This window comes from Bos grunniens, chromosome 22 (assembly GCF_055505025.1).
Source record: "Bos grunniens cultivar Pamir isolate PY7600 chromosome 22, Bosgru_T2T1.0, whole genome shotgun sequence".
Lineage (NCBI taxonomy): Eukaryota > Metazoa > Chordata > Mammalia > Artiodactyla > Bovidae > Bos > Bos grunniens.
This window is the reverse complement of record NC_141186.1, coordinates 58,398,911-58,539,037: the sequence shown is the minus strand read 5'-3', so window position 1 is coordinate 58,539,037 and position 140,127 is coordinate 58,398,911. Positions and strand designations below refer to the sequence as shown.

The 140,127-nt window shown below is 50.4% G+C and overlaps 4 protein-coding genes and 1 long non-coding RNA gene across 13 annotated transcripts; 3 read left to right on the top strand and 2 right to left on the bottom strand.

Moving 5' to 3' along the window:
- Positions 1 to 33,532: 33,532 nt before the first annotated feature.
- Positions 33,533 to 40,182, bottom strand: CHCHD4 (coiled-coil-helix-coiled-coil-helix domain containing 4). 2 transcript variants are annotated; one of them, XM_086368940.1, is made up of 4 exons: positions 40,005 to 40,182; positions 39,116 to 39,274; positions 35,274 to 35,372; positions 33,533 to 34,594 (listed from the first exon to the last, which is right to left on the bottom strand). In XM_086368940.1, exons 2-4 carry the CDS (start codon positions 39,120 to 39,122, stop codon positions 34,302 to 34,304), a joined length of 399 nt encoding a protein of 132 aa, XP_086225066.1. In that variant the 5' UTR covers positions 39,123 to 39,274; positions 40,005 to 40,182; the 3' UTR covers positions 33,533 to 34,301. The 2 variants fall into 2 exon arrangements, with proteins under 2 accessions (XP_086225066.1, XP_086225065.1); XM_086368939.1 differs by lacking the exon at positions 39,116 to 39,274.
- A 168-nt stretch (positions 40,183 to 40,350) lies between these two features.
- TMEM43 (transmembrane protein 43) lies at positions 40,351 to 63,254 on the top strand. Of its 3 annotated transcripts, XM_086368938.1 has the most exons (13): positions 40,793 to 41,048; positions 42,826 to 42,988; positions 53,528 to 53,677; positions 54,584 to 54,718; positions 55,261 to 55,355; positions 55,721 to 55,770; positions 55,990 to 56,059; positions 56,747 to 56,817; positions 57,842 to 57,963; positions 58,247 to 58,321; positions 58,748 to 58,849; positions 59,429 to 59,546; positions 61,389 to 63,254. In XM_086368938.1, the coding sequence occupies exons 3-13, from the start codon at positions 53,621 to 53,623 to the stop codon at positions 61,589 to 61,591; spliced, it is 1,098 nt and encodes a 365-aa protein (XP_086225064.1). In that variant the 5' UTR covers positions 40,793 to 41,048; positions 42,826 to 42,988; positions 53,528 to 53,620; the 3' UTR covers positions 61,592 to 63,254. The 3 variants fall into 3 exon arrangements, with proteins under 3 accessions (XP_086225062.1, XP_086225064.1, XP_086225063.1); XM_086368936.1 differs by lacking the exons at positions 40,793 to 41,048; positions 42,826 to 42,988 and adding an exon at positions 40,351 to 40,551; XM_086368937.1 differs by lacking the exon at positions 42,826 to 42,988 and having other exon boundaries at positions 40,812 to 41,048.
- A 1,318-nt stretch (positions 63,255 to 64,572) lies between these two features.
- XPC (XPC complex subunit, DNA damage recognition and repair factor) lies at positions 64,573 to 87,973 on the bottom strand. Of its 6 annotated transcripts, none has more exons than XM_086368929.1 (16): positions 87,796 to 87,973; positions 81,602 to 81,797; positions 78,596 to 78,714; positions 75,804 to 75,927; positions 74,826 to 74,910; positions 73,870 to 74,027; positions 73,484 to 73,604; positions 71,773 to 71,862; positions 70,111 to 70,989; positions 69,431 to 69,591; positions 68,240 to 68,321; positions 67,292 to 67,426; positions 67,040 to 67,209; positions 66,472 to 66,565; positions 66,057 to 66,146; positions 64,573 to 65,313 (listed from the first exon to the last, which is right to left on the bottom strand). In XM_086368929.1, the coding sequence occupies exons 1-16, from the start codon at positions 87,881 to 87,883 to the stop codon at positions 65,107 to 65,109; spliced, it is 2,799 nt and encodes a 932-aa protein (XP_086225055.1). In that variant the 5' UTR covers positions 87,884 to 87,973; the 3' UTR covers positions 64,573 to 65,106. The 6 variants fall into 6 exon arrangements, with proteins under 6 accessions (XP_086225055.1, XP_086225059.1, XP_086225060.1 ...); XM_086368933.1 differs by having other exon boundaries at positions 67,040 to 67,165; XM_086368930.1 differs by lacking the exon at positions 64,573 to 65,313 and adding an exon at positions 65,392 to 65,651.
- A 192-nt stretch (positions 87,974 to 88,165) lies between these two features.
- LSM3 (LSM3 homolog, U6 small nuclear RNA and mRNA degradation associated) lies at positions 88,166 to 96,243 on the top strand. Its single transcript, XM_086368941.1, has 4 exons — positions 88,166 to 88,198; positions 89,375 to 89,485; positions 91,608 to 91,703; positions 95,845 to 96,243. The coding sequence occupies exons 1-4, from the start codon at positions 88,178 to 88,180 to the stop codon at positions 95,923 to 95,925; spliced, it is 309 nt and encodes a 102-aa protein (XP_086225067.1). The 5' UTR covers positions 88,166 to 88,177; the 3' UTR covers positions 95,926 to 96,243.
- A 2,018-nt stretch (positions 96,244 to 98,261) lies between these two features.
- LOC147348732 (uncharacterized) lies at positions 98,262 to 99,987 on the top strand. Its single transcript, XR_015151959.1, has 2 exons — positions 98,262 to 98,672; positions 99,496 to 99,987. It is a non-coding gene; the product is annotated as an uncharacterized LOC147348732 (long non-coding RNA).
- Positions 99,988 to 140,127: the final 40,140 nt, after the last annotated feature.

Sequence of the window (140,127 nt, the reverse complement as noted above, 5' to 3'; positions counted from 1 at the left end):
AAGTCTTCCAATATCTTTTCTTTTCTTTCGGTTTTATTGAAATATAATCAACACACAGCACTGTAAAAATTTAAGGTGTACAGCAAATGATTTCAGTTATATACATCATGAAATGATGACCACAGTAAATTTAGTGAACATCCGTCATTTCATACAGTACAAAGTTAAAGAAATGGAAAAAACGTTTCCCTTGTGATGGGAACTCTTCTTACTCTCTTAACAACTTTCCTATGTAACATGCAGAAGCTGCATCTCAGGTACTTCCCTGTCTTATAATTGAAATGTTGTACCTTTTAAGCACCATCACCCCGTTCACACTTCCTCTCCCCCCACTCTCCTCTGGGCACCACAGAGCTCCTCTCCTGTCCATGAGTCTGCTTGTTCAGTCCTGAAGTGCAGTTGGCCCGCAGCACTGTGTTAGTTCCAGACGCGCAGCACAAGGACTTGATATTCCCATACGTTTCAAAAGGATCACCACAGAAATCTCGTTACCATCTGTCAACATTCCAAGATGTCACGTAATTATTGACTATAATCCCTACACTGTGCATTTCATCCCTATGACTCATTTATTTTGTAACTGCAAGCTTGTACCTCTTATTTCCCTCACTATTTCTCTCTTTTCCCCCACCTCTTCCCCTCTGGCAAGCACCTGTTTGTTCCCTGTGTCTATGACTCTGCTTCTGTTTTGTTAGGTTTGTTCATCTGTTTTGTTTTTTAGGTTCCACGTATAACTAAAATCATACAGTATTTGATTTTCTCTGTCTGATTTATTTCACCTATACCCTCTTGGTACAACCATGCCTTGTAAATGGCAAGATTTCCGCTATTGTGTATATATAAACCACATGGACACTTAGGTTACTTCCATATCTTGGTTATCATAAAAATAACTGCACTGAACATAAAGTGCATATGTCTTTTCTAATTAGTCTTTGTGTCTTCTTTGGATAAATGTCTCAGAGTAGAATTGCTGGGTCCTATGGCAGTTGTCTTTTTAGTTTTTTGAGGAACCTGCATACTGTTTTCCGCAGTGGCTACAGCAGTTTACGTTCCCACCATGAGGGTTCCCTTTTCTACACATCGTCACCAACACTTGTTTTTTGTGTTTTTCACAATAGCCAGGTGTGAGATGATATCTTATGGTTTTGATCTGCTTTTGTCTGACAATGAGGATGTTGAGCATCTTTCATTGTGCCTGTTGGCCATCTGTACGTCTTCTTTGGGGAAATGTCTATTCAGTTCCTCTGCCCACTTTTTAACTGGGTTGTTTATTTTTTGATGTTGAGTTGTATGAGTTCTTTGTATATTTTGGGTATTAACCTCTTATCTGATATGGCACTGGCAAATATTTCATCCTATTCAATAAACGGTCTTTTTGCACAGGGTATTTTTAGTTTGTAGTCCTCTTTGTTTACTTTTGCTTTAGTTTCCCTTAACTGAGGAGAAATATAATTTTTTTTTTCTGCTAAGGCCAATATCAAAGAGTATACTGCTTGTGTTTTCTTCTAGAAGTTTTGCGATTTCAGGTTTTATATTTAAGTCTATAATCCATTTTGAGTTTACTTTTGTATATGTTGTGAGAAAATGTCCCAGTTTCATTCTTTTACATGTAGCTGTCCAGTTTCCCCAGCACCATTTATTGAAGAGACTGTCTTTTCCCCATTGAGTATTCTTGCCTCCTTGTCCTAGGCTAATTGACTATAGGTGTATGGGTTTATTTCTGAGCTCTCTACGATCTGTATGTCTGTTTTTCTACCTGTACCAGGCAGTTTTGATTACTACAGCTTTGTAGTATAGTCTGAAGTCAGGGGGCATGATATCTCCAGCTTTCTTATTTTCCCCAAGTTTGCTTTGGCTATGTAGGGTCTTTTGTGGTTCAGTATACATTAAAATCCTAAAGGCTTACTTGTTTTAATTCTTCAAAAAATATCATGAGTATTTTGATAAGAATGGTATTAAATCTGTAGATTCTTTTGGGTAGTATGGACATTTTAACAATATTATTCCTTCCAATTTGTTAAGACAGAATATCTCTCCACTTCTTTGTATCATCTTCAGTTTCCTTCATCAGTGTTTTACAGTTGCCAAAGTATATGTGTTTCACCTCCTTAGTTAAGTTTATTCCTAGGTATTTTTTTCTTTTTGATGTAATTTTAAACAGCATTGTTTTCTTGCTTTCTCTTCCTATAGTTCATTATTGTGTATAGAAAAATAACAGATTTCTGTATGTTAATTTGTATCCTGCAACTTTACCAATTCTTTCATTAGTTGTAATAGTTTTTTGATGGAAACTCTAGTGTGTTCTCTAGATAGTATCATGTCATCAGAAAATAGTGGCTTTTTTCTTCTTCCCTTCTAATCTGAGTGCTTTTTATTTCTTGTCTGATTGCTGTGGCTAGGACTTCTAACACTATGTTAAATACAAGTGGCAGGTGTGGGCATCCTTGTCTTGTTTCTAGTTTTAGAGAAAAAGATTTCAGCTTTTCACCATTGAGTATGCTGTTAACTATGGGTTTGTCATAATTTTTATTCTATTGACGTTTGTTCCCTCTATATCCAGTTTGATAGAGTTTATTATGAATGGATGTTGAATTTTGTCTACTGATTTTTCTGCATCTATTGAGATGATTGTGTGATTTGTTTTTCCTGTCCTTTTGTTAATATGGTGTCCTACATTGATTGATTTCTGGAATATCGAACCATCCTTACATCCCTGGGGAAAAAAATCCTACTTGATCATGGTGTGTGACTTTTTTTTTAATGTAATGTTGAATTTGGTTTGCTAATATTTTGTTGAGAATTTTTACATCTATATTTACCAGAAATATTGGTCTATAATTTTCTTTTTTTTTTTAAATCCCTTTGTCTGCTTTTGGTAACAAGGTAATAATCGTGGCCTCGTAGAATGAATTTGGGAGTGTTCCCTCCTCCCACATACTTTCGAATCATTTGAAAAGAATAGGTAGTAGCTCATTAAAAGTTCAGTGGAAGTTCCCTGTGAAGCATCCTGGTCTCAGACATTGTTAGTTTTTTGATTACTATAATTACTATATAATATCAATCAGCCTTTTCAGATTGTCTATTTGTCCTGATTCAGTGTTGGAAGATTATCTGTTTCTAGGAATCTATTTCTTTTTGGTTGTCCAACTTATTGTCATATGACTATTTATAGAGTTCTCTTATGACTCTTCGTGTTTCTGTGATATTAGTTATAACTTTTCCTTTATCATGTATTATTCCATTTATTTGTGTCCTCCCTCTTTTTTTTAAATGAAGGTGTCTAAAAACTTACCAATCCCAAAGAACAGCAATGCCAAAGAATGTTCAGACTACTGCACAATTACATTCATCTCACATACTAGTAAAGTAATGCTCAAAATTTTCCAAGCCAGTAGAATGTGAACCATGAACTTCCAGATGTTCAAGCTGGTTTTAGAAAAGGCAGAGGAACCAGAGATCAAATTGCCAACATCTGTTGGATCATCGAAAAAGCAAGAGAGTTCCAGAAAGACATCTGCTTCTGCTTTATTGATTAGGCCAAAGCATTTGTCTGTGTAGATCACAACAAACTGTGGAAAATTCTTAAAGAGATGGTAATACCAGACCACCTTACCTGGCTCCTGAGAAATCTGTATGTAGGTCAAGAAGCAACAGTTAGAACTGGACATGGAACAACAGACTGGCTCCAAATCGGGAAAGGAAAACATCAAGGCTGTATACTGTCACCCTGCTTATTTAACTTATATGCAGAGCACATCATGTGAAATGCTGGGCTGAATGAAGCACAAGCTGGAATCAAGGTTGCCGGGAGAAATACCAATAACCTCAGATACACAGATGACACCACCTTTCTGGCAGAAAGTGAAGAGGAACTAAAGAGCTTCTTGATGAAAATGAAAGAAGAGAGTGAAAAAGCTGCCTTAAAGCTCAACATTAAAAAAACGAAGATCAGGGCATCTGGTCCTATTACTCCATGGCAAATAGATGGAGAGACAATGGAAACAGTGACAGACTTTATTTTTGGGGGCTTCAAAATCACTGCAGGTGGTGACTGCGACCATGAAATTTAAAGATGCTTGCTCCTTGTAAGAAGAACTATGACCAACCTAAACAGCATATTGAAAAGCAGAGACATTACTTTGCCAACAAAGATTCATCTAGTCAAAGCTATGGTTTTTCCAGTAGTCATATATGGATGTGAGAGTTTGACTAAAAAGAAAGTTGAGCACCAAAGAATTGATGCTGTGGTGTTGGAGAAGACTCTTGAGAATCCCTTGGACAGCAAGGAGATCCAACCAGTCCATCCTAAAGGAAATCAGTCCTGAATATTCATTGGAAGGACTGATGCTGAAGCTGACTCTACAATATTTGGTGGCCTGATATGAAGAACTGATTCATTAGAAAAGACCCCAGTGCTGGGAAAGATTGAAGGCAGGAGGAGAAGGGGATGATAGAGGATGAGAGGGTTGGATGGCATCACTGACTCAATGGACTTGAGTTTGAACGAGCTCTGGGAGTTGGTGATGAACAGGGAGGCTTGGTGTGCTGCAGTCCATGGGGTCACAAAGAGTCAGACATGACTGAGTGACTGAACTGAACTGAAAAGCTTACCAATTTTGTTTATCTTTTAAAAAAGAGCTTTTGGTTTCATTGAACTTTTCTCTCCTTTTTTTTTCTGTCTCTATTTCTGCCTGATCTTTATGACTTCTTTCCTTGTGCTGTCTTTGGTCTTCTTTAACTTTGTTGTTTAACACCTTGTTTGATTTATCTGATATATAGTAAACTGTATGAATTTGAAGCATGCCAATGGATTCTATGGATGTGAGAATTGGACTGTGAAGAAAGCTGAGCGCCGAAGAATTGATGTTTTTGAACTGTGGTGTTGGAGAAGACTCTTGAGAGTCCCTTGGACAGCAAGGAGATCCAACCAGTCCATCCTAAAGGAGACCAATCCTGGGTGTTCATTGGAAGGACTGATGCCGAGGCTGAAACTCCAATACTTTGGCCACCTCATACAAAGAGTTGACTCATTGGAAAAGACCCTGATGCTGGGAGGGATTGGGGGCAGGAGGAGAAGGGGACGACAGAGGATGAGACGGCTGGATGGCATCACCGACTCGATGCACATGAGTTTGCGTGAACTCCGGGAGTTGGTGATGGACAGGGCGGCCTGGCGTGCTGCGATTCATGGGGTCGCAAAGAGTTGGACACGACTGAGCGACTGAAATAAACTGAACTGAATGGATTCTTTTCAATGTGTATTAAACATGTAAAACAACTGTCACAATCCCCCAAATTTTCTTCACGCCATTTGTAAATCTTACTCTGCTTTTCTTTTTTCCCCTCATGCATTCCCAGACAGTCATTGATATCCTTTCTATCCCTTTACAGTTTGTTACTGGGTAAGAGGTTTAGATCTTAAGACTGGGATTCGAGTGAAACTCATGAATTATCTCAAACAGATATGCTGTTAAATGACCTTCCATGTGTTTGTGAGCTACATGTATCAAGGTGAAGAGACTTAACAGACAAAGCCTAAGCCACATATTTCAGTTAACCCAGAGAGCACAGGCTGTACACTGTGATTAATAATTTTGAAGTCAGTACCTTACATCATCTTTTAAACGGCTCATTCATTGCAGAATGGGCTTCCCAGGTGGCACCAGTGGTAAAGAATCTGCCTTCAATGCAGTAGATCCATGTTCGATCCCTTGGTTAGGAAGATCCTCTGGTGAAGGAAATGGGTACCACTCTAGTATTCTTGTCTGGAGAATCACATGGACAGAGGAGCCTGGTGGGCTACAGTCCATGGGGTTGTAACAAGTCGGACATGACTTAGCAACTCTCACTTCCGTTGCAGAATAATTACATATTTAATGCCATTTCACCCATATGTATTTTAAGACCTTGATTATTCGTTTTTCAGCACTGATTAGCACCAAAGGACTGATGCTGGCATAGCCGTTTCCCACGAGCATCTGGACACACATATGCACAGAGTCAATATCCCACAACTTTCTTGAGAACCAAGAGACAGTTATGTCCAAAAAGTACATGACCACAAAGAAACTCATGAGCAACAGAATGGTCTGGGTGGCCCTTTCTTCTGGGGGTGCTTTTGGAGAAAGCTTGGTGCTGTGAAGATGCTGGGTCTGCCTCTATGCCTGTACAAGAGAGTCACCATGTATCCACTTGAGAGGGCCATGAGCCCCAACAAGCAGACGTCTTGGAAGGTCCTCAGTACAAAGTGTACGTACCTAAGGAAGTGAATCACGGGGCAAAGTGAGCAGGATTCAGTGACACGTAGAAGATGGGCTGAGGTCACACTGGGGGTGGCGACAGTGGACACTAAGAAGTAACCGCTGATGAACATGTTGAAGACCCACAGGAAGAGAGTGCAGTACAGGTTGTGATGGGATGAGTGAGGTTTGAACTTTGCCAGACAGGAGTTTCTGGGGCTGAGGGTGATGGCCCGGAGGACACTCAGCAGGCAGGTGGCGCAAATGGAGAGGCCCCTCATCGAACTGTACAGGTGGACAACCAACTTACATTGGATGTCATCCCAGGTTTTCTGAGACCCAAAGGTGTCTGTAGCCATAAATGCCACGGTTAGTAGCATGACTATGTGGATTAGGGCCAAGTGACCAATGGTCAGGTCAGTGGACTTGGGTCTGTGCTCAAGAAGGAAGTTGTGGGCATGGAAGAGAAGAAGGATGGTGTTGGCCAAGATCCCAATGGCAACTTCGGAGAAAAAGGCATTTCTTATGTCAATGAAACTGGAAAGTCTATTTTTATTCATCTTTGTGGAGGAAAATAAGCATGTAGTGAGTACCTGTGGAGAAACTCAAGGAAAACTCTTTATCTTTAACTCTTTATAATATGACCAATATCAACAACCTCAGCTGGCACTATTGCCACCATCTGAATAGGTGGGTTGGACTCCCCTGGTGGTCCATTGGCTAAGACTCTGAGCTCCCAAGGCAGGGGGCCCGGGTTCTATCCCTGGTCGGGGAACTAGACCCCACATGCCACAACTAAGACCAGGTGCAGCTCCATAAATGAGTGGATACTAAAAAGGAGCAGGTGGGCTGACCCCAGTTTACGCTTCACCACTATTCAGTGCACAAGACTGCTTTACCTATCCCCTGCCCCAACACCATCCCCAGTATTCCTCTAGCCTGACTACTTCCCAGTCTTCACTGGCTTGTGTATGTCATTGCTGGACTTGCATAGTACCTGAGACTTCCTCTATAGTGAGAAATAGTTTGCCTTTCATCTGCGGAAACGTGATGTAAGGCTACGTGTGTAAAAAGAGCTCTATTGCTTTTGTTGAATTAGAATGAGGAGAAATGCCTACGGGTGGACCGCAGGTCCTCTTAAACAAAGGGTGTCAACTAGATGGCCATGCACAGAGTTGGTTTATCTCGGTTCTCTCTTTCCTCTAGCTTATTGATTGTCAGACCAAATATACAAAGACTAAATGTTGACAGGCACAGTCCCTGAGAGGCAGCTTGAGATTAAATGTGTGAGTGGACACCGAGTGCAAGTGTGGCTCCAGCAGCCACTTTACGTCTGAGCCTCAACTGTTTATCTCTTGTGTAGAACACAGTAAACACATTACCTCTATGCTAAAGATATTATGAGAATAAACAGATTAAGCGTGCATAATATAACAGAAGAGTGTATGATGCATATAAGTCTCTATAGAATTATAGAATTTAGTATTATCTAGTTCCTCATACATGTGACTTGGGAGAGTTGGTGCAGTTCTCTTAATAATTCCTTAGCCCTGCTCCTGCCTCAGGTGAGAGGGGAATCACTACCAAAACTGGGGACCATTTAAAAAATCTCTGTACATCGTGCCCTGATGGAGTGTTGCTCTTTTCTTGGAATCCTCCAAGGTAACTTCACATCCTACATATATTTCATTATCTAACCTGAAAACACTACTTTACGACTCTGAGTTGTCAGTCATTAGCAGGAACAGATTTCTTTTCTCTCCGCCCCTTGACGTGTGGTACCAGGGTGGTAAATATAACAGCAGTTTAAATAGATTATGGATTGTTTTCTTTGCAGGTTTTAATTAGAAAACTGGTGTTCACCCCACCCTGAAGGAGGTTTCTTTCATAGGGCTTCAGTACAGGACTTCAAGCCGGCAGGTGTCCTTCAAGCAAGCACTGCTATCTCGCTAGTCAGGAGGACCGAGCACACAGTTCATACTCAAGAGTTTGGTGATAGCCTATTGGGATATCTTATCTGTGCGATGCACGTATTTACTTTAAGTCAAGCCTTATAAATATGAGGTACCTAGCATCATAAAATGGCTTTAGACATTTTCACAGATCTGTTATCTGTAAATCAAGAGTATAGGGCTATGATATTTTCACAGGTACTTAGCAAGAAGTTCTATTGCTTAGTTGCTCTGAACATGCTGTGCTGTGCGTAGTTGCTCAGTCATGTCCAGCTCTTTTCGACCCTGTGGATAGTCCACTAGACTCCACTGTCCGTGGGATTCTCCAGGCAAGAATACTGGAGTGGGTTGTCATTCCTTTCTTCAGGGGATCTTCCCAACGCCGGGATCAAACCCAGATATCCCATGTTGCAGACAGATTCTTTACCAGCTGAGCCTCCAGGGAAGCCCATGAATACTGGAGTGGGTAGCCTATCGCTTCCCCTGAAGATCTTCCCGACTCAGGAATTGAACTGGAGTCTCCTGCATGGCAGGCAAATTCTTTACCAGCAGAGCTACCAGGGAAGCCCCAAATTATCTCTAGGTTACTTACAATACTTAAAACAATGTAATGCTGTGTAACTAGTTGCCAGCATGTGGCAAATTCAAGTGTTGGTTTTTGGAATTTTCTGGAATTACAAAAAATATTTTCCACCCTGGTTGGTTGACTCTGTGGATATGAAACCCACACATACAGAGAACTGACTGCATTATGAAGATATGTAGCCATTTCTGTGCTAACATAGTGTTTTTATTAGAAAACATCCTGGAGGATTTGAATATTTCATAGACACCAGGAGAAGAGAAGAAAGGACGTGTGCGCTTTTTCATCTGCAACAGGATCATATAACAATGCACACTTATTAGGGTGGAGGTAATGTGTAAATAATGTTTAATGTCAGCACTTAGGAATTGGCCTGAGATGTGAAAGAGCATGTATATTGGTTTCTCATTATCTTATAGGTCAGCTTCATCTTTGCTGTTACATTTGTCATCCATAAATCAAGTTAAAATGGTCCAGAGGCATTTATAAGATGCAGTTGATCATGTACCACTCTAGTGGGTTTGGGGCTGCGGGTATATTGGGTATATTCTCCACCTACCTTGAAGCACAACTGTTGCTGGAAAACTGCGAAGAGAACTGCAGGGAACTGTCTAGCACTCTCAGGAAAGCCCAAGCATCAGCCAGATGTCAGTGCGGCGTGCAGAGCACTGGTGACGTGTGTAAACCCCAGAGGGATGAGGAAGACAAACATTGGGAGTATGTGAGTTGATGGATGGCAGCTATTTCCCAGAAAACATGGGCGAGAATTATCTATTGATTTTCCTAAGTGAAAGGATTGTGAAGTCCAATCTCAGGTGCTCACTTGAACCACAGTATTTATAGTGTAAATATGTTTTATCTATAGTGAGAAGAGTAATTATTTTTTCCAATTAAAGGAACAGTAAAACCCCAGAGGCTCTACATGTCACAAATATTAAGTTGTCAAACCTCGAGAATACAGAGTCCTGTGTGAGAGTTGGTTTCCCTAATCAACCAACGGCAAAATAAGAGCAGAAAGGCTTTCTTGCTAAACTGCTTTCACTTTCATTTATCATCACAGTCTTGGTATTTTAGTAACAAGAAGGGAGATTGGTTAACATCTATCTGTTTATTATTATAAATGCATGATAAGATATAGTTTGAAAAGTAAAATGTAGTTCTCACCACGGGAAAAAAAAATTCTGTAAACATTTACAGTAAGCATGTTAACGAGACTGATTGTGGTGGTCATTTTACCACACATACAACTATCAAATCATTATGTTGTGCATCCGAAATTACTGATATGATGTGTGTCAATTATGCCTCAACTGAAAAATCACAAAGAAAGGAAAAAGAAAATGCAAAACCCAAGCATAGAGATAAGGGTTATAATTTTCTTCCTAATGAAATTTGTTCTGGTATATCCATACCAATGGAAATCTTTTAATGAATATGAAATAATATATGGATTAAAGATAAACAAATGGACCCAAATAGTCTTTCTCCTCACAGATTTCTGGGAGATAATATCCTTAGACAAGCATAGGAAATCTCTATCATCATCATCACTTTTTTTCTTAATTTTTAATGTAATTGCAGCCTCATTTTCACTGTTCTGTGATTTGAGGTTTTGTAGCTGCTAAAACGTAGGTTTAAGTGCTGACACCATTAAAATTTGTGGTATTAAAACCAAGACAAAAAAGGTTTTCATGAAAAAATACTGTAGATATTTTATAGTTATGCAAAGTTAAAGTCTCTTTATGAAACAGTTTTTTGAACAAAGAACCTAATTTCCTCATAAGGAATCTAAATTTTTAAAACTATACCAACTACAGAAGACACAATAAATATAATAGTTTTAGTTGCTTTGTGGAGAGAACTAAATTGAGTATATTTAATTAAAAACCAGAGCTAAAATTTACCCTTTCATGATGAGTATACATATGAATTAGTAAAATTTCAGTCTAAAATGAGTAGATAATATAATCATATGTAACTTGAGAACTGATACAATTAATAAATGAAAGTAATTTTATTCAGAGAAATTGAATGGGTACCTAAAATTAATTGACTACTCATTTGAGAATCAAATAATTTTTATGAGTCATGAAATTAAATGATAAGCATATTTAGAATGTTCATATTGCCTTGTAGACAAAGCAGTCCTCTGAGCTATGGTAGATGGCTTAGCTGGATGCCTAATCTGAGGCTACCAAAAAGCCTCACCGTAGACCCCATTTCCTCCTTCCGTGCCCTGTCTAGACCCTACCCACGCACTATTCTAAGTGTGTGGAATAGAGAGGCACTTACCCAGATGGACGTGTGGGGTGACCTGTGCACGTGAGAAGGGCCCGCACAGTTTTAAGGCAAGGATGTCATTACCTCATCTCTCTGCAGGCCTGTAATTTTAGTGTCTGTAGAAATGTGACAAGATCTGGCTGGGGACAACAGAACCATCCTGTCCCCAGTGGAATGTTTTACTTGTCCCTTGACTTTATTTTCTCTTGGAAAATAACAAGCTGGGAAGATTTGAGCTCAAAACTTTTCCACCCATTCCCTTGCCATAGCTGTGTGGAGGGGCGAAAGGTCACAGTACCAAGTGCTCTCATTTTCGTCCTGAGATCACATTAGTGTTATCTCACTCCACACTCTGTCATGTCACTCTCGGGGGTGAAAGATTTCCGGTGCCTCACATGCGTTCACAGCGGCTGTGTGTGTGCTGTCCCCACAACGTGTGATGGGCACCCTCTTCCTGGGGTTGGTTCTCAGGACAGCACGTGGTTTCTGGGTGTTATTGTCCTTCTATTCCATGATTCCTATCTTATCAGTTTCAGACTGAGTCGGTTGCTAAGTTGTGTCCAATTCTTGTGACCCCATGGACTGTAGTCCACCAGGGTCCTCTGTCCATGGAATTCTCCAGCCAAGAATATAGACTGGGTAGCTGTTTCCTTCTCCAGGGGATCTTCCCAACCCAGGCATCAAACTTGGGTCTCCTGCACTGCATGCAATTCTTTACCAACTGAGCCACCAGGGAAGCCCAGTTTCAGATTAAATAAGATATTAAAGTATCCCTATGGCCATAGGTGAAGACAGCAGAAACCCCTTGGAGCCAATTTCTTTTCATTTTCCACAATTTCCTAAAGTAGCCCCGTAATGTGATATAAAGACTCATCCCCTATATGTTAATGGCCCTTTCTAAGATGGAATACACATTCTGAAAAGATCTGGGAATCTTTTGCATTCTGTGACCAAGGCACTGAGAAGCCCAGCTCCTGATTCTTCTAGGGCAACAAGCGAGAACTATATTGTTATGGCCCAGTGTGGAGCTGTCCGTAGATTCTGGCAGTAGAAGTACCTCGGAATTCAGTGACATAGTTTGTAAAAGCAAAAATCCCACACAGTTGGATATTGAGTGATTCTTAGCTTTTCTTTTCCAATTCATTAGAAAGGGAACCAGAAAAAAAGACCAGTTTCTGCCCATTCAAAGCAGTTAAAAAAGAAAATTAAAATGCTCAGGAAAAAAATTACTATATACCTACAGAATGTAGAGTCTGCCTACAGTGTGCGAGCCCCGGGTTCAATCCCTGGGTCGGGAAGATCCCCTGGAGAAGGAAATGGCACCCCACTCCAGTACTCTTGCCTGGAAAATCTCACGGATGGAGGAGCCTGGCAGGCTACAGTCCATGGGGTTGCAAAGAGTTGGACATGACTGAGCGACTTCACTTTCACTTTACCTAGACTAAATACACACCACTGATATTTGATCAACTGAGTCTTCATAAAAAAGGACCCTAAACCATCTCATATCTTCCAGTGCTGTGGGCTAACCCACACCATGACGTGTGAGGTCCATCACATAGATCTGCACTTGCTGTCTCTGTTCAGAAATGTGGAAGCTTTATCTGTGGTTGCTAATCAGACATACTGAACAACAAGGAGAAACCATGAAAGGGAGTGGGAGTGGTAACCACACACGCAAAAGCAGTGACGTTCTCTCCCCCAGCCGTGTCAACCAGACACCACCTAGCAGACAGATCAGTCAGCTACGTTTGGCTTTTTCTTGTGCACCGTCAGTAAGGAAGTAATTAAAATCATGAGAAGCCTACTTTTTGCTTCTTTTCCAAAGTTTGAGCAAAAAAAAAAAAAAAGCTTGTCTCACTTTTTGACATTGACCAAGACAATTCCAAAGATCTGATCTAGAAATGAAAAAACTCATTCTCGGTTTTTTCTTTATTATTCTTGCGTTCCAGTGTTGATGTTATTTTAACAGTTCATCATACATGGTTTAAAATGTAAAGCCTGCAGAATGATTCAATGCGCACTTATTAACAGCTTTGGCAGTTATGGTCTTTCTGTCATTTGCATCTTCGTCCACTGCACACCAGCCCATCATTCATCACCACTTACGGTTCATTTAGAGGTTTCAATTTATTGTTTAAATGTACAAACCTTACCCATACAATTTTGACAAATGGAGGCACTTGTGAAACCTCCAAGCAGGCAATATAGAGTATCTCCACTTTCCCAGAAGACTTGCTCAGGTGCCTGCACAGTCAGCCCCTCCACATCCTACAGGCAACACTATGACCATTTCATTTTCCCCTTAGGTCACCTCTGACTCCACTAGAACAGAGACATCAGGCAGTGTTTACTCGGAGAGTCTGGCTTCTTTTGTTTGGCATGACAATGCCTGAGGAAGTAGTTCTGTCACTTGGATTGTTGAGCAGTATCCTGCTGAAGTGAAATAACAATTCACTTCTTCAAGGACACTTGGATTGTTTCCAACTGTTGTCTACTGTGAAATGCTGCCGTGAATGTACAAGTCTTTTTTTTTTTTTTTTGTGGATGTGTTTGCATTTTTTTCTGGGGTAAATGCATATTAATATGTGGAATCGCTGAGCAAAAGGGTAGGTTATGTTTGACTCAATAAGAAACTGCCGCAATCTTCCAGACTCATCGTATCATTTTACATTCCCACCAGCGATGCCTGAGACTCGCTGATTAACATCCTTGCCACATTTTTGGTTTTGGTCTATAATTTCATATATCCTACTGGATGCGTAAAAGAGTATTACTACCTTACCTTGTTTCTGATCTTACAGGGAAGACCTCTTACCTTTAAGTATGATGTTAACGGTACACGTTTGGTAGCTGCTCTTTATCAGGAAAAGGAAATCCCCTTCTCATATTAGTTTGTTGAGTTCTTTTTTTTATTTTCCATCAAGACTGGGTGTTGGATTTTGTCAAATGTTTTTTCTGCATCTATTGATATAATTATTATATATGATGTTTTCTTTTTCTCAGTTGATATAATGGATTATGATCATTGATTTTCAAGTGTTGACCCACCCTAGGTGGGAATGAATCCACATAGTCCTGCGGTTTATATCTTTTTATGTGTTGGTGGATTTGACTTGCTGATATTTTGTTAAGGATTTTTGCATCTATACCCCTTCTCTATCCTTTGTCCTGTATTTTAGTTCTACAAGTGTTATCAATCCCACAATGTATTGTTCCTTTTGCTTTAAACAGTCATTAGGTTTTTTTAAAATTAAGAGAAAAAAAAGCATAGCTTTTTGTATTTTTTACATATTTGTCATTTTTATTCTTTATTTCTTCCTGTGGATCCATGTTTCAATCATTTATTTCTTAATTACATTCTCAAGAACCTTCTGTTGTATGTGTTTATATATCATTTATTTGTTTATGCTAGTGATTAGCTCTCTCAACTTTTATATTTCTAAAAAATATTGTTCTCATCTTCAAATATGATTTTCACTAGATATAGGAATCTGTAGGAAAACATTTTCATTGTCTTCTGATTGCACGATTTTTGATATGCTGATGTCTCTGATTTTTGTCTTTTTTCATCTATTTTAAAATGTCTCTCGTTTTGGCTACTTTTAAGGTTTTTCTCTTTTCTCTTTGTTTTTGAGCAGTTTCACTGTACTGTGCTGAGGTCTTGTTTTTTAATATTCATTATTTGTTTATTTATTTGGCTGCGTCGCGTCTCAGTCGCGGCGTTCGGGGTCTTCACTGCATGCTTGTGGGCTCTCTAGTTGTGGCCTCGGAGTCAGTAGTTTTCCCATGTGGGCTTCGTTTTTCCACAGCGTGCGGCATCCTGGCTCCCCAGCCAGTTATCAAACCCACGTCCCCCGCATTGCAAGGCAGGCTCTTACCCACCGGACCAGCAGGGAAGTCCCTGAGGTCTTGTTTTCTTTCGTTTTTCTCAGCACTTTTTCAGATCTTGGTCTATGTCATATTTGGGAAGACTTTGACCTTTATTTTCTCCCAGTGTTTTCTTCTCATTTTCTTTTCTTTCAGAGACCCTGATAACACATATTAGAGAGTGCTTATTACCCTACTTAGGCTTATTTCATTAAAAAAGCCTTTTCCCTCCCTAAATGAGTTTGGATATCTGTTAATTGTTCTGAAGTTCCTTGAAGCTTTTCTCTGTGGTATCCAATCCTCCCATTTGAAATTCTAGATTGTAGACATTATGTATTTATTTCTTACATTTCTATTTAGTTCCTTTTAGGTTTTAATGTCTCTACAGAAACAATCTTTTCATCTGTTATATCTGCTCTAACCTTCAAAGTATTGATAGTAGTTGTGTTAAAGAGTGTGTGTGCGTGCGTGCGTGCGCGCTCAAGTTGCTTAGTCGTCTCCAACTCTGCGACCCCATGGACTGTAGCCTGCCAGGCTCCTCTGTCCGCAGAATTTTTCAGGCAAGAATACTGGAGTGGGTTGCCATTTCCTACTCCAGGGACTCTTCCCAACCCAAGGATTGAACCCACATCTCTTACATCTCCTGCCTTGGCAGACAAATCTTTTACCACTGCGTCACCTGGGAAGCCCCACTTGTTTTAAAGCACTGTCTCCTAATTCTAATACCTAGAACATGGGTGGGTCTGCTTCCAGAGATTATGTTTTCTTTTGATTACAAGTTACGGGGCCCCATTTTGTCACATGTTTTATGGTTGTTTATATAATTTTGTGTAAACTACATTTGATACTGAAGCATAATTTGATATTGTGTACTTCAGAGAAAATGAAGGCTCTTGGCTGCCTCTGTTAGGAGGAGGCCCAGGTCATTCAGGTTCCTCATACAGTTGAGTTGAGGTGGGCGACACCTCAGCTTTAATTATGTTCAATATGCCTGTCGTTACCTCAGCTCTCAACCTCTAGCTCTGCCTCTTTTATTCTATTTTTTCTTTTATTTCCTTTCAGTTGGAAGTTGAAAACAAAAAACTAAGCATTTAGAAGAAAACCAGATTCTTTGTTTGAAACATCACTTTGTAAAGAGAGTTTAACCTCACATTCTTACAAAATATTTACCACTTTTTTCTCATGAAGATCTTTCTTGTCCCAGTTTTACCTTCATAAGTTTCAAATTAATGTAGATAGGACTATGCTCTATCACTTAGGGAATTTCAAATCAGAGGACAGTGAAAATGAGGCTGGGATTACATGAAAAATAAAGAAAATATAGTGCTGATGGTAGGCATGTCCTCTGCTTGTCTACTGAAGACCTAAGTAGAGTCAACAGTATGTGGTGAGGAGAAAGACTTTGTGTCTACTTCTCTTTTCTTCATAGGTTATTCATTTTAAAAATATCTGTTCCCTTTCATTTCGGATATGCCAGAACCCATTTCATCAGAAGGAAAATTTGGAACAAAAACCATTTTCATCTGCCCTGACCTCTATGCTTGAGTTTTAGATTTTTTTTCCAAACTATGTCTTGTGAATTTATTATGAGAGAAATGGGAATTGATCTTTTTTTGTTACTGAAATACAAAGAAGAGGATGATAAAGTAAAAACTCTGAAGCAAGTAAACCAGACCCATTCTTATCTAGGGCTTTCTGGGTTTGTGATAAAGCACCTGTGGGGTTTTCCTTTGTGTTTGGGATAATGATTACTCTTGTTTTGCCTTTTCACAGAATAGATGTAAAAATATCGATGCTGTAAATACCCAAACAGCCATGGGTAAGCAACCACCCCGAGCTATACTTCTCAATCCTTGAAATCTGTAAAAACAGTAGATAATTCTCACCCGTGTGTTTAGGAAACTGCTGCTGTTACACTCGACTGTACCTCAGGTTTCTGTTTTTCGCTCTCCTGAGGTTCATGTTTTCAGATGCTCTGTACCCGTCACTGGCATCTGGACCGTGGTGATTGTGCTTCCCTGACTTTTCAGGCTCTTTCTCCATCGCTCTCTTCCTGGTTCTCCAGCTGAAAGGTGCCACAAGGTGGAACGTGTTTTCTAGCACACCCACAGTCCAAACCCACATACACGGCATATGGTCACTCTCTCCTCCCAGATGCTTTCTGTTCATTCCTGCTTTATGACAGAGGATAGCAACGATGGGAGTGAAGGCGCTGCGTCACACAGCGGTACCAAGACGTGCTCTTTCGTGTGACTAGGGCACACTGCACATCGCTGAGCATAGACCACGCTGTTTATGCCTCATCTCCATCCCAAGCCATTACTCTGCTCATGTAGAGCGAACAAGATGCTCTCTCCTTTCCTTCACCCTGTCGTCTGTCCACAAGGTCACCACAAGGTCACCACGCCCACGTTTACCTTGGGCTCTGGTGCAGGGTGTCCTCTTTCCACGCACACTCGTCACTTCTCTGACCCCTGGCTCGAGTGCAATGACCTTAACATTCTTCAGCAGTGTGTGGCCCGTTTTGATGGCACTGTGTACCACATGATTATCCGTGATTCACATAATCGCACAGTGATACAATGTCTAAAGTGATTGCTTCCTTGACCGGGTGTTTGAAAGGCGCCTCAGCTATGAGCCCTGGTCTGCGCCATCAGTCACAGCAGCTCCTGGCGGTGATTTTCCCAGATGAAGCTGACGCTTCTCACTGACGTGTGTCACTCCATGTGTGTGTTGTTTTCTTTTCCTTGTTTTATCTTTCATTTTTGTTTCCTAATTTTCCCACATAGCTTTTCTTTCCTCTTTCTCCGTGTAGCCTCTTAGAATATGACCTGTTTCCGAATTTTCGTTTATGTTATTGTGTGTGTGTGTGTGCCTGTGACTTAGGTCATTATGATCAAGCCCCTTTGAGGGCATCTCAGGTGTATAAATGAGATTTTTTGTGCTTGGTACATTAGTGAGCCAGATACCCTCTGAACATCAGTCACTGCTGAGAGGCTTATTGGAGGAGGGTCTCATGGATTATTACCCTACTGACGGGAAAAGTTTCCGCTCTGTCACTGCTCTCCTGAACAGTGGTGTGCAGTTCAAGCAGTTAGCGTGATGAAGCATGGATGTGCGAGGACTCACACAGTAGGATTTATTTTAGCTTGTTTTAATGAAATATTCATATTTTCCAGAATATGTTTGCTAATGAAGCACAGAAATAGGCATATATCTTTCTTTTCTAAAAAAATGTTTTATTTGTCTGCGCTGGGTCTTAGCTGTGGCACTCGGGATCTTTCTTTATCATGTTCATGTAAAAATAAACAGATAAATGAATATTTATGTTTCTCACTAATAGAGTTGTCTGTGAACCCTGAAGTCTGGGTGTAGTTGGATGATTAGAGTCATAATTCCCTTTGTCTCTCCTGGCACTCCATGCCAGCTAATGTAAATGGGTGCTTTTGATTGTGTTAATGTTTGTTACCTTCCTGGATCAATATTTTGGAGAAAGGAGATCAACTTTTCTGCTTCTACTATGGAATTTTCCTATAGAGAAATAAGATTTGCCAGTGGTTTTAATAGTGACTGTTGACTGTGAAAAGTAAAAAGTAAGGTAAAAATGAGCAACTGATGCCTATAAAGCATGACAATTGTAGCGGTGCCGCCAGAGCCCAGCCCAGTAGTGGGGTACATTATCCACCGTGGATGGGCTGCGCAGGGGTGGGCTGGGGGAGAGAAACGTAACGGCATCCAGGTAGGCGCGAAGGCAGACTTGAGTATCAAGCCCATTGATGCGTGGACCCGAACACGGATGCATTTGGATCAGTCCATGTGTTTTCATGATGGTAATAGAGTTGGTTGAAAATGGTGAAGGTAATATTTGTGGTAAAGAGAATTTTTCTTGTTTTTCTCTTCAGATGTTTACTACAAATATATGTCCCCATAGAGATGGATAAAGATAAACCCTCCAGTTCTTTTGCTGTAAGAAATGCATTCTTCTGCGAGGTTGGTATTGGGATCTCAGCCGACACCATCCTTCTTCTCTTGCACGTCTACACCTTCCTTCTCGAGCACAGACCCGAGCCCACTGGATCTGACGATTAGTCACTTGGCCCTAATCCACATAGTCATGCTAGTAGCCGTGGGGTTCATAGGTACAGACATCTTTGGGTCTCAGAACGCTAGGGATGACATAAAATGTAAGTCAGTTTTCTACTCAAACAGGTTGGCAAGGGGCCTCTCCATTTGTACCACCTGCCTGCTGAGCGTCTTCCAGGCTATCACCCTCAACCTCAGAAACTCCTGTTTGGCGAAATTCAAACTTGAACCGTCAAATCCCAACCTACGTTGCTTTCTCCTCCTCTGGGTCTCTAACATGTCCGTTAGTAGTCGCTATTTAGTCTCAACCATTGCCACTCCCAATGTGACCTCAGGCAGTTTTCTGGTTATCACTGAATCCTGCTCACTTTGGACCTTGAGTTACGTTCTCAGGTACATACATTTCTCCCCAGCGACCTTCTGGGACGTCTCTCTCATAGGGCTCATTGCAGTCTCAAGTGGATGCATGGTGACTCTCTTATACAGGCATAAGAGGCAGTCACAGCACCTTCACAGCACCAAGCTTTCTCCAGAAACATCCCCAGAAGAAGGGGCCACTGAGACCATTCTGTTGCTCATGAGTAAGTCTTTGTCGTCTTGTACTTTCTGGACTGCATGATCACTTCCTTCTCAGGAATGTTGAGGAAGAGTAACCCAGGTCTTCTTTTTGTCCAGATGCTGGTGGGCAATGGCTATGCCACCATCAGTCCTTTTGTGCTAATCCACACTAAAAACAAAGGATCGAGTTCTTAAAATTCATGAAGGGAAGGACAGTAGATGTCTAATTATTCACTGATAGATAGCTTCTCTTAAGTGAGCCAATTCACTAGTTTCGGAATGATTAATGGTGGTATAGAGGATTTGCTGTCTTGAATAATTTAAATATATGGAGTTATGCTTTTTCTCCTAAATGTATTTACTTGATATTTGTGGCTGACAAGTACCTAGTAGATAATGTAACTCTACAACTATTTAAGAAGACACGAACTTCTAATCAGTCTCCTGAGACAGAGCTCTTAACACAGTTTCAAACTCTAAAGTGAGATGAAATAGAACAATTACTATCTGGAGATGGACAAAGGGCCAAGAGAAAACAAAAAGAAAACATAACAAAGGGGCTCAAAGAAAATTTGGGGGTTGATTGTGGTTGTAGATACCGGAATAACCACCAATCTAAAATAAACATGACACCTGTTAAAGAAACAAAAAGCACTCATAAAAATTCTAGACATGAAATTTTTAGAAATTGAAATTAAAAAATACTGTCCAGTTCTAGACCAGTGGAACCCATTCCTCTTGTTAATTGTGGCTGATATATTTGGACAAAATATTTTTTCAAGACTACCTGAGAACTCTGATAAGGACACAAATACAAGCTGCTTGTGGAAGAAGTCATATCTTGGAGATGCAGCCTACCTAGGTGTCAGTTTTCCACTTCTTTTCTCACATGGACTTCTAAAGAGCTCATGAATTGACACGACAATGATAACAGAAATAATATACTTCTGCCCAGAGGAAACAGGCCAAAGGGCCTGGGAGGGCCAGAGACTTGGAGGGAATGCCACAGGAGAGACAACCAGAGAAGGCCTTTCTAATTCTATGTATTCTTCAAGAGATGGGAATAGCAGACCACCTTACCTGTCTCCCGACAAATCTGTATGCCAATCAAAAGCAACAGTTAGAACTGGACATGGAACAACAGACTGATTCCAAATCGGGAAAGGAGTACATCAAGGCTGTATATTGTCACCCTTTTTATTTAGCTTATATGCAGAGTACATCATGCAAAATGCTGGGCTGGATGAAGCACAAGCTGGAATCAAGATTGACATGAGAAATACCAATAACCTCAGATATGCAGATGACACCACCCTTATGGCAAAAAGCGAAGATGAACTAGAGACTTTTGATAAAAATGAAAGAGGAGAGTGAAAAATCTGGCTTAAAACTCAACATTCGAAAGACGAAGATCATGGCATCAGCTCCCATCACTTCATAGCAAATAGATGAGGAAACAATGGAAACAGTGAGAGACTTCATTTTGGGGGGTTCCCAAATCACTGCAGATGGTGATTGCAGCCATGAAATTAAAAGACAGTTGGTCTTTGAAGAAAAGCTATGACAAACCTAGACAGTGTATTAAAAAGCAGAGACATGACTTTGCTGACAAAGGTCCACCTCGTCAAAGCTATGGTTTTTCCAGTGGGTCATGTATGGATGTGAAAGTTGGACCATAAAGAAAGCTGAGCATCGAAGAATTGATGCTTTTGAACTGTGGTGTTGAAGAAGACTCTTGAGAGTCCCTTGGACTGCAAGGAGATCCAACCAGTCCATCCTACAGGAAATCAGTCCTGAATATTCATTGGAAGGACCGATGCGGAAGCTGAAGCTCCAACACTTTGGCCACCTGATGCAAAAAACTGACTCATTAGAAAAGATGCTGATGCTGGGGAAGATTGAAGGCAGGAGAAGAAAGGGACGACAGAGGATGAGATGGTTGGATGGCATCACCAACTCAATATGAGTTTGAGTAAGCTCTGGGAGATGGTGAAGGACAGAGAAGCCTGGCGTGCTGCAGTCCATGGGGTTGCAAAGAGTTGGACACAACTGAGTGACTGAACTGAACTGAACTGAATGCTGTGTACGCCCCTCACAAGTCTCGGAACAACTGGATACACACACTGGACAGACCTGAACCAACACAGCTGAGACTGGAATAGACCAAAAAGAAGATGAAGCAGAACTTTCAGTTTTCCTCTAAAAGAAAAGCATAAACATTCCCCAGAGGATTGTAACAGGACTGAAAACATAGTACAATATTCAGAAGTCCAAAATACAGTTCACAATTACTCACCATATAAAGAAATAGGAAAATGTGACCAATATACTAAGGCACAATAAATACGTAGATGCCAAACCCAAGATAGCACAGATATTGAAGTTATAGACTTAAAGAAGCTCTCAGGAGTTATAAGTAAAATAACACAATTTGTTCATGCATTCACTTCTTAAAGGACACTGTAATTTGAATATTGGTTCCTGTACACAAAATGCATCGTTTTCTCCTGAGAGACTTCAAAATATTTTCTTTGCCTTTAGTTTTAAGCAGTTTGTTGGTTAAGTATTCGTCCTGTATGGGATCCACTGAGCCTTCTAAACTGGCGCTCGCTAAAGGCGAGGGTGTGGGTGGGCAAAATGGGTGAAGGGGATCAAAAGACACAAATTTCCAGTTATGAAGCAGAGCATGAGGTGTGATGTAGAGTGCGGTTGCCAGGGTCCTGCCCCGGCTGATCCAGGGTATTCGAAGCGGGGACGGCGTCGGCGACCTATTTATTTAAATATTTTATCAAAGATATAAAGAGTAATAGGATGAGGATAGCTCAGTAGGAAAATTCAGTGGAGAAAAGAGGCTGAGTAGCTTGGTTTACGCGGGAGACCAATAAAACTTCAAGACAAGAAGTTTGCACCACTTACGTAGGCCGCAGGCGTCCTTCCGTTCTCCCGAAGGAGAGGAGACACTGAGGCCTCCCCGGTCGGATCTTAGAAGCCCAGGCATAATTAGTAAGCATGGCGGGTTCCGCGCTCCAGATGGAGACTCAACCAGAGTGAGAGAGAGAGCGACATGGGGAGACCAGTATTTCGAGAAACTGATCCCAATTCTTTATTTTCCATGGTCTACTTTTATACACTGAGATGTTATGCAAAAGTCACGCGGGGTCAGTAGTCCTGACTTTTATCAAAGTCAGGTGCTTCATACAAATGTATACAGAGGTCTTAGGGGTGTTACATCATCTTCTGGCCAGGGGGGCCTGCTGACAATTTACGACCCTCTCCTTGTGACAGCGGTCAGTCAATCAGGACACTTATTTCTCCAGGGGTGATTATTCTTAAAACAGACGCCACCCAAATAAAGTTACATTCCTATAGGGTGAGGGTGTAGTGGGTTTTAGTTAAGGAAAGAATTTACTTAGCCTAAGGTCTAACGTGATTAATATCAAAGGTTAATACTTATTTCTTCTATATATTCATTAATGTGTGTAAGGGCAGGGGATGTGGAGACTTAGCAACAAACATTGGCTCAACAAATGAAAAACCCTTCACCAATACAGTTTCTAATCACCCCATTATACTTATAGTTTTCTAACTTTTCTAAGGAACCTGTTTTTAGAAGGTTTAAAGCATCTCGTGCCTCTCACGGTTGGGAGGCTGTGAGCAATCACATGTGGCCGGACAAGCCTGTCAGGCAGGCTAGAGAACCTTCAGAGGAGTTTGTAGGTTAAAACACTCTTATCATGCCCAGGAATTATTATTAACTGGAGCTCTAGGTTAACTCCTTCTCCGAAAGAGGTGGTGGGGGACAGCCCCCCGTAAAGTCAGAGATGTAGGTGAGAGCACAAAGTAGTAAAGTAGGCAGGCTCTGGTTATAGGGGTAGATGCTCGAGGAGTTCCAGGGGGACTCCTGAGGCTCGATCCCGCCTTTGCGTATGTTGAGCCTCCTTCCTCATGACCTTTGTCACGGGCGGAGTACCTCACTCTGGCCCCCAACATGCGGTGACTGTGGTTAATAATACTGTATTACGTGTTTGATGACAGTTGCTGAGAGTAGATCTTAAAACTTAAAATCACGAGAAAAAAATGTGTAACAATTATGGGTATGGGTGTTAACTTACTGTGGCGATCGTTTCACAGTATATGAGTATCTCAAGTCCTTGTGTTGTACACCTGAAACGAACATAATGTTGCATGTATGCGTGCTCAGTCACTCAGTCGTGTCCAGCTCTTTGCGACCCCATGGACTGTAGCCCACCAGACTCCTCTCTCCATGGGATTCTTCAGGCAACAACACAGGAGTGGGTTGCCATGCCCTCCTCCTGGGGATCTTCCTGACCCAGGGATCGAACCTGTGTCTCCTGGACAGGAGACACACTTCACTGCTCCTTCACTGCAGACATATTCTTTACCACTGAGCCACCAGGGAAGTGCAACCTAATGTTATATGTCAATTATATCTCAATAAAAGATAACATATATTAAATACAGCAGATTTAGGAGAATTCCTGGCTTGGTCACACACAACTTGAGGACCAGCTCTTGCCCAGTGAACACAGGTGACTGTATAGAGCCTTGGTTACCTGCACAAACTCTGCCTTCCTTTTAGTTTCCCTTTGAGGTCTTGCTGGCCCTTTCCAATCATCAGGTCAACCAAATCCATTTTTACAGTTTACACTCTAGTTTTAGTCTAAGTAGTGTCTGTCTGGCTTCCCTGGTGGCTCAGACAGTAAAGCGTCTGCCTCCAATGCAGGAGACCTGGGTTTGATTCCTGGGTCGGGAAGATCCCCTAGAGAAGGAAATGGCAATCCACTCCAGCACTCTTGCCTGGAAAATCCCATGGATGGAGGAGAGGAGCCTGGTAGGCTATAGTCCATGGGGTTGCAAAGAGTCAGACACGACTGAGTGACTTCACTTTCACTTTCAGTGTCTGTCTCTTTGCAGCCCCATGGACTGTATGTAGCTTGCCAGAATCCTCTGTCCATAGGATTTCCCAGGCAACAATACTGGAGTGGGTTGCCATTTCTTCCTCCAGGGGATCTTCCTGACCATGGAATGGAACCCGAGTCTCTGCATTGGCAGGAGGGCTCTTCACCGCTGCACTACCTGGGGAGGTGGACTAGCCACTAGCTTCCCTTATGTTTTTTTGCCAGTGTTAACGGGTAAGTGAAAGTCGCTCAGTCGTGTCCGACTCGTTGTGACCCCATGCACTATACAGTCCATGGACTTCTCCAGGCCAGAATACTGGACTGGGTAGCCTGTCCCTTCTCCAGGAAATCTTCCCAACCCAGGGATCGAACCCAGGTCTCCTGCATTGCAGGCGGATTCCTTACCAGCTGAGCCACCAGGGAAGTAAAGATGCTGTCTTATGCTGCGACTATGCTGGTAGGGAGAGTCTCGGGTGACTGGCATCCAGTGTTGTCATACCCACTGTGGGCTAATTTGGAGTCTCCAGGAGCTGGTGAATTTCTTTCAAAGAACAAAGTTGGCTGATGTAGTTTCTATAATGGTTTTTCTCTTTAATAATGAGAATATATCACCTAATTACCATAATCAACCTCCTTTATTTTCTGGAAGAAGGTAAAACAATTAAAGCTCTAGCTAAACCCTTAATTGGATCAAGTTAAACCCTTTCAGCCGGAGAAGGCAATGGCACCCCACTCCAGTACTCTTGCCTGGAAAATCCCATGGATGGAGGAGCCTGGTAGGCTGTAGTCCATGGGGTCGCTGAGAGTCGGACACAACTGAGCGACTTCACTTTCACTTTTCACTTTCATGCATTGGAGAAGGAAATGGCAACCCACTCCAGTGTTCTTGCCTGGAGAATCCCAGGGACGGCGGAGCCTGGTGGGCTGCCGTCTAAGGGGTCGCACAGAGTCGGACACGACTGAAGTGACTTAGCAGCAGCAAACCCTTTCAACAACAATGCTTCATGGAGGCTGTGCCTCCGTGGAATCCGCCTGGAGTCTGGGGCTGGGATTGCTCTGCTGGGTGGTAGCAGCCAGCACTGCCCACTCCCTTTGCAGCTGTCCACGCACCTTGCGATGCCTCAGGGTCTAAAATCACTTACTGGAGAATATTCCATGATTGGCACCTGATAAAAAACTCAGATTCATATGGCCTTGGAAACTGAGATCTATACACAAAAAAGTTTTCATCCACATGTTACTTCTTTATCATTTTCTGAGGATAAAAGACGTCTTTTACTTTGGGAACTCCCTCTTTCCCTGTGACATGACAGGTGCTGTCAGACTTTTGATGCAACAGCAAGATTACCGGTCTGTGAAGAGATGAGCTAAAGCCATCTTTCCATATAAGCACACCCGGCAGCCTCAACACAGAGAGATCCAGCTGAGTCTCTCTTGATTTTTCAGATTTGGAAAATCTAAATGGAAGAGGAAGCAGAGGAGGCATCCTGAATTCTGACTTTCACTGAATCAGAACCTGGACATAGGTGTTTATCTCTAAATGCACCACAGAATGCCTTTGAACTTTGATAGCATTAGTATTTAGTGAAGCTTGTCTTAGATGAGTGACTCTTCTTGAATAAAGGCTTACATAAGTAAAACCATCTCAAAAAGCCAGGAATTCCTAGGCTTACATTCATTTCTATGACTTAAAACTTTTCATATCCTGTTTTGGTAATTCACAAGTTCAGAGAGAAACCTGAATATTAAAAATGCTATTAATGTAATCTGATTTTCTGTATAGAATGTATTTCCATGAAACTGACATTGCATTCTCATAAAATGTTTTTGGCTACTCTATATTAGAATGATTTCACCTTCCTTTTCACTGGTTTAGTTGCTAAGTCATGTCCAACTCTTTGGAACCCCTTGGACTGTAGCCCACCAGGCTTTTCTGTCCATGAGATTTTCCAGGCAAAAATACTGGAGTGGGTTGCCATTGCCTTCTCCAGGGGATCTTCCTGACCATGGAATCAAACCTGGGTTTCCAGCACTGCAGGCAGATTCTTTACCGATTGAGTTACTGGGAAAGCCTTTTCACTACCACGTAGATATTTTTTTAAACTTAGGCCAGGTACATATTAAGCTTTTTTTAAATATCCCAGGATGTAAGGAGATGCTAAAATGGCAGATTAAGTTTAAATTTGTGGATAAAATAAAACGTGGTGTTTTTCATGGCTCAGCATAGGGATATTATCATAGGTAAGTACAGGGGTCCATTTATCTAACTACACTTTATATGTCCTTGGGGAAATTTTTCCTTGATATCTGGGGCTTCCCAGCTGGTGCTAGTGGTAAAAAAATCCTCCTGCCAATGCAGGAGATGCAAGAGACTCAGGTTCGATCCCTGGGTTGGGAAGATTCCCTGGAGAAGGGAATGGCACTCCACTCCAGTATTCTTGCCTGTAAAACCCCATGGACAGAGGAGCCTGGTGGGCTACAGTTCATGGGGTTGCGAAGAGTCAGACATGACTGGGTGACTGAGCATACATACATACAGCGTCTTCTCTTAGCTGATCTGTTAACTTTAGAGTTATTCTTTACTAACTTATAATCATGGAGGAGAGGATATTGAGTTTAACTCCAGATACTATTTTAAAAGATTTCATTACATTAAATTTATTAAAGCCTCTAGAAATAAGAAATTTCTTTGTTGTAGTCTCACTGAATTTTCTGTAATAAATAAGAAAATTTATCATAGTTTAGACAAGCTTATTTTATCTCTTGCTCAATAATAGTTTATCTTCTAAAGGATTTTTCACTGTTCCTTCCTCCCAAATTTTAAGTGATGATGTTCTCATTGAGAACTTTCTTCCCAAAATATTAGTTAAGTAGAATTTTAATCCAGTCATTGAATGATCACAGATTTCAAATTTGGGGTATACAAATCGGCAAATTAAGCATATTTTCCATTAAGTGATTTTGAAGGAGAAGCAAATGACTCAGTAGTCCCAGTTTTAAGTGGGTGGGGAAAGATATATGCCAAGACCCCCAGTGGATGCCTCAAACCATGAATGGTACTATTCCCTACCTATACTATGCTTTTTCCTATACAAACATAACTATGAAGATGTTAAATTTATAAATTAGACATAGTAAGAGAATATCCAATTTGCCAGAGTATCAGTACTCTTGCACTTTGGGGACATTGTTAAGTATTATATAAGGGTAGCTGCTGCTGCTGCTGCTGCTGCTGCTAAGTTGTTTCAGTCGTGTTTGACTCTGTGCGACCCCATAGATGGCAGCCCACCAGGCTCCCCCGTCCCTGGGATTCTCCAGGCAAGAACACTGGAGTGGGTTGCCATTTCCTTCTCCAATGCATGAAAGTGAAAAGTGAAAGTGAAGTCGCTCAGTCGTGTCCAACTCTTCTCGACCCCATGGACTGCAGCCTACCAGGCTCCTCCGTCCATGGGATTTTCCAGGGAAGAGGACTGGAGTGGGGTGCCGTCACCTTCTCCGATCTAAGGGTTACTTGAACACAAACATTGTGATACCGTGGATCTGATAATGGAGACTGCTAGGTAGCCAGCATGGATGTGCTGGGCAAAGGAATGATTCACGTTCTGGGCAGAAGGGAACAGGATGGTGCAAAATTTCATCATGCTATTCAGAACTGTGCACAACTTAAAACTTATGAATGAGTTTTTTATTTCTGGAATTTTTTAATGTAATATTTTTGGACTGAGATTGACAGTGGTAACTAAAAGCAAAAAGTGAAATTTCAGATAAGGGGGAGTCACCATAATGGTGTCATCATAATGGAGACTCCTCCCTTCTTGGTTCCAAATATCTGACCATATAAATTGACAGAGCGACTTTATAGGGAAATTCAGAAAATCAAATAAAATGGGAATGTGTCCATTCTACAAATGAGTAGTTCTGTCTCTGGAGAGGCATCTGTGCACAGAGAGGCTGTACAAAGGTGTCCCCGCCAGCATGACCTTCAACAGGTCAGAAATAAGTTAGAAACCATCTAAAGCCATCGAGAGAATAAATGCATAAAAGTTTAAGAGATATATTAAGATTTTGATAAGATATACTTACCTTATGTTATAAGAATGCCATCAAAAGTCAGAGTGTTAGTCACTCAGTCATATTCCACTCTTTACGGCCCCACGGGCTGTAACCCACCAGGCTACTCTGTCCATGGGATTTCCCAGGCCAGAATCCTGGAGCGGGTTGCCATATCCTTCCCAAGGGGATCTTCCCGACCCTGGAATTGAACCCAGGTCTCCTGCACTGCAGGCAGATTCTTTACCAACTGAGCCACCAGAGAAGACCCGAAGAATGCCACATGTTACTCAAAATGACCTAGCAGTACACACACTTTAGAAATAATGTGAATGACAAAAGTTGGCTATAAGACATTGATTGTGTCTGGTGTGTTAGTGTCAAATTTTTTAAAATGTAGTATTGGTGACAGATGTGTTAAAAATACATTGGAAGGTGTACAGCCATGTCACAGCAGCAGTATTCACAGAAGCCAAAAGGCGGGAGCAGCCCAAATGTCCATGCGACAACGTGGATGGACCTGGAGGACATCATGCCAAGTGAGATAAGCCAGTCACAGAAAGACAAACATTATGTTTGACCCCACTCATGTGAGGTCCCTAGAGGAGTCAAAGTCATAGGCACAGACAGTGGGAGGGGCAAGGAGAGGAGCTGGTGTTTAATGGGGACAGGGTTTCAGTTTGGGAAAATGAAACGGTCCTGGAGATGAATAGTGATGTTGGCTACACAATGTGAATGGATTTAAAGCCACAGGCTTGAAAAAGGTTAAAATGACAAACTGTATGTCATGTTTATTTTCCCACAGCTTTTTAGGGACTTTCCTGGTGGTCCAGTGGTTAAGAGCTGCTTGCCAATCGATCCCTGGTCTGGGAAGATCCCGCATACCACGGAGCAACTAAGCCCGTGTGCCACAACTACTGAGCCAGCTCTCCAGAGCCCCGGCCCTGCAAACCACTGAGCCCACGCGCTGACCTGCCAGAGCCTGTGTGCCTTGAGCCTGTGCTCTGCAACGAGAGAAGCCTCCACGACAAGAAGCCCTCGCGCCGCAGCAAAGAGTAGCCCCCGCTTGCCACAGCTAGAGAAAGCCCATGTGCAGCGATGAAGACCCAGCACAGCCAAAAAAAAATTCCAAAAATATCATAAAAAGGTAGATTGGAAAGGGAGCCTAAATTATATCTGAAGACGCAGAGGACAGGAATGGGGACTAAAGGGACGTCAACCCGATCAGTATCTTTTTAAACAACTTTCCCATCAGCCTTGATTTGAAGCTTGGAGCGTTAATTATAGCTGAGCTCAGGCAGCCACCATGTGGGACGGAGCAATGTGGCCCTGAACCTGAACCAGCATGGTTAAACAGTGTTGCTTAGCCTATGCCTTTCTAACTTTTTCCATGGAAGGTTTCAGACGTGTAGGAAAGTAGAATGATTCAGGTACCAACTCATGGGGGCCCCGGCTCTGTTTTCTTCCTGCCCTGTTTCGATGAACTGAGTGTCCCCTTTCTCTGCTGTTCAGATGAGCAAAGGAGGAAGTCTGTCTGCTTAGCCCCCCGACAGCTGTCTTCCAGCAGCTCTTCACACCCAGCGGATCCTGAAAGTTATTGGTGAAACCATCCAGGCACGCATGACTTTTCTTTGGTTCTTCCAGGTGAGTGAGGAACCTTTTATTTTACATGAGGTCTATAGTTTCTAATCATGTGAGACAATACGGGTTACTAAAATGTTACTAAGTTAAGATGTGTGCAGTCACATAACTTCCTGAGGACTTAAAATCCAGTGTCCTGCTAAAAAGCCTGGCTGGGGTACTTGCCTACGTCACAAAATAAAACCGACACAAACCACTGGGCAACTAGCACCTCCAAGTCAGCTGGTCTTGAGCTGCCGTTCTCCAGAAACCAGTTGTTGTAAAGCTGGTTTGCTGTTGCTGAGTTCTCTTAGCTTTTGCTTTTCTGTATAAACTTTTGATTTCTCTATCAAATCTGAACAGGAGCCTTGTTGGGTAGAGTATTCTTGGTTGTAGGTTTTTCCCTTTCATCACTTTAAATATATTATGCCACTCCCTTCTATTGGATTTCCCTGGTGGCTCAGCGGGAAAGAGGAGAAGGCAATGGCACCCCACTCCAGTCCTCTTGCCTGGAAAATCCCATGGACAGAGGAGCCTGGTGGGCTGCAGTCCATGGGGTCTCGAAGAGTCGGACACGACTGAGCGACTTCACTTTCACTTTTCACTTTCATGCATTGGAGAAGGAAATGGCAACCCACTCCAGTGTTCTTGCCTGGAGAATCCCAGGGACAGGGGAGCCTGGTGGGCTGCTGTCTATGGGGTTGCACAGAGTCGGACACGACTGAAGCGGCTTAGCAGCAGCAGCAAAAAAGAATCTGCCTGCCAATGCAGGAGATGGGGTTTTGATCCCTGGGCCAGGAAGATCCCCTGGAGAAGGAAATGGCAACCCACTCCAGTATTCTTGCCTGGAGAATCCCATGGACAGAGGAGCCTGGCGGCTACAGTCCATGGGGTCACACAAAATTGGACACAACTGAGCAAGTAAACAACAACACTCCCTTCTATCCCGAGTTTCTGCTGAAAAACCAGTTGTTAACCTGATAGGTATTCTCTTGTATGTTCTTTCTCCTTTGTTGCTTTTAATATTTTTCTCTTTGTCGTTAATTTTTATTAATAGCAATTGATTACTATGTGTCTTGGAGTGTTCCTCCTTAGGTTTATCCTGCCTGGGATTATCTGTACTTCCTGGACTTGGGTGACTATTTCCTTTCCCTAATATTTCCTTTCCCAGTTAGGGAAGTTTCTAGCTATTATCTGTTTTGAGTTTTTTCTCAGGTTCTCTCTCTCTTCTTCTTCTGGGACCCCTATAATGTGAACACTGGTACGTTTAATGTTGTCCCAGAGGGCTCTTAAACTGTCGTTTCTTTATTCTGTTCCGTAGCAGTGATTTCCACTATTGTCTTCCAGCTCACTTATCCATTCTGCTGCCTCATTAGCTCTATTGATTCCTGCTCCTGTAGTTTTCATTGCAGTTATTGTTCAGTTGTCTGTTCTTTACGTCCTCTAGCTCATTGTTAAACATTTCATGTATCTTCTTAGTCTGTGCTTCCATTCTTTCTGTGAGATCTGAGATCATCTTTACTATCATCACTCTGAATTCTCTTTCAGGTAGATTGCCTATCAGCCCTTTATTTAGCCGTTCTTCTGGGGTTTTATCTTGTTCTCATCTGACACATATTCCTCCGCCGTCTTATTTGCGTTCTCCATGCTGCAGCCTGCAAGATAGTAGTTCCCCTTGCTTGTGTCTGCCCTCTGGTGGGTGAGGCTAGTCAGTGAGGCTTGTGCAGTCTTCCTGGTGGGAGGGACTGGTGCTTGCCCACTGGTGGGTAGAGCTCGGTCTTGACCCCCTGGTGGACAGGGTCACATCAAGGATCGTTTAGAGGTGGCTGAGGGCTCAGGAAGACTTTAAGCATCTGTCTGCTGCCGGTTGCGGCTGCGATCCCACTCTGTTGGTTGTTTGGCCTGAGGCCACCCAGCACTTGAGCCTAAGGTCTGATGGGTGGGGTTAGGTCTCAGCGCCAAAATCTCCAGGGCAGCTCACACCAGTGAGTACTCCCCAATACCTGTGTCACTAATGTCCTTGTCCCTGCAGTGAGCCACACCACCTCCCACCTCCCAGAAGACCCTCCGGGACCAGCAGGTAGGTCTGGCTCAGGCTCCTACGAAGTCAGTTTTTTCCCCCAGGTCCCAGTGTGCACCAGATTTGTGTGTGCCCTCGAAGAGTGTCATCTGTTACCTCCAGTCCTATGGAGTTCCTGTGATCAAGCCCTGCTGCTGCTGCTAAGTCACTTCAGTCATGTCCGACTCTGTGCGACCCCATAGACTGCAGCCCACCAGGCTCCCCCGTCCCTGGGATCCTCCAGGCAAGAACACTGGAGTGGGTTGCCATTTCCTTCTCCAATGCATGTAAGTGAAAAGTGAAAGTGAAGTCGCTCAGTCGTGTCCGACCCTCAGCAACCCCATGGACTGCAGCCCACCAGGCTCCTCTGTCCATGGGATTTAGGGCCCTCAAAGCCAAATGTTCTTGGGGCTCCTCCTCCCACTGCCAGACCCCCAGGCTCTCAGAACTCTGACTCCTGTGGGAGAACCTCTGCAGTATGTTCTTTGCGTCTGCAGGTCACCTGCTCAGTGGGTGTGCTGCTCGATTACGTTGTGAGCGCACCCCTCCCTCGCGTCTCGGAGTGGCTCCGTTTTCTCTGGACATAGACCATCCTTTTTCGTCGAAGGTTGTTCAGCGGTTGTTTGTGATCTTGGTGTTTTCATGAGAGAAGGTGAGGTCAGGTCCGTCTACTTGGCCATTTTGTCCTAGCCCCCGGGATCTGCCTTTCTCCTTACTTTTCTGCTTTTAAGTAAATGCTGACCCCTGGCTGGACTGTATCTTCATGCAGCTGGGGACAAGATGGGTCACCTTCCCATGTCCCTAGGACATGGACCGTACAGGTTCCCTGAATGCATGGAATGCATGGGATCCAAGACATGGTCACAGATCAGTGACGTCTTGGTCAAAATGTTTCCGGTATGTCTGTTAAACGCGCAAGGCTCTGCCTGCAGTTCAAAGAAGTCCCAGGGCTTCTCCAGGTGTCAAGGCTTCCAAACCTGGCCATTCCAGCTTCCGTGCCCTCGCCCTGAGCTGGGCCTGCAGGCTTACTCTCTGGTGTCAGAGGCAGCCTCCTGTGCTGTGTCTCCATGTCCCTTGGGCACTGTGGGCTGTGACTTAGTTCTGACAAATACAACAGAAACGTTGACAGCAATGCCCATGTGACAGCATCTGCTCACAGACAAAATCACCTGAGCTTTGTTTGAATGTAACACAGAAAACTGGACTCAAACTGATCTACCGGTATCTTCAGAGAATTTCAATTGAGTTTTTCACAATTCCTATTTCCTTGTATCAGAAATATTTTTAATTAGTAAAAACAGAGGACACACTCACAATCAGGTAAAAACCATGTTTTCCTTTTAATTGACACTGTGTCCTCTCTTGCCTCCCACTCTGGTAATGATTAGGTCCCCACCTCTCAGGAGCACTGCATCTGGACAGGCTGAGACAGAACCAGTGTGAACACGGTCCCAGAGCAGAGCTTTGGGAATAATAAGAACATCAAAAATCAGCCTTTCTTTTCACTTACAAAGGGATTCACTCAGAGGGTCCAAAGCTCTGCTTTCTAACTGCAGAAAACCTGGAGCTCAAGGCAAAACTGGAAACCAGAAGGAACCGGAAATGAAGCATAGCGCCTCCTCAAATACTCGAGGTCTGATCAACTCACCTCTGCTTACAAGGAATGGCCCCACCCCAGCATTTGTAAGGGAAAACGTTTTGTTTCTATTTCACTTTCCAACTGGGTATAAAATCTACTAAAAGGAACACAAAGAGTCAAAACAAATCAGCTCACTCACAAGAGTCCCTCCCAGATAGAGATTTCTGGTTGCTGAGATGATTCAGCACGTTATTTCCAAGTGGCAAAATTCAGGACAATCTGCGAACTCAAAAGTGGCAGCTACATTCACCGACAGGTTCATGTGAGACACACATACACACAACCCCATCTTTCAGTGTAAATACGGCAAGGGGCCAAGACCCCCAATCAGCACAATAACTTATTTTGTACATTACAGTGCACAGAACAACGGAGGGAAAAGACACTTTCTTGGAGAGGTTCATCTGGGCTCTGAAGGCGGCTGGAGCCCAGGGCCCCGGCCGTCATTAGCTCGCCGCCGCCGCCTCTTTGGTTGCGCTGGCCTCAGAGGCAGCTTCCGGTAAGGGGTCTGCTGGCTGCTCCTCCTCCTCCTCCTCCTCCTGGGGGTACAGGTCTGGGTACTTCTGCATGCACTCCTGCATGGCCCGGAACTGGTCCACACAGTCCGACCCCTTGACATCCTCCTTGCTGTAGTGGAAGCAGGAAAAGGCCGCCTTGAACTGTTCCCCGCACGGGCCACTGGCCATCCCCCCAAGGCACGGGCAGTTCCAGTTGATGTCTCCGTTTGGCAGGATCAGTCCTGGGACGGGAAGATGGGCAAGGAAGTGAGACAGGTTTCATAAAAAGCAAACCCAAGGCTGGGCCTCACAGGAATAATGGTAAGACAAACTGCTGCCTGGCTGGCACCGGCTGGTGGCCCTGCTTCCCCCTCGGGATGGGGTTTAAACTCCCGGCAGAAACCCACCGAGCGTTCTCGGCTCAGCTGAAGAGAAGTCACCATGGACGACTTTCTCCAGGTGCAGCTCCGCTGGATGTGCTAAGCCACCCCTTAGGCCTGTGGCCGTGCCTGTGCTCAGGACTACACAGGGGAAATTGTTTAGTCCAAAGGCTTGAAGGAGGAGTCCTGGCCTCCCCCTTCCACATGGACGGTCAGGACCCCCCACGCCCTCCCTTCAAGCCCCTCCTGTTCCTCGGCTGCTCTCAGCACAGCGCGAGGACTGGAAAAAGCGAGGCTGGACGGTGTCCAAGGGGCGCTGGGCGTGTCAGAGCACTGAGGCTCCTCCATTTTGTCAAAGTGGAAAACTGTTCAAAACTCAGAAGCAACTCCTAGGTTTGGCCTGATGGCCTGGTCAGCGCACAGCCCCTCCCACCTGAGGGAGACGCACTCGTGTCCTGGGAGCAGTGCTGGCCGAGGTGAACACCCAGCTGCGGCCAGGAACATCGGACTACCACCCGCCGACCCCGGCCCCCACGCTCACCATGCTCCTCGTATGGATCATTGGGGTCGTCGGCCACCAGCTCTGCGTTGCTTGGAGTCTCATGGTCTTCTTTGGTCACAAATATGATTCGATCCTTCCCTAGAGTTTGGAGAACAGAGGGAGCCATGTTTCACCAGGAGCTGTGGCTCAGCCTGAACCCAAGCAGCCACGGAAGCCTTGTGTGAAGCTTGTCCCCTCTGAAACCCTGATGCGCTCCCCCGGGGACCCGCTGCCGACCTGGGGGACAGTCCAGCGGCACCAGCACACCGTGAGCCTGTGGCTGGAGTGGGGAGAGGGAGACAGCACGTCTTGGTGCCACTGCGCATTCTCGGTGGAGACGAGACGCCCCAACCCCTCAACTGCAGCTGCTCTCAGCCCCCGAGTCTGATGATGTCTAACAGGCGGTCTTGCCCTGCTCTGAACTCCCACGGCTCCACAGCTTTGTTCATTCCCGTGGCCTGGGAGCACCTCGTCCAGGCCCCGAGGGACCTGCCAGCAGGCGCCCTCAGATGACACTCTGCCCGCCAGGCTCCTCCGGCAGAGGCTTGTGAAGAGCGCCAGGGTGACCGTATGGAGCTCAGAGAGGCGTGCAGGAGAGGGCAGTGCGAAGACAGAGGGAAGGTGCGGGGCGGTACACCATTTCAGAGGCGGGTGACAGCAATGACGGCTGACACTCCACACACACAGGCCCACGGCCCGCTCCAGCACCCCACACGTGACCTCAGAGAAGGCGGCTTGTCCCACACGGCCTGAGGCCAGGCAGCCAGGGCACGCTGAAGAACCTAAAGACCTCGGTCATTCCGGCCAGAGTTCAGAACACTCGAAAGCAGTCCACAGAAGTGCTGTGCTAAGCAGAAGACATGAGCTGACACGACTGCTCAGCTCCGCTCTGACAGTTTTGTTTACCAAGATCTCAGCCAGGCCCAGCCCAGTGCGGAGGCTGGTGTTAGGCCCAGAGCCAAGGGGTCCAAGCCTGGGCAGTGACTTATCTTATATCTCCAGCCCCGGTGCTCGATGGCCATGCTGGCTGAACAGACCAGTTGACAGTCAGGGCTCGACACCATCTGCAGGAAGAGCGCAAGCGCGGCCCTGCGCGGGAGAGGTAGGGCCAGTTTGGGAGGCTCTGGCTCCCGGTGCCATCAGCATCCCAGAGGCTCAAGACTGGGGTTCAAATCGGGGCACAAGCACACAACAGCTGTGTGCGCTCAGGCACCTCCCAGCTCAGCCCACTTCCCTCCCCGGTTCGGGCAAGGGTCAAGAGACATCGGGAAAACAAGGAGGTGAACTGAGTTTCTACTTGCACCTGGAATTCTGCTCAAAACACAGTAACTCTTTCAGCGGCATCAAATGACAAACATCTCTGTGAAGAGAGAATGGGGCTGGAGATGTCAGTAAGGATTGGAAGTGGGAAAACGGGTAGAGCCGTGCTCTTCCCTGAAAAGACTGAAGAAAGGTGCCCGCAGAGTCCCCAGAAGGGGCAGTCCCCAGCCAGAGCCTGGCAGGACTGGGAGTCAGGGCGCCGGAGGCTCTGAAAGCAGGAGCTCAGGGCTGGCTGAGGACAGAGGAAGCACAGAGCGGAGAGACACGCCGACGCCCGGATCCGCAGCTGTACTCTATGCAGTCACACTGACTGCCGTCCTTCTCTCCACCTCCCTCATCCGCCCGGCGGGCTCTGCCTTCAAGTCCATCCAGAAAGACCCGCATCCCTCACCTGTAGGACGCCACCCCCACCCCCGCTCCCTCCATTCAGCGTCTCCTTGCTTCTACCCGAAGACGCTGAGCACACGCCTACCTCGGGGACCTGCCAGGCCGTTCTGTCGTCCAGGAGCGTATTCAGATACCTCACAGCCACCTCTCCCTGACTTCAGACCTCCTGCTCAGATGGCATCTTCCTTCATCTCTCTCCATTGCCCTTAACCCGCCTTCTCTCACCCACAATTACATATCTGTTTACCATCCATCTCCCCGACTGAAATGTCAGCTCTCAGGGGCAAGGATGTATCTGTTCCATTCACTGCAGTACCTCAGAGCCTAGTACAGTGCCCGAGACATAGTGAGTAATCAGTATTTGTTGGAAAAGTGAATGGGGAAATGAACTCTGAATTCAGACATGAAGATCCCAGGCCCAGCTGAGTATGGAGGACAGATGGCTCTCACCATGAAGTAGGTCACAGGGAACAAAATCAAACCTTGTTTGGGTGGTCTCGTTTCCCCTAGAACACATCATCTCTTGCAACATCCAACCTGCCCCCTCCACTGCCTCCACCAGGCCACAAGGCAGACTACCCACCTGTGCCAGCTGCCTCTGCCATGTGATCAGGGCTGGCACATCACAGGTGCTCAGTAACTGTTTGCTGACGGAACAGGAAAGAGCAGCACCAGCATTAGAAAAGGGGGAACAAAGACAGGAGCAGTGTGGCCCTGGGCCAGGGAGCCGGCCTGAGTCCATGCTGCCTAACACCTTGAATGACCAGCTTCGGCCTCCGACCCCAAGGCAGGGGGCGGACCCCTGAAGTCAAGTGCATGGGCAAGTGATTCCCTTGTGTACCGGTTCACTGGGTAATGCTGCGGGGACACGGCCCATCTAATGCTCTCAGTCTGCTGCAAGGCAAACAAGCCGAAAGAGGACAAAAATACACCAGGTATTTCAGAGACTTTAGGATGTGGAAGATGCACAGGCCAAGGAAGACCTCACTGAGGAGGTGGCATCTGCATTGAATCTTAAAGGATGAGGAAGCAGCCGTGAGAAGAGCTGGGGGAGGGATGCACCAGGCAAAGGGAATAGCCAGAGGCCAGCCTGGCTGCACAGTGACTGGTGCGTAGAGACCAGCAGGAGCCAGGTCAGGCCTCAGTCACATAGGCCTTAATCAGGAAGGAGCTGGGATCAGTTCTCTAAGTCCCATGGGAAGCATAAAGAATCCATGGATAGCAAAACAAGAAGTTCGGCACTGAGGGGACAGTGGCCTGGATAGATAAAAACTAGGCAAGGCCTAAAGTGAGTGCTTTTAATTCTTATCCCCAAAGAAAGAAAGAGATCTTTGATACAGGAAAAGATATGGGTCTGAACACTTACCTCTGCTTCCCAGATAACATGTGACTCCTAGAAACCCACAAGAATGAGGATTATAGCCTCATTATACTTAAAAGACTAAAAAAAATCTGCTACATAAAGGAGTACATTAGACTCAGGACAATGAAATAAAAAACTAGAGACCTACTCTCTAACAAACTGGTGAGGGCAGAGGACTTCTGCTCATGGCAGAGTTCAATATCAGTCAATGGAAACTACTTCTCAGAGACATCACTGAGCATTATGGCTTTGCGACCCAGGGAAGGAGGGTTCCAGAGGCAGAATGGGGTACTGGGAAATTGTTGCGTGGTCGCTCAGTCGTGTCCAACTCTTTGTTTTGCAACCCCATGGACTGCTGCTCTGTCCATGGCATTTTCCAGGCAAGAACGCTGGAGTGGGTTGCCATTTATTAGAATTCCATGGACTGTATACTCCCTAGGGTCACAAAGAGTCAGACAGGACTGAGCCACTTTCACTTTCCTCTTCCAGGGGATCTTCCCCACCCAGGGATCGAACTCCAGTCTCCCGCATTGGCATCTGAACCACCAGGGAAGGCCACTGGCAAAAAGGCTTAGCATTTTAAATTGAGTTGTGAGCTGAAGCTTGACACGCTTCTCCTAATTGAAACATGACCTTGGGCAGGTCACCTCCATCTCTGGGCTCAGGATTTCCTGAAATAACTGAGGGAGCTGGAGTATTCACTAGAGAATTTCCAGGGAGTTCCACTTCTCTCTGTAACTTCATAGTCTCAGATATCCTCCCTCCCCCTCACCTGACATGGCGAAGGTGCTTCATGAATATCTGCGGAATGAATGAAGACTAACTTCTCATTTTACAAGACTGGACAACTGGGCCTGGAGGGTTTGGGTGTCAGCTCAGGGACAGTTCGTGGTTGCGCGGGGAGACACTCGGACCGCGGCCTGGAGACTTCCTAGGTGAGAGACCGCAAGCGGGGACCAACTTTTGGCAAGCGGGGACCAACTTTTGTTTTTCTCTGCGGGATGTCTTCCCAGCGGAGGGCTCCCTGGAGTCCACTGGGCACCAGACGGGGAAGCTCTGGAATCAGACCGCGGGGCTCCAACCCCAGCTCCGCGAGTAGCCGGCCGCGTGGCTCAAGCAAGTCACCTCTGGGGTCTTGGTTTACTCTTGGGTTAAGAGCAGGGCCTGACTTAGTAAAGTCGCTGCGAGACAGGCCACTCAAGGCTCCTGGCGCAGGGCCTGACCCGTGCCCGCCGGCGGCACTCCCACCGCCAGCGTCGCGCCCACCGAGGGGCGACCTTCCGGGACAGTTAGAGGCGGTGCAAACGGGAACACGTGGTGTGTGGCGAGCGGCGTAGCAACATAATTAGTAATCAGCACATTTCCCGTTACCAGCCTCAGGCAGCGCACTCGCGCCGCCCTAACCCCCGGGCCTAGTTTACGAGTCTCCCCACGTGCTGTTCCCTCCGAGGTCCAGGTTCGAGTCTCTCGGCGACCCGGGACGGCCTTGCTCCTCCGCGGGCCTCGGTTTTCTCATCCGAAAAGTGGGGCTGGCGACCCCGCCGCCAACCCGCACCCTCCTCCCGAGAACCTGTGCCCCGCGCCCTCAGTGGGGGCGCTGCACGGACCGCGTGTCCCCTGCAGGGCCTCGGAGGCCGTCTCCACGCAGCCCGCCCTCCTACCTTCCTGCCGGCAGTAGGCCATGATGCAGCCCGGCGCTCCGACCTCGCGGCGATCGCGGCGGCGGCCTCACGCCGTGACCTCTCCGCGGCGGGGAGGGCGGCTCGGAGGCCCGCACGGGCCCGCCCCCCAGGCCTGCCCGCCGCGCGCCTGCCTCGGCGCTTCCAGTTCGGCGCTCTCAGCCGATAACTACATTTCCCGGCAGGCTGCGCGCCTCGCGGCCACGCCCCAGGCAGTAGGAACTACATTTCCCAGAATAGCTTGCAGTGCGCGGGCTCGTCAGTGAGGAGTCAGTGGGTTGCAACTTTCGCAAAGCACCCGAAAGGACTACGTTTCCCAGGAGGCAGTGCGGCACGGCGAGCGGGAGCCAAAAAAGCCTGGGCTTTCTGGGCGGTAGCTCTGTGGCGTGTCCCGGGCTCTGGGCTTGTGCCGCTGTCTGCTGCTCTTCGGCGGGCGAGAGGTCGCGGACTCAGTGCTGCTGGCGTAAACCCTACTCCACGTTGAGCCGAGCGAGGCGGGCGGCGACCGGGCCCCACCATGGCCGCGAACGTGAGTGTCTCCTGGTCCGCCGGCCACACCCAGGCCTCCCGGTCCTCCGGCCCCCTCTTCCCGCGGGCGTGTCGCGGCCCCCTGCCCGGTGGTCCCCTCCGTCCAGCCCGCCGGCCTCACTCTCACGCCCGTGTCCGCGCCTTCCGGCAGCTGTGCCGTCTGTCTTGCTCAGCGCGGGCCGACTCCTTCGGTCCCGCGGTGTTGGGGACCGGGCCTCTGGTCCGTGGCTCCGCCTCGGGGTCCTCTGGCGCGGGGCCCCTCCCCGCAGCCCTTCCCTTCGTTCCCGGTTCCCTGCTGGACCTTCGGGGTTGTCACGTGTGCGGACTTGGAGGGCCGGACGGGGCCGCAGAGAGGTGGCCAGTCCACGGGGGCGGTGGGGAAGCCGATCCGCCCGGGTGGAGCTGTCCAGCGACGTGCTGTTACGGGGCGGGCGGTGAGCTCCGTGCCCAGAGGGATATGTAAGACCGGGGCTGTTATGATACAGGAGCGCAGGCCAGGTGGGGAGCAGAGACTTCAGGGCGGCGGGCAGAGGGGGGCATTTCCCTACGGCCGGGCGCTCGTCCTCCTAGCAGGGGTTTAGTTGCAGAGCCCCTCGCTGAATGTGGTGCCCCTGGAAAGGCTGCTGGCCTACTGCCAGGAGCCAGCCTTTCTCAGGAACCTTTCTATTTAAGCCAAACATTCATTCAACAAACCGAGGGGCACCTCCCACCAGGGTGTTGGGCGAAGAAGGAGCTGGTGACTCAGGCTCTGCCCTTCTGTGAAAGTGTCTGGAGCCAGCTCGGAGCCCTGCCAGCCTGGGCACTCCCTCCCTCTTGCTTTGGTTGAGTGTCCTAGCCACTCTCCGCTGCTCTGTTACACCCTTCCAGGCTCCTCCTCTGTCCCTAAGCGTCCTCTCTGCTTCCCACACCCCCTGAGAAGCCAGGGCTTTCGTCACCCACGGCCCCAGTACACCTTGCCTGGTTTAGAGTTGTTTGGGAGGCTGAGAAGCCTTAAGTGGTGCACCTAGAGGTGGTCCCCCAGATGCAGGGTCTGCCGGGGGAGGCCTGGGCTATGTCAGGAGACAGGTGTGCCCCAGACCACCACCACGATACCTTACAGATGGGGACTTCCCAGCAGGGGGACGCGCTTGCCCAGGGCCCCACAGCCAGCTTGGCGGGTCATGGGAAGGTGTGGCAGGCTTTGGAGTCAGGCCCACCTGGGGAAAGATCCAGATTCTTTCTCAGTAGCTATGTGACCTTAATTTCTTGGGATTTTTGTTTCCTCATGGGCCCAGTTACTGTGAAGTTGAAGGAAGACTCTGCTTTTAGCACAGTGCCTGGTGCACCGTAGGTCCTTAATTACATTAAAAAACAGTTTATCTTCAGTCCTGATGGGCAGAGAATCTTGGATACGTAGGGTCCTGATCTTTGCCAAAGAGTGTAGATGAATTTGGGTGTCCTCTGCCACCAAACCTTCGTTGACTCACCCTGTAGTGGGTGCACGTTTACAGGGACTGGGAGGCCCGGTGCGAAAGAAAGATCAGATGGTGGGCTGGGCAGGAAGGACACAGGGCTCTTAATCACCGTAAACTCCATCGAGTAATGGGGTTACTGTTGACATCTGTGCTTCATAAATGAGTAAACAGGATCAGAGGGGTAGAGCAGCTGACTCTGGGTTGCACAGGAAGTGATTTTCAGGACCTGAAAATCCTGGTAGGTCAGCCCCTATCCCGCCACACACTGCTCATTGCTTTTAAGCCTGGAGTAGGGGAGCGGGCAGGGAGGAAATCTTCCCTGTCCTTGTTTACTGGGAATTTGGTCTAGAATGTGGGCCGAGTGTGTCATGCCAGCCTGAGGATCACCTTCTTTCTTCTCTTGAAGGCCATCTTTGAGCCGCTTATCTTGATGTTGGCTGTTAGGGGTGGCTGAGGGGAGGCCCAGGAGGAAGCCAGGCCTTCCAGGGCCCAAGTTGGGGACTGGCTTCTTTTCCGTGCTGCGTGCCTACTCGGGCTCCCGGTGTTCAGCTCCTGTTGTGGCCCCAGGCGTGAGGAAGGCAGTCCGGAGTAGAGTGGCAGAGAGTGGCCCCCAGTTGCCCAGACAGGAGTCCTGAGTCCGCCTCTTAGAGGCTGTGTGGTGTGGACTGGTGCTGTAACGGCTGACCCCTGTTTTCCCACCTGTGACGTGCGGTCGTGATGGTGCCCACCTCCTGGGGCTTGTGCAGAACTGGCGTCTGATAGACTGGAGTGCTTGCCATTGCCATCATCATAATGGCTGGTGGTCACCTATCTGCCTGCAGCAAACTGCTCCACTGACGTTTCCAAATGGCCTGGAAAGTCAAGACCATCGGTGATGTTTGTGTTAGAGGAAACTGGGTATAGAAACAGGGGTCGAAGTCGAGGTGCCTTTTCAAAATGAGAGACTTGAATCCATGAATTAATGTTCAATTTGGCTGAGCAGAGGTAAATTAACAACGGATAAAGCACTTGCTGTCTGTCGTGGTTGCAAAGAATCATTTATTTGATGTCCTTTTCAATAGACAAAATTTCTGTTATAATCCGTGATCTGTAGGGTTTTCTGGAAGCTGTAAAAAAAAAACTTATTACCAACTTTGTTTTTTTAAGTGTCTCAATAAGACCCTGACAATAATGTAATGTGTCCCTTGAGCCACCACAGGGGAAAGTTTCCAAAAATACTGTTTTCCCCATGACCCATTTTCTCGGGTGCACAGAGTTAAAGGAGATACTTGCTGGGGTGACGGCAGCTGTGCTCCAGGTGTGAGCCTTGTGTGCTGTTTGTTTTTTAAATCAGGTCTAAACCGGATTTGGGTGGCGGGGTCAAAATTCCCCTTTTCGGGGCCGTGTCTGTCAGTGTCTTGAGCCTGTGGAAGGAACGCTTGCGCTGGGTTAGGAGCGTTCCCTGAGAGCCGCGGACGTTCTGGAGGGTGGACAGCATGGGGGTTTAACCCCGCCTCAGCGCGCCGATGCCTTTAGCTTCCATGGCCTTGACCTTAGAACGCCCAGAGTTGTCAGCAGTGAACTGTTTTGGCAGTTGTAGAACGATAACTCTTCCGTTTTGTTTTTTTTTATTAGGTTGTCCTGAAGAGGTTAAACACCTCACTGTTTGCATAGCATTCCAGAGTGGGGTGTCACTCCAGAGGCACAGCGACTGTCAGTGTGAATATGTGTCACCGGGGTCGTTCGCTAGAGTTAAGGCAATTCATTCAGCTTGTGCTTTGTTTCCCGTAAATAAAAGCTTTTAATGATGCCCACTGTGGGCGTTACTGCATATCCATCTTGGTAACGTCCCTGCTCCTCCCTTAAGTAGGACCAGCTGTAAATTAAATTAGAGATCAGCATTATCGATACGGGCTTCCTGGGAACAAGAAGGTGATCTAACCGGTTCACAAAATGCAGTCGTGGCTGTTTTCTAACTGTGGCACAGGCAGCAGAGCTGCAGGGCAGGGTTATTCCGTGGAACCCAGGTGGCACCAGGCAGTGACCCTCACGGGAAGCTGGGCAGCTCACCGAGCGGCGCTGCGGGTGGTGAGAGTGCGAAAGAAACTCAGCTGAGTGCGGCCATGAACCGAGAGGGCAGCGCATTCCTCGGGGCCTTCCAGGAGAGCTGTGGCCGAAATGGCCCTTGTACAGGAGGGAGTCCCTTGGCTGCCGAGTCTAGTTTGAGAGCCTAAAGCAAGTCATGAAACAGTTTTGTAAAAGCGTCAGTTATGTATAGACATAACTGTGTATAAATGACAGAAGACTTAAAATCTTGGTTAAAGACCTGATTACAGTACAGTTGTCAAGGAAACTGGCTATTTATGTAGCATACAACATTTTAAGAGAGTAGCCAGAATCATGACTGACACATACCAGAAGATTTCAAATTTTAGGAACTTCCTACAAGTTCTAGAATGTTTATATTAATATATTTATCCACACAATATGACCTAAGAATTTATCATTACTCAGTGTTTCCCATGTAATGTAACATACCAAATGAGCCCAATTAGCTTAATATTTCTCTTTGAGATGTTCAGGGGTTTTCTGAAGCATCCCAGAGTTAGCTGGAGGTCAAAAGAGCTTCATTGAGAGTGCTGATAGCCGAGCTGTTCTTCACTCACCTTCTTACTCCCACTCCAAATCCTGGAGCTCGCCAAACACATCGGGCAGAAATATTCCTTGTTTGGGGTAAATGGGCAGGGGAGAAGTTGTTAATCTTCTATGTCTGAGTCAGGGATTTGACTTGCCCTCTCACGCTCACTGAGCATCCTTGAGAAGGAAGGGGATGCAGGATTCTGGAAGCTGCACCCGTCACCTGCCACCCAGGTGTCTGTTTGCTTTGAGGTGTGACTCCAAAGGAGTGAGGTAGGCGATTGCTAATCAACATACCAGCTCCAATCTCTGGGGCCTCGGATAGAACACGGCATCCCAGAAGACTGCTGTTACCCAAGCGATTGGGTAACTTTCTTGGGAGTTACTTCCAGAGTCTGCAGCAAGTTCTTCTGAGTTTATTCTGTGTTGGTGATTTTCTTTGGAGGAGAGCTTACTTTTTTTAGGAATCACTAAAATCCAATTGGAATAAAATGGATCAATACAACTTGAGGTTAAAAAATAATCTAATAATTTGTACAAAAGAAAGAAATTGAAAGTACCAGTAGATGCCCTAGCTTCATGGTTAAGAACATGGGTCGTGATCTTTATCATTTGGGTTCAAAGCCAGCCTCTGCCACAGCTACTGCTAGCCCCGCAAACTTGATCAGGTTGCTTAAACTTTGTGCCTTACTTTTTCTCATCTGTAAAATGGGATCCTACCTCACAGAGTTGTTATGAGGATTAAATTATACATTAACGCATAGAAAGGGCTCAAATCTTCATTGTTAGTGTTGGAGTCCTTGTGCAGCCCATACTGGCTTGGAGGCTATTAAAAAAAATTCTGGAAATGTTTTGGACCGTGGCGGTGGCATGATAATATCAAGTCTAGAGCTTCCCAACTTGGCCGTTTCAAATAATGTATTTGGATGTATGTATGGGGCTTCCTTGGAGGCTCAGAGGGTGAAGAATCTGCCTGCAAGGCAGGAGAGCTGGGTTCAATTCCCTGGATCAGGAGGACCCCCTGGAGGAGGAAATGGCAACCCATTCCAGTATTCAAGCCTGAAGAATTCCATGGACGAAGGAGCCTGGTGGGCTACAGTCCATGGGATTGAAAAGAGTCAGACATGGCCGAACGACTAAGCCTTTCACTTTCACATTCATGGTTACTTTAAAGTGGGTTTCCAAACTTTACCTTCTGCTGACCACCCCAGGACGATGCCAGCCTAGCCCGTTTTCTCCCCACTTTACCCACATTGCAGGTCCTCCCTTACTAGAAGGTTTCTTTTGCATTTTGTAAGGCCGATTGGGAAACAAAGGGAGGGAAGGGAGGTCTGAGGGCAGTTTGTTGTTGTTTAGTCACTAAGTCACGTATGACTCTTGCAATCCCATGGACTTTAGCTCACCAGATTCCTCTGTCCATGGGATTTCCCAGGCAAGAATATTGAAGCAGGTTGCCATTTCCTCCTCCAGGGGATCTTCCTGGTCCAGGGATTGAACCCACATCTCCTGCACTGGTAGGTGGATTCTTTACCACTGAGCCACCAGGGAAGACCATGGGGGTAATAGCCTGCTCCATTATTTCCATATGGGAAGAGCTTAGGGGTTCCAGAATGATTGGAAATGGGGAAAATGAAACTGTACTTGACATTGGACATGTCTGCTGCCAATGCTGAAGACTGAGGGGAAGCTCACTTCCCCTGCTCCCCCTTGGCACCTGCAGAGGGAGTTTTGGAGTACAGTTCTATGACTTTTAACCCATGAATAGGTTTGTTAGCCACCACCACAATCAGGGGGGTTTCCAACTGGCTCAGTGATAAAGGGGCTTCCCTGGTGGCTCAGATGGTAAAGAATCTGCCTGCAATGCAGGAAACTCAGGTTCAACCCCTGGTTTGGGAAGATCGCCCAGAGAAGGGAATGGCAACCCACTCCAGTATTCTTGCCTGGAAAATTTGGGGTTGCAAAGAATGGGACACGAAAAAAAAAACAAACAAACAAAAAACAAAACAAAACAAAACAAAAAAAGAGCTTCATTAAGAATTTGATTTGATAGAACAAATAATTTCACAGTTTGTATGGAAATACAAAAAACCTCGAATAGCCAAAGCTATCTTGAGAAAGAAGAAGGGAACTGGAGGAATCAACCTACCTGACTTCAGGCTCTATTACAAAGCCACAGTTATCAAGACAGTATGGTACTGGCACAGAGACAGAAATATTGATCAACGGAATAAAATAGAAAGCCCAGAGATAAATCCACGCACATATGGACACCTTATCTTTGACAAAGGAGGCAAGAATATACAATGGATTAAAGACAATCTCTTTAACAAGTGGTGCTGGGAAAACTGGTCAACCACTTGTAAAAGAATGAAACTAGAACACTTTCTAACACCATACACAAAAATAAACTCAAAATGGATTAAAGATCTCAACGTAAGACCAGAAACTATAAAACTCTTAGAGGAGAACATAGGCAAAACACTCTCCGACATACATCACAGCAGGATCCTCTATGACCCACCTCCCAGAATATTGGAAATAAAAGCAAAAATAAACAAATGGGACCTAATTAAACTTAAAAGCTTCTGCACAACAAAGGAAACTATTAGCAAGGTGAAAAGGCAGCCTTCAGAATGGGAGAAGATAATAGCAAATGAAGCAACGGACAAACGACTAATCTCAAAAATATACAAGCAACTCCTACAGCTCAACTCCAGAAAAATAAATGACCCAATCAAAAAATGGGCCAAAGAACTAAATAGACATTTCTCCAAGAAGACTTACAGATAGCTAACAGACACATGAAAAGATGCTCAACATCACTCATTATCAGAGAAATGCAAATCAAAACCACTATGAGGTACCATTTCACGCCAGTCAGAATGGCTGCAATCCATAAGTCTACAAGCAATAAATGCTGGAGAGAGTGTGGAGAAAAGGGAACTCTCTTACACTGTTGGTGGGAATGCAAACTAGTACAGCCACTATGGAGAACAGTGTGGCGATTCCTTAAAAAACTGGAAATAGAACTGCCTTATGACCCAGCAATCCCACTGCTGGGCATACACACTGAGGAAACCAGAAGGGAAAGAGACACGTGTACCCCAATGTTCATCGCAGCACTGTTTATAATAGCCAGGACATGGAAGCAACCTAGATGTCCATCAGCAGATGAATGGATAAGAAAGCTGTGTAACATATACACAATGGAGTATTACTCAGCCATTAAAAAGAATACATTTGAATCAGTTCTAATGAGATGGATGAAACTGGAACCTATTATACAGAGTGAAGTAAGCCAGAAAGAAAAACACCAATACAGTATATTAACGCATATATATGGAATTTAGAAAGATGGTAACAATAACCCTGTGTACGAGACAGCAAAAGAGACACTGACGTATAGATCAGTCTTATGGACTGAGGGAGAGGGTGGGGAGATTTGGGAGAATAGCATTGAAACATGTATAATATCATGTATGAAACGAGTCGCCAGTCCGGGTTCGATGCATGATACTGGATGCTTGGGGCTGGTGCACTGGGACGACCCAGAGGGAGGGTATGGGGAGGGAGGACGGTTCAGGATGGGGAACACAGGTATACCTGTGGCGGATTCATTTTGATATTTGGCAAAACTAATACAATATTGTAAAGTTTAAAAAAAAAAATTTGATTTGAGGAAGTTTGTGAAAGATATGAAAAGGTTTTAAATGTTTGACTAAGTAGGATCATAAGTCACTGTGAAACTATTTATTCGCTTCAACCAAAGGGATAATAAAAAGATTTCAAAAGTAAATGACAGAGAGCTACATCAGATAAGTTAGAGGTAAAGAAACTCTCTAATCTTTACCAAAACCAGATCAGTGTTTCAAGAATGCTTTGTCCTCTTCACAGATAAAAAAGTTGGTTTTCACCATTTTACCTTTATTATTAAAATTCATTCGTTTAATTAAATTTAATCTGATCTTAGTAAGTCCTGGCCATGTACAAAAACTTTTTTCAGGGTTCCGTTTTTAAAATATATGTTACTTTATAGTTCAGTCTTTGAGTGAAGCGCAGATTATATTTATTAATAGTCTCAAACACATTTAGTCTGTGTGTGTGTGTGTGTGTTGCTCAGTCATGTCTGACTCTGCTACCCCATGGGCTGTAGCCCGCCAGTCTCCGCCGTCCCTGGGATTCTCCAGGCAAGAACACTGGAGTGGGTGCCGTAAAAGTAAGTAATTAAAGACTTATGTAGCACTTAATCTTCCAGTATTTTCTTATTCAGAAAACAGTCTAGACATTCAGTGAATTCCATCATTTGGGCACCCCACTCCGGTACTCTTGCCTGGAAAATCCCATGGACAGAGGAGCCTGGTAGCCTATAGTCCATGGGGTCGCGAAGAGTCAGACCCGACTGAGCGACTTCACTTTCACTTTCCACTTTCATGTATTAGAGAAGGAAATGGCAACCCACTCCAGTGTTCTTGCCTGGAGAATCCCAGGGACGGGGAGCCTGGTGGGCTGCCGTCTATGGGGTCCCACAGAGTCGGACATGACTGACGCGACTTAGCAGCAGTAGCAGCAGCAGAACTCTAAAATTTCAAATCCCCCCAAACTGGGAGAAACTGTTTTTACATGTGAAAGTGAAAGTCACTTGGTTGTGTCTGACTCTGCGACCCCATGGACTGTACGTTCCATGGAATTCTCCAGGCCAGAATACTGGAGTGAGTAGCCTTTCCCTTCTCCAGGGGATCTTCCCAACTCAGGAATCAAACCAGGGTCTCCTGTATTGCAGGTGGATTCTTTACCAACTGAGCTACCAGGGAAGCCCTGGTTTTGGGTACATATATCCTAAAACAAAATTATTCTTAAAAGAATTCACTCCAAAACTTATTCATTATTTATGAAAATATTACCATACCAAGTTAATTTTCTTGTTGACACATTTTATAATCACAATAACATGAGCATGTTAACTTTCAGGAAACCTGGGTACAGCTAAAATATTACACTTAATGATGAGTGTAAATCCATGTCTGTATTAATTAGACCATCAATTTTAACTTGTTTTCTTCCATTAAAGATTAATCCTAGATTATGTGATCCTTTGACAGTTTGGGCTAGTTTAAGTAAAATATTTGATTTGTAAACATTTACTTTGAAATTAATTAAGTAGAACTCTTTTACATTAACGTTGATAGTAACCTCTGAAGTTAGAGATGAATCATACTTGTGTATACAGACGTACATATATCCAGATACACACAGAAATAGCTGTTCTGCTTGAGTTTTACAAAGATCTGTTTTCACACACACATACACACCCCCTTTTTTCCTTTTGAGTCTACTAATTAAGCCAAGTAGACTCTAAAACTGGAAAGAAGAAAAAAGGTCGATCTTCATCCCAGTCCCCGAGAAGAAAAGTGCTAGAGAATGCTCAGACTGTCGGATGGTCGCGCTCACTCCCCACGCTACTAAGCGTGTGCTCAGCGCTCACTCCCCACGCTAGTAAGCGTGTGCTCAGCGCTCACTCCCCACGCTAGTAAGCGTGTGCTCAGCGCTCACTCCCCACGCTAGTAAGCGTGTGCTCAGAATCCTCTGAGCCAGGCCTCAGCAGGACTTGAATTGAGAACTTCCAGATGTACCAGCTTAGAAAAGGCAGAAGAACCAGAGATCAAATTGCCAACATTCATTGGATCATAGAGAAAGCAAGGGAATTCCAGAAAAACACCGACTTCTGTTTCATTGACTACATTAAAGCCTTTGACTGTGTGGATCATAACAAACTGTGACAAACTCTGGAAAAAAATGGGAATAACAGGCCAGCTTACTCGTCTGTTGAGAAACTTGTATGCAGCTCAAGAAGCAACAGTTAGAACCTTATATGGAACAACTGACTGCTTCAAAATTGAGAAAGGAGTATGACAAGGCTGTTTACTGGTACCATGCCTATTTAACTTAGGCACAGAGTACACCACACAAAATGCCGTGTGGTGTACTGGATGAGGGCTGGATGAGTTACAAGCCGGAATCAAGATTGCCAGGAGAAGTATCAACAACCTCAGATACACAGATGATACCACTCTAATGGCAGAAAGCAAAGAGGAACGAAAGAGCCTTTTGATGAGGGTGAAAGAGGAGAGTGAAAAAGCTGGCTTAATACTTTGGCCACCTAATGCGAAGAACTGACTCATTGTAAAAGACCCTGGTGCTGGGAAAGATTGAAGGCAGGAGGAGAAGGGGACGACAGAGGATGAGATGGCTGGATGGCATCACCGACTCAATGGACATGAGTTTGAGTGAACTCCGGGAGTTGGTGATGGGCAGGAAGGCCTGGCGTGCTGCGGTTCACGGGGTCGCAAAGAGTCTGACACGACTGAGCAACTAAACTGACTGAAAGCTCAGTGTTAAAGAAACTAAGATCATGGCATCTGTCCCATCACTTCATGGCAAATAGAGGGTAGGAAAGGTGGAAGCCGTGACAGATTTCCTCTTCTTGGGCTCTAAAATCACTGTGGATGGTGACTGCAGCATGAAATTAGAAGACAATTTCTTCTTGGAAGGAAAGCTGTGACAAACCTAGACAGTGTTTTAAAAAGCGAAGACGTCACTTTGCTGACAAAGGTCCATCTAGTCAAAGCTATGGTCTTTCTAGTAGTTATGTACAGATATGAGAGTTGGACCATAAAGAAGGCAGAATGCCAAAGAATTGATGCCTTTGAAATGTGGTGCTGGAGAAAACTTTTTGAGAGTCCCTTGGACTGCAAGGAGATCAAACCAGTCAATCCAAAAGGAAATCAACCCTGAATACTCATCGGAAGGACTGATGTTGAAACGGAAACTCCAGTACTTTGGCCACCTGATGTGAAGAACTGACTCACTGGAAAAGACCCTGATGCTGGGAAAGACTGAAGGCGGGAGGAGAAGGGGGTGATAGAGAATGAGATGTCTAGATGGCATCACCGACTCAATGGAGATGAACTTGGGCAAACTCCAGGAGATGCTGAAGGACAGAGAGGCCTGGCATGCTAAGCCAAGACTGTAGACTCAAGGCAGTGTGGGCTGTGTTCACATTTCAGGAACATGATAAGGATTATAACTTCAGGCTTTCTCCTAGGAATGCTTCTGAATTTGGAACAGATGTTTTACCAAGCCAGCTTTCTCTACGGTGTTGGAACATCTAAGAAGCTCCCTCCTGGCCATTCAAGAGTCATGTGTTTGCAGGCATTGGTTTTGTCATGAAGCCAGCCAGGAGGCCTTTCGGCCTTTGAGGGACGGTTTCCCGTTATTACTTTGGCAGCCCAGTTCAGATAGGATCTCGACAACTTTCTGAGGGCCCTGTGATGGAACGTTCCCCTGGGGTGGGCTTGGCTCTCCTGTGTCTCGGCTTCTCCCTCCAGCAGTTGAGCATGCTGCAGGGGCTGGGAGTGCCGGGTGGCCAGCCGCCACCGCTGCCCAGCGAGCAGAACTGACTTGGTGGCTGTAGTGGGCCCTGTGGGGCCGCTGCACGTCTCAGGGACGGATGCTCAGGCACTTCTGCTGGGTCCTCCGCTGCCTGGGAGCTGCTCCTGGCTGAGGAGCAAGTGTCCCTTAACTGTGGAGCTGCGCAGGCTCAATCTCTCATTCCACCAGCGGTTTGTTCACACCATATATGCAACAGTCTTTCCAATTTAAGTCAGTCTGTTAAGAAAGACCAGAGAGCCCCGTTCACTCCAAAGCACATCCCAGGTCTCTGCCTAGGAGACAGTCCAGTAACCCTTTTAAGACTCCAAGTCCCAAGAGGAACAGCTTGAGTAAAACTCAGAGTGGGATTTAAAGCGATGATGTCCAGGTGTCAGGAGAACTCAGGAGAACTCTCGAAAGCACCGAAGGAACACAGAGAAGCTGGTGGTGCCCCAGGGGCCCGTGCTGGTACCAGGCCCCAGTTTGGGGTGGACTCCAAGTGTCCTCTGGTGGATGCGTCTGACAGCCCCCCAACTACGCCAATCAAAAGTGGATGAAAATTTAGTTAATCAAATCAAGAAGAAAAAGGCATTTTATTTGAGCCAAACAGGATTGTAACCCTGGACACAGCCTCCCAGAAGCTCTGAGAACTCTCACCTGCTGGAAGGTGAAGACACAGTTGTGCGCATTGCTGGGACAGGGTCACACACGAAAGGGGTACACAGATGGTTTACACACGGTTCACCAGGGACACAGAGGCCAGGGAGGTACGCATACAAAGCGAGTGGTCAGTCACCGTGGCCCCTCGCAGAGCTGCGAAAGAACGCTGCTCTTTTAAGAAGTTTCACTGCAGACGTCAGAAGAAAGGGGAGAAGGTCCTTATGGTTGAGCAGGCGCCCCCGTCTTTGATGCAGATGCAGACTGCGTGTTAGGGAGCGGGGAGACCCACACGGCACAGAGTTTTCTGTTCAGATTTTCATGTCCTGCCCTCAGGTAGAAATTACGTGTCACCAGCTTGTAAATGAGTGTTCACAGAAGCATTGCTCATAATCGCTAGGAACCTGAAGTATCCAAGGTATCCATTGACTGGTGAGTAAATTGACAGATGTGGAATTCTACTCGGCCACAAGAAGGAGCGGACTCCTGATGCCATGACACAGGTGGCCCCAAGCGTTAGGCCAAGTCCGGGAATCTGGACAGAAGCAGCTCATGCTGTGTCACGATCCATTCGTACCACGTTCGGGAAGAGGCAGGACTGAATCGCAGTGATACAGATTCAGATCGCTGTCACCTCTGGGCGGTGGGGAGACGGGGTACTGGCAGGGAGGGGGCACAGGGAGCTTTCAGGCGAGAGACATATTTTGTGTGTTGACGAACACGGCTCTGCACTTGTCAAAACTGAACACTCAGTCTGTGCATTTGACTGAGTGTAAATGCAGTTTGTTTTTTGAAAACCAGTTTCCTTTTTGTGTTTTTCAGTATTCCAGTACGAGTAACAAGAAAGATCACGTCAGAATCACAAACAAGTCCCAGCCGGGCTTCTTGGAGCGGCTGAGCGAGACCTCGGGTGGAATGTTTGTGGGGCTCATGACCTTCCTGGTCTCCTTCTACTTAATCTTCACCAATGAGGTATGATGTTCGGGGTCCCTCTGTGCAGAGTGAGGGTCCCTGCAGCATCTCAGTGCAGAGGCTGGATATGGTAATAAGGGTCAAGATTTTATGGGGATGAGGGTTGAGTCAGTCAGTTCATTGTGTTGGGCTCCACTTCACGACGAACAGAGGCAGGAGGGGAAGTGGATCAATTCACGTACCTGAAATGGGGTGAAAGAAAAGGTGAAAAGTGAAGTCGCTCAGTCGTGTTTGACTCTTTGCAGCCCCGTGGACTGTACAGTCCGTGGAATTCTCCTGGCCAGAATACTGGAGTGGGGAGCTATCCCTTCTCGAGCAGATCTTCCCAACCTGGGAATTGAACCAGGGTCTCCTGCTTTACAGGCGGATTCTTTACCAACTGAGCTGTTTAAACTCTGAAATGGGGACAGTCTCAGCCGCAGGCGTGGCTGGATCCAGGCATTCACGCTGGGCCCCTAGGAGCCTCCGTTTCTCCGTCTGTTGCCCATTTCTCTGTTGTTCAGCGGGCTCTTCCCCTGTGGTGGCAAAGGTGGCCCGGCAACTCCTGTGTCACATCCCAGCAGCTTAGCAACCCCAGAGAAAAGAGGACGCGTCTCTGTTTCTAAGTCAGTTTAGCCAAAGGCCCAGGGAGACTTCTGAGTGTCCTCAGTCCTCTCTGAACCACTCTGTGGGGCCAGTGAACACAGGATGCGGTTGGTGAGGCCTGGGTCACATTGAACAGCTGTGCCATCAGCCCTAGTGAAGCACATGGATGGAGGGGCGCAGGGCAGAGGCAGCCGCCGTTCTTCCTGGCGCAGCTGGTGCTGCGTGGGTGCGGGGAGGCCTGGAGAGCGGGCGTCCTGGGTTCTCCTTGCCCCGGGCAGCAGGCGTCCAGCAGCTGAAATCCTCTCTCTCCGGCGTGCACAGGGCCGCGCGTTGAAGACGGCGACCTCGCTGGCAGAGGGGCTGTCGCTGGTGGTGTCTCCCAGCAGCATCCACACTGTGGCTCCAGAGAACGAGGGGAGGCTGGTGCATGTCATCGGGGCCCTGCGGACGTCCAAGGTAGGCCGGTGGCACCCACTGACCGTGGGGGCTCGGGTACCTTGTGGGTGTCGTCTGGAGGCCTGGGCCTCAGAAACAGACTCCTGGTGTAAGTCGCGCTACACCACTCGGTGGCTGTGGACCCGTCTCTCCAGAGTCTCAGAGTCTTCCTCTGTCAAATGGGGAGAAACCTTGTAACAACCCGAGTGAGCTCTGCAGATCAGCCCAGATTCAGGGTCTCCCGTCCTGGCACGATGGCCCTTGGCCAGAGCCTCACACAGAGGCGCTTTAACAGTGATGATGGGCCTGCGTGCCTGGGGCAGCGTCTCCTGTCTGAAGACCCTTCACGCTGCCCGGCCCTGCAGCCCCGGGCTCGCACCCTGAGCCACGCGTGCAGCTTGGGTCACAGGCTCAGCTCTTGAGGCGGTGGCTCCGCTTGGCGCCCCACGAGCAGCGCAGAGTTCTCCGGGCTGGCCTGCCCTCTGGGCCTGTCTCTCCCCAGCCTGGCCTCCCTGAGCTGAGCGTTCTTGTCCTTTGTCTTCCTGGTCTGTTCCTCTGTGAAGCTCCTGTCTGATCCTAACTACGGGGTCCACCTCCCGGCCGTGAAGCTGCGGCGGCACGTGGAGATGTATCAGTGGGTGGAGACCGAGGAGTCCAGGTGAGGGGCCGGCTGGGGCTGCGGGAGGCACGGGGTTAGGGGGATGCGCAGCCGGCCTTCACTGCGGCACTGCTGAAGGCTACCGTGGGAAGTCTTCCTTTCAGAGGAACGTCAGATTGTCCCCCAGAGACTGGCCCATGGTCTCGATTGGAGGCGGCAGGGGTCTCCTTCGGAGTGCCTGGGGGAAGAAAGTGGCTGGGCTAGCTCCCAGGGATCGCCGTGTGTCTGGGCTGGTGTGGACCAAGCCTGCGCCGTATGGGGAGTCTGGCCTGGGAGCCCCGAGGCTGCTTCAGGCTGGATTCGCCCAGAGCTGGGGCTGCCTCGGGGGTGGCGGGCTGACTCGGGCGCCTGTGTTTTCCCCGCAGGGAGTACACGGAGGACGGGCAGGTGAAGACGGAGAGGAAGTACTCCTACAGTGAGTCGCGGGCCCTCCCTGCTCCCCGCAGCCTGTGTCTCTCCTTAGCCAGCATCAGGGTCCCCGCATGCTGGTCCTCGGAGCCCTGCTCCCCCGTCTATCCAGTGAGGCTCCAGGAGCTGCCAGGGGGTCCCGGGCTTGGATGAGAGGACGTGGGGCCGGCGGGCCTCAAACCTGAGGCTTACCGTGGTTTCCGCATGTTCTCTCTGCTCAAAACAGACACAGAATGGAGGTCGGAGATCGTCAACAGCAGAAACTTTGACCGAGAGATTGGCCACAAAAACCCCAGGTGAGAACCAGCCCCTGGCAGGTTCCCAGCCTCAGCGTCCTCATCTGAGTCATGGGGCTGAGTTACTTCTGTCTCGCGGGCTGATGAAACGTGGGCTAGGGTTCGGAGGCCCGCTCCGGCACTGTGAGCAGAGGCGGGGCCTGACGCCCCTGGCCCTAGGGGTGGTCAGTGGTGGGTGTGGGGAGACCGTCCCCAGGGCTTTCAGGAGCGGCTGCATTTGACACCCTCGTTCAGGGATCTGGCTGAGGACAGTTAGCTCAGGGGCAGGGGTCAGGGTGTTGAGACGGGCGTGACACTGGACAGGCCCCGTGTGGTCTGTGTGCTGTGATGAGCTGGGCAAGGCCAGAAAGGGCCTTGAACGTTCCCAGTGAGGCTTGGATGCTGGCGGGAAGGGTCTGGAGGGGAGGGTGTGAAGTCCATGGCAGGGCCGTCTGACGGCTGGGGGGCAGGGTGGGACAGGCTGGCAGGGGTCCAGGCAAGATCGTAAGAAGCTCTGGGCGACGGGAAGCCAGCGGAAGCTGCCCTTCCTCGGCAGGGGATGGGGTCGGGGAAAGACAAGACTGCGGGGCCGGGCTGGGCTGGGCTGGCAGGAGCCCCCTGGGTGCAGACCCTGCCCAGCACCTCCCCAGGGACCCAGGCAGCTCCCCTGGCACCCCACATCGCCAACAGCTCCCCCTGTCTCCCCAGCGCGATGGCCGTGGAGTCGTTCACCGCAACAGCCCCCTTTGTCCAGATCGGCAGGTTTTTCCTCTCGGCGGGTAAGTCTAGGGCCATTAGATGAGCCACCGTGGACCCAGAACCCTGCACTTCCACCCGGTCGCCTCCTAGGAGCCGGGGCCCTGCACTCATTCCTTGGGTGGTTAAAGGGGTCTCCCGCTGCCCTGGGCAGGGGTCGGCCAGCACTTCTCCAGCGTCATACTTTTGGGCTGGGGCCAAAGGGCAGGTCTGTCCCCAGGAAGGGGGGTCTGTGTGGAACCCCCCGAAACCTGTTCAGGGAGCAGCTGCCAGGTGTGGGTCCTTGCCGGGCTGAGCAGGCGGGGCTGAGAGCCCCTCCTCAGGCAGCCCTGGAGGGCAGCGCACACAAGGCCCCGCCTCCACTCCTGAGCCCCACGGGCCCCCGGCCCTGAGCCAGACCCCAGAGGGCCTCCCACAGAGAGGAGCTTGCAGGGGTCAGTGTGGCTGTGAGACTGCCACCGACACTCCTGGGGCTGCCCCCGGGCCAGACCCCGGAGGGCCTCCCACAGAGAGGGGCTTGCAGGGGTCAGTGTGGTTGTGAGACTGCCACCGACACTCCTGGGGCCCGCCCCCGGGCCAGACCTGACGAGAGAGAGAGGACCCCTGGGGCCACTGCGTCGAGGGGCAGGGCAGAGACCGCGTGAGCAGGGCCTGGCCTGTCGGTGGTGTGCTCTGGCCCGCAGTCGGTGCCAGCCATGTCAGGCAGCCCGGCCTCATGCTGCAGGGCAGCAGGGAGCCAGGCCGGGACGCAGGTGACGGGACCTGGGGAGCAGTGGCCACAGGGCTGAGGCCCTCCCGGGGCTGTGGTCACCGCCTGACGGGGTTGGCTTCCTGGAGGCGCTGGAGGCTGAAGGGGCTGGTCCTGTGGACGGACGGAGTTGGAGCAGGGACTCCGGGTGGGAGAGCGGGCATGCAGAGGCCCCGGGGGGACGAGCCGGCAGGTGGCCGCGCAGCCGGGCTTGTGGGGCTGGCTGGGAAGGCCATCAGGCTGCGGGTTTGCAGACGGGGCTGCAGTGGACACACTGTTTCTAACCACTGGCCTCTCAGGGCTCATCGATAAAGTGGACAACTTCAAGACGCTGAGCCTGTCTAAGCTGGAGGACCCGCATGTGGACATCATTCGCCGGGGGGACTATTTCTACCACAGTGAAAACCCCAAGTACCCCGAGGTACCCAGTGGGTTCGGGCGCTCCGATGGCAGAGGTCGGGGCCCCTGAGTCCCACCCCCCCACAGTGCGGGAGAGTCCGAGCCGCGCTTCAGCTCCCATCGGGTTCCATGACTCACGGCTGCACTCGGCCGGCCGGCACTGGCGAGGGCGGAGGGAGGGGCTGTCTGCGCACTGGGGCTGCCTGGGTGCAGGTGGGGGTGGTGTGACCCCCTCGTGGGCAGGTGGGCGCCCTGGGCCCCAGCTTGGACTCCCACCTCCCTCACTCGCCTCTCTTCCACCCCAGGTTGGAGATCTGCGTGTCTCCTTCTCCTACGCGGGCCTGAGCAGCGACGACCCCGACCTGGGCCCAGCTCATGTGGTAAGCGGCTCCCCAGGCAGACAACGGGGGCCTTCCTGGGTGCAGACCCGGGCCCAAGTGCATGCTTAGGGCATACCCCTCCCCCTCGTGTGTGTGCATTTCCATGGGCCCCAGGCGGGGGAGTGGCGAGGGTCTCAGCGTGGTGCTTGAAGAGGTTCTTCCAGCCCTGTGCAGGTGCTTTCCCCGACCACTGACTTCTGCCCTGTAAATGCTCTGTCCTGCGCTCCAGACCCTGTCACCCCAGCCCCGCCTCCACCCCCCGCCCCCGGGTCCTCCCCAGGGCTGTGAAGAGAGCAGGCCAGCAGGAGCGCCTCCCCCAGGCCCACGTGGCGGCAGGGGCTGGGGCGGCCTGGGGCTCCCCACTGCCTTGGCGCACAGCGAGGAGGGCGCTGGCCCCGCAGCTCTGAGCCGGAGTTCTCTGACCAGGTCACCGTGATTGCCCGGCAGCGGGGCGACCAGCTGGTCCCCTACTCCACCAAGTCGGGGGACACCCTGCTTCTCCTGCACCATGGGGACTTCTCGGCAGAGGTGAGCAGCCGCGGTGCGCCTGTGCGCCGCGCTTCAGTGCTCTGGTCACCAGCCTGCCCCCAGGGTGGCAGAGCCAGGGCCGTGAGGCAGGAGAAGGCAATGGAAGGGGTGAGGGGTCCTTGTGTGTGCGGCCCGGCTGCCCTCCGAGAGAGGGAGCAGTGAACAAAGCAGAGAATCCCCCGGACCCCCCAAGATGCTCGGAGGTAACAGACGTGGTAACAGGAGCCTCCTTCGGCAGTGGGTGGCGAGCGACGTCTTTGCTGAGTCCCAAGTGAAGAGCCGGGTGGGTCAGTCTTGTCGCAGCCCAGGGCCCCCTTGCCGGGGCCGGGACGCCGAGTGGCCCTGTGCAGAGCGGGAGGCGAGCTGGGGCTGAGCTGGGGTGAAGGGGTGAGCTGTGCAGGACCAGGTGAGTGAGAGTGGGCACCCCCAGGGAGACCTGCACCCCCATCCGAAACAGGGTCAGCCCTCACCCACACCCCGAGGACAGGGCGCAGAGAGGGGCGTCTGGCCCAGCGCCTGCCGGCGGGGCGGCGTGGGACCCCTCGCTGTGACCACCTCCCCTCCCTGCTGGTCCTGCAGGAGGTGTTTCGTCGGGAACAGAAGAGCAACTCGCTGAAGACGTGGGGCCTGAGGGCGGCTGGCTGGGCTGCCATGTTCATGGGCCTCAACCTCATGACGCGGATCCTCTACACGCTGGGTAGGTGGGCACACAGGGCCTCTTTGGCCCCCACCACCCACTGGGTGTGCTCAGCCCCTGCTGTGACCTCAGGGCCTTGGGATGGGTGAGCCGGGGGTGGACGCTGGCCCCCAAGGCTGCAGTCTCCCTGCCCTGCCCACCGCGCATCCCCTCAGCCTTCACCCCTTCACCCACAGCTGTGGAGCCGTGCTTGGGGGTTGGCCGGCTGGGAGAGCTCCAGGTTCCTTTCCTGCCTAGCCTCAGGTTCCTCACACCTAACTTGCTGAGTTTAGTGAAGAGCTTGGCAAATAGGAAACACTCAAGAGCCGTCATCCTTCACGCCCCACCCCCCAAACCCTGAACTAGACTTGAGACAGCCGCAGCAGGTCTGGAACGCAGGGGAGGCTGTGCCAGGCTGCTCATGGCCCCAGGTTGGCCTGCTTGAGCCCAGGCGCTCGGCTCAGGACCCAACCCCAGGGTGGGTGACTGGCGCTGGGCCTGGCTGCTGTGCAGGAGGATGGGGCTTCTCAGGGGGCTGAGTCCCATCCAGTCAGGTGGTTATGGTTCCCAGAAACCCCTCCTCCGCTTAGCCTTTCCAGCTGGGAGAGTCTGGCTGCAGCCCCCAGACAATCAGCCCATTTTACAGGCGGGAAGACTGAGGAGCAGTGGGGGTGGGGGAGGCCGCTTCCCCCAGATGGCGGAACCGCACCCAGGAACGCAACCTGCATGGTCACTAGGCCCATCGTGGCCACGACCTCGGTTAGGCCCTTTCCTCTCGGGGCCCAGTCCCCCCTCATCAGGTCTGTCTCGGGGGCTGCCCTCTGACTGGTTCACTCCACGCCAGAGGCTGAGCCTCTAGGGTCAGGACAGAGTGAGCGCACAGAGGGACTCGGTGCAGGGGAGGGACAAGGGAAGCTGCTAGCGGGGTGCCCGTCCACCCCGCCCCACCCTCCATTCCTGTGACAAGCACCTTCTGAGAGCCTGCTGCGTGACCATGGGCTGCGGGCCCTGGAGGCCATGCCGCCAGCAGGACGGGCAGGGTACCAGTCCTCTGGGCTTAGCGTGGTGGCCAAGAGCAGAGGCTCTGCACTCAGACAGCCTGGATTTAAATTGTGGTTCTGGCACCTTCTGGCTGTAAACTTAACTGCCAGGCCTCGGCGATCTTGTGGGTGAACCGAGGTTAGGAACGGCACTGGTGTACAGGAGGGCAGGGTTGGATGAGGTTCGTGGTCCCCCAGCCAGCGCCCACACACGAGCCCTGCTTGTTGCGGGGGCTGTCGGGCCCACGTGGGGCTGGACCCAGATGGGCCCCAGGCGGCCTGCGGGCCCCTGCATCTCACAGGCACCAGACCCCGGCCTCCTGGGAACTGAGTGCAGGCCCCCGGTGCGTGCGGGCCACGGGAGGCCTGCCTCAGCAGTCCACAGGCAAGGACAGGGCGACTGCAGAAGGGCTGATGGAGCCCACGTCGGGTGGCGGCCTGTGGGGGTCTCCGGGTGGGCGGCTCCTCCGGTCCATTGAGCCCTCACAGGTCCTCCCTGGAGCTGGCACACAGGCGACCGGTCACAGCTTGGGTGAGCAACAGGCTCCTCCAGGAAGGGCTGGGCGCCGAACAGGCCCGCGGGGGGTTCAGCCCTGCTGCTTTGTCGGGTAGCAGAGAGGTGCTCGCCAGCATCGCTCATCTGCCCCAGGGCACACCGGGGCTGGGCTGAGCCAAGCCATGGCCGTGCGTGGGGCTCTCCCGCGTGTGTCCCGCCGCTGCCTCTCCCTCCGCACCTGGTCCAGAGACAGGCGGGCTGCCGGCAGGGGGAGGGAGGAGCTGAGCCGGGGGCCTGGGAACCCTGACTGCCGCTCTCTCCCCACAGTGGACTGGTTCCCTGTCTTCCGAGACCTGGTCAACATCGGCCTGAAGGCCTTTGCCTTCTGCGTGGCCACCTCACTGACCTTGCTGACCGTGGCCGCCGGCTGGCTCTTCTATCGGCCCCTGTGGGCGCTCGGGATCGCTGGCCTGGCCCTGGTGCCCATCATCATTGCTCGGACTCGGGTGCCGGCCAAGAAGCTGGAGTGAGCGGGCGCAGTGCCCGCAGACACCCCCGCACCTCAGACCCGGGCCGCCCTCCCCTGAGCTGCCTGGGTCTCGGATTCCACACACACCCTGCCCTGGCCGTGCACACAGGCAGCGGGTTGGTGTCCGTCAGTTAGCCCTTCATGCCCCTTCTTGCAGTGGGCAGCTTTGCTGGCAGGAGGCAGCTCCTGTCTGGCAGCGTGACCTCCGCCTTCCTGCTTGTCTCCTTTCCCTCTCTGGGCGCCGCGTGGCCACCCGTGTCTCTTAGCTGATGTCTGTAAAGGTGGTGACACTCAGACCGGAGACGGTGCCAGGCCCTGCCACAGCCACCACCACACCAGGGTCCAGGACAAGGTGGCCTGGGCACCCCAAACCCACTCTGTGTGCGACTCAGCTGGGTGCTCAGAGGCCACGGGAGTCTGGATGAGGACCGTGGATGTCTGTCCGGCCTCCCACACATGTTGCGGTTTGGCAGAACCCTTTTGGTACGCAGGATCTTCGAAGGTCTGGTTACTTAGTTCTTATCGTTTCCTGTCTCTGCATGAAACTCCCTGACAAGGGGATTGTTTGGGGCGTTGTTAAGTGGGGGTTGTTTCAAATAAGACTTAAAAAACAAAACCCCTCCTGAATGATTCATATCTCAGACTGTTACACAAAAGCCCTCTGTGTTCTGTCTGTTGAAGTCAGTTCAGAGCATGGGAAGTTCGGTGGGGCTGTGACTTACCTGGTTGAGGAAGTTACCCATCCGTATTCTGGGTCCCTGGGAAGGTTTTCAAAGCTTCAGGTGCTTTGAAACCAGTGTTAGCAGAAGGCTTGTTTTCCCTCTGAGACGAGACGGGTGTCTCTGCGTCTGAAAGGCATTTCCTTTCTTCTGTGGCATCAAAACGCACTGTTTTCTTGAAGATGATTTTGTTATTCAGCTGTCCCAAGTGTGTTGCTTCACGTTGACCCCCTTGCGCACACACACAGCTCGACCACAGTCGGGCATCAGAGGCTGCGTGTCGGGAAGCTCTCGCCCAGCTCTGCTCACCACACGCTTTGCCGTTAGCACCCGGCCCCAAGTGGCTGCTCCTGGGGGCCTTATGTGTTCAGTGTCCACAGCTTTATTCCTAACTCAAATCCACCCACACTTAGTTCACAGTTTCTAAGTTTCCTAATGGCTTTCACACCCTTCGAAAGATAAAGTGTGTGGTAACGTCGATGTCTTAAGAGATGGTACGTCCTTTGACTATTTGGAACTTGCTATGCCTTGCTGGGGTGGCTGCTTTAGTGAGTGAGTAATCTCTCTCAGTGTCCTGGGGGACTTGTGGTGTAAATTGAGATTTTTCATGTACAAAACAGCCAGCCCCAGGGATGAGTTATCTGGGTTTAAGGACTGAAATAGTGTTCACTATTGCTTGTTAAATCAATGGTTTCTTCTATCAACTCCTAAAGGTGCGTTTGGAAAGCACAGCAACAAAATGATGGCCAAATACAAAATCCTTGACATCTGTGTGACTTTTTTCTAGTACAGATTTTAAGTTACTGCCAATTTCAAGTGTTCTTAAAGAACAAAAGAATGTTAATAAATATTTTGAGCATTTGGAAAATCATAATGAAACTTGTATTACCTTTGTATTTTTGATAAAAATTCAAAATAAACTTCTAAACATCTTTTGATATAGAACTTGCCATATTCCTTTTTGCATTCTTTCTGAAATTTCTATCATAAGAATTCAGCCATAGAGTTTATTTAGAACCTAGGAATTTTTGCAACTTATATATTGCTTTTAGTAGTTAAACTTGGTTTAAATTTTTTTAAACGGCACCTCGATATTTGTAGCACTTGAAAACCTTTGTTCTGTGTGGACCGAGTGTGGCTCCTGGCACCCGTCTGTAGATGGTTCTAGGAGGTGGGAGGGAGTGAGCGGGACCCAGCGCAGAAGGCGTCCCCCGCCTTGGCAGATGAGCTGTGTGGCACCTGCCATGACGGTGACCTGAGCCTCAGCCTCCTCCCCTGTGACGTGGGGGGTGTGTCTACCCCACGGGTGCTGGTGGGCACGGAGCGAGAGGAAGCCCACAAGCCCGTTCTGAAGCAGCAGACGGTTGCCAAGCGTCCATCCTGCAGTTTGAACGTCTTTTCCCCTTATTACAGGATTCGAGGCAGGTGAGTGCTAACTTTTCAGAACCCAAGGTTAGGCTCCATTTCCACAATGTGTCCCCAGGAGCTGCCTGCTGTCTGCCTGAAGAACAGGTTATTCCTGCAGAAAGCGGGCAGTGCTCGACTCCACTCCCAGAAAACAGGGCGCTCACCTGCAGGAGGGCGAGACCAAGCTCTGACTCAGAAAGTGCCACAGCTAGTGGTTTCCACGGCAACTCCCCGTGTTTCTCAACAAGAGCCTTCCTGCCAGTTCCTGCCACATGAGTCACACTCCAGAGGGTTTTGTTTGTTTCCCTTGGATAAAACAGACTCTGATTTTTAATGGCTACTATCAAGATTAAGTAATACCTCCTCAACTAAACAGAAAAATATTCCTCTGTAACGCTACGTTCTCAGCCTGCGGGAAAACAAACTCCGATCTTTAATGTAGTCCTGATCTGTGTACCTGCTTCATGGACCAGACTTGTGGAGCTGTGAGCCACGCCAGTCAGCCCTAAAGGAAATCAACCCTGACTGTTCATTAGAAGGACTGAGGCTGAAGCTCCAAGACTCTGGCCACCTGCTGCGAAGAGCCAACTCACTGGATAAGACCCTGATGCTGGGGAAGATTGAAGTCAAAAGGGGGCAACGGAGGATGAGATGGTTAGATGGCATCACTGACTCAATGGACAAGAGTTTGAACAAGCTCCGGGAGACAGTGAAGGACAGGGGAGCCTGGCGTGCTGCAGTCTGTGGGGTCACAGAGTCGACGACTGAGCGACTGAACACAACCGACCTGTGTACACAGCACTGTCACCCAGGTTTCCTTAGCTGATGCAAAATCTGAAAGATGTAGAGCCAAGCCTTTTTAGATAAATGCTTTATTTTTTTCTCAAAATGTTACAAAAGTTATTTCTCCTAAACATCTACAGTGTTCAGGGCTTTATACGTGGATCCAATAATGAATAAAATCTGGTTAAACACTGATCCATTCTTCCTAACTTTTAAGTCACGCCCTCCTCCGGGGATCTTCTTGACCCGAGGACCAAACATGTGTCTCTCTCGTCTCTGCAGTGCCAGGCGGGTTCTTTGCCACCAGTGCCACCGGGGAAGCCTCTTAGTAATGTGCAAGTCTCGTTGTTTTTCCTGTTGTGGCTCTTCGTTCTAGTCCTCTGCTGCCCTGAAGTGTTCCTGGCAAAGCAGGCAGCAGTATCGCCTGAGGGGGCCTGCGCTGACCCGCTCCGCCTGCACACAGCGTCAGGGAGCTGCCTGAGGAGCAAGGGGCCCCCCGAGGCCGGGCCTGAGCCATCTGCAGCGGCTCGAGTGTGGACGCAGGAGGACTCTGCCCCGGAGCAGAGTCTGGGGCAGAGCCGAGCCGCCAAGGAGGTGACTGGTCGCGTCACAGCTTCTCAAACGGGAACAGGTGGGCAGCCGCTTCCTTCTTCTCTCTCCTGGTCTTCCTGGGGCACTTTGGCTTCTCAGCCTCTCGGTTTTGGGGCCAGGAGGCCGCTAGGATCCTGGCCGCTTCTGCTTGAGAGCTGGTCCCCTCCTCCTCATCTGATGAGAGCCCGCCTCCCACATCCGTGTGGGGAGCGGCTGCCTCACTCTGGGGGGCCGGGCCAGGGCGGGGGAGACAGGAGAAGCGGTGGCGTCAGGAAGCCCACGCGTCCAGGAGCATGGCCCTGGGATGCGGGGGCCAAGGCCAAGGGACTGCCTGCAGGGAGCTGCGCCAACCCAGCAGGTGACTGCCAGTGGCGCGCTGCACTGATTGCCTGGGTTTTGAACCAAAAAAGTGCCCAAATACTTAGAGCACTAACAGTCAGTGTCGGATGTTCCGAGGGAGCAGCCCTGGAGGCCTCGAGTCCGGGGAGGCAGGGGCAGAAAGCTCGGGCAGGAGGAAGGAGCCCATGGGAACACAGAGCTGGGAGAGGGGGCATCAGGGATCTGAGGAGGGAGCAGATGCAGGTGGGGCGGGGGGGTGGTCAGATGCTGCCAGAGCACGTCTCCACGTCTGACCCGGCACTGATGCACCACTCCGTGTGACTGTGCCCCCACGGGAGCCCTTAGGGGCCACAGTGCTGCAGAAGGGCCTGAATGAGCACTGGGGGCGGGCGGGCCTGGGGGGGTGGTCGCAGCCCCAGGGGCAGTATGAGGCCAGGAGGTGCAGACACCTGTCCGCCCAAGTGGGCTCAGCACCGGGTCCAGCCCACGGCGGGCACCCTGTGTAGACGGGGCAGGGCCCACGGCCTGACTCCAGGACACCTTTCTCAACACGGACAGGACACGGCCCAGGAGACACAGGTCTGCGGCCCTTCCCTGGGCGCGTCAGCCTCCGGGGACCACACTGACCTGGGCCCCGTAGCGAAGCTTCAGCCGCTCCCGGATCAGCAGCCCTTTGACCAGCAGCTTCCAGTTCCCCAGAGCCCGCTTCTCCCTCTTCTGCAGAGGCGGACAGAGAATGGGAGATGCTAAGCACGGCCATTCAGGAACAGATACAGGGGACACAGCGGGTCGGCAGAGCCGCTTGGTCTATGCCTCATGAAGCAATACACAGGAGAGGCACCAAAGCCAAACCCCTCTCCTTAACCGGTACCAGTTCTGAGGTGTTTTGGGGACAATGGGGGGGCCCTGGACCACAGCAGATCCCTTTAGGAGGCAGTCGGAAGCGGAAAGCATGCGAGGCCCGGCTCCCCGCTCCTCGCAGCCGTGGTGCAGGCGGCCCGGGGGGCAGCCCCGCCCTGTGTGCCCCCGGCCGCCCGCTCACCTCCTTCTCCTTCTTCTCTATGAGCGCCTGCTCGTTCTCCCAGGCGGTCAGGAGCACGTCTCTGTACTCCTCGCAGACCACGTAGCCGTCGGTTCTGCGGGGTCAGCACACGTGGTCCTTGAGCCCGCGCCTGCTCTGGCCTCTCTGCTCCCCGCCGTGGGGACAGCCGGCCAGCCCTAAGCACTCGGGCCCTGAAGGACTCCCTGGCCGGTGGCCCACCGTCCTGGCCAGGGCTGCTGGCAGACACCACCCGGGCGGAAAGCGGGGCGATGGACCCTCCCCTCTCTTCCTCCACCGCGGGAACAGGCCAAGGCCACCAGCCAGGAAGCATGCTGCTCGGTCACCCTGAGCGCCCTCAGAACAGTGTTTAACCTGGCACCTCAGGGTGCTGGTTTCACCGGCTTTGCAGCCTCTGGACAGAAGCCCCAGAGGGAAAGTGTGAAAAGGTCAAGGATCAAGGCTGATCCTGCAAATCCAGAGGAAAACCCTGAAAGTAAGAGCCGGGGCCTCGCCCCCACGCCAGCCTGCCGCCCTGCCTCCCCGCCTCGGTGGCATGCCCCTCACACACATGGGATGGCAGTAGCCTTTGTGGAAATCGAAGCCAGTGACGGCCTGCGCGCAGTCGATGTTCAGCTTCCGGGCCACGCGGTGCAGGTTGGGCAGGTTCAACTGGATGCAGCCCACGGGCATCATGCTGGGCAGGAACAGGTACACGTTCCCAAACTCGTTCCGGGGCACCTGCGGAGGCAGGCGCCCAGGTCCAGCCAGCTGCAGAGGGAGGCGGCCTGGTCCCGGCCCCCGCGGACACGGCCCTCCTTACCTTCCCGTCCACGGCCACCGGCGGCTGGTACTCCTCGGTCTGCCACCTGCCAAACAGGCCCAGGTCGTTGTAGTCGTGCAGCTGCGGCTCGGCCTGGCGGGCTCTCCGGGCCCGGTTGGAGTAGCCTTTCACCATCTACACCAGAGGGAGTAGCCACCGCTCACACCACGCGCTCCCAGCGCACTGGGTACTGAGCTCAGTACACCCTTTCCCGCAGGCCCGGAGGTGGGTGCGTCATTAGCATCACCCCGTATTAAGAGGTGAGCAATCTAGGAGGTGTGAGTAGTTCACCCCCGTCACGGCCTTAAACTGTGTCCATCACTGAAGGGGACAGTGGACTTGAGATGTTTCCACGGCTGGTGAGCGACAGGCCTGCTTTGGGCCGTGACCCGCTCCCTGTGCCTCAATCCCTTCCCACAAACCAGAGGCCCCCTACCCGGCCCAGCTCCCCAGGTCTCAACAACCCAAAGGGCTCCTCCCAGGGATCTCTCAGAAGCGCCCGTGGCTCACGACTGCCCACACTGTCCTCTGCTGGCTGAACTGGGCCCCGTGTCCCATCCCAGCCTTGCGATCTGTGCTGAATTCACACGTCTCTGGGCAGTCGACCGACCCGGTGTAGCACTGAGGCCAGGGCAGGGCCCTGGGGCCGCTGTCTCGCTAGCTCAGGCCTCGGACAAGCTGCCCTTTCTCAGCTCCTGCTTTCCTGTCTGTAAAATTCACGTGTGATGCCAACTCCAAGGCTCAGCAGAGACCGCAGAGAGCTGGTGTGGGCGTGTCCACACTAAGCGGGGCTATGGCCTCTCTGAACACGCAGAGGACACAGATCTGACCCCAGGGCCTCAGGCACACGCCGGGGGTCGGAGGGCTGCTTTCCCGCCCCGCTCTCCCACGTGCCCACGCTCTTCCCCTGCCCCGGGGCGCGGCCGCCTCCCGTCCCGCGGCTCTCACCTTGTAGGGCACTTCTCCGAGCCGCACCACACGCGCCTGTTTCAGCCACGTGTCCCTGGAGTGCAGCGTGTGCACACAGTCCCTGAGGAGCGGGCGGGAGACAGAGGACTGCTCACACCCACCGAAGCACCGAGCGCCCCGCTGCCTCGCCCAGGGCCCTGGGGAGGCCCACGGCCTGCCATCTTGTGGGGGACGTGTCCACTCAGACCCCAACCCCAACGGCCGCACACAGCACCTCCTTCCACGGGGAGGTCCTGGCAGCTGGGTTGGGGGGCAGAGAGCCCCAGCCGTGCAGGTCAGGTGTGTCCCCGCTGCCTTAGGGTTTAGTCGGCTGCTCAACCCCAGATAGAGAAAGAGAGGAACAAGTGTCTAGGTGGCGGCGGGGGCCCCTGACCAGGCAGGGGACAGGGAGCTCCCACACAGACCCTAACCCCTCAGGGTTCACCCGCAGGAGGTAGCTCCCAGGCAGGGCACTTGAATCACCTACTCCTGTGCATTTCCCGAAGTTTCCTTTTTTGCCTTTCTTTCCCCATTTACCAAGAACATCCTCTATTTTTTGGTCTTGTAGGTCAATATTCTTAAAAAGTCACTTATTTCCTATTACCATTTCTTAAATGTCTTCTTCTGGTTGTTATGTTTTACTCATGTTATTAAAGCTTTGTTCAGTTATAACTACATGTATTTTACGCTCATTTTCCATGTTTATTTATCCTTCCTCTTTGGCAATTTCTCTTTACTGCAGAAAAGACACACGTAACATACAATTTACCACCTGAACCATCTTCAGGCCTGTAGCTCAGTGACACTGTTACCTAACCATCACCACCATCGTCGCCTGAACTTCTCATCCTCCCAGGCTGAAACTCTATACCTTTTAAAATATCCAGTGATTTTAATTTTCACTATAAACCCTTTACTCCTTCCTTTTATGTGTTCGTTTGACTTCAGTTTTGGGGTTTGTTTTTTTTTTTTTTTAATTGCCCATATAAACCTTACCCGCCCTACTTATTTTTCCTCCTATAAGATCGGCCTGCCCCCGATCTTTTAATCCCTGTGGTTTTAACTTTCAGGCTTTAGGCTGTTACACACTCCCCCACGTCCCACCCCCGCCGCTGCACACGGCACGCATGCGCAGTCAAACTCATCTCCCTGCCCTCGGAAGGCCGCGAGCCCCACTGGGCGGCTCCTCACCTGGAGTAGACGGCCTCCCCGCGGCAGTACCCGAGAACAGCGGCCGTCTCAGGGTAAATGGCCTCATACTTGAGGAGGTGCCTCTTGAGAGCGTAGAGAGGGTGGTTCTTATACGTGCCGATGACGGTGGGCAGAGGCTGGTCCAGGTGCTTCGCCTGAAACTGCAAAAGTCAGACAGAGACTGCCGAGTGTGCTACACGCGTGCTTAGTCCTGTCTGACTCTTTGCGACCCCACAGACTGTATGTAGCCCGACAGGGTCCTCTGTCCATGGGATTCTCCAGGCAAGAGCGAGCTCTGGGCGCGCCCCGCAACCGACAAGGCACCTCCTCAGCCCTCCGCACTCCTCCTGGGAGCTGAGTCCTGGGTGCTGTGCGCGGGCGCACGCTGAGCGGGGGCTACACTGAGTGTCTTCCTCTTTTACTTGGGACGACTTACCTGACTTACATCAATCTTCACATTTCTAACCGGGCAATGACTGCAAGAACACAGGCTTTGGAGCCAGAGCAACCTGGGTTCCAATACCAAGTCCGCTCCTCTCTCAGAGCCTCAATGTGCAGCTGGTGAAATCAAGGCTGCAATTACCCCAGCTTGATTTAGAGCGCCCCAGCCGCTCTGACCATTAACTGAGGCAACACTCCGAACCCCTCAGCGCGGGCCCGGCGCTACGCCCGGTCCTTACCTCCTGATCCTCCCGCTGCTCCCTGTCCACCAGCGGGCTCCGGTAGGGGCGCAGGGTCTCCGCCCACCAGGCAGCGTCCACGCGGCTCTTGCGGGTCGCTGTCAGCCAGGCGGGGTCGTACCTCTGCGTGACGTCGCGCACGCAGCCGGCGCCGTCGATGCCCACGACGTAGGTCACGGGCTTGGTGGCATACTGGTAGCAGGTCAGGGGCTGGCCCACCACACCGTGCACGCAGTCCACACACACCCACTTCTCCTCGCGCTCCAAGAACACCTCCAGCCACTGGTCCACGCCGGCCGCTCCCTGTCTGCCTGCCTTCCCGCCGTCCGCTGACGGCTTCTTGCCTCCCTTCGGCTTACTGCCCGCAGCGCTCGCCGATGCTTCTACGAAGCCAGGGCGCAGACCGCGGCTTCCGTGCTGGGACTTGGACCTGCTCTTGGACCCCGCCTTCGTCCTCTGAGGGGCGGGGGCCCTCCGCGGCCTCGGCAGGCCGGGCTCGGAATCCTCGTCGGACGGGAGGCAGCTGTCCTCGCTGGAAGGCTCAAAGTCAGAGCCACTGCTGGCTGCGTCACTCCCGCTCTCCTCCTTGTAGGACACCTTGGCGGCCACCCGCCGCCTCCGGGCCTGCGCTCGCCTCTGGGTCCCCCGCCTCTGCCCCCGAGCCTGGCCCGCGTCCTCCCCGCTGGACGGGGACTCCCCCCGCGGCCTCCTGCCTGCGGCCGCCTTGCCCCCCTTCCCTCTGGCACGGGCCCCACCAGCGCCCCCAGAAGACGCGTGCTCTCCTCCGCTTCCTCCGCTGGGCTTTCCAGGAGCGTGGCTGGCAGCTTCTGAGGAGCCCCCAGGCGCCTCTGTGGATCTTTCCTTGCAAGGTTTCTTTCCCTTAAACAGAACAGGAAATTTCTGCTTTTTATCTTTAGCTAATGATACGATAAAGATTCTGCCATCTAACAGGCCTAAGTCCCGCTGGAGCGCCAGCCTACACGAGAGGTCCCCAGCTCAGTGACGGGCTGGCTGCCCTCCAGCGGGGGTGAGAAAGCATTTACTAAATTCTACAGCACCCGAAAGGAGCCCACAGTCTGATTCTTCTCACTGTAAAGTGAGCACAGGATGTGGGAACAGACAAACTCGGGTTCACATTCCACTTCTGCATCTTAGTTTTATGTGATTTGGATAAATCATGTCACTGCTGAGTTTCAGTTTCCTCAGCAGGAGTACCCATCTTACACATAAGGCACTTTTCAAGGAAAATCGCATTATTAAGAATTCAGAAATTATTAAAACTTGACTTCTGGACCAAATTTCAGACAGTGCCAGCACCCCCAAGGAGCAGCGTTCACCCCCCTTCCTGGGTGACGGCAGAGTTCAGAGGCTCCCCATCCTCACCCCACAACACTGAGGAGGACGAGGACCTCTTTACTGTACCATTCACAGACCAGAAACGAGAGCACCAAGGAGCCCGGCCCGCAGGCCCCTCTGCACACGCAAAGCCCAGGCTGCTGGATGCCCGCCCTGCACAGAGCTTCCCTGCACAGCGCCTGAGCCAGGCCCACTCGGAGGAAGCCTTTAAAAGCAGTCTCAGGAGCAGATCTGTTTAAGTCTCAGGTAATTTCTCACTCCTCCCTGACCACCCAGCCTTTCCTCTGGAAGGCCCGGGAACGTCACCTTCTCTGCTGATAACTTCAGAGGAACTGGCTGCAGAGACAGTACGAGGCGGGTAGGGAGATGCAGGGCCCGGAGAAGCAGCAGAAATATCTACAATGAGAAAGAACAACACGTTCGTCCTTGGGAGGAAGGACTGGAGAAATCCCGTGTGGTGAGTGAACCCTGACGCGGGTAGGGAGGTGCAGGGCCCGGAGAAGCAGCAGAGATATCTACAATGAGAAAGAGCAACATGCTTGTCCTCGGGAGAAGTAAGGACTGGAGTGATCCTGTGTGGTGAGTGACCCCTGAAGACACTGCAAGTCAAAGGAGCCAGACATGGAAGGTCGCACGGAGCTGTCCCTTGGCTACCTGCAAGGACCACTCCCAGGACCCGCTTGCACTCCAGAGCCTATGATGCCGCCCCACAGCAGGGTACAGCAGCCGGCGCTCTGTACCCTCAGGTCCCACCTCTGCGGGCTTAACCCCTGTAGGGAGACGTCTGATCGGCAGTCAGTGAGTCTGTGAACGCAGAGGTGGCAGACCATGAGCCTGACTGTACATATGAAGTATCCAAACTATGAATCCACAGAGACAGACCCAGGCCGGTGGCTGCCAGCTACCGGGGAGCTGGGAGGCCGGGGAATGGAGTGGCTGTGCGGTGGGCACGGGGTTCCCTTCCGGGGCAGCAGACGGGATTTGGGAATAGGCAGTGGTTATACAGTACTGTGAATGGAACTGCTCACTTCTTTTTCTTAAAAAACAGAACAAAACAACTATTGTTTTTGCTTAATAAAACTTCAGGAAGAAAAGGTGTACAGAGATACACAGGAACAGAGTCTGGGAGGATGATACTGAAATACCACTGTTCTCCTCTGGCTGGTGGTTAAACAGCACAATTCCTGGCCAGATACTCAGACGTTTTCAAGCCACATCAGAAGAGAAAGTAAAGATGCTGGTCATATGGTCTCTATAAAGATACAAAATGTCTGTCTCTTTCCCTGAACAGAATCTGAGGCTCCGACACAAGCATAGGCACTGACAGGAATCTTCGAGGATAAAAGCACGTTTCTACGTGTTTCGCTGAGACGGAGCTCTACCTGAGGGGATTGTGAGCGTGTGACAAAGCCTGTGTGCACAGAAGCTCTTCGCCATGGCTCCTGGACAGAACCTCCTCGCCGCACAGCTGTCTGCCAGGTCACTGCCCGATGTGGATGGTGAGGAAACCCCCTTGAAGGACTTCTGCAGCCAACATTACGCCTTTTTTTTTTTTTTTAATGTTTATTTATTATGGCTGCACTGGTCTTACTTGTGGCATCTGGGATCTAGTTCCCAGACCAGGGTTCGAACCCAAGCCCCCTTCACTGGGAGCATGCAAGTCTTAGCCACTGTACCACCAGGGAAGTCCCTCCTTGGGACTTTTAGACACTACTTTTGAATACTGTACACAACTGTAGGGCACCTGACCACGAACGAAGTGCTTTACCCCAGGACGCCGAGTGGAGACCGGAGAGGGGCAGCTTTCAGCGCTCAGGATGGCCCCAGTCCTGACTCCAGTGCTTAGACTGGCCCTAAGGAAGTGATTCCGCTTCTCTGAGCTCGGGTACCTGTTTTTATCTTATGAGAACTGAGCAAGGAAGTGTTTGTAAAACAGCCTGACTGGTGCGTGGCACGTGACCGCTGCTGTCGTTGGCTCACAGACCTACAGAACACTGCTGCCAGGGGCGCCACTCACGTGGACCAGCTCCTCGTCATTTCTTGCCGAGTAAATAGCAAATCTCCGCTCCAGCGTCGTCTGCAGGCCGTCCTGCTCGTTGGTCGAGAGTTCCGCGTTCACTGTAAACGTTCCGATGAACCTGGAGAGAAACCAGGTACTTCTCTGCGTGAGAGGCCAGGGCAAAGAGAAACCTCGTTCTCCTACGGCCAGAACCCACAGTGGGGAGCCTCAAGAGGGGCTCAGGAGCCCCCCTCCCCGTGCTCCTCTTCCCAGCCTGTCTGGCCAACTCCTGAAGACCCAGCCCAGACCTTCCCCTCGAGGAGGGTCTGTGGGACTGACCTGCACCCAGCCTCTGAGACCCAAATCCTGCCCTACGCTCTGCAGGACAGGCCGCAGGGCCCTACCATTTCACCAGGTTGGACAGGTAGGAGACGTCCACGTCTCGGGGTGGCACTTTGGTGAAGCGCGTTGGGATGATGGAGAGGCCAATGGCTTGCAGGTCTGGCTGGTTGCAGATGCTGTTTCGGTAGAAGCCGTTTGCCAGCAGACACAGCAGGTGAACCTGAGAAGAGGGAAATGGGAAGCCTGAAGACCAGAGGGAGTTTGGCTGCCAAATTCAGTGACGTTTCGAGGACAGGAAATACCTGCCGTCATTTCTATATACAAAAACGTAGAACTCCTAACACTGCCGTTTCCCAAGGCTCTGTCTTTCACCCCCTCTTCTCTCTAGATGCTCCTTCCCTCAGAGAGACAAATCTCAAAGCTGCAAAATACAAACTTCCTTTCTCTAAGAGGTCTTGTCTTTTGGAGGTGCATCCTGAAGGATCTGTGGATGAAACGTTAGGAAGCCTGGGGTCTAAAGGACCGTCAGTACGGCCTCTCCCCGCGCCATCCTCCCCTGACCCGCCCCGACCCCTCTCTTAAATGAGGCCTTCCTCAGCTGCTGGGGCCCGCACTGATCTCCCCTAGCTCTGCATCCTAGGTCTCCCTGTTCTGAGGTCTGTCCTGTTCCATCTGTGAGACAGAAAGCCTTGAACAGTAGAAGACAAGCTCTGTGCAAGTCTCTCTCCCCACAACGCCAGGCTCCTCTCAAGGCCTCAGTGTGTGTCCAGTCAGTACCAGCTGAAGTCAGGAGCCGCCGCGCCTTCAGCTGAGGCCAGGCCCAGTGTTACCGGTTGGCTGAGCGGAGTGCTGAGCTGACACCTCATGTGCCCTCCCGGGCAGAGGTCACTGTCACCCCCTTATCACCCCACCTCGCTTCAGGAGAGCCGGAGGCGTGGCTGACGGAGCGCCAGTGCCCCACACACCACCCCCTCGTCGGAGCGGCCCGTCTGCCTGCCCACCGCCTGCCCCTCCTTACCTTGTGCGTGTCCTCGTGAACCTCCTTACTGAAACGTTTCATCATTCTCCGAAGATACGTCTCAAACTCCATTTTGATCTTTTCACTGCAACGCACATTGAACAATCCTGAAGTGGAGGGGGAGGCCTGACCCCACTCGCCCGTCCCCGCCGACACCTTTTGGGGGCAATGACTCAGGCCGCGCTACCCAGCAGACCTGCCGCTGGCCCGTCCTGCACCTCCTTGCCCGCAAACCCTGGCCCAGGTCATTCCCTCCCCTGACCCGCACCTGCCAGGCCTCCAGAGCGGCTGCCCCAGGACCTCCCTTCTGCCCACCCCCCGACTGCCCACTTCCTGGGGCCACTGCCTTGGCGTTAAGTCAGCACACGTCGCTTGTCTGTGCAACGCTGTTCTGCTGTAAGATCCCTCTCGTCTCTGTCCCAAGCCCTTTTAAGAAAACCTCTTGAACGACTTCTTTTATCTACCTCCTTGACGCCTGATAAAGTGCCTATCACGTGGGAGACTCAGGACCAGTTAACTACCAGGAGATGCACTGCATACAGCCAGGCCACCAGGGGCTGCAGAGGGACCGGAGACCCCTGGAAGGAGTGGGGGAGGCCCCCAACCGCGGGGGGCACTGCCACAGGCCCTGCTGCGATGCCGCGGGACACGAGCTGGGGTGTCCGATCAGCCTGACAGACACAGATCGGGGCTCCTCCACTCACAGCTGAAACATTCCTCAGCCCTCACTCACACGCTGTCCTGAAGAGTCAGTACGGTAACAGGCGCCCTGCACGGCCCCTGGCACGTCTGCGCTCGCCTGGACACAAAGGTTTCGCCTTCAAGTCCTCGAGGTGAGCCCAGGGCTCTCTCGCCTAAGGCTCCTGACAACCTGGACACTCAGCCCACGTCTCCTATGTGCTTTCCAAAAGCTTTCCTGGGGAGCAGCTGCCGATGGTGAGACGTGACGGAAATCTAGAAGCAAGTGCTTGATCGTACCTTCTTTCTCTGGCCTTCACCTGCTCCGGTGTCTCAATCTCTATCTCCACTGGCTTCACGGGCAGAGCAGATGCAGAGAAGGCTGCGCTTTCCCCCACGTCACCCGGCACGGGCTCACTAACTTCTAGCAACAGTAATTTTTTAGATCAATGATAACAATTATTGTTATAAGAGGCAGTGTACTGAACAACAACAAGGTTCTGCTGGGGTGGAGGAAGTGAGGCAGGAAACTGTCGAGACCCCTGCTCCGAGTTCCTAGGAGAGGCCCTGAGCGCGCACGTCCAGGTGTCTCACTAACCTGCATGAGCGCCCAGAGCAACAGCCCTGGGGGAAGATCCACAGACACAGGGACGGGGGGTGAGTCAGACACAGACCCTGGGGCCATGAAGCCGGGGCATGGGAGCCGTGTCTTGCTCTCCGTATTATTACAGTAAAGTCCGCCCACAGCTCACTTTGTAGAGGTATGACTTCAGACTCGACTGTAAACGTGTACATGGTGAGGCATGCATCTTTTTCATCTCCTTCTCCGCTACACTGCTTGTAAACACTGCTGCTGCTGCTGCTAAGGCGCATCAGTTGTGTCCAACTCTTTTGTGACCCCACAGACAGCGGCCCACCAGGCTCCGCCGTCCCTGGGATTCTCCAGGCAAGAACACTGGAGTGGGGTGCCAATTCCTTCTCCAGTGCAGGAAAGTGAAAAGTTAAAGTGAAGCCGCTCAGTCGTGTCTGACTCTCTGCGACCCCATGGACTGCAGCCTACCAGGCTCCTCCGTCCGTGGGATTTTCCAGGCAAGAGTACTAGAGTCGGTCACCAGCCGAACTTAACTCTGCTGAACTGAATGTAACAGTGAACTTCATTAGCTAAGCCTTTCAAAGCAGCTCTGGACCTAGAAGCAGTGAGCACACCCGGTGTTGGGACCCTGGCTCCTGTGTGCCAGCTCCTACTAAAATGAACAGGGCCGATTCCAGCTCTGCCGCAGGGAGACCCTGGAACGCCCGTATATCTATTGTGCCAGAGAACAAAAACATTCTCAGAAACTACTGAGGCCACGTTAGACACCACAGCGCGGCTGCTTAAAGGGGCTCCTGCTCGCCAAATGTGGGGGCAATCTGAAGGTCAAAAGGCTAAAGAGGATAACTGCTGACGTAGTTGAATTTTAACGTCCACAGTGATACCCGAAAGAAATGACTAAGTAAAAAGTCCTTAAAACGGAGACCTCTGCTTTACAAATCAGTCAGCTAATAATTATATGCGAAACGACAATCAAAACATTGCCACCTTGCAATGCTCACTATAATAATCTTTGATTCAGTCAAGATCACACCGACACCATTAAGTAGAAAAGGACTGGTGCACAGGATCTTCACAGAGACTCAGAAGGAAAATGAGCCTTTACACTGGCACAGCCAGGCAGGGCCACAGACACGGTCGAGCTTAGCATCGCCTGCAGGACCACCCAACGCCAGGTGCCTCTTAGTGGATGCGCTACGAGGCGCAGAGCTCGGTGATAATACGGAGCATTATCATCGGCAGTATTCCTGCCAAAGAACGGTTACTCTAAAGGCAACCAGGTCTTTGGACTCACGGTTCATAGCACAGGCAGGAGGGCATTCAAACAAGCTAACCATCATGATAAACCAGAACATGAGACATTCTACAGAACAAGAGGCCAGGACTCTGCCAAAATGAAAAAAAAAAAAAAAAAAAAAAGACAGTGCTATGAATTGGAGCAAACTCCAGGAGATACTCGCGGACACGAGACCCTGGCGAGCTGCTGTCCATGGGGTCACAGAGTCGGCAGGACTTAATGACTAAGAACAAAGAAAAGCAGAACAGTGAGGCGGGGGCGGGGGCGGGGGCTTCCCTGGTGTCCCAGTGGTTAGAGCTCCTCACTCCCATGCAGGGGGCACGGGTTCAGTTCCTGGGCAGGGGACTAAGATCCTGCTGCTGTGGTGGGTGGAGCCTCTGCTCTAGATTAGAGAAACCAAATACCTTGATTAGATCCTGCACTGGGCGTGGGCAGGGCGGAAACAAGAAAAAAAGGCAGCTATAACGGATCATCTCACAGTAATCAGGGCCTTGATTAGGTGATGACAGTATTTCATCAGGTGGGACAATGCCTTACTCTCCGGAGATAAACGCTGAAGTATTACAGTGAAGAGTCAGGATGTCTGTGACTTACTTTCGCGTAGTAAGTAGTCCCACCAGCAGAGTTACAGAAAGAGAGACACGGTCCCTACGGCCCAACAGTCAAGTCAGGGCGTCGAGGCGAAGAGAGCCTGGACTCCAGGCTGCATTTCTTTGTAGGTTTGAACACTTTCAAAAGGAAAAGCTAGGAAAAGCCCTGCCAGGAAGGTGGGCTTAAGGACGGTGAGCCTGGCCGCTGTTTACGCAAGTAGGGATGCGCCAGGCCCGTCACGCTCTCCCACAGCCACCCGGCTCACAGGGGCTGCGCAGCGCTCACCGACCGTCCCGAGAGCAAGCTCAGCTCGCACCGCTGGACGCACTCGCGCACACCGCTGCACGAGGGGCCAAGCTGGACCCGAGGCACGCGCGAGCACGTGCCTCTCTCACTGATCTCTCACTGAGTGCCCCGCAGGGAGAGAAGGCACAACCCTCTGGGGCGCCCTGGTCGTGAACTGTTCCTTACACCGAAGCAAGTCCCTACTGCGACCTTATCTTTGTCTTCCTCGTTTTCCAAGAAAAGGACAGGGCTGCCGTGACATGACCCCGAACAGAACCAAGCAGGCAAACAGGATGAACTGTTCTGGGAGCAGAGGGGGTCATTTACCTTCCACTTCTTCCCAGTCCTCCTCACTGTCTTCCTCGTCGTCCCCCTCGCAGCTGCCTTTGTCCGCAGCGGCCTCTCTCTCCGGGGGCTGGCCCTTCCTGCGGGCGCTCGGCAAGTCCCTGCGCAGAGATCACAGAAGAAGGTGAAGAAAGCGCACACGTCCCGGTGCCGTGGGGAAGCTAAGCTCCCCTTTCAAGGCTCCTTCTGTTTACTGTGAATCTGCTGCCGTTAGTTGAAGATGGTTTGGGAGCTCTGAGCCTCACGCCCTGCATTATCCTGGGCCTCGGGTTCCCAGCAGGATGGGCTCTGATCAGGGGTCTAACACTAGACGTGTCTTCGGAAACAGGAGGAGCGTGATGAACCCGCACCCTGAGGCTGTGTGAAGGGAAACAGCCGTCTGCAAACAGACAGGAAAGGGAGACGAGACCACGAAGAGAATGCAGGGCCCAGAAGGAGAAGCCATGATGCCCGAGCGCACGTGTGCAGCCAGACGCCAGCAAGAAAGAGGGAAGGATTACACTCGCTGCCGCTCGCCGCCTCTGAGGGGCAAGATGAAAGGCGACTGAGGCTGGCAGAATTTAACTCCTAGGCACGTGGGGGTGTGTCATGAGGAACACGGACGGCGGGAGCGGAGGCACAGAACTCTGCAGATGCGCAGCTGGCTACACCCCGGCTCAGGACTCAGTGCTTGTTCACACGCAACATGTTAGTATTCCTGCAAGTTCACACATAAAACATCTTTAGAGCCCCGAGTTACTTTTAGTTTTTGTAAGATTTGACACATGGTGTCCAGTGAGGATATTACCCAAGATTTTAGCACAAATACTTAAATTAACAAGCTTCAGACTGCAGCTCTAAAAAGACAAGGCATTCCCTTTTTAGCCTGCCGCTTCCTTTCAAAAGCACAGAAACAAAAATATCCCCTTAAGAGTAAACGTGGGAGAAATGTCACTTCCCAGCCTAGAGGCAAAAAGGGGAGCCGGGCTCTCCCTGGCAGCGTCCTGGCTGATCTGTACGTGGACTTCTCTGCAGAAAGAATCCAGCAGGTGGGAGCGGGAAGCGGGAAGCTCAGTGGCATTGCAAGGAAGAGTCTTAGGGAAGAGGAGGCGAATGGCGGTGCTGAGTCCACGTGCCCCCGTGCTCCTTCCCACAGCTGCCCTGTCCTGGGCTACCTCCCAGCAGGACTGGGGGATGCCGGGAGACCCCGTGCTCCTTCCCACAGCTGCCCTGTCCTGGGCTACCTCCCAGCCCGGACTGGGGGATCGGGAGAGCCGACACTGGGAGGGCTGGTCTCCTCCAGCCGGGACTGGGGGATCGGGAGAGCCGACACTGGGAGGGCTGGTCTCCTCCAGCCGGGACTGCGGGATCGGGACAGCCGACACTGGGAGGGCTGGTCTCCTCCAGCCGGGACTGGGGGATCGGGAGAGCCAACACTGGGAGGGCTGGTCTCCGACGTGAAGCGGGGACTGCGGTCTCTCCGTTGGCCCTCCTGCCTGCACCCCCACCCCTCCCCCAGCACTCCCCGGAGGCAGATGATCAAGGGATCACGAGGTCTACACGCATGGTTCACCACGTTATCAATAGCTCAGTCACTGTAAGAGGCCCTGCCCTAGATGCCAAGCGGCATACACAGATGAGCCGGTGTGGTTCCGGCCGTCTGAGAGCTCACAGGCGTGTGCGGCATGGACACAAGCAAGTGTAACAGGCGTCTGTGCACTCACAGGAGGCTATGATGGAGACACAACTAAATATAACGGACGTCTGAGAGCTCACAGGGGTGTGTGGCTTGGACACAAGCAAGTGTAACAGCCGTCTGTGCACTCACAGGAAGGTATGATGGAGACACAAGTAAATATAACGGACGTCTGAGAGCTCACAGGGGTGTGTGGCTTGGACACAAGCAAGTGTAACACAAGGCAGGTGAGTTACACTCTTCAGAGATGCAGCAAGAAGCCAGAGGAGGAGAGGGGGCCAAGGGGCAGGTGAGTTCTGTTCTGCATCGTCAAGGTTGCAGAACGCTTCCAGGCTGCAAGCAGACTGTGAGCACGTGTCGACTGAAGGGGGGCGTCCAGCTGGGCAGGAGCAGTGCGAACCCAAGGGGAGCAGGACAGGACGCAGCTGGGACGTCGGGGAAACGACTCAAGTACCTAATGTCTGTGTGGTAGAAACAGCACCGGGCCAGGAGCTGAAGACCTGCGTCTTATCCTGGCTCCTGCCACCATCTAGCTGTGTAGCCGTGAGTAACGCACTCTCTGCAAGCTGTGGTCCTCACCTGCAGAGGCTGGGAGGTGACCCACCATCTAGCTGTGTAGCCGTGAGTAACACACTCTCTGCAAGCTGTGGTCCTCACCTGCAGAGGCTGGGAGGTGACCCACCATCTAGCTGTGTAGCCGTGAGTAACGCACTCTCTGCAAGCTGTGGTCCTCACCTGCAGAGGCTGGGACGTGACCTACCATCTAGCTGTGTAGCCGTGAGTAACGCACTCTCTGCAAGCTGTGGTCCTCACCTGCAGAGGCTGGGAGGTGACCCACCATCTAGCTGTGTAGCCGTGAGTAACGCACTCTCTGCAAGCTGTGGTCCTCACCTGCAGAGGCTGGGACGTGACCTACCATCTAGCTGTGTAGCCGTGAGTAACGCACTCTCTGCAAGCTGTGGTCCTCACCTGCAGAGGCTGGGACGTGACCTACCATCTAGCTGTGTAGCCGTGAGTAACGCACTCTCTGCAAGCTGTGGTCCTCACCTGCAGAGGCTGGGACGTGACCTACCATCTAGCTGTGTAGCCGTGAGTAACGCACTCTCTGCAAGCTGTGGTCCTCACCTGCAGAGGCTGGGACGTGACCCACACAGTCACCACGACTGTTCCAGTCTTACCAGCGGCCCGAGCGCCACCTAGATGTGTTTAAAGATCCCACCTTTTCCACAGACCCCAGAGACGAGCAACAAGAGCAGGTTTCCTTGGTCACACTTCCCTGATGGACCCGGTCAAGACGTTTTCTGCCATCTCACCTGAAACCTTCCCCATGGCTGAGGGCTTCATCCTTTATAACCTGGGGCTCTTCAGATTTCACGGAAACCTTGGCCGCCTTCCTTCTCACTGGACCATCTGCTGAGCCCCCAGCATCACCACAGCCTCTCTTCCGCTTTCCTCGGGAAACTTTTGTGGGAGGGCTCTTCTTTAGCGGTTTCTCATCTTCGAAGACATCTAGATGACCACACGGAACACGAGAGGAGGGACATAGGAAAAGCGGAGACATTGCAGGTTCGTGTGCAGGGTCACAGAAGTCCTCCCTGGTAACCTCTCTCCAGACACCCATCAACATCCCACATCTGGTCAACAAGCAGCGTTCGGCCCCTTCCGCCTCCAGCTGGTCTGCACACTACACGCTTCCTTCATCAGTTACTCTGTTCTACCTCCTAAGGCTATAGAGACAGCAGCACACGACCCATAAAACCTCAACTGCAAACCTGAAATTTTACCTCACGTCCAGCAAGGAAAACGCATCAGTCCACTAGTTACCACTTTGCTCATTACTTCCTGCTGAGACTAATTAGGGATAATCCACTCCTACTAAGTGCAGAGCTTCAGGTTTATACACGTCTGAGTGTGAAGGACAGGGAAGCCTGGTGTGCTACAGTCCATGGGGCCGCAAAGAGTCAGACACGACTGAGCAACTGAACAACAATGATTTCCCCTAATCTAAGCTTCTGCTGTCTTTTAAAACCAAACGCTACTCAAAACACATACTTTATGAAATCTATCCAGTCTAACCCAAATGTCACTCACACAAGCTTGTGTGTGTAAGTCATTTCAGTCGTGTCCAACTCTGTGCAATCCCATGGACTATAGCTTGCCAGGCTCCTCTGTCCATGGCATTTTCCAAGCAAGAATACTGGAGTAGGTTGCCATGCCCTCCTCCAGGGGATCTTTTGAACCAGAAATTGAACCTGTGTCTCTTATGTCTCCTGCATTGGCAGGTGCGTTCTTTACCACTAGCTCCACCTGGGAAGCCCCTCAGCAGCCTTAAGGTTGGAATAAGTTAGCAGTAATTGAAAAACAACTGTATTTTAATAACTAACCATTATTAATAATTAATAAATAAAATAATAACATGTTGTTAAAAGGAAATATAAAAAATCCATACACTATTCGTTTTAGTTCAACTAGGGTATGGTTTCTTAACATATAACTATATTACATATGTTATAATATATTAATACAACAGGGGAAAATATTTTTCTATTATAGTCAGGCAAATTCTCTTAAATCTGAAATAAATCATCTTTTTTCCTCTGCACAACTCTGCTTCAGTTAATATTGCAAAACAAAAATACTCTAACCTTTTTTGAGGTTCCAAAAGGAGCTGTGATATTAACCTAAAGTGTCAAATTAATTCATTCCTTTCATTTATGGTTTTAACTGCTGACTCCCTGGATACGTATTTTTAGTCCCCAAGAATACAATTTTGCATGGAAGAAAAAGACTCTCCCTTTTTGAGCTAAAAAAGAAACAACTGAATTTTAATAAATTTCACCTTTTTAGCAGCGTTTGTTTTAATGCTGGCTAAAATCACTGATTCAGTTCTGTTTCTTCAGATTTCTTATTTCAAGGCCAAAAGTTTATTTATGACCTGACAATTTGGTAGGGCATACTGAAAACCAGGATTTCTAGATCTTACAATGATTTTTAGCCCTCTGTTAATAAGATGCTAAATACTTTCTAGTGTAAACATGCAGGTGGGAATTTGCTTCAGGAGTACTGTTTCTTCCTCTCTAAACTTGGTTGGTTAAAAGGCAGAGGTGTGCGTTTCTGTGCTTTGAATAGAGAAAGAGAGAAGTTGAAAGTGAGAACAAGGGGAACAAACTGTGAATGAAAAGACAGTTTATAGTATCAGCAGTCAAAGTATCCAAAAGTTTAAAAGTCTGGACGCCCATCCATTAAATGGACAGTAATTAAACGATTAACTACGGTACAGTCACACAGTGATATAACCTGGTCATCTTTTAAGACGGAGGAAAAAGACACGCGAGGCAAGGCTAAGGGTGCAGTTGTTTGCAGAGTTTCTACCACAGACTAGAAAGAAACACAGTATTGTCTAGGGGCGGTGGTTTCTGGATGGTAGACACATGGTAACGTTCTTTTCCTAAATTCTTTGTGTGTTTTGTGTATGCGCCAGGGTATCAAGGAGGCTATTATCTAGACATTCCATGCAAATGGAAGCTAAAATATAGCTCAGACAGCAACAATCGTATCAGGCAAGATAGACCATAAAACAAAGTCTATAATAATAGACAAAGACATTATATAACGATAAAGGGCTCAATACAAGAAAACGATATCACTGATTAACATATATGCACCTAACATAGAAGCATCTGAATATATGCAGAAAATATTAACACAAATAAAGGGAGAAGTTGACAGTAATACAATAATTGTAGGCGACTTCAACACCCCACCTACCGGACAGATCATTCAGAAAGAAAAATCAATAAGGTTAACGGTGCCTTAAATGACACATTGGACCAGATGAACTTAATAGGTAACTTCAAGACACTGTGTCCAAAACAGCAGAACACAGTCTTTTCAAATGCGCACGGAACCTTTTCCAGGATCGATCGACCGCATGCTAGCCACAAAACGAGTCCCAACAAATCCAAGACTGAAAAGGTATTAAGTATCTTTTCCGATGACAACAGCATGAAACCAGAAATCAATTACAGGAGAAAAATGAAGCACAAACCCACGAGACTAAACAGGATGCTACACAAAGCAACCAGCCAACGATGACTCACGATACCGTAGAGAAAATCAGGAAATGCCGCAGGACGGCGAAAATAAAAACACAAGTTTACAAAATCTACAGGACACAGCGAAAGCAGTTTTAAGAGGGAAGCTTAGAGCAATACAGCCCCACCTCCAGAAACAGGAGAAGTCTCCAACAACCTAACCTACCATCTAAAGGAATCAGAAGTATCAGTCATAAAAAAGAAATGCTGCCATTCGCAACAACATGGAGGATATTATGCTTGGTGATAAAGAGAAAGACAAACACCATGTTTTCCCTTGTATACGGAATCTAAAAAATAAGTGAACAAATAAAACAAAAACAGACTCACAGATACAGAGAACAAATTAGTGGCCACCAGTGGGGAAAGGGGTAGGGGAGAGGCAAGACAGGGGAAGAGGATTAAGAGGCACCAAGTGGCAGGCATACAGTCAGTAAATTACCAGGATGTCATGTGTAACACAGGGATATGGTCGATCCTTTGTAATAACTTTATATGGAGTATTAAGTGTGAAAGTGTTAGTCGCTCAGTCAGGTCCGATTTGTGACCCCATGGACTGTAGCCTGTCAGGCTTCTCTGTCCATAGAATTCTCCAGGCAAGAATACTGGAGTGGGTGGCCACTGTATTCTCCAGGGGATCTTCCTGACCCAGGGATTGAACCCAGGTCTCCTGCATTGCAGGTGAACTCTTTACTGTTTGAGCCACCAGGGGAGCCCTTATATGGAATACAATCCAATATCCAATCATTGTTGTACATCTGAACTAATGCTATAATAACTCAACTATAATTTAAAAAGAGGCCATTTTCCAAGACTCTCCAAGATCTAGAGCTGTCTGCTAGAGTCAGCCGTCCGTTCTGGATCCCCTGGTTCCAAATCTGTGGATTTAACTAACCTCGGATTGAACTTTGCTTGAATCCACAGATGTGCAACCTGTGGAGGGCTGACTGAACTACACTGTTATATAACCTGGTTATTTGAGCAGGGCAGGAATTAACCACTGGGCTTGCTCAGCCAGCTACTAATTTAACAACAACCAAAAAACCCCACCTGCTTAGAACTGCCGGCAGCACCTCACAGCAGTAAGAATAAAATACAAACTCCTTAGTCTGGTCTCCAACCTAAGGGTCCCAGTTATTTCTCTCACCTCAATTCTAAAACATTCCTTTCTAAGAGTTTTAAACTTACTGATTCCTCTGCCCACATCCTACAAAAGGCCCCTCATTACAGTCAGTAATTGGCTGAAAGCACCGTGTCCTCGGACAGGACTTTTTGGCCACTGATTCTGACTCTGCGGCATCTTCCCTGTGCCCATGCCAGTTTTATTACAGAGACCTACTCTGCCTTCTTCATGGCTCCTGGCACCATGGGAATTTGCTTTTTAACTTGTTTGTCCAACCTCCCCTTCCCCAAAGATTACAAGCATCATGAGAGCAGAACCTTGCCTGTCCTGTTGACTGCTACCCTTCCAGTGCCGATAACTGGGCCTGAAAATAGCCAGGTGCTCAGTAAGTATCTGCTGAAGGAGCTAATGATGAAGGAGTAAATCGACGAAGGAATGTTGAGATCGAATATGTAGAAACTACAGGGGCCCTAATAGAAACAAAGCTATAATGGGAAGCCAAAGAGATGGCTGTTGAAAGCAGCGAAGCATCAGCTTTATTTGCATGCACTGTGGTGCTGTTATACACTACGCTGACCAGTCACCAAAGACGAGTCACCAAATCAATTTCAGCTGCAGCCAAAACCACAGCAAAGACCACAGTTCTTCCCGGAAGCTGCCTTGGAAACTTACTGCAGCACTCTGGCTCGCAGAGTGCAAATGGGGCTTGAGTGCCCCCCTTGCCTACGCGTGGGCTGAGTGATAGAGTTAGCCCATCTGATCACCTCACCCAGACCAGGCCGGGAGCCTGATGTGCCATCTCACTGAAAACTCACAGCCACCCTGCAGAATCACAGAATTACGCAATCTAGAGTCATAGGGGGCCTTACTAGTGATTCGGCCCAATCGTCTACTCAGGTATATGAGGTACCCCAGAAATTCCTTCTACTGCATGCATTACAAAGTTATTTGCACTTAGTATATGCAGAGAAGTGGAGAGGACAAGATGAGATACAGCAAAAAGACAGACATGTTTTCATAAGCTTATCTGGTTAAGACAGGTCAAAAAGGAAGCAACTAAATCACCAAGATCCTCTGTGATGAGGTGTACCTGGGAAAGACCACCTTAGGCAAGACACTCAAGGAGTGCCTGGGTTGAGACCTGCAGGAAAAGAAGGCAGCCATGGCAAAAGCCGCGAAGAACATTCAAGGGAGAAGGAACATCAAAGGCAAAGGCTCAGGTGAGAAATAACGCGGGGTGCCTGAGGAACCCAAAGGAGGCCAAAAAGGAGATTGTCTGGGAGAGGAGAGAGCAGCAGCGAAATCATGTAGGGTCTTGTAGGCCGTGTGAGGAATCTAGATTTTATGCCAAGGGCAGTGGAAGCCAGAGCGTTTGAAGTAGGAGCGTGGCAAGATCTCCTTTTTTTCTTAAGATCACTTGCTGCTGCATGGAGAACTCTAACCCTAACCCTAGGGTTAACGTTAGTAAACAGACGATTGCAGTCGTTCAACTGAAAAGTGAAGGTGGCTTGGGCAGGAGGTGTGGCCAGGAAAATAAAGAGAAGTGGAGAGATTTGAGACAGGGTTCTGAGGTGGAAATGACAGAGCTTGCTGAAGGCCTGGAGGTGTGCAGTGTAAAGAAGAGGGGTTTGTTCTAACAAGTGATGAAGTGATCAATGAGGGGGGGATAAGTGGGGAAGGGGCAGGTTTAGTTTGCCCAGGACAAATTTAAGAAACCTATTCGATATGCACGTGGAGAAGTCGGCTGGGATCCGAAATCTGGGGGTCTAGGGTGGGATTTAGCTGAAGGTACCGTTAAGGAAGCCTGGCGTGCTGCAGGCCGTGGGGTCGCAAAGTGTCGGGCAGGACGTAGCGACTGAACAACTACTGTTCAGGAGATCAGCACACTCCCGCACTCTTAAGTACGGGTCCGCTGGTCTCGTGGGGGCACAAAACCAGTGCCTTTTGCCTATTCGCCCTCTGCATCTGCCAGGAGACCGGACTTGACCCTGCGGGCGGCAGGGCGCAGGAAGAGACTGCGCAGGGGAGCTCGCGGTCCGGCCAGGATTGGCGGAACCGCTCAGTGCGCATCCTGCACGGAGGGCAAAGGCGCAGCGACGTCGGAGTGGCCCGGGGCGGGCGCACGCCGCCTGCCTCCCGCGGTCACCGGGACCCGGTCTCCTACGCGCAGGTGGGCGCAGGATTGCCTACCCGCACCCGCGGGAGGCCGGCCTTGCCCTCCCCGCGCCCGGCCTGCCTCCTGCCCTCCTCCAGCCTCTCCCCTTCAAGCCCGGCTCGGCCTTGCTCTCACCCGCCTCCTCCTCCTTGCGCCGGGCTTTGGTTTTGCCCTTGGCCGTCTGGCCGCGGGGACCCCGGCCAGCCGCGCGTTTCCGCGCCATCTCTGCCCGGGCCAGACTCGCCTGGGAAGGGACGCACCGCGCCGGCGCCGGACGCTGCCCGCGAGCTGGCTCCGCCCCGAGGCGGGGCGACAGCGGCCCCGCCCCCTCGCGTAGGCCACACCCCACTCCGCCCCAGCCCCGGAGTACCAAAGTCAGCTGCCGGAAGCGAGAAGCCGCAAGACCGATTCCTTTCTACTTCCGGTGCGTTGCGTTCTCGCGTTTCCAGAGACCTGAGGCGGGGGTGGGGGTTCTCATATTCTCGCGAGAGGCGGGAAAGAGCGCAGGGTTTGAAAGATGGCGGACGACGTGGACCAGGTGAGTGTCTTCTCAAGCGCCATCTCCGAAGCAGCTTACTTGTTCCCGGCCCTGGTTCTGCGCGGGTTTGCCTACCAGGGTTGCGTTTTCCAGTCTCACAGAAAGGTGGCCAGTTGTGCCGCCTCTTTCTGGGTCTTCACGGCCTCAAATCTGCCTTTTGGCTAACCGCGCCCCCTCCGAATTTTACGTCGGGCCTTGAGATCTTTTACTGTTCGAAACCCGCTGAAAACTAATTATTCCTCACTCTCGCCACTTCCTTTCTCTTGAGTATATTTCTGTTTGCCAGATACTATTTAAAATGCATCAAATTAATACGTTGGCCCTTTTTTACTCCTGGCAATAATCATGAAGGGAGGATGCTGCTAAGTCGTGTCCGACTCCTGCGAGCCCGTGGACTGCAGCCCGCCAGGCTCTTCTATCCGCGGGGTTTCTCAGGCAAGAACACTGGAGTGGGTTGCCGTTTCCTCCTCCAAGGGGTTCTTCCCGACCCCGGGATCGAATCCGCGTCTCCTGAATTGCCAGGCGGATTCTTTACCCGTCATTTGTAAACAGGGAAACTGAGAATTAGAGATGGCACGGTTTTTAATCCCAGTTTCCAAGTGTCAGAATCAGGAGTTGAGCCCACACGCCCAGAGTCACAGGCAGTGCCTTCACCCATTATTCTATACTGGATGCTAAATACTGATATATTCATCTTACGGGCCAAATGGCGCCCTAAACTCAGCCTGCCCTGCGCTGCATTCATAATCCTCCTTCAAACATTGATCTCTGCTTAGCATTCTCTCGTATGTGGTAGTCATTAAGTGTATGGTCTTCAGTCTACTAAATGATACTTGAAATAAATGTGAAGTCCCTGAGAGAGTGACTCCCTCCACCCTGAGATGGGGTCAGACAGTTCGGATTTTGAGGGAACAGAGTCATGTTATTTTGTCCTGACTCCTCTCTGTCTTCTTCGTAATCCAGCACTTAGTGTTGGGCACTGCTCTGCACCTTCATACACTGTCCTTCAAGCCTCACAACAGCGGTGTTAGGTAGGCGCTGTTGGTACACGCATTGTGCAGATTAGGGGACTGGGGCGCCGGGGGGCTAAGCGCTCGCCCGCTGCCACACAGGGCGCGGGGGTCCCGATCCTTCACTCTAGTCCTGTAGCGCCACTCAGCCTGTTTCTTTCATCAGCAACAAACGACCAACACTGTGGAAGAGCCCTTGGATCTCATCCGGCTCAGCCTGGACGAGCGCATCTACGTGAAGATGAGGAACGACAGAGAGCTCCGAGGCAGGTTGCATGTGAGTGAACTGACCCCTTGAGACAGTTTCCCTCTCCCTCCTCCTCTAAAAGGTGGAAACTGTCTGCTCTGGAAGAGTGTGCTGACTGTTGACCGGAAGGAGGTGGAGAGTCACCCATATTTCTAAAGGCCAAATGCGGTGGTATTTTATTCATATTTTTAACATTTTTTCCTCTTAATGGAAATGGTGTATTTATTAAAGAACACTTTCATTTCTTTCATTTTTTCCTTTCTATTTTTTTGTCAATAACATTTACTTGCTCTCCATTCTTATTTAAGTGTTCTTTAAACTACTGACATATATACATATTAACTTGTGTTTTGTTGTGAAAAATTTTAGATAGCACAGACACACGTAGAGTAAAAGTAGAATGCTATTTCTTCTACCAGTAGCCGTTCCTTCTATTGGGTCTGTAATCTTCCAGGTCTTTTCTCTGTATTTACGTACATGAGCATGTGTCTGTGTGCATATACTTGCACTGTATACACTGATGACTTTGCAGGATTCTTTACGCGGCAGTAGTGACACCAGAATTCGTTTTCCATTTCTTGCTGCTAAAAGTAAGGCTGCTTTTTATACGTAGACCTTTGTTTACATCTGCACATATAAATATTTCCGTAGGGTTGGTCCTTTGAGGTGGTTCCATTTATTCATAAAGAGAGTGTATTAAAAGATTTTGTCTCTTCTTGGTAACTTATTTCTTTGCTGAGTGTGTTCTTTTTATCATTGCCATTCTACCCTAAAGTACTAGTTTTTATCCAGCACTAAACCAGGTGCTGTTATTCTGAGTGTTTTGCCTGTAATATCTCATTTAATCTCTATAACAACTCTGTGAGTGCAGATACTCATTATCCCCATTTTGCATTTGAAGAAGCTCAGGCTCAGAAAGGTAAAGTTACTTGATTAAGGTGACAGCCAGTAGAAAGGAGGGCCAGACTAGGAACCTAAGCCATCTGACTTCCACTGTCTCTTCAGTACCATGATTCTACCTAATATGAAACCTAAAGGTAAAGAACCTCCTGTGCTAAATCTTAAATTGCAGAAAGGAAGATGAGCCCCAGGACATGGAATAGTGGCAACTTTGCAGAGAAAAATAGAACTGAGCTTTTTTACCTGGGCCAGTGGCACATAGACAGGCCCTCCCGGACGGACATGTTGCCTTAACTCTTGGAGGCTTCTTCAGCCCCTGTGTGGACTCACTCCCCCCTGCACTGGATGCCCCCTCCCTGCCCCGCTTCTTCAGCCCCTGTGTGGACTCACTCCCCTCTGCACTGGATGCCCCCTCCCCGCCCCGCTTCTTCAGCCCCTGTGTGGACTCACTCCCCTCTGCACTGAATGCCCCCTCCCCGCCCCGCTTCTTCAGTCCCTGTGTGGACTCATTCCCCTCTGCACTGAATGACCTCGCCCCGCCCCACCCCACCCCGCCTTCTGTTTTGGGGCCTCATCTGTGGATCTTTGCCCTTGTTGGTGTGCTTTGCCTGGCACTTCCCTGTGTTGCTAATTGGCTGCTCTTATTTTGATGTGAGCTGGTGAACCATTTAACACTTGACTAGAAGTAACTGAAGTGGGTTCTAAACAAGACCCTCTGCCCCCGCTCTGGAGGTTCACCATTTGGTCAGATGCCTGAGCTTTGGAGCATAGATTGAGGGCATCCCTGAGTATCCGAGCTGCACTGTTTGCTGACTGTGCTGAGCAGTTAGTTCTGGCGAGGCTGTGAGATGCGCAGGTGCTGCTCCACGCGAGTTTACTCTTTGGTGTTGTCTGGGACAGGGAGGTTTGAGTGACAGCATCTTGTGCCTTTATGAAACCAGTGCTGTCATCTTAGCAGTTACAGAATTTGTTTTCCTTTACTATACAAAACTTCAAATTATTTTGAGTAAATTCATCTTTGACCATAAACAGTTTTATATTTGTGTTAGGTCAATTAAGTAATCGTGGGAGATGGTCTGCAAAGAAACAGTGTATTAGCACAGCAGAGTTATTTTTTATTTGCATGTAAAGTTTGTGGTGTAAGTTAATGTTATGTGTTACTTGTAATTGATCCATTTGCATATGGTAAGCCCTGTTTATTTTTTCCTAATTTGCTTATTAAATTTCTTGGTCCCTCACCTTCCCACTTCAGGCTTATGATCAGCATTTAAATATGATATTGGGAGATGTGGAAGAAACTGTGACAACTATAGAAATTGATGAAGAAACATATGAAGAGATATATAAAGTAAGTCATGCAGTTCTAGTCAACACGTTCAAAATGTCAATTCTCAGAATACAACAACTTAATAGTTATTTATGGAAAGCCTTTCATGTTTTGATACCTATTCATGGGCTCAGTAGAATGTAACAATTAAAAGCAAAGGCTTTGGAGTTGGACAGACCTGGGTTTCCAGTGTTGGCTTGGCCGCTTCCTACCTGGGATATGTTGGGCAGGAAGTACCTTTGCGACGTGACTTCCTCACTGCTGGGCAGGAACACTGGTCACTTCTGTTTGGCTTGCCAGGATGCATTGAGATACGGCTGTGAGTAACATTAATACAGGACGATGTTTTGTTTGATGTGAATTTATCTATCAGTACTTGTTGGAAACTAAAACTGAGAAATTAAAAAATATTAACTCATTAAAACAATAAATCTATTGCATGTTGACATAAGTAACATTCTCATGAATACTAACTATATTTTCTGAAACAAAACATTTAGTGAGGAGTGTCTTTGTTTTATGTTTTGCAAATGCTTGTCTTAATAGACAATATTTAATTGCATCTTTTCTTCTGCATTTAATCTGTTGTGCTACGCTGTGGTTGAACATCACACAGATAGGTTAACTGGGATTGACAGAGTTTTTGTGGATGCTTGCCTTTGATGCTACACCCAAACTCAACGAGCAGTAGTTTCTTAAAGGTTAGTTGTAGTGTGGAATCTAAGACTACATCGGTGAACCTCCATACTCTTGTTATATGTAGGTTCATTGGTACCTTGCACTTGGAATGGATCTTGTATATATGCATAATTTTGTTACATCAAACTCTGGTCATTTGGAAAGTATTAGTTCACTGAATTATGCAGATCTTCCATATATTGGCACATTTTATTCTTCAGTCTTGTAAGTATTGAGAAGCCGTCTCTGACCCTCCTCTAGTATCGTGCTTTCCTGTGTAGGCTCAGGCCACAGGGCCGCTGGGATTCATGTCTTGACTCTGTTGCTTACCAGCTCTATAATTTTATCAGTTACCCAACTTGTCTGTGACTGAGTTTCCATGCCTGTAAAATAGGGATGGTAATACCAACTCATTTCATACTACGGTTGAGGATTCATTGAGAGATTCCGTGAAAAGCCTTTAGACGGCGACAGGCACATAGTAAGTGCTCCGATGTTAGCCTTTGTTGGTTTTTGTGCTTCTGCTTTATCCCGGCTCTCCTCTTTTCAGGCACTCTTGACTCCTTGGCTAGTATTCTTTTTCCTTCTGAACATGGATGGATTTTTTTGTTTTAATGTGTGTTTTTCCCTCACACGTGTTAATTGGTAGTCACTGTCTGCTCTAAGCATCAGTCTGTGATGACAGCACAGCATAAAAGCTTGAGCTCTGGGTGAACAGATCTTTGTTCACATCTTGGCTGCTGCTGATGAGTTTTGTAACCGTGGGCAAATTCTAGAAATTCTCTAAGCCTCGAGGACCTGCTCAGTAAAATGCCAGTACAGTAATTGTGCCTTCCAAGATGCACTGCATTTGGTGCTTGCGAAGCTGGCAGCAGGTGATGGGTGGTGGCCATTATGATTATGGATAAATCTGTGTCTTTTCTGAGCATCTCTCTTTTCTAATATTCTTACTGCATAAATACCCACTTTGGATGTTATCTTAAACTCAGTACATCTAAAACTAGACTCCTGGTGTTCTTCACCTTCAAAATGAGGTCATTCTCAATTCCTTGTTTCTGATCGTGACTTTCTTAAGTTATTTGGACCCTTTATCTCAGAGTTTTGTATAACAAGTCAGCCCAAACCTTAGTGTCTTAAAAGCACATCCACTTACCAGCTTGCAGTTTCTGGGGGTCAGGTGTTCAGACTCAGCTGGGTCTTCTGTGTTAGGGTCTCTCATGAGGTTGCACAGGGTCTGGGGTCTCATCTGAAGACTACAGTTGGGAAGGTTCCGCTGCTAAGCTCACTTTGATGGTTGTTGGGAGGATTAATTTCCTCAAGAGTTTTGAAATATGGGCAGACCCAGAGCTTGTTAGAAATGCAGGTTCACAGGCTCCACCCTGGCCTATGGAGTAAGGATCTCTGGGCATGGAGCCAGAAAACGGCCTTAAAAGCTGTTAAACAGGTGACCTTATGCACAGTAAAACTTGAGAACGCTGAGAGATACAAAGAGTTAGATCCATTCATGGCTGACAGATAGGTATACTTGATTTAACATACTAAATTTACAGGTATTACTTGAATTTACTGTTCAGGGTTCTCTTTTTATGTTCCAGTACCTAAGAAGCTCATAAAACATAGTTTTTACATGTTAAAAAAAAGTTCTGGAACCCTAGCTATTACCAGTACTTTCTGCCTGGCACAGAAACAGTTCTGTCAGAGCTACATGGAGTCAGCTGTACAGATTCCTGTAAGCTAAGAAGGACAGGTTGTCACTGTCCCTCCCGCCTGCACTGCAGCAGAGCAGGGACAGGATGTCCGCCACCATAAACACTCGCTTTCAGAAAAGGGGAGGACCCTGAGCAGTCACTGGTCCTTAAGTGATGATCCCCTGGGAGGCGTGAGTAGTGAAAGTATGACCTGTGCGATATTTGGGACATACTTATACTAAAAAAACCTTACTCTTTCTTTGTTTAGAACTTTTTATTGGTTACCTGTATTTTTATTGTTAAATATGGGAGCTGCAGAGTGTTGACAGAAACACTGAAGTATGCTGGGATATTCAGTTTGTCAGAGGCTTTTGTTAGCCAGTCACCGGATCCTTTGTGAGTGCCATTTCTTTAGAACTTAGGACTTCTTGTGTTTCCCGTCTGTTTCTTTCCAGCCAGCTCTTTGGGCCCGTAACCCCGAAACCCTTCTCTCGGTGAAACTCACAGAGGCCTTTGTGTCTCTAGTTACCCACCTCTAACGTGGGCTCCTCTACAAAGTAATGTTGGCTGCCCCGGGTCACCTGCTAATGTAAACTTGGATGGGGAGGGAGCACCCTTATCTCATCTTCCCCTTAGGGCTGAGTTTGTTTAACTGAGAACATGGACAGGGCTGCTTTGTGCCTCGGAGCTGTTTTTCTTGCTTTTTGTCCACAGTTTGGAGTCTAAAAACAGTTGGCTTTTCTGACCTTATGAATTCTGTTTCTTATCATCGCTGGTTGAAAACCTGCTAGTTATCGCCTGAGCTCATCTCTTCCTTACACTGCCCTGCCCAGCGCATCAGATTAACAGCAACACTACCAATGTTTGGCTTTTTCCAACCTTTTCCCCAGAACCTAGGTTTGGGACGTCTTTAGGCTACTTTTTAGCTACTTTCTAGGCAACAGTTTTGGGACTGCCCTGGTGGCTCAGACGGTAAAGCGTCTGCCTACAGTGTGGGAGACCTGGGTTCGATCCCTGGGTCATGAAGATCCTTTGGAGAAGGAAATAGCAACCCACTCCAGTACTCTTGCCTGAAAAACCCCATGGACAGAGGAGCGTAGTAGGCTACAGTCCATGGGGTCGCAAAGAGTTGGACACAGCTGAGCCACTTCACTTCAGTTCACTTGAGGCAACAGTTTTACTGAGGCGTGAGAAGATTTCAGACCTTCCTTGTCTGTTTCCTTACCGCCTAAGGCTCGTCCCCTGGCTCACACAAAAGATACCCATTCCATACGTGAGTGGATTAGTGCCACAGTGAAGCAGCAGGGGAGGGTTTTATTTGTGCCCACAGTCTCTAGCGAGGCTTTAGCTCGGTGCACCAGCCCTGCTCGTGCTCAGTCAGGGACCCCGGCTTACTGGCTCTGCCGGCCCCAGTGTTCTCCGTAGTCTGAGTCCATGTCGGGGGGAGACTCCAGAGGGGCCTTTGTGGGAGGCTTAGGGTCAGCCATCACTCCTGCTCACTTCTCATTGGTTAGAACCCGGGAGTGTGAGGAATGTCGAGCTGTGTGCCGGGAAGAGGGGGGACGGGCTGCCTGGATGGCTGCAGCCCCTCCCCCGGCTGTGTTCCAGGAAAAGAAACACTCCGGAGATGGTTCTTTGTGTCACAAAGGTAAGTGGCCAGGGTTTTAAAGCCATCTGTTTGTGTTACGATGAATCTGTGGGTTTTTGTTTCCAAATTTCTATCTCAGAAAATGAATACCACTACTACAAATTTGTACAAATGGGTTCTGTGTTTTTTTTTTTTTTCCCTCTTCCAGTCAACAAAACGGAATATTCCGATGCTCTTTGTACGGGGAGATGGTGTTGTGCTAGTTGCCCCGCCACTGAGAGTTGGCTGAAATGGAGAATTTATCCTGTGTGGAAGATGGCTATACTGTGATTGCCTCTTTGAATGTGGAAGATATTCAGGAGAGACCAATGTACATCTTGATACTAAGAAGTAACCAAGAATTCTTCCACTCCTGAAATAAGTTGGTTTGTAGATAACTCACAAATTCTTCAGCTAAACGGCATTTTTATTTTTCTCCAACCCTTCCAATAAATGCGATCATCAAGATACAGAGCTTTTTCAGGAATTGATTTGCTCCACTGTTTTTTTGCACAATTTCTGGGTTTCTTCTTTAAATTAAATGTGTCGTTTCCGCTTTGGTTTTTAACGTGGTCTCCTGTCTTGTGAATTCTTTAAAAGAAGCACGTCTTCCGTTCAGTCGTCCACTTGTTCTGCGTCTGCTGTATTTGCAGCACCAAGTTGAGTCCCGGGAACTGTAGTTTTGTGGATCTGTGTCCCTCCCTGGACCCTTCGGGAAGGCACTTGTTGAGGCGCAGTGACTGCCAGGCAGTGAGGGCTGTGCTGGTGGTGGCATACGTGTATGGGATGCCGTGAGCACGCAGGGACCAGCGCCCGAGCCAGAACCACCTGGCTGGGCAGGTGTGGTGGTGATGCCGTCTCATCGGAAACACTAGCACTGCGGTGAACGGTGAAGCCCGGTGCTGTTCCTTCTGTCTGGCCTGATTTTCTAAGGTCGGGCTTCAGTGGTGGTTAATCCATTATCTAGCGCACTGTGCCAACATGCAGGGTTTTAAGCCATGTGCGAGAAAGATGCTTTCGTTAGACATTGTATAAAGTGGTTTCATTTTCTTTATTGTGCCTGTTCCTACAAGTTAATGGAGACGAGGAAAACAAGTGTGGGCAAGCCGACAGAGGCTTCATCTATGTCAGAAGACAGGAGAGAACCTTCTGCATCCGCACACTTGGTCCAGGCTTCAGGGAGTCCCAAGAGGGAGCCTGCTTCCAGCAGCCTCTTCACTGTTGAAGAAGTGGGACTGTGTTTGTGATGGTGGCGAGCGGTCGATCCTCTGGATCATCCTTCCTGAACAGAACACTGTTTCGGAGCCGCTGTCGTCGGTCCGTGTGATAATTGCCATCTCTTGTCAGAGTGCACCGAGCAGAGGCATTTTGTGCCTGTCTTCTCTGGCATCCCCTGTGGCACGTCCTGCAGGACGTGACGAGAAGCTGAAGTTCCGTGAGCTCTCAGTTCTTGCCTGTGGGTCCCAGGCAGTTCCCGGGGGAGCGTGCGGGCAGCCCTGGCTCCTGATGTCCACCACAGGCTGGTGATGGCCACTCCGATTCTCTCCCTGTGGCATCTGGTATCTGTGCTTAATTCTTGAATGCTTTCTCTATTCTTTTCTTGGTCATCTTTCTGTGTTTTCTCCTAGAGTTGATAGGTTACATAGAACTGTTTTTGGCTGTGAGGACTACGGTCTGCACACACTATGTTTCTAAAAACCATGGACCTTACCATCTGACCCAGCTGCCATCGTGTGCACATAAAACCCAGCTGCTCTATGCAAACGTCTGCTTAGTCCTTGCTGCTAAGATACAGGGGATAGGACTTCCTGGTGGTCCAGTGGCTGGGACTGCGATCTCAATGCAAGGGCTGTGGGTTCCGTCCCTGATAGGGAGCTAGGTCCCACATCCCACAACTAGAGAGCCTGCACACCACAGCGGAGGTTGGAGATCCGAGTGCTCAACCAAGACCTGGCACAGCCAAGTAAATAGTAAAAAAGTGTACCTGCAGGATAGTCCTCTGCGTGTCCCCAGACGGGTTTTGCGAGCCCTTACGGAGCTCAGGCTGCCTGCCTGGAGGGTTGGAGCTGGGGCCCAAGCCACAGTAGGGGCCATTCAAGCAGCTTCCTGCCAGGCTGCTTCTCCAGGCCTACAGGGGTGCTGCCCTCAGAGGGTGCAGTCAGAGGGCCCCAGAGCCGTGCCTTGGATTTCCAGGGCTGCACGGCACCCTGAGCTCCAGCCAGCTGGATGGCCCAATGTCACCGGAGCTGGTGACTGGTAGTTTCTGCAACGTGGTATCACATCACTCAAGGGGGAGCCTCTCTAGCAGATGCCATACCTGCATCCCCGTGTTGGTGGCTTATGGTCCCGACTTGTGGTTCCCCACGAACAAGGATGGACAGACAAAATGTGCGGGTACATACTCAGCATTGAGGTGACACGTGCCCCAATTAAAACCTGAGTAACTTGAGCTTCCCAAGTAAGACTAAAAGCATCAGCTGCAAATAGGCACTTTTCATACGTTTTAAATAGTGGTTTTTAAAGGTCTGCCCAAACTAGGCTGTTTTCACACATCCTTCTGTGACAGATGTAGGCACATTGTGGAGCTATTGCAGGTTTGGTTCCAGACCCCCACGATAAAGCCAGTATCACTGATGACAGATTACCATGACAGTGAAAAAGTTTGAACTGGTGCAGGAATTATGAAAATGTGACACAGAGACATGAAGTGAGCAAATGCTGTTGGAAAAAACGCTCCAGGAAACTTAATGCAGGGTTGCGCAAACATTCAATTTGTTAAAAAAAAATAAGCAATAAAGTGAAACACGATCAGCAAGGAATGCCTGTAATACATACCTACGTTTTAGCCTGCAGTCGGAGGGGAGGAATGTTCCACTGGGCGAGCGGTTGCCAGCTGTGAGCAATGCTCACCTGCACTGGATGGCAAGTCACTGGAAATTCCGGGAGTCACCCTGGCAGGCTCCAGAGGCTCAGTGATGCTTGTGTCCCTCGGCTCTGGTGAGCTTCGTGGATTTCATTCTTGGGCAGGCCCTTCCCAGTAGCAGATCCAGCATTACAGCCAGCTGCTTGCCAGCTGCTGAGCTTTCATTTTCGACTGGCTCACGTGCTGGTCCCTGCCTAGCCTTCATGGCGAGGAGAACCCAATATATGTTAGGATCAGAAGAGCAATGGTCCCTGAATCGCTCACTCAACTATTACGTGATCTCACAGTTACAAGTGTTTTGCAAAAAAGCAGGGAAAAGAGAAAAGATAACATGTGTAAAGGGCTTCCCCGGTGGCTCAGCATCGAAGAATCTGCCTGCAGTGCAGGAGCCACAGGGGACTTGGGTTCCATCCCTGGGTTGGGAAGATCCCCTGGAAGAGGGTGTGGCAACCCGCTCCAGTATTGTTGCCTGGAGAATCCCATGGACAGAGGAGCCTGGGGGGCTGCAGGCCATGGGGTCACACAGAGCCGTCCCAGCTGCAGTGAGTTGGCACGCGTGCACCATGTGCAGAGGCCTTCATGCTATTGCATCCGGGGAAAAGGGGGTCAGAGGACTGCCGTTCAGCACAGAGATCTGAGAGGAAACCCAGCGGGGTAGCTGAACCAAACTTAAGATTCCTGAGGGGAAAACCAACTGAAGGGCCATCGGTTTCTAGAAAGGATTTATCAAGTTTGCAGGTGCTACACAGATAGCCTGAGGGCCCTGAGAATGTAAGGATGACAAATATGACCTTCGTCAGGCAAAGTGCCCTAGAGGTTACAAAATCAGAAGTTAGATGGTGTATGTGAGATGGACGCTTCTCAATTAGACGTTGTTTTTAATGTGTTCAACAACAGGGACGAGGGCAGAAGCATGGAGGTGAGAGGATGCAGCTCTTCCGGCAGCAGCGTTGAAAGCGAGGAACCTAGAGGACGACTTCCCAGGTGACTCAGTGGCAGAGAATCTCCCCGCCAGTGTAGGAGATGCGGCTTCGGTCCCAAAGTCGGGAAGATCCCCTGGAGAAAGGTGGCAGCCCACTCCAGTGTTCTTGCCTGGAAAATCCCATGGATGGAGGAGCCTCGCGGGCTACAGTCCATGGGGTGCCAAGGAGTCGGACACGACTGAGTGAGCACACTGATTGGTTGGGCCTGAGCCACGTGCCCATCATAGAACTAAGGGTCAGATTATCCACCTAGGGATAATCTGGTCTGAGTGAGGAGAGGGGTACTTCTCTCAAAGGAACCAGGGGAAAGAGTGGGTGGGAGCTGGAGACAGAGTGCCTGTTATATAAGAATAACTTGCCATCTCCCCTAACTTACACAAAAATAGAGCCTTTGATTATTAATGAATTATTAGTGGCAAAGTTTTTGGAACAGACTTCATAGCAGAGATGTTATGATTGGAAGTCACTGCTCTGGAATCTAGTAACAGGCCCTCGAGTACCCTGGGGGGGTCAGTGTGCATGCAGCTTAGGTGTTTCATGACTGGCTGGAGAAGGAAATGGCAGCCCACTCCAGTGTTCCTGCCTGGAGAATCCCAGGGACGGGGGAGCCTGGTGGGCTGCCGTCTGTGGGGTCGCACAGAGTCGGACACGACTGAAGCGACTCGGCAGCAGCAGCAGCAGTGACAGTAGCTGGAGCCCTCTTCAGGGGCTGAGCTGGGGGCCCGCAACATGAGTGTATTCGGCTGAGAGTAGGCACTGGGGTCCTTGGAGCTCTGAGGAAGGCGGGTTATTTGCATGATGTGAGTGAGAATGAGTCCCACCCAACAAGCGGCTTGTTAGCAGGTACCGTCGTCTCAACCCCTGGGCCCAGGGCCTGGCCAAAAGCGTGTCCCCAGGAAATGCTGAATGACTGAGCAGTTAAACTATAAGAAAGCCAGTGACAACCCTACCATTGGAAAGAGTAAATGGTACTTTTTTTTCAGCTTTATTGAAGTGAAATTGATATAATTGTGAGGTATTTCAAGTGGGCATTGTAATGATTGGACGAATGTATACATTGTGAAGGGATCCCCACCTTCTGGTTATGAATGCATCCATCACCTCATGTCCGTCTGTGTGTGCGTGTGGTGAGCACTTTCTTAGCAGATTAGAGTGTGGTCAGCTTAGTCACCATGGTTCACACTGAACTGTCAGATTCACTCATACCTGAGAGTCTACTCCTTCTCTGCCATCTGTGTCTCCCCATCTTCCAGACCTAGAGACCATTTTCTAAGAGTTTGACCTTTTCCTTTTTTTTAGATTTCACACATGGTACATGCAGTGTCTGGCTTATTCCACTTAGCATAATGCCCTCAAGGTCTGTGTTGTTGCAAATGGCAGAATTTCTTCTTTCCTTGTGGCTGAATAACAGTCCATCATATGCACATATGCGTGTTATCACTACTGCTTTATCCATTCAGGGCAAAGGGTTCCTTCACAGGTGAGCTTTGCACACTGCTTTCCAGACACTTGTGATGTCCTGCCCACAAGTGGACAGTTGCCCTTCTAGCCATCTTGGCCCATTGCCATTTACCTGAGAACCACAGTAGACACCTCAGTTCAGTTCAGTTCAGTCGCTCAGTCATGTCCGACTCTTTGCGACCCCGTGAATCACAGAACGCCAGGCCTCCCTGTCCATCACCAACTCCCGGACTTTACTCAGACTCACGTCCATCGAGTCAGTGATGCCATCCAGCCATCTCATCCTCTGTCGTCCCCTTCTCCTCCTGCCCACAGTCCCTCCCAGCATCAGAGTCTTTTCCAATGAGTCAACTCTTCACATGAGGTGGTCAAAGTACTGGAGTTTCAGCTTCAGCATCATTCCCTCCAAAGATATCCCAGGGCTGATCTCCTTCAGAATGGACTGGTTGGATCTCCTTGCAGTCCAAGGGACTCTCAAGAGTCTTCTCCAACACCACAGTTCAAAAGCATCAATTCTTCGGCACTCAGCCTTCTTCACAGTCCAACTCTCACATCCATACCTGACCACTGGAAAAACCATAGCCTTGACTAGACGGACCTTTCCTCACTAGTTACCAATTTACACAGAAAACTAACACCAAGAAAATAAAGAAGCCAAGTGTTTTAAATTCATTTTTAGATCCATTGCCCAAGTTTAGTACCTGGAACATGTAGATTTATTTTCTGGACTGCTTCTAGAGGTCTTCTGGATGTGGAAGTAGCATGCCCCACTGTAGTTTCTGCCATTGATTGTTGTTGAGCCCCCAAGTCGTGTCCAATTCTTTTGCCACCCCAGGCTCCTCTGTCCATGGGATTTCCCAAGCAAGAATACTGGAGTGGGTTGCCATTTCCTTCTCCAGGGGATCTTCCCACCCCAGGGATTGAACCCACGGCTCCTGCACTAGGAGGATAGGCAGTAGGCGGATTCTTTACTGCTGAGCCACCAGGGAAGCCCCAAGTCAAATAAACCCGGCTTCAAATCCCAGCTGTGCCACAGACCAGCTGGGCCAGTTACTCACACCGTAACGTCAGCCTGTAAGGGCTGGAAAGCATTTCTGTAGGAAGCCGGGACAGAGCCTAGAATGTCACTGACACATCACGGACCTTGGGTTTGGATGTCCTGAAGGGGAGGCAGTCCTGGGAGGCCCATTCAGTTTCCTCAGGTCACTCACTCACTCTCTTCCAACTATCCCCACTTTCTTTTTTCCTCCCCAGATAGATTTCAGGAGGACCATGAATGTGAAAAAATTTAACTCAATTAAAATTTATCCTCAAATGAGTTCTCAGTGCCAGGCTTTGTCAGTGGCGAACTGCCCAGTGCCGGTGCTGTACAGGACGTGGCGACGAGGTGCGGGGCTGAGCACACGGTGGCGGTGGCGGAAGTGGGTCCGGTCTGAGCTGTCTTCTGAGCAGCAGGAAGGGGCGTGAGTCCAGGGCCCTGGGAGCCCCGCCGAGCTCCCAGGCGGGAGCCGTTTCTGCCCGGTCAGGGGTCTGCAGGGAGGCCAGTGACTGGAGAAGGAGCGAGGCCGCACAGGGGCCCTGGCGTTAGTGACGAGGAGTCTGCACGGGCCCTCCTGGTCGCACGCCGACTCTTTTTCCTCCTTTTCGCTCCCCTTTCCCTGGTGCTCAGCACGTGTTTGTCGGTGGCTCCCCACGCATCCTGGCTCAGCGTGGTTTCGGTGGTCCGTAAGCCCGGCTATCCCGCCGTGCCCCGGTGAGGGCAGGGGAGCGGCCAACGTGCAAAACCGGCGCGTGCGCGGCCCCAGTCCGTGACTGCACGGTGGCTCTGGGCATCTCACACCCGCGGGTGAGGCAGGCCCCGGGGCTGTGCCCCTGGCGTCGCCTCCACAAAGCGCCCACCCTGCTCAGAGGGCGAGGGGCTCCCCCTGGGGCGGGGTCGGCTCTCGCGTGCGAGTTCCGGCGAAAGCGTCTCGGCGTCCAGCTTCCGGCCTCAGCGCCTCGCCTGGAGAGAGGGGCGAGGAGGGCCGCAGCCTGGGCTCGCGCTCCGCCCGGCTTCCGGCCCCGCGCTCGCCTCACGGCCGCCTCCGCTGTCGGCAGCAGGTGGCGCTGCGCTCCGTGCCTTTCTGCCGCCGCGATCCTCGGTTCGCACCCAGCATCTTTTGGAATTGGCCAGCCACGGCTGCCATTCATTTCCTTAAACCCGGACAGCGTGTGGAGCTCCAGCCTAACAGTATCTGTCGCTACCAGGAGCAAAGAAGGAAAGAAAATCGCGAGCTGTTAAGGCGCCAGGGAGCAAATCGTCGGGTAAAATGCCCTGCGTGCCCACATACTGCTGAGTTAAAACGAAACCCATCGTCGGCCCGGCCGCATCCCAGACAAGATGCCTCGGGTCAGCACTCTGTCCTGTGCGCGTCTGTAGTCGGCGGGCGGGCGAGGCGCCCTCGTCGGGGTTTGAGTCAGGAGGCTGCCACCGTTGAGGGGATGTTTTCACCTCGCGGCCTCGGGGCCTTCAGCTGTGCACTGTCCTTTCAGCTTAAGCCCTGTGTGTTGCGGGAAGGCCTGCGGTCATTCTGTTATTGATTAACAGAGCCTCGGCTTGGAGTTCTTGAAAAAACTCTCGGTGATGGTATTTGCAAGCCAGCAGTGTGTGCTCCGCGAAGAGGAGAGATTTGGAGCCCCGAGGTCTTGTTTGCCAGCATGACTGCCTAGTGGCCCAGCCTCTGAGCCTCAGTTTGCTCCTCCCTGACCTGAGGGTGGGAGCTGTGCTCACCTTACGAGGAGGCTGAGCCTTCAGCGACGTCCACGCAGGATCTGGCTCAGGGCCGGCCTGCAGTCGGAGCTCAGAGTATCTCTTGTTTCCCTAATTAAACCAGTGGTTCTATGCCGTGTGCTCCCTGACTCCTGACTGTCTTTCAGGCCTCTGTACTCGTCCAGAGTACAAAAGACCACTTGTAAACACTTCTCTTATAATAAGGATCAGAGCTCTTCTTTATGAAGTCATAGTTTCTACCTGGCTGACTCTACTACAACATTATTTAAAAAGTAATCATCACATTGATACCTGCCATGGTTTTTCCTTTAAGACTTTCCCAGGCTGAGGACTGCTAGCAAGTGGGTTGGATAAAAGTGCATCATGATGAGGATTTGGAAGTCAGATGAAGGGCAGGGGGCTTCCCCTGTGCAGAGTTTCGACCCCCCCCCCCCCAACCCTTGGCTCTCGGCGGTGTTTTTCTCATACAGCTTTAGGATCCAGGGGAAATGAGTGGAACCAGCTCTTTGAACAAGGTCACCCAACAGCATCACGAGGTGATGACGTCACTGTCAGCTCTTGCCCAGGAAAAACCTAGGGCTCAAATAACTGAAGGAGAGGACAGGTCATCTCCATGGCAGGTTGGCAGAGCTGATTGCAGGCCACCATCAAACATCAGGCCCGGAGTTAAAATGACCCGGGGCCACGCCTGCCTCTGCTCAGTCTGCCTTGGGTGGCCTCGCTGCCCTTGCTTCCTCAGGACAACTGAATATCACCAACGGGTGGCTTTTTTGGTTGTTCCATTTCCTAGAAGAAAGGTTACCAAGTGCCAGAATCAAAATAGAATGTGGATGGTGTCCCAGGAATCCTGTGCAATCCAAGCACACTCATATTGTCCCCTCCGGCCTGGAGGGGACGGAGCAGATAAGCGAAATCGCAAAGTTATTATCGCTCTGTTGGAAGTGACATCACGGAAGGCCTCTGGGCAGCCTCTCTCTCCCAGCTGGTCATGTTTCCGCCAGGCTGTGTGTCAAGTGAATCCTAGTTTTAGCCCTAGAGGGACGCTGGTGCAAAGTCCCTTACCTAAGGAATCCTTTTGTTAAAATGAGCGGTTATGCCCAACTTTATCCATTTCCCAATTCATGATTTTTACATTTTTTTTCTCCTTGGCTTAAATTTTTTATTATTATTAATGGTATAATAGAGTTTTCCAAATGGTAGTGAAATACCCATGATAGCTTGCCTGAAGAACAAAAAACAAAAATTGAAGAATTCAGAGCTTTGTAGATTTGTCTTTCACATATATGGTGGGTATTATCTCTTTTTTAACTGTAAAAACCCAGTGTAAAATTTACTCTCTTTAACCACTTCTAAGCGCACGGTTCAGCAGTGTTAGGTGTGTTCACAGTGTGCCACACACACCGCGTTTCTTAAAGCAAGCACTCCTGAACGTCTCTATCAACAATTAGAGACATCCCCTCTATGTAATGTTTTTCTCCCCTGACATAATGCCTAAGTTATAATCCTTTCCCAGGATTTCAAAGCCTCAAAAACTAGTTCTAGACAAAGTCCATGGGCAGCACTTAAAGTGTAGGGAGCACTAAGAGAGGGCTGTGGAGCTTCATCCTCGGTTCATCACAGTCCAGGCGCACTTGGGTAGAAAGCCTCTGGACCTGCATAAGGAGAGCTGGCCTCGGGACTGGCCGGTGAGGCTCATGGTCAGGGCATTCAGGTCACAGCATCCTTGCCTAAAGCCTCTGGTGCCTTCCCATCTCACCAGAGTAACCTTTCCTGCCCAACCTGTCTCATCCCCTCCCCACCCCAGCCTGGCCCACCTCTCTGATCTCATTTCCTTCTGGCCTCCTCACTGGCCTCCTCGCTGGCCCTCGAAAATGGCAAGCTCATTCCCTCTCAAAGGCCTTTTCATTTACTCCTACCTCTTTCTAGAATAATCTCAACTTGTGCTGAGCAATAGAAACCCTTATGAAACTCATAGCATTCTCAATGCCCAAGCCACATTCTGTACCAATTAAATCATCATCTCTGGGGTGTAAAAAAAAATTCCGCAAAAATTCCAATATAACCACGTTCCAAAAGCAGCGTCTTGGTTCAGTGGTTCTAAATCAGAAATAGTAGCATCACCTGGGAAGCCCAACCCTAGACTTACTGCCTTGGAAACTTTAAAAGTAGCCCCTGGGAATATGTGGTGCCTGCCGAAGCCTGAGAACCACTGCCCCACATGCTCCTGCTCGAGAGGTGGCCTGCGGGCCAGCAGCCCTTGCAGGCTTGTTAGAACAGCAAAATCTGACACAAGCTGGTGAACCCAACCCACTGAACCGGAAGCTGCACCCAACATCCCAGCGCCTCCTGCACGTTCCCGTTGGAGAAGCTGTCTAGCTCCGCGCCACGGGAGACCGAAGAGCGGTAACGCCCCGGGAGCCCCGAAGAGCGGTAACGCCCCGGGAGCCCCGAAGAGCGGTAACGCCCCGGGAGCCCCGAAGAGCGGTAGCGCCACGGGAGCCCCGAAGAGCGGTAACGCGCCGGGAGCCCCGAAGAGCGGTAACGCGCCGGGAGACCGAAGAGCGGTAACGCCCCGGGAGACCGAAGAGCGGTAACGCCCCGGGAGCCCCCCAGCACCTAGAGCCCAACTTCCGAATCTAACACCCAGAGACTCGGAGGAAAGGCTGCTCTGGCAGTGGTGCGTTGTAACCGGCTGGATAAAAGCAAAGCCGATGAATTTGTTGTACTGTAAGGAAATAACAGGGTGAGATGGTTGGATGGCATCATGACTCAATGGACATGAGTTTGACAAACGCCAAGAGATAGTGAAGGGCAGGGAAGCTTGGCATGCTGCAATTCGTGGGGTCGCAGAGTCAGATACGACCGAGTGACTGTACAACAAAGGAAATACATGGTTGTATAAATATGAAAGAGAAGGGAAAACTCTTCCTTGTAGTCGAATGCCAGCTAATAAGCATAGAAGGAAAGATGGAGTAAGAAAATCACCCACAGGTGCTAAAACTCATGGTGAAAATTTGAGGAACAGGATGCTTCTAGTCCAAAAGTGCCTCCCCACACATGATTTATTAATCGCAAAGTGGACAGTATAACTTTTTAGTGGAGAAACCTGTCAGCGACCCCCTTCATCCGGCAATCTTAGTTAGCATCGCCCACCCTGGGACAGCCCGGCACCACCCGCCTCCTGCTGCGAGGTGCTGAGGAGGGCACAGTATCCCTCCCATGGCAGTCTTTCCTCAGGAAGCATCAGGAAATCCAAATAAAGCAACAGGTCACAGAGTAACCAGCCTGCATGCTTAAAAAATGCCAAGGTCAAGAGACAAAGGATGGCCAGAGAACTGTTCCAGACTGAAGGAGACTAAAGACACGTCAGGGCCCCATGCAGTATGAGATCCCGGCCCCGGAAAAACGTATGTCGTTTTAAAAGAAGCAACTGACAAAACTTAAGTATGGACTGTGGTTGTGTAAGCGGGTGTTTTTATCTTAGAAACTGTAGGGTAATGGGGCAGGATATTACAGTATTTACTCTCAAATGGTCCGAAGAAAGTGTGTGTGCATGAGCGAGTGTGTATATGTGTGTAATGTGTGCTATATAGAGAGAGACAGAAGAGAGAGGAGGGCGAAACACGAACAGCTGGTGGTGACTCTGAAGACGGGAGCTCCTTGTACTGTTTCAGAACTTTTCTGTATGTTTAAAACTATATCAGAATAAAAGTCACATCCCCTCCCCTCAGGAAAAGACCCACGAGAACAAACGGAATAGAGCAAGGACGCAGCAGTGATCGGAGCGCCCAGGCTTCCGAGTCCAGCCTGCCGGCCTCCTCCATGGATCACTCCGTCCAGTGCAGCCCAGCCACCACTCTGTCAGTCAGACCCTCTCTACTGTTTCACTGCACTCCTACCCTCATAGCACTTCGTGGGCATGTAGAATTATCCTTGTTCACACGCCTGTCTACTCATTTACTGTCTCTCCCCTCGGATGTGAGCTGCGTCAGCACAGAGACTGTATCTGCCTTGATATACCCCCAGCACAGAGCCTAACAGCTCAGAGGCACCTCCTGTGTGTGTTAAGTGAATGAACAGACACCAGACCTCAGTCCCCTCGACCTGAGAACGAGCGAGGCGCTGCTCTACAATGCAACAGCAGACCCTTTCCCAGCCCCGACACTGGCAGGAGTCTGACAACGTGTGAACTGCTGTCTAAAGATAAAGAGCGTCTGAACTCTCCTAGGCTTGTAGTTGCAGGCCGTGTGTGCTAAGTCACATCAGTCCTGTCCGACTCTCTGCGACCCCGTGGGCTGTAGCCCGCCAGGTTCCTCTGTCCGTGGGATTGTCCAGGCAAGAATACTGGAGCGGGTTGCCATGCCCTCCTCCAGGGGATCTTCCCGACCTGGGGATCGAACCTGCGTCTCTTACGTCTCCCGCATTGGCTGACAGGTTCTTTACCATTAGCGCCACCTGGGAAGCCCTTTTATTTACAATCTCTCATTTAATCTTCACAATGACCCTTTTCCGTTCACCTGTTTAGCAGACAACATATCGAGTGCCTGTTCCTCACTAGGCACTAAGGAAACACTGATTATGACAGGCACAACCCTTACCCCGATGGAGCTAGCCTGATTAGCCAGAGCTGCTGAGAAAGCCAGGACCCAGAGAGGCTGCCCAGCTCGCTGAAGCCACACAGCAGGCTCAGGGCGGAGCTGGGAGGCGACCAGTGTCTCGCCCCAAGCCCATCTGCTCAGGCTCAGGGCGGAGCTGGGAAGGTAACCAGCGTCTCACCCCAAGCCCATCTGCTCTGCAGTGCTGGGACTTGGCCACCCCCAAGGAGCTCCTGCTGCTGCGAGCCGGCCTCGGACGCCCCCAGGGCTCCCCCAGCCCCCCATCTCCCGTGACCTCGACTCTCACCCTCACGGTGCCCCTTTGCTCGGAAAGGAATAGAACGTGCTGTATCTCAGCCATCCTGATCGTGTGTTTGATTACTCCACGGCTTCTTGGTGCCGTTTGCTTCAGATAAGCTAGAGTCTGTTCTGCCTCACTGGGCAAAGGCTAAGTTCAGTGTAACCTAAGAAACAATCTAAGCAGGAGACACAATCAAACAAGCTTACCAGAAAAAATAACTGAAAAAGCAAAAACCAAGAAACCAAATAAAAACCCACCTCAGAAATGTTTAATGCAGAGACCAAGCATAAAGAATTAAAACAATGTAAGGGAGTGGGGAAACTTCCTAAAAGATGTTTGATTTTTCTTCAACCCATTGATCTTTCCCCTCCTTGAAAGCGTTCTCCACCAATTAATCACTCAACTTATTACCCGGCCCTGTTTCCCTGTTTATAATTTTGAGCCTCAGGAATCCCTGTGAAAAGACCACAATAAATCTCGCTGGTCAGCAAGACAAACATTTATCTTAAAGGATCAATTACTGCACTGGGAGGTCTCGGATTCCTGGGGTCTGGTGCATGCCTCCACCCTTGATTTGTTGGGTGACCTTCGCCTCTCTGTAACTGGGTTTCTGGAGCCGCACAAGGAAAGCTGTTACCCCCCTGAGTTGTGTTCTGAAATTTCCCTGGGTCCCCTGTTGGAGAATAGAAGAGGGTATTTGGCCAAGGACATGATTTATCTGTGCCCATGAATGCCTCTCCTCCTTCTGGAAGCCAGCTAATTATGTTCAGAGTTGGAATGCATTCTCTGTGGGCACCTAAAGTAGATTCCTTGCGGGAATGTCTGGCGAGTGGGTGCATAGAAGAGACGCATTAACAGAGTCTTGTCATTCTAGAGAAAAATGTCTGATCTCCTTTTCAGTGGCCACACAGTTCAGAGTTAGGGAGGGGGGTGAACAGGAAAACAGTGTTATTCTTTGGAACCACAATTTCACAGATGATTTACCCACAAGAAGCTTTTTGTCACCAAGGGGTGGCACTTATTTTTTTCAAGCAAGCCAGGCAGCTAACTGGCAACCAGGTGGGTGATGAGACGACCACCTAGTGAGTTCTCCATCACTGGAGGTAACTAAGGATAGGAGCCCTCCGCAGAGGGTGGAGCAGAGAAGGTTCAAGCACCAGAAGAGAGTTTCAGCTCAATGCCATTCATCCCCTCTAACCCTGAGATTTGGGAATTCTAGTCCCTTTCCGTGTCCCGTGCTCTTCTGAACAGACAGTCTGAGCTCCGCAGCCACATGTGGGACAAAGGGTGGTGAACGGTAAGATCACAGGAAAATTTGAGATTCAAATCTCACAAAGAAAGATGACTTTATATCTGCTACAAACCATGAACCAGAACTAGGATTCCAGAAGGAGAGGGTGAGTAGGGCGTTGTGTGCTTGAGAGCACACCTTTCAGTAGAAAGTGTTTCCTGGACCGTGGACTGTGCAGCCTAAAAGGGACTCGAGGCAGCCTCTGGGATACCTCTGGATGTAGCTTTCAGCCATAGAAGCCCCATCTCTGATTACAGACAGAAGGCACCCCAGCCTCCGAGACCCAGAGACGGTGAGCACGGTGGTGGAGGCTGGGGATGGTGTCAGCTTTTAATCAGGCACTTATTTTAGAGTAAATAACAGCCACAATGATAACAGGAGCTGCCAGTTCTCTGCATCTCCTCTGATCATCTACCATGTGCAGGTATGAGGCATAATCTGCCTCACTTAGCTCTACAGTTCTTCGAGGTAGATGCCATATGCCTATTTCACAGATGAAGAAACACAGGCTTCCAGAGAGCAGAAGTGACTTGTCTCGCAAATGGTGATGCCAGTGTTCACGATCAAGTCTGTCCGACTCAGCATTCATGTTCTCTCCACTGTGTCAACAGTCTTGATTGAAGAGTAGGGATTATTAACCCCAATTTTGCAGATAGAAAAACTGAGCTCTGAAAGTGGAAATATCAGGGAAACTGAGTTTTGACTAATTCCCAATTTCTGCCAGATGTCCTGTGAGAAGAACCTTGTAGAGCCTTAGAGCCAGGCAGCACCCGCAGGGCGGTTGGGATGATCCCTTCAGTCTGCAGAGGAGAACCCGGCTCGGACTGGGGTGGAGGCGAGCAACTTGAGGGCATGAGGCAGGATGGTGGCTGGCCAGGCAGGACGTGAGGGTGAATGGCCTTCGGGTGGAGTGGGATGGGCCTGCGCTGACCACCTCCTAGGTGCCTTTGGGCTGGCAGGGATGCCTGGCTTTGAGGCTGCGAGAGGTCTGTCTGTGACCTTGAAGAGCATCCATGGGGCGGGGGCCGTGGGGGCTGAACTTCTGGCAGGAAAGCTGGGTCCCTGTGTGAGGACATGGACCCGCAGACCGGGCCCCAGGGTCAAAGTGTCACCAGCCCGGTAGCTGTCCATGTTGCAAACCTGAGGAAAGGCAGGGGGCACGAGTGGGGCTTTCTTTGAGGAGGCAGGTCTTTATTCGCAGGTGCCCCAGCTCATTCTGCAGCTTCTTCAGAGGCTCTGGGGTAGTGTGAGGATTCCCCGCATCCACCTGAGCTCCCTTCTCCCCCTCTGGCTGCAAGGCCATGATCTGACTGCCCTCTTTAGAAGCCTTTCAGGTGCCAGGCCCTAGGCTTGCCACTCCACATGCAAAATCTGACACAGAGCTTTCCCAGCAATCCCGTGGCCGTGCCCTAGTGAGCTACGGCTCAGAGACAGTGAGTGACTTGGCCAAGCTCACACAGCTGATGTCACAGAGCCAGGACGGCAGCTCTGTCAGGATAGGGATTTCCGACTCTTTCGATTCACTGCTGTATCCCTGGTGTGTGGCACAGAGCAGCCACCCGATGCATATTCCTTGAGTCAATGTCTGACTCCAGGGCGGTCCTGTTGCGCCACACCTCGCTGCCTCTCGAAAACACCATAATGAGAGAGTTCAGTTTTGAGTGAAAGCAGATTTAAAGGCCGTCAGTCAAGAATGAATCCGTGAAGTCCGTTCCTTTGTGTATTTTTTATACTCGGTAAATATGACAATGAAGAAAGCTCCCTGGAGAGAGTGTAAGTTGCACTGTGTGTTTATAATTAGTAATCAGGGCTCTGAAGAATTCATCTCTTCCCCAAGCAGGCTCAGCAAGGCGCTTGTTGGTCCATTTTGCTTTTTGCTTCCCTGCAGACAACACGCGCGCCGACAGGCGGTTGCTTTTCCTCTCTGAGATGGTTCAAAGTCCTTTGATTTTATAGCTCAGAGTCTCTAAGTCACTTTCTTCAAGCCACAAATTTGTGACTTTCTATATTCCCAGACTCTGGTAGCGCAGAAAGGGTAGCCTATATATTCTCAAATTTCCAAAGAGGAAACTTGTAGCAAGGTCGGCTTACAATATAGTTCCCTCTGTTGACTGGCATGGTCCAAGTTCATTGAATGTTTTGTTTATTGGATCATAACCCTCCATTCACTCTTGGGCTCTCTCATTTTCAGCAACTAGAATTCTATAAATTACAACTGAGCTCCACCTAAACTTTCAGTTCAGTTCAGTTCAGTCGCTCTGCGACCCCATGAATCGCAGCATGCCAGGCCTCCCTGTCCATCACCAACTCCCGGAGTTCACTCAGACTCACGTCCATCGAGTCAGTGATGCCATCCAGCCATCTCATCCTCTGTTGTCCCCTTCTCCTCCTGCCCCCAATCCCTCCCAGCATCAGAGTCTTTTCCAATGAGTCAACTCTTTGCATGAGGTGGCCAAAGTACTGGAGTTTCAGCTTTAGCATCATTCCTTTCAAAGAAATCCCAGGGCTGATCTCTTTAAGAATGGACTGGTTGGATCTCCTTGCAGTCCAAGGGACTCTCAAGAGTCTTCTCCAACACCACAGTTCAAAGGCATCAATTCTTTGGCGCTCAGCCTTCTTCACAGTCCAACTTTCACATCCATACATGACCACTGGAAAAACCATAGCCTTGACTAGACGAACCTTTGTTGGCCAAGTAATGTCTCTGCTTTTGAATATGCTATCTAGGTTGGTCATAACTTTCCTTCCAAGGAGTAAGCGTCTTTTAATTTCATGGCTGCAGTCACCATCTGCAGTGATTTTGGAGCCCCCCCAAAATAAAGTCTGACACTGTTTCCACTGTTTCCCCATCTATTTCCCATGAAGTGATGGGACCAGATGCCATGATCTTCGTTTTCTGAATGTTGAGCTTTAAGCCAACTTTTTCACTCTCCACTTTCATCATGAGGCTTTTTAGTTCCTCTTCACTTTCTGCCATAAGGGTAGTGTCATCTGCATATCTGAGGTTGCTGACTACTAATTATTTCTCTTCTTTCATGCTTCAGCATGTCATTTAGCATATCACAGAGCCCTATGCCAAAACAGTGAATTTTGAATGAAAACCTCTCAGAGTTGAAAGGGATCCTGCACATCCCCTAATCTGATTTTTCCCAAATTCTGTTTCACAAAGCAACTTCCCCATAAGATAGCGTAGCCAGAAACATTTCCTCTGTCAAGTAAGGTTGGCAACTGCTGTGTCCTCTGCCCTCCTGCCCGAGAGTCACAATGTGTAGGGGCAGCTGAAGCTCCCAAGAAGACCAGCGGCACACACATTGCTGTTTAACTCTGTCCCGCCCGGCGTCCCCAGAATTACTGGACCAGGGCAGAGGGAAGGCTAGGGGGATTTTTTTTTTTTTAACTTCTGAAAACTGCCTACTAGAAAACCCTTTGGGAAATGTCAGACTCTAGTTAGACCACACACACACACACACACACACACACTCCTGCAACCTTACAGATGTGGAAAGTGAGGTTCAGAGGGGAAGGAAGTGGCCTGAAGCTGGGCATGGTTGATGGCAGAGCTAGGCCTGGGACCCACATGCCTTAACTCCCAGGTTCATAGTTCATATCACCTATAATGCCCAGGTAAGATTGGTGGAACAGAGATCGCCAGGTAATAATGTATGGATCGGCCCAGCTTTTATTGTACTAAATAAGCAAGTTTTAAAATGCTGTTGAAGGATGGTTGACTCACAGCACTGTGTCAGTTTCAGGAATACAGCAACGTGGTTGAGCCATGTTGTATGGACACGTATGTTTGGGTTTCCCAGGCAGCACTAGTGGTAAAGAAACCACCTGCCCGTGCAGGACACGTAAGATCACGGGTTCCGTCCCTGGTCGGGAAGATCCCCTGGAGGTGGGCGTGGCACCCCCTCCAGCACTCTTGCCTGAAGAATCCCATGGACAGAGGAGCCTGGCGGGCTGCAGTCCACAGGGTTGCAGAGTCAGACACCATTGAAGTGATTGAGCACACACACACAAGCGCGTGTTCCTTCTTTCCCAGACTCTTTCCCCACGCAGGCTATCACACAACACGGAGTAGAGCTCCCTGTGCTCTACACTAGGACCTTGTCTGTTGTCTCCCGGGTAGAGTAGTGTGTGTGTGTGAATCCCAAATTCCCAACTCACCCCTCCCCGCCTCTCCCCTTTGGTAAATGCAGGTTTTTGGTATCTGTAAGTCTGTTTCTACTTTGTAAATAAGTTCATTTGTATTATTTTTTAGAAGTTAGATTATACATATGAGTGATATTGTGTGGCATTTGTCTTTCTCTGACTTACTTCCCTCAGTACGATAATCTCTAGGCCCATCCAAGTTGCTGCAGATGGCATTATTTCCTTCTTCTTATGGCTGAGTAATATTCCATTGTGTATATACATACATACATATATATACACCACATCTTCTTTATCCATTCCACTCTCGATGAACATGTCACTTGCTTCTGGGTCTCAGCTATTATAAATAGTGCTGCTCTGATAATTGGGGTGCGTGTGTCTTTTTGAATCATGGTTTTCTCTGAATACATGCCCAGATAAACTGGCTTTTTGAAGCTTATCATATTGAAAAAGATAGCTGTGGAACAAGGAAACTCTGTGTCCACCCCAGGTGACTTTCTTCCTTCTGGAGTACGGGTCCTCACATGGCTACTTTACCTCTTATCCAGCAGTAGATTATTTCTCATAAAGCAAACTGGAGTAGGGGGAAGATGGAGCGGGGCCAGCAGCCAGGCCATCGCATGGCAGCGCCCGATTGTTATTGTTAGTGACAAGCATCACAGCCACTTACTGACCGGGGACAGGGCGCTTCGGCGTGAACCGAGCTCGGGAGCCATACACCCTAGGTATGAGTCCTGGCCCCGTCATGAAATGACTGAGTGATCTTGGGCAAGAAATTTAATCTCCCAGGGCCCTTGTTCCCCATACGAAAATGCGGATAATAATAGCACCTATATTTTCCTGGCACTGCGGTCTCAGAGGATTTTGTGTCACGGTTTCTTCACTGGGAACACTGAGTAACAAACACAGTAGTTCCTGTCTTAGAAGAAGGAGGGTTTCCAAAAGACGCACAGAGGCTCACGAGGCAGCTGTGTCATAAAGCCCGAGGCGCTGAGCAGGGAGCCCAGGAAGGGCCTGTAGGTTGGCGTGCAACAGTCACAGGGAGGCAGGGTAGTGATCCCGGCAAAGACGAGAGGAGAGATGCTCCATATGTGCAGGAGATAAAGGCATATTTTCTAACAATAATTGAGGCAAAGAACAGCTTTGGAAGACAAATAGATCATCTTAACCAGAATGTTTTCACTGACAGTTGACAAATAAACAGCTCCAACTGGCTCAGGAAATGGACAGGAGCAGGAGAGCTGACCAGACACGGCTGGTCCAGGGGCCAGAGCCGTGTCGGCAGGAGCCTGTCTCGCTCCATCCCTTGGCTCCGCGTCACTTCTGCTGACTCAGCTCTCAGCCCGGCCCGCCCTTCATGCTGGCTGGATGGCCGCAGCAGCACCAAGGGGACATTCCATGGCCTAGCCGTCCTGCCTCCTTCCCAAATTTTCACGCAAAGTTCCAGGACTCGTTATGCTGGGCCTGGCCCAGAGCACATGCCCGTTTCAGTCGCTGGGTCTCATTGCCCGAGTCGCTTGTTTCCTCCTGGAAGTGAAGCAGACGTGGGGCTGGGACCCTCACCTTCCCCCTTTATTTCCTCCCATTTCTTTCCGTTTCCTGACCCTTGTCTGTGTCTTCAGTTGACCGACTGCTTCCCAGGCTTCACGACCACACCTCATCTGGCCCCAGAAAAGAAGTGGCCACCCTCCTAGAGGAGTCTTCTGGGTTGAGCTGGGCCTTTCTGTTGGCTGGAAGTAGATTTGGGGGACGCCAGTTCAGATAAACAGAGGCAGTGTGGTGTGTGACGCTAGCCCAGCAGAGGAGTTTTCCTCCTAGGTGCCCACTATGATTTAGCGTGGCTGCCTCGCAGAGGATGGTAGAGCTGAGCGCAGACTCAGAGGGGAAGGAAGCGTGACTGATTAACGTCTGCAGGGGCACTGGCGTGGGTGACGGCGGCAGACCTGCCGTGTGTGCCCCAAGCCTCTTAAAGACACAGCACGGGCCACGGAGCGTGACAGCCGTGTTCGTGGTCGCCGCCTCCTCTCAGTCTTGTGGTCACAGGGCAGTGACTCAGCCTCACAGGCGACAGTTCCCCGATTTGCACAGTGAGGACACTCACCCTCAAGAGCATCTAAAAGAATCCATGGAGACTGTACACAGGTGATGCCATGTTGCACCATAAATGGAGCTTTGCTTTTTGATAGAAATGGAAAGCTACCTCATTTTTCCAGGGGTCCCCTCCCCGAAGTGCTAACGTTGCCTTGCCTAGGATACCTCAGGCAGGAAGATTTTCAGGGGTTAGAACTTCTCTTTTGATAAATGCACTGTAGGTTCCTCACCCTCATCCCATCAGACCTTTATGGTACCTTGAATCCAGAGCCAGCTTCCGGCAGGGCAGCCAGCATCTGCCTCTCATCCCCTCTCCTCCAGCAGGGCCACAGCCAGCACTACCACCTGAGCACTCACAGAGGGTCTGCCTGATCTCCACAAGACCCACACCAGCAAAGAAAGCCAAGTGGCAGTCTCACAGTCGTGTCCGACTCTGCGACCCCGTGGACTGTAGCCCGCCAGGCTCCTCTGTCCATGGAACTCTCCAGGCAAGAATACTGGAGTGGGTTGCCATTTCCTTATCCAGGTGATCTTTCTGACTCAGGGATTGGACCCAGGTCTCCCACATTGCAAGCAGATTCTTTACCACTGAGTCACCAGGGAAGTCCCACATCACCAAGGGACCCCCATAATGACAAAGGGTGTGTGACAATGGGCACATGATCCAGGACCCCCTGATCTCCACAGGAAGGCATCACCTGCCTTGGGCCAAAGGCTGCCGTGGGCCCTCTGGAATGTTGGAAGAGCCTCCTAGAAGCAAAGTTAAGATGCCAGCTTAGGGTGCTAGACCACAAGATTGGAGTGCAACCTAACAAAAGTGCTCTTTTATCATTATGTGATGTCTTTACCTCTTGTTATACTTTATGTCTTAACATCTATTTTGTCTGCTTCAGTATCTGGTTTCAGGTCAGTTCAGTTCAGTTCAGTCGCTCAGTCGTGTCCGACTCTTTGCGACCCCATGAATCGCAGCACGCCAGGCCTCCATGGCTCCTCCATCCATGGGCTCCTCCATCCATAGGATTCTCCAGGCAAGAATACTGGAGTGGGTTGCCATTTCCTTCTCCAGGGGATCTTCCTGACCCAGGAATCAAACCTGAGTCTCCTGCATTGCAGGCAGATTCTTTACCAACTGAGCTACGAGGGAAGCCTATATCAACATAGCCACTCCGATTCTTCAACTTACCATTTACATGGAATATCTTTTTCCATCCTTTCACTTTCAACCTATTTGTGTCTTTGGATCCAAAGTAGGTCTCTGTAGACAGCATGTAGATATTGTTATTGTCACAAATTACATCTTTATACACTGTGCGCCCATTAATATATTTAAAATTGTTGTTTTATGTAGTTGTGTTTTAAATTATACAGGAAATAAAGAGGAGTTACAGACCACAAATGCTTTAAAATTAGTTTTTACATTTACTTATGAGATTACTTTTACTGCTGTTCTTTTTTTCTTCTGCAGATTCAAGTCACCATTTATTGTTCTTTCACTTAGCCTGAAGGATCTCCTTTAACATTTCTTGTAGGGTACGTCTACAGGCAATAAACTCTCTGTCTGTTTATCTGAAAGTCTTAATTTCTCTTTCATTTTTGAAGGGTAGTTCCCATGGGTATAGAAATCTTGCTTGACCATTTTATTCTTTCAGCACTTTGAATACATCTTCCCACTACCTTCTGGCCTTCATGATTCCTCAAGTGAAATTAGCGATTAATCTTATTTAGAATTTTGTACGTATTGAGTCATCTCTTGCTGCTGCCTTTAGGATTCTGCCCTTGGCTTTCAACAGTTTGGTTACAGTGTGTCTCAGTGAGGATCTTGAGATTCATTGAGATTCTTGGATGTTTATGAAACATATATTGGATGTGTGTGAAACATGTATTCGTATGTTTCATCAAATCTGCAGCATTTTTGGCTGTTATTATTTCAGATATTCTTTCTGCTCCTTTCTCTCTCTGCTGTCCTTCTGGGATTTACATACATATGTCTGTATGCTTAATGCTGTACTGTAAGTCTCTTAGGCTCTCTTCATTTTTCTTTCTTTTTTTTTTTTTCTGCTGCTCAGACTAGGTAATCTCATTCAATCACCCTATATCTCTAAGTTTGCTGAATCTTGCTTCTGCCTGCTCCAACATGCTATTTATCTCTCTAATAAAATTTCCATTGTAGTTATTGTACTTTTCAACTTCAGAATTTCTCTCTAGTTTCTTATATAGCTTCTGTCTCTGTATTGATAGCTTCTATTTATTGACACATTATTCTCAGTGTTTCCTTTAGTTTTTCTGAACATATTTTTAAATAGTTGACTTACAGTCTTTTTTTAAGTGAGTTCAATGTCTTGGCTTCCTGACGGAACATCTCTATTCATTTCTTTATTCCTGTGTATGAAGCATACTTTCTTGCATCTTTGCATGGCACCTAATTTTTTGTTGAAAACTGGACATTTTATAGATGAGTTGGTTCGTTTATGGCTGCACTGGGTCCTGATTGTGTGTGAGGGCCTCTCTGGTCGCAGTGAGCAGGGGCTGGGCTCTAGATGTGATGCGCAGGCCTCTGGTTGCGGAGCATGGGCTCCATGGCGTGCAGGCTTCAGTAACTGTGGCACACAGGCTTAGTTGTCCCGTGGCATGTGGGATCTTCCTGGACTGGAAATCAAACCCATGTCCCCTGCGTTAGCAGGTGGATTCTTCACCACTGAGCCACCAGAGAAGTCCCGAAAACTGGACATTTTTAGTGTAATGTGGCAACTCTAGGAATCGTACTCTCCTCCCTCTCTAGGGTTCACTGTTGCTGTTGTTGTCATTGTTTGTGAGCTTGGCTCTCTTTTCTGACTAAGTTTGTAAAGTCTAGATCCCTTGTTTATACAGCCACTGAAGCCTCTGTTCTGCTAGACAATGCTCAGTAACGATTTGACAAATTTCAATAGCCCTACATGACAAAAAACATAAATTTGTATTTGTTGCTTATAACAACAAAACCTCCCAGTTTATGCAAGTAGACCTCATGCATGCGTTGGGCCCGTCTTCGATCTCAGCAGGTATTTCACAGTTGTGCCTTACGCTTCGCCTCCTGCTTGTGGGGGCTTCAGAGTCAGCCAGAGGTGAGGGGGAAAGAGGAGAGTGAAAGAGCTGAGGTAAAACTCAACACTCCAATAGCTAAGATCATGGCATCTGGTCCCATTCCTTCATGGCAAATAGATGGGGGAAAAGTGGAAACAGTGACAGATTTTATATTCTTGGGCTACAAAATCACTACAGACAATGACGAGAGCCATGAAAATAAAAGATGCTTGCTCCTTGGAAGAAAAGCTATGACCAACCTTGACAGCCTATTAGAAAGCAGAGACATCACTTTGCCAACAAAGGTGAGTATAGTGAGAGCTCTGGTTTTCCCAGTGGTCACGTGTGGGGTGAGTATAGTGAGAGCTCCGGTTTTCCCAGTAGTCACGTGTGGATGTGAGAGTTGGACCATGAAGAAGGCTGAGCACCGAAGAACTGATGCTTTTTGGAAATGTGGTGCTGAAGAAGATGCTTGAGAGTCCCTTGGACAGCAAGGAGATCCAACCAGTCAATCCTAAGGGAAATCAACCCTGAATATTCATTGGAAGGACTGATGCTGAAGCTCTGATAATTTGGCCACCTGATGTGCAGAGCTGAATCATTGGAAAAGAGCTTGATTCTGGGAAATATTGAGGGCAGGAGGAGAAGGGTGACAGAGGATGAGATGGTTGGATGGCATTATCGACTCCATGACCATGAGTTTGAGCAAACTCCGGAAGACAGTGAAAGACAGGGAAGCCTGCTGTGCTACAGTCTGTGAGGTCACAAAGAGGTGGACATGACTTGAGACTGAACAGCAGCAATGACAGTTCTCTCCTGAGCTTGCATCCACTCCTGGGCAGGCAGGTGACCTTCTAGATTCCCGGCTTTTAAAACCCTTCCCTAAAATGTCTCCGTCTGTAGTCTTTCCTCCTAAGCTTTTTGATTTGTCTATAGTTTGTCCCAAGTATTATCCTTTGCCTAAAGTGGCAGCAGTTAATACATTTACCTTTAAATGTTTTTGACAAATGCCCTGTGGATAACTGCCTCAGTCCTTGGAGAGTTTAGTGGTAGCTGGAATAAAGAATTGGTCCTTTAGGGAGCCACAAGACAGGTCAAAGCGAACAACCACAATTCTTTGGGAATTAGATTTATTCTGTTCCATTATATACTAGACACTATACCAGGAACGAAGGTTGTTGTTTTCAAGGCCACTGCTGAGTCAGGGTAAGTCAGAACACTACAAGGCTCTATTATCAAGATTCTGGCGGTTTTTTTCCCCTTGATTAAGCATTCTCCTGGTTGCTGTGAACTTTTCATTAGTTTCTCAAGTTCCAATACGTTTGGTTCTCTTGCCAATTTATTTGCTCCTTGTGTGGAATAATGAAATTTTATAGTTCCCTACTCTGCCATTTTCACTCTGGAGTGCTGTCTTTTAAGAATGCAGTGTGCAAAAAAAAAAAAAAAAAGATTCAGTGTGCACTTTGAAACCGTGGCCAGTATATGAGAACCAAGTATTAGGAGTAGAAGAGGCCCTGTCTGTCCCCATTTCCTCAAGGAAGCTTCATGTCTTGCTTCTGACTGTTTTCCTTTCTTTTCAAGCATAAAATAGTGAGTGCTTGGATGGACATACTGGTTTGCTCATTGAGTGGCTGCCCATTGTACTTGGAATGAAAAATAAAACCCAAAGCCTTCTCTAACAGTCTGCAGGACCCTGCAAAACCTGGCCCCAGCCTCCCTCCAGCCTCTCTGAGGCCCCGTCCTCCCAGTCTTCGGCCAGTTTTGTAGCTTTCCCTGCTGCATCTCACCTCAGAGCCTTTGCACGTGCGTTTCCACTGCAGTGGTCTTCCCACCGTTTGTTGCATGGTGGATTCTTACTTATATTTTAGCTTTAAAGCCACTTCCTGAGAAAGGCTTTCTCCAAGACTTCTAATGTAATCGTTGTCCTCCATTATCCTCTTTCAGAGTACACTTTGTCTATTTTGTGCTTGCAGTAAGTTGTCTTGGTACCTTTACTGTATATTATGCATATGATTAATATCTCTCTTTTGACAACCACACAGCAATGTTGCGATGGGCCCTGACTGTCTCCAGAGCAGATGGGTGGCAGTGGGGAGGCTCTGAGGGTTGGGTGGGAGTGAGGAGGCCTTGCTAGGAGCACTCCGAGCTGGAGCCTGGCTTCTCTCCTGGCCATGGGGGTGTGGGATCCGGGGGGCGGGGGAGCCGTATTTCTAGGAACTTTGAGAGCTGTTCTCTGTCTTGACCCAGTACCCTAGTCCTAACCCTAGATAGCAAGAGTCTATCCTGTCTCCAGGTGGTAGGGACCTCCGATCCTCCTGACCTCAGAGCCAGGCCTCTGTACCTGTTACTTCACTGAGACCGTCCACCAGGGCCAGCAGGGGCTTCCGAGTCGCTGACTCCCATGGCCGATGGTCCCTCATTCTTTCCTGACCACTCTGCAGCAGCGGACACGGCTTAGACTCTCTCCTTGAGGCATTCTCTCCCCTAGCTCCTCTGCTCCAGCCACACTCACTCCCTTGGTCATGTCATCACATCTCCTTTTAGAAGGTTTTGTTGTATCTCGTAGAAGGTTTTAAAGGCCTCCTGCAGGTCAGCAACCCCAAATCAACATTATCAGCTTGGGCCTCCTCTGCACGCTGTATTCAGGCTCACTCCCGCCTCAGGCCCTTGGCAGTGTTTCTGTCCTGCCTGCACAACTCCCCACAGTGCCCCCGAAGCTTGCTCCTTTACTTCTTCAGATTTCTGCTCAAACGTCAGCTTCTCTGCAGTACCTCCCTTGGCTACCCTGTATCAACAACAACCCACGTCCTCTGAACTTATTCCTTTAATCTGCTTTATTATTTTTTTTCAAAGCACCTATCATCATCTAAAATTCTATTTTCTCTACATTCTCTGTTCTTATTTGCTTATTACCCACTATCCCCGTGTGTTCTGTGAGAGTGGGCCCTGGACTTCTGGTTCGCCTCCACAGCTCCTCTGCCCAGAGCAGGACTGCTGCAGGAATGGGTGGGCGCACTCAGCACGCAGTTATAGATGGACCAGTGGGCACAGATAGGTGTCTTCCTTCCCCATGGGTCTCACGGATACACACTTGAGCAACTCATCTAGTCATTAGAGTTGTGAACTGGGAATTTTTTGTTTTTGTTTTCACCATTTATCATGAAGATACTCCAACATAGTTACTCTAAGTATGGGGCTATACAATCGTTAGCTTCATATCATTAATATTGCAGCTTATTTGGAGACAACTATGAAGTCTGTGTATACCATGATTAATTTTACTCATTAGAATAGAGGGCTTCACTGATAGCTCAGTTGGTAAAGAATCCGCCTGCAATGCAATTCTATTTAGTACAACATTGTTTTATCATGATTATGCTGCTGCTGCTGCTGCTAAGTCGCTTCAGTCGTGTCCGACTCTGTGCAACCCCATAGATGGCAGCTCATCAGGCTCCTCCGTCCCTGGGATTCTCCAGGCAAGAACACTGGAGTGGGTTGCCATTTCCTTCTCCAATGCATGAAACTGGAAAGTGAAAGGGAAGTCGCTCAGTCGAGTCCGACTCTTAGAGACCCCATGGACTGCAGCCTACCAGGCTGCTCCGTCCATGGGAGTTTCCAAGCAAGAGTACTGGAGTGGGTTGCCAGTGCCTTCTCTGATCATGATTATATGTACCAATAAAATTTTTACACGTGTTACCACCTCAGAAACAGATGATTTTTTTTTTTCTCTAGCGTTGCACTTTAAAATTACAGTAGCCTTCACAATACTGTCACACATATCCCCTTTGGCTGAATGAACATCAATGAATTGGATTGGATTTTTAAAAAAACGAACATCAGAGGAAGTAACCAGTTTTCCGTTTGAATCATGCAGTGCCATTGACATAAAAACTATCGTCACTTAATAGTTCTCAGTGTGCTTCTTTTAAAGTCATTTTATTTTTATATGTACACAAGAAAACCTGAAAATGAGTGAAGTTATAACTTTTTAAAAACGAGGTCTGCATCTGTTTACTCCTTCATCTTTGGCCGCGCTGGGTCTCCGTTGCCATGCGGGCTTCTCTCTGGCTGCCGAATGTCCAGGCTCCTGCTCGTTGCGGTGCCCAGGCTGTCATTGCGGTGGCTTCTCTTGCGCCGAGCGCGGGCCCCAGTGCGCAAGCGCGGTGGTTGTGGCCCGCGGCCTTGGTTGCTCCAAGGCGTGTGGGATCTTCCCGGACTGGTGGTCAGGGCCCTGCTCCTGCACTGGCGGGCGGGTTCTTCTTCCCGGACTGGTGGTCAGGGCCCTGCTCCTGCACTGGCGGGCGGGTTCTTCTTCCCGGACTGGTGGTCAGGGCCCTGCTCCTGCACTGGCGGGCGGGTTCTTTACCACTGAACCACCTGGGAAGTCCTGAATGAAATTATTTTTAAAATACAGACGCTTGATGGGAATGAAAAGTCCTGCTTCGAGTGGGGTTCTAGAGAAACAGCTCGCTCCGGACTTCCTGCTGACCTCTTTATGTTTTTAAAGGCAGAAAAGCAAGGCATTCACACCCTCAAACCTCCTGCTCCTCCTTGGAAGCCTGACACTGCTTGCAGAGGGCAGCGGGGCTCTTCTTCTGTGGACCCGAGTCTCTGACCTGACCTCGCTGCAGGACCTTGGACAAGACCTGTCCTCACGCTGGGTCTCCTCCCGCCGTGAAGCCTCCCTGGGCGTCCGGCTCTGGCCTTCTGTGGTTTGTTTCCACCAGGGGAGACGGCGTGGCGCTGGTGTCTGACCTCACTGGGAAAGCACGCCAGATAAGCAGGCCGGCTGTCTCCACAGCCTTCATCTGCACCTCTGCTCCTTCACATGAGCCACGCCAGAGCTCCTGGCACAGCGGCCCTCATTGATAAAGTGTCCCGAAAGTTCTCAATGAGCCCACACACTGTAACCGCAGCGATAACAGGCTATATCTGGCTCGCTCGGAACCCTGCCCGTGTTCCACACGGGGCCGTGGCCGCGGTTATCTGCTGAGCATGAATGGCCAGAGGCAGAACAAGCACAGGAGCCTGTGCCGGTGAGAAGGGGAAGTGATGAACTTAAGTGGCAGGCTCCAGCGCTGGTCCCAGCAAGTGAGAGGCAGAATGGATGTTGACAGCCGCCTCGGAGCTCACACCCGGCGTCAGCACCCTGCAGGAAACAGATGGCTTCAGGGCCGCTCTCAAGCCTTTCGACAGCTCGTGTTCTCTGAGAGTGTTGTCAGAGAGCGACAAGAACAGGCCCAGGAAGTCAGTGTTTCCTGGCCTTGGGGGTGCTCTGGTGGAGGAGGGTAACGGAGGGATGGTGCTTGTGGAAGAGGTGCAGGCGCCCAGGGTGGGGACACCACATCTGTCCCATTAGTGCTGCCTGCCACCTCCTCCCTGCTCCGGGGGCTCGGGGCGCGGCTTACCCACCAGCAGTGAGGGGTGAGCAAGCGAGGCCAAGCCCGAGAAGGAGAGCCAGGACCCCAGAGTCAGGACGGGCCAAATCTGGAGACCGTCGGAAAGGGGGAGCTGCTCGGGGTACAGGAGATTAGAATTCACAATAGGGCAGGAGAGGTCAAGTGAAAGCAAGTGGGAACCAAATAGGCGCGGCGGTCAGAGACGGGAAGTAGTTGCTCATAAGCCTGGCGGGCGTGATGCCCCGTACAGCGGCCCGGCTTTAATAACGCCCCAGAGTGGGCGCTTTGTTGACGCTGCGTGATGAGCATCAGTTCAGAAGAGCAGACACGTCAGGGTCGTTCCCCAGCACACGCCTGAAACGGAAGCGCCTCCGTCGTCTTTTCACACTGAGTACCTGTGTTGTGCAGCGTCCATGAGCCAGTCGGTGCTACCTTCAGCCACTTGATGTTGCTCTCTAGGCCGACTGGAGAAGAAGCACTGAAGCGCAGCTCTCTAGTCTCTCACCTCAGTGCAGACAAGCATGTGCTACACCCAGCCTGTGAGGGCCGCCCCCACGGCCTCGTCTCTGCGCTCCAGTGTCGCTGAGCGAAGCAGCAGAGGACACGGTGAGGTCAGCACAGTGAGGTCTCACAGGGAGGTCTACACGGTGAGGTCTACACAGTGAGGTCTACACAGTGAGGTCAGCACAGTGAGGTCTCACAGTGAGGTCAGCACAGTGAGGTCTCACAGTGATGTCTACACGGTGAGGTCTACACGGTGAGGTCTACACAGTGAGGTCTACACAGTGTGGTCAACACAGTGAGGTCAGCACAGTGCGGTCTCACAGTGAGGTCTACACGGTGAGGTCTACACGGTGATGTCTACACAGTGAGGTCTACACGGTGTGGTCAACACAGTGAGGTCAGCACAGTGCGGTCTACACGGTGAGGTCTACACGGTGAGGTCAGCACAGTGAGGTCTCACAGTGAGGTCTACACGGTGAGGTCTACACGGTGAGGTCTACACAGTGAGGTCTACACAGTGCGGTCAACACAGTGAGGTCAGCACAGTGCGGTCTCACAGTGCGGTCTACACGGTGAGGTCTACACGGTGAGGTCAGCACAGTGAGGTCTCACAGTGAGGTCTACACAGTGAGGTCTACACGGTGCAGTCAACACAGTAAGGTCTACACAGTGAGGTCTACACGGTGAGGTCTACATGGTGATGTCTACACAGTGAGGTCTACACGGTGCAGTCAACACAGTGAGGTCAGCACAGTGAGGTCTCACAGTGAAGTCTACACAGTGAGGTCTACACGGTGCGGTCAACACAGTAAGGTCTACACAGTGAGGTCTACACGGTGAGGTCTACATGGTGATGTCTACACAGTGAGGTCTACACGGTGAGGTCTACACGGTGATGTCTACACGATGAGGTCTACACGGTGAGGTCAGCACGGTGAGGTCTACACGGTGCGGTCAACACAGTGAGGTCTATGCAGTGTGGCTACACGGTGCCATCTGCACTGTGCCATCTACACAGCTACACAGGCGCTCACAGCGCCAGGCTGCCACTCTGCGTCCCCACTCCACCGCCAGGCCACACCGAGCGCTGAGAGCAGTGCGTTCCACACCCCACCCGCCTCCACTGCCAACCCCACCGGGCTTTGGCGTCAGTCTGAAGAGATCACATTCTCTCTTTCTGCCCGGAGTGCGTCACTGCGAGAGCCTGATCTGGGCTGGGTGACTGGAGGAAACTGGATGGGTTCCCAGCCTCTCATGAATCAGGTGTTCATAGCCTTGTCCTTTTGTTCAAAGTGAATTCCTGGAACATAACCTGTCTTCTGATCATGCAAAAACACCTCCACGGACACATGGTGTCCTTTGGGATCACGTCCGTGGACCCTCAGGGCAGCCTGTCTTCAGAACGAGAGTCGGGCAGGGAGAGGCAGGCAGCTGTCCGCTTGGGCGGGGCCTCGGGCAGCAGAGGAGCCTGGACTTTGAACAATGGGGGTAACTAGGGGGCTTTGAGCAGTGGCAGGGGGCGATCAGATAGTCGCTGTGGAAGACAGCGGTCAGCAGAGGGCTGTGGGGTCCGGGAAGGGAAGGGTGGGGGAAGCGGCCTGGGAGGCTGCTGGGCTCCCTGTCCATCCACTCACTCCTTCGTTCTCCACAGAGCGCTGCCCTCCAACCCTGTGTGCAGACCCACTGGGTTCCCTCCCCTCCCCCAGCTTATGGGAGAGGGACTACGGGAAGGTGAACAGAGGGAAGAGATCATCCCAGAGTTCCCGGACGGCCCAGTGGCCCAGGGCCTGAGCTCAGCCACAGCCTGAGCTCAGTCTTTGGTCAGGGAACATCCTGCAAGCCATGAAGTGCAGCCAAAAAATTAAATAAACAGATAAATAAAAATTAATTTGAAACAGAGAAGAGATTCATTCAGATGGTGGTGCCTGCTATGCAGAAAATAAGACAAGGTGTTCCGATAAAGAGCTAGCAGGGGGCTTCCGTGGTGGCTCAGTGGTAAAGAATCTGCCTGCGCATGCAGGAGACACGGGTTCGATCCCCGGTCTGGGAAGATCCCACGTGCCACCGAGCAGCTCAGCTCATGCGGCACAACCACTGAGCCTGTGCTCCAGAACCCGGGAGCCACAGCTGCTGAAGCCCTGCTCCACAAGAGAAGCCTGCTCAGTGAGAAGCCCATGCGCTACAGCTAGAGAAAAGCCCACACAGCAGCAGAGACCCAGCGCGACCAACAATAAATACATGTTTTAAAAAGCGAGTAGGGAGGGAGCTGAGGTCACTTCGGAGGGCTGAAAGAATGGTCTTTGTGAGACCTCGGTAACGGGAATGGTGAGTCATGTAACAGTGGGAGGTGGGCCCGGGAGTGCTCTAGGCGGAGGAAGCAGCCAGCGCAAAGGCCTTGAGGCCGGAAGGTGCTTCGTGTGGTGCTGGGGGACCCACCTGCCCCGCAGCTCCTTGCCGCCCACGGCGGGAGCTGGGTTTGACTCTGCGGGGATGTGGAGCCGTTACAGGGTTTTGAACAGAGGCACCAATGAGCCACCGACCACAGCTTGAGGTCCAGGTGTCGCCTCTTTTTTGAAAATAAAGTTTTATTGGAACCCAGTCTCGCCTGTTCGTTTCCGTGGCGTCTGTGGCCGCTCGCAGGTTGCATCAGCAGAGCCGCACGGTGGTTGGGACAGGCCGCCTGGCCCCAAGCCTTTGGGTGTTTCTCACACTTGGTCTCTGGCCTTCAAGGGTGACATGCCTTCCGCTGGTGCAGCTGATGCAGGCAGAGGCTGTTCTGGCCGCTGAGGGGGGTCGTGTCTTGGAGGAGAACTACAAGCTGCCGCAGGGCTGAGGACGGTGAGGCCTTCCCCCAGTGCCTGTGGGTGCACGCGGCTCTAGCACGGAGACCGTGTGTGTGTGCAGGGCGAGCTGACTGGCGCACGGCGGCCAGCCGAGCCGGCCCTGCCTCACCAAGGGAGCTCGGCTGCTCGGGGCCCTCCGCCCAAACCACAGCTGCCTGTCTCTTGTCTGTGGCACCTCGTCAGCAATCTGGGGCTTCAAGCCGTGTGCGGGCCAAGCAGCTGCTCCCATTGCCTGCTCGCCCCCTCTCAGCAGCCCGTGGCGACTGCCAAATGTGCCCACACCACTCCCAACGACAGAAGAGACGCTGTGGGAATGGGGTCGCATTCCCAGACTGCAGGGCAGATTGGCTTTGTTTGGTTTCTGGAGACAAACATCAAATAAGGAAAATAGTTGAATACCGTGTTAGAAACCTAAACAGCAGGGGTTTTTCATACCATGGGATCTTATTTTCATTCCTTTAGTTGTAACTGATAAACATTCACCGAATAATTGAGTTAGTACTTTTTTCAGAAGGAAAATCTTTTGTGTGAAAAAATTGATGCTGCGGGTAGGGACAAGAAGAGAGGACTTGAGGTGACAGATCAGCTGTCCCCAAGCAGCTGTCCATTGTGGGGGCGGGGGGGGGGTCAGAATGTACTTCAGATTTATTTAAACCAGCATTTATTGAGGTGGAGCTAGTGGTAAAGAACCCACCTGCCAATGCAGGAGATGTAAGAGATGTGGGTTCGATCCCTGGGTCAGGAAGGTCCCCTGGGGGAGGGCATGGAAACCCGCTCCAGTGTTCTTGCCCAGAGAATCCCCATGGACAGAGGAGCCTGGTGGTCTATGGTCCATGGGGTCGCAGAGAGTCAGATATGACTGAGGTGACTGGGCACACAGGCCCACTGTGCCAACAACCATGGCTGGGCACTGGGGAACCCGAGGTCCCTGCTGTCTGGGGCCTCAGTCTGGTACCTTTTGACAGTGACGATGTGACAGGCTGGCAGGGGTCTCACTGGCAGTAGCTCTTGCGTGCCCACAGCATCCTCCTGCACGGCTCTATTTCCAGTTTTCATCGAGATTTGACAAGGAAATGTCAGCATTGGGTTATGAAACCAGATCCGCTTGCCCTGAGAGCCTTCTGCCACCCCTTGGACTGGAAAGACTAAACCAGTCAACGAAAGCTGCAGCAAGGTCTCGTTTCCGCTCAAGAACAACAGGGGCTACTCGGGGACGTAAGACGCAGTGCAAACAGGCACTTACAGAGCCTTAGAGGATATGGTCAGCATCAGTCTCTCTCTGTGCCTTGGCTCTGCTTCCCTCGAGCGTGGCTTCCCTGGCAGGTGGGTGGACGGGTGGCTAAGGTGTCCCCACGGCTCCCGGCTAATGTCCTGTCTGCCTGGTAACCTCAACAGCAAGAGGGCCCCTGTTCTCAGTCATTCTGGCAGCAGCCCAGGATTAGCTCTGACCAGCCGGGCATGGCCGAGCCAGTCCCTGGGCGTGGATGTGGACTCGCGCTGAATCAGCTGCCCCGGCCTGGAGGACTGGGGCCGGCCGGCCCTGGCCCCATCTCCTGAGTGCCCCAGTGCCGCTCTTCCCACTGACACAGAGGCGCAGGCTCCTGGAGGTGTGTGGAAGGAAGGTCGCGGCGGCCAGCAGAGCGGGAGGAGGCTGGAACCGGGGCTCAGCCACCCGGGTAGGTCACGCGCGTGAGCGCACACGCCCCTCCGTCTGAGCCCCATCGGTGAACTGGAGGCTCACAGCCTCTCCCTTGCTGGCGGGATGAAACTGGTGCTCATAAGGTGCCTGGCCCAGGAACCGAAGCCCCCCTCCCCAGGGAGGGATTTATGTGAGAGGGGGTTGGGAGAGCCAGGGCTAGTCTCGGGACCAGGATGCAGGATGAGGAAGGTGTAGGGGGGTGGCTAGTGATTCAGCCAGGCTGACAGCCACAAAGCCACGTCTGGCTGCACAGCAGACATGGGGTCCCCACAGGCTCTGGGATGGGGCTGCTCGGACGGCTGCTCGTGAAGGCCCAGCCGAGCCTGTTTCCCTCTCTAGCTTCTCACGCTCCAGCCAGATCACCAGCAAGCACCCTTCCCAGAACCACCCGGCTGAGCTGCTTACAGAAATGCCTCCAGGAAAGGACAGTCAGCTCCGGCCCCTGGGCTTTGGTAAGGGTCTGCATTAGACCCGGCTGACCGGGAGGAAACGCATTCAGGGTCTTCTCTGCGGTGCCATCAGAAGGAAGGCCTGGCTGCCTGCAGGTGAGCCCAGCTGTGCCCACCGCCAGCCACCTGACCAGAGGCAGGACGGCCCTTTCGTATCTGCGGAGCGGGGCGGCAGCGGTGAACACGGCGTCTGCCTCAAAGGTCGGCGGTAAGGATCACGCGGGTCCTTTTTGGCTCCGGCCGGTGTCGGTCAGCAGCTGGTCACTCAGCTGTTTTACCCAGTGTGGGCTGAAGGTCTTGTCACCGAGCGGGCGACCATGACGGGCACGTGCCTTCTGTGGCCATCACGACAGTCCTGTGGGGAGGACACCGCTGCCCCTGTGCGGTGGGCAGGCGGGGAGCTAGGAGCCTGTGGCCCCTGAGACAGGAGGGCGCTGCAGGCGCGGCCCGCGCCTTAGACCCCGCCTGACCACTCTTCTTGGCTCACGCATGGCTGGCCTCCGCGGCAGGACTGAAGACATGGTCCTTTGTTCTAATTGGAGTCCTTATCTGAGGATCCAGGTGATCAATTTCTCTTAGAAGTCCGTGCCAGGGAGAAAAAAAAAAATCTGTCCCTGATAATAAACTGGTGCAAGTCCTTTCATCAGAGAAAGCCAGGGGGTCGGAGCAAACACCTGGGCTGGATTTCCAGAGATGGTGACTTTTTATTATTTTCTTCACTGTATCTACCCCTGTTGTGTGAGTCACTCAGTCGTATCCGACTCTTTGTGACCCCGTGGACCATAGCCCTCCAGGCTTCTTTGTCCACAGGACTCTCCAGGCAAGAATACTGGAGTGGGTGGCCATGTCTTTCTCCAGGGGACTCTTCCCAACCCAGGGATAAAACCCAGGTCTCCTGCATCGCAGGCAGATTCTTTACCACCTGAGCCACTGTGGAACCGGTGGAACATTAATTATGAGCAAGACATTGCATTGCGGGCACTTCATGCACACTATCCTGGCTACTCAAAGTGTGGTCACTGACCAGCAGCACCGGCATCAGCTGGGCGCCTGCCAGGAACAGCGGCGCGGCTCCTCCCGAGACCTGCTGAGTCCAGATCTGCATTTTAACAAGACGGCCATGGGGCTCGTAGGTACGGTGACTGGGGCATCCTGCACGTGGCGTAGCCGCCCCCCCCCCAATCCGGGAGGCACAGATAACAGTCCACAGAGTGAGCTGAAGCCCCTGACTCAAATCACATCCCTGGGATTCTGCCTAACCCAGAGTTTGCATCTTCGCTGCTGCCCAGCCCTTCAAAAGTCGGAGGAAACATTGGGAGCGAAGCCGCGAAGGTGGGCAGGACTGAGAGCCTCGGGATGGCCAGATGGTCGATGGTGTTTCTGGGCCAACTCAGCACTCTGGGCAGCTTTCCCAGAGGTTCAAGGAACTCAGAGCTGGCAGGACTCCTAGGTGCTCACGGCCAGGTGACAGTCGGCAGCCCTGGAACCAAACCCTAGTGTAGAGGGGAAGAAGCTTAGGAGTCAAATCAAAACCCACTGCCGAGCATCCTCAGGCCTGTTGATATAACCTCACTGAGCCTCAGTTTCCTCACTTACAATGGGGTCGAGTGTATCTGCTATGTTCTTTAGTTTCATCTTTTGAATAATTTCAAACTAACCAAAAGTTGCAAGAATAATTCATAGAACTCCCATATCCCTCTCACCCAGACCCATCGATGGTCGCGTGATGCCCCATTTCCGTACCTGTTCTTCCTTCCTTTGTTTCTCTGTCTTTCTCCCTTCCTTCCTTTCTATATAGCACATATTATATATTTAATATATATCACTTTATACTTTATATGTTATTATTTACAAATTACCATGTACAATTTTGTCTTCTTAACTATTTGAGAGTAAATCACAGACCTGATGCTCTTACCCCTAAATACTTCACTATTTCTAAGAATAAGAACACTCATTTACATAACTACAGTACAATCGACATCGAGACAATAATGTTATCTAATCTGCAAATGTTCAAATATCACCAGTTGTCCCAATAATATTTGTTTAGCAATTTTTTTTTTGGCCCAGAATCCAATCTGGAATCATGTACTGTATTTACTTTTCATGTCTCTTTAGTTTCCTTTGATCCAGAACAGTTTCTCAGCCTTTACTTTTCTTTCTTTTGTAAAAAACAGTTTTATTTATTTATTCATTTTTGGCTGCGCTTCTCTCTGCGGTGGCTTCTTTTGTTGCAGAGCACAGGCTCATAGCTGTGGGCTACAGGCTCAGTTGCTTTGCGGCACGTGGGATCTTCCCAGACCAGGGACTGAGCCTGCATCTTCTGCACTGGCAGGCGGAGGATTCTCTACCATGGAGCCACCAGGGAAGCCCCTATTTGTCTTTCCTGAGAGGAGTCCGGGCCAATATTTCACAAAGCGTCCCCCAGTTGGTCTGGTGTTTCCTCCTGATTGACTCAGATAATGCCTTCTAACAAAAACTCCTCTGCAGTGGAGTCCTGTCTTTCTCCAGAGACCTCATCAAGAAGCGCTGGATGTGAATTTGTCCCATTATTGGTGATGTTAACTTTTATCTCTTGGCTAGAATGGTGTCCAGGTTTCTCCAGTGTAAAGTTACGATTTTCCCCTTTGTAATCAGTAAATAATTTGTACGGTGAGACTCCTCTTTCGTCATGGAAATACCCTCTACCTCATCAAATGTCCCCCCGACGAGGTTCAGTGTGCTTTGATGATTCTTGCTCAAATCGATTGTTCCTGCCATGGTTGCAAAGGGTATTTCCTCACTCCAGTCATCACTCTACATTTATTAGTTGGCATTCTATTGAAAGGATGTGGTTTCTTCTTGTGGGCCCTTTTCACTTAGAAAGTATTAATACCTATTTCAGCATCTCAGTGTAGGGCCGGCACTAACCACCTAGAGACTCCACTGTTAAAGGACACAGCCGTCAGCAAGGCTACCTTACTTCGGAGGCCAGCCGCACTTTGGGGTTCACCAGGTCACCATTCTGACCAGCTAACTCGCTGCAAACTGGGGAGGCTCTCACGGTCCCCTTGGCTTGGTAACTTGCTCGGATGACCCCTATCCCTCAGGAGCGTGCCCTCCTTGTGATCACAGTCGGGTATAGAGCGTCTCAAGCAGGGCCAGCCCCACAGAGCGACATCTGGGAGCATCTTCTCCCGACAGGTCTCCAGGGGCGTCTGTTTGCTGCCAGGTCCCATGACGAGTGGGGAGAGACCTGCAGCCTGCCTGTGAGAGGCAGGGCAGACACCCCCAGGCAAGGTGATCGGCCTTGCAGAGATACAGCGTCACGAATGATGTGGTGGGTCCCCAGCACGATCCAAACCCCGGGGCACAGGGTTGTGGAGAGGGAGGCTAACCTGCTGGGCTGTGCCCCTAAGTGTGCACCTCGTTCTCTGGGCCGTGCGGGAGCAGAGCCTGGGACAGGGAATGAGCAGAGGCTTCTGTACGTGGTGGGGGTGGATCACAGGGAGAGGCTGGAGACTGCAGGAGCAGGAGGCTTTCAGAGAAGAGGCAGGAGACGGAGGTATCCGCTGAGGTGGGAGCTGTGGGCGTGGGGAGCAGGCGTGGATCGGTGGGAGCAGAGAGGCTGTGGGGGGTGGGCGTCAGGGACCTCCATGAGGGCTCTGAGCACCCTCTCCCACTCCGGGTCCCACCAGTGAGAAGCCCAGTCGTTGGCATCAGTCTTAGAGGCCAGGGTGCCTCCTGTTCCTGCCCTACCTGGTTGCCAGTCTCCCCAAAGAGGGGAAGCCTAAAGAAATCCACACAAAGCCACGTCGTAATTAAACTCGTGAAAACCAAAAACAAAGAAAAATTCTGAAACTAGATCAGATGCAGTGTAGCTGATTTACAGAGTTAATAATAACTCCGCTGTGCGCACACCCTTCATTAACGTGCTGTTTTTGCCAGGTTTTGGGTATCAGAATCATGCCGGTTGCATAAAAGGAATTTGGAAGCTTTCCTTATTACTCTACCCGTTGAAATGCTTTAAATAACATTGGCGTTATCATATCTATATGGTTTTGGTTGGACCTGGTGATTTTTTTCCTTTTTTTTCGTTCTTTCCCCTCCCTTTTTAATAGCGTCTTTATTAAGCTGTTCCTGTGAAACCATCAGCACAAGCAACATGACAGACAGTCCCGTCCCCCCCGAAAGTTTCCTTGTGCCCCTTTACAGTCCATCTTCCCCCAAACCCTGCCCCCAGGCAACCCTGACCCACTTTCTGCTAGTTTAAATTAGTTTGCATGAGTTTGAATAAACTCCGGGAGTTGGTGAAGGACAGGGAGGCCTGGCATGGTGCAGCCCATGGGGTCACAAAGAGTCGGACACGACTGAGCAACGGAACAACAAGACATTCAGGTACACGTCTGAGGTTGGGTCATACGGTAGGTGTGTATTTAACGTTTTAAGAAACTGCCGAACTGTCTTCCAAAGGGGCCGTTTCACGTTACATCCCCATCAGCAGCATGCAGGAGTTCCCATTGCTCCACACCGTCTCCAGCGTTACGTGTGGCCGGTCCTCCTCCGACTCTGAGCGGCTGCGGTTTGACAGCTCGCTGTTTCTTCTCCTGTCTTAGGCTGGGGTGCCTGACTTGGGTACTGCTGTTTCCCTGCAGAGCGGGGCGGGGAGTACGGACAGGGAAACGGGAGAGAAGCAGGAAGGAGCGAAAGCAAAGACAAGGTGTGCTGCTGAGCTGCTCACAGCTGCGCGAGAGAGCAGGGGTCACCGAGCCGCGGGAAGTCCCCGGAGAGCTGATGGGAGCCACAGCACCTGGGAGCCGGAGCGTGAGAGAGGAAGGCGGAGGAGCTGATCACGGAGCCCCTTCCATCGCCTGTCTCTCACGGGTCCAGATTTACCCCCTGCAGCCGGAACTCCCCTGAAAGTGTGTGCCGCCTTCGGACGACTGCTGGGGAAGCCAGAAGCATCACCCCAGGGCCCAGCGCTTCCTCTGAGTCTGTAAGCTGGAGCCTCCGTGCGTCCAGTCGGGGTGGACCAGGGCATGTGGCTCCCCCTTAATTACTGGAACCGTGATGACAATGATGTGACGGGACTGGTGCTGGTCCAAGCTTAGGCACTGCTGGGGACACAAGAAAAGGTGGTTACCCGACCCCTGCCCTACAGGAGCTCACGGCGTGACGCCCCCCAAGGGAGAAGAAAGACAATAAACCACTGCTTCCCATGACCTCTGGAGAAGGAAGCGGCAGCCCACTCCAGTGCCCTTGCCTGGAAAATCCCATGGACAGAGGAGCCTGGTAGGCTACAATCCACGGGGTCGCAAAGAGTCGGACACGACTGAGCGACTTCACTCACTCAGTCCACCGCGAAGGGCCATTAGCAGGTTATAAGCGGCGCATGATGGGAGTAGGGAAGACCCTGCAGGGAGCAGGAGGGTCAGAGGGCGGCGCTGCGAGGGAGGGACGCAGAGCGACACGTCCTGCCCTCCTCACCTCTCGGCACTGCTGAGGCTCCACAGGGCCGGCGTGGCTGCCCTGTGCCCGCCGAGTCTCCCTCCTGGCTCTCACGCTGCGCCCCAACGTGGGGTGCTCATGGTTCCTCGGATGGGCCCTGACCCACCTGTCTCCCCTTTGCACACACTGCCCTCTCGCTTGCCCTCCCTTCCCACGCCACGCTTGCTCATCCTTCCGATCTCTGTACCCCAGCTGACCCCAGGTCACCCCAATCACCTGCCCAAAGACCCCACGCCTCTGTCCTGTGGCAGACGCTTGGTCTGTCCCGACGCATGTAATGCACGAGCGATGACCTGGGGGCGCCCATCTCCTCCACCAGACTGTGAGCTCCACTGGGTCTGGCAGGTTCATCGCTGTGCCCCAGAGCATGGCCCAAGTGCCTGGTGAGTACCAGGCCTGGGCAGGAGAGATGCCCGAGAGAAAAAACTCTGGGGCAGAATATCCACGGTCATCCAAAACCTCTCCATCCTGAAGTGACAGGGAGGACAGAGAGGTCAACCATCTTCCTTAGAACCCTTCCCTCGGGGACAAATTGGTCCCGCCCTGGAAGCCCCCAGGACCTCAGCCTGAGGACACATTTAATTCAACTGACAGATAATCCATCCCACCAGCCCTGGTGGCTGAGCAGAAGGTTCATAAGGAGAGACGGACACTGACGTGGAACACTGCGTTCCCAACCTTAGAGGACACGGACTTCTGCAGGGTTTTCATCATCTATGTGAACAAGGAATGCTTTCCTAGCCTTGCTTCGTAAACAAGTCTGTGATCAGAGGCAAACAAACAGCCCCTGTGTGGACATCTGACATCTGGAAGGCTTCATCTGGGCAGCCCCAGGGAGACTGCACAGAGACACAGCGGAGAGCTGGAAGCAACAAACGTCCTGTGGCCTTATTTTATTGCCCCGAGTAGGGCAGTCACTGGCATCCCTCTCCTCCCTCTCCCAGAAGCCCTCCTCTCACGTGGAGCTCCTGGCGTCCCCAGAGCGATCTGTGGGCTCCTGTGCCCGTCTGTCCCCCACTCCTGCCACTCACAAGTTCAGTGAGGGCAAGGGCAGAGCTCGCTCACCCATTGTTCTCCCCCGGAGCTCAGAGCCTGGCACAGAGTTGGCTCCATCGCTGTCTGCCGGTTGGATAAGCAAAGACGAAAGCGCTCTAACTGTGAAGGGAGAGAGCAAAGAGGCTGCGAGCGGCCTCGAGCGCCAGAAAGGTACAGCTGAGAGCCTAGTAGCGAGAAGCGGCGGAGGCTGCTGGGATCGTGAGCCTCTGGGTCAACCATACCTGAAGCCTTTGTCATCACTGGTGTTTTCAGCCCTTTGTATCAGAATATTTCCTTTGTCCTTTAACCCAGGTCCACACAAAGACTTCTACATAAAAGTTCATAGCATCTTTATTCGTAATAACTAAAAACTGAAAATAACCTAAGTGTCCATCAACAGGTGAATGAATAAACCAATGGAGATATATACCCATGCAACAACTTTATTTGATAGACTGCTACTCGGCAACTCAGGAACAAAAGGAGCAAACGGATACACGCAAGAATACTGAAGAACTGCGTAAACATTATGCTGGGCTTGGTAACCCAGATTCAGAGGGTGATTTCATTTAAAGGAATCTGTAGAACGGCTTAACAAAACTGTGATGAAAGGATTCAGATCAGTGGCTGCTTTGGTGAAGGTGGGAGTTGACTGGAAAAGGACATGAAGGAACTTTCTGAGGAGCTGGAAATGTTTTATATCCCCATGTGGTTGGTAGTTACATGCATGTACACATATGTAAGAGCCAGGAAGCTGTACATTGAAAATATATTCATTTTACTGTGTGTAAATTATACCTTAAATTTTCTTATGAAGATTGGATTAGATTCTCTCTGAAATCTTTCTAATTCTCTTGAGTTTAGGGATTTCGGGGCAGAGTACAGCTAATTACTCATTTCTCTGGGCTCCTTTGGAGGCAGGGCCCTGTAGCTAGAAAGACAGAGACCCAGAGAGACAGAGACCTGGAGAGACGGAGATGCAGACAGAGAGTCCGAGAGAGACAGAGACCCAAAGAGACGGAGATGCAGAGAGACAGAGACAGAAAGACAGAGAGACAAAGGCAGAGACAGAGACCCAGAGAGAGATAGAGGCTCAGAGAGACAGAGACGAGGGAGCACAGGTCACGGCCTGCTGTGCCCCCGCTGGGCACTGGGCTCCCTGTAAGGGTCGCCTGGGCGCTGTACTTGTCCCCAGACCTCCCCGACCTCCTGCTGCGCCCGCCCTCTGCAGGCGGCCCTCCTGCACAGCCCAGAAGGGGCCCCGTGCTGTGTGCTCACTCCTTCCACGCCTGTCAGCCGCCCCCAACCACCGGGAGCATCCGGAGGCCAGCACTTCATCATTGGCTGGCTGTCCCGATGCCGCACTTGGCCCTGGCGGGCCTGAGTCAGTCGGTTGAGTCCATTTGTTAGTTCACTTTTCCTGCCAGGAAGCATGCAAGGGTGCTGCAAGGCAGCCCCCTCTGGTTGTGTCTGGGACGAGCCCCAGCCCGGGCCCCGTCAGTTAGCTCCTGCTTGTGGGGCTGGGAGACACCAGCGTGGGTGCCGTCTGCACCTCCGGGCACTGTGCTGTTACACAGGACGGGCACAGCACTGAAGCCAAGAAGCCCAGGTCGGAAACTGAAGGGGGGAGCCCTGTGTGCCAACCAAAGCACGTGGATCCCACACAGGAAACCAGTCTGCCGGTGGACCTCGAGCCCTCTGGAGACCAGAGTTCACAGGGTTCAGACTGAACCGAGCAAAGGTGTGGGAGGACCAGGGCCTGGTGTGCTGGACAGACCAGGCGTGGGCCTGGTATGTATGTTACACAATTTTCCAGGGGGCGTTGAACTTGGGCCAAGTGACCAAAACCAAGATCCTCTTGCCTCTGCCTTCCCTGCAGGCGTGCAGAGGGCCCGGGGCCCCAGCTGCATGGATTGAGTCCTAAGTCACCACAGAATAAGTGGCATGAAAGGCTTAGGGACGGCAGCAAGTCTGGGGAGTGCCAGACCTTCTCTCATCCCCTGCCAAAACAGCTTCTCTTGAGGAGAGCCCTAACCACAGGCTGGCCGTGCCTTGGTTCAGTGCCTGGGGTGGCGGGGCCCACGGCCTCCCCAAGGGCCCTGAGATTAGGGACTTTTCCATCGCTGAGTTTCCAGACACCCAGCCCGAAGCCCTAGACCTTCAGGAATGCGTTTTGCCTGGGTCCCAGGGGTGGGGCTCATGAGGTCTGAGTTCCCTTCCGCTCCCTCAGGATGGGATGTGGTCCTGAGTGTGGGTGGAGGAATTCGCCAGCATGGTTCTTATTTGCATGTTTGTCCAGCCTGAGGCTGGACAAACAAGAAGGCAGGCCAGGGCTCGGCGTCCTTTCAACAGGAGCTGCGCTGGGGGTCTCGGTCTGCAGGGAGGGGCTTCTCTGAAGAAGCAGGGAGGAAACAGGGCTGTTTTTGCTTCTCCTCCCACCTGCCTGTGTTTTCCAGGCCTCCGTGTGACTTGCGGGGTAGATAAAACCTTATTTCTGAGTGGGTTCTGGTCCATCATCACTGTGTGACTGAGCACCACTTGCCAACTTGGAGCCTCTCCCACCTTGGTGACTGAGGGACCCCTGAGCCCCAAACCCACCAGACCTGTGAAGGAAATCACCGCTTCCCCCACTTCTCAAAAACCAAGGACAAGAATGGATTGCATGGTCTCTCGGGGGTTGAGGATAGTTGGCGTGATGGTCACGCCTCTCCCTAGGCTGTAGAGGGCAAAATCCGAGTTTACACCAAAAGCTGTCAGAAGCTGCCCAGGTTCCAGGTCTGCATCCTAGCGTCCATTTGGCCCCGGCACCCTCTGCCCCTCAGGTGCGTCCTCCCCCTGCCGCGCCGGCTGCAATGGCCAGCGCTTGCACACAGGGGGCTCTGGGTGCCCCCGGACCTGTGCTGATGGGTGTGTGATCACATCAAAAGATGGGAAGACAGGAGCACAGAGGGTTTGCACAGCGGGGCTCTGGGGCTGCACTCTCGGCTGTGCCCTGTCGCTGGCGGGCGTGTGTTTCTGTGTGTAGGGACGTGTGTGTATGCTGGAGTGCGTGTTGGTGTGTCTGTTGGGGTGTGTGTGCGTGTGTATGTGTGTGTGGGTCCGTGTGAGGAGTATATGAGCCAGCATGTCAGGCCCTGGAACTGGAGCAGATTAAGTTCTCAATAAATGTGGTTCATTCTGGAGGCCTGGGCCTTCTTATGTGCTGTTTTCTTCTTTAACTTCATTTTCTTTACTGAGGTGCAGCTGTCAGTAAAGGCCAGTCTTACTTGTAGAGATTCACCAGTTTTCGCACGTGAATACATGTGCACGGGCTTCGCTGGTGGCTCAGGCGATAAAGAATCTGCCTGCAAGGCAGGGGACCCAGATTTGATCCCTGGGTCGGGACGATCCCCTGGAGAAGGAA

What these genes read in the sequence shown, in the direction of transcription:
- XPC (XM_086368929.1), bottom strand. Translation starts at nt 87,883, where the DNA reads ATGGCGCGGAAACGCGCGGCTGGCCGGGGTCCCCGCGGCCAGACGGCC. An exon ending in ATGACGAGGAGCTGGTCCAC is followed by an intron (nt 71,863 to 73,483) that starts GTGAGTGGCGCC and finishes TTCTCATTGTAG; the next exon opens with ATATTTCTGCTGCTTCTCCG. An exon ending in GGGGAGGCCGTCTACTCCAG is followed by an intron (nt 68,322 to 69,430) that starts GTGAGGAGCCGC and finishes CCCGCTCCTCAG; the next exon opens with GGACTGTGTGCACACGCTGC.
- CHCHD4 (XM_086368939.1), bottom strand. Translation starts at nt 40,026, where the DNA reads ATGGCCTACTGCCGGCAGGAAG. An exon ending in GGCCTACTGCCGGCAGGAAG is followed by an intron (nt 35,373 to 40,004) that starts GTAGGAGGGCGG and finishes TCCAAACTCTAG; the next exon opens with GGAAGGATCGAATCATATTT. An exon ending in TGATCCATACGAGGAGCATG is followed by an intron (nt 34,595 to 35,273) that starts GTGAGCGTGGGG and finishes TTCCCGTCCCAG; the next exon opens with GACTGATCCTGCCAAACGGA.
- LSM3 (XM_086368941.1), top strand. Translation starts at nt 88,178, where the DNA reads ATGGCGGACGACGTGGACCAG. An exon ending in TGGCGGACGACGTGGACCAG is followed by an intron (nt 88,199 to 89,374) that starts GTGAGTGTCTTC and finishes TTCTTTCATCAG; the next exon opens with CAACAAACGACCAACACTGT. An exon ending in CATATGAAGAGATATATAAA is followed by an intron (nt 91,704 to 95,844) that starts GTAAGTCATGCA and finishes TCCCTCTTCCAG; the next exon opens with TCAACAAAACGGAATATTCC.
- TMEM43 (XM_086368936.1), top strand. An exon ending in ACTTAATCTTCACCAATGAG is followed by an intron (nt 53,678 to 54,583) that starts GTATGATGTTCG and finishes CGGCGTGCACAG; the next exon opens with GGCCGCGCGTTGAAGACGGC. An exon ending in GTGGAGACCGAGGAGTCCAG is followed by an intron (nt 55,356 to 55,720) that starts GTGAGGGGCCGG and finishes TTTTCCCCGCAG; the next exon opens with GGAGTACACGGAGGACGGGC.